Here is a 133,716-nt window from a genome sequence, read left to right as displayed (position 1 = left end):
GAAGAAAAAAAAGAAGACAATTGAATAATATATTCAAAATATTAAAGGAAAACAATTTCAAATGCAGAATTTTATATCCAGTCACACTGCTTTCAAATATGAGAGCATGATAAAAAAATATTTTTAAGAAAGAAACTTCGAGACACAAGACCCATGCAAAACTGTTTGGGATGAAGTATTTAAATATGAGGAGAAGCTACAAGAGATATAGGAAGTAAAGGTGCTAAAATTCCTTGAAAAATATAATTATTGTCCTTAAGAAATTTTTAATACCAGATAAGAGAAAATATATCCATAGTAAGACAGAACTAAAAGTTACCAACATAATAGAATGGGAGGACCAGGAGATGAGAGGATGTTAAATTCTTATGTCATTATAGGGGAAATATACATATCAAGTTTTTTCAAATAAGAAAATGATTAAAAGGAAACAGAAAAAGTGGGATAAACTGAAATGATAGTAGGAACAGGTCCAAGCATGTCAATAATGACAATTATTGCAAACGGAGCAAATTCACCTTTTTTTTTATTAAAGATTTTATTTATTTATTTGACAGAGAGAGAGACAGCGAGAGGGAACACAAGCAGGGGGAATGGGAGAGAGAGAGGCAGGCCTCCTGTGGAGCAGAGAGCCCGACATGGGGCTCGATCCCAGGACCCTGGGATCATGACCTGAGCCGAAGGCAGATGCTTAAGGACTGAGCCAAGGTGCACCCAAATTCACCTTTTTTTAAAAAAAAAAAAAAAACCCACAAAGATTGGCAGGTGGCATTTTTTCAGGCCACATAAATGAACAGATAAATGTGATCGTTAGATATTTGCACCTTCTGCAAATATGGAATTGTGCAATTCAACTCTGACAGGCATTGAAAATATCCAGACCCGGAAGGAAGAGTTTTTGGAGCTGGAGAATGAAATGTACTCTCTCAATCGGGGGTTAGCAAACAAGAGCTTGTGGACTAAATCTGGCTGCCACCTGTTGTTGTATGAGTGGTGAGCCATACGATGGTTTTTACATTTTTTTTTTAATGGTTGAAGAAATCGAAAGAAGAATATTTCACGACATGTGGGAATGATACGAAATTCGAATTTAAGTGTCCATAAAGCTTTAATGGGGCACCCACCACACCCACTGGCGCTCCCAGAGTCTAGAACTGCTTTTATGCAGCAATGGCAGAGTCAGATGTTTTCAACAGAGATCACATGCCCCACTAAACCTAAAATATTTACTCTCTGGCTTTTTATAGAAAAAAATGTATTGACCTCTCTTCTCGATACTCTCTAGACATAAAGAGATTCTTGTGGGAGGTGGGGTTGAGCAAGGTGGCTTGTGTCATGTGAAAATCTTACTTAGATGTGAGTGTTAAAAACACCGGTGTAGCTCAGTGAGCAAAAATCGGCCATCAAAAAGTACAATTTGCCCTGCCAGGGAATCTTTTCCTGAGATTACTTTTATGGTTGAATCCTAGACATCAGTGGTGTCTGCGTAGGAATTGCCTTATGGTCGACGCGACTACAGTGCATCCGTTATATGAAGTGAAGGTGAACTGCCTTTGAGGGGATCCGTGGGCAGCAAGTGCGTTTTAGAGACACATAACTGGTTGGTGGGACAGGTTAATATTTGAGAAAGGCACAGATTTAGCTGTTAAATTCCGAGGGACCCACAAAGTGTGAGGCTCACAACACTATCATTGCCAGGTCTCTGACTCCGTGCTGAAAGCTCTTGAGCTGGGCTCTTCTCTGATTTTAATTGCCTTTCTGCATGTTTTCTTAAACATTGGGCGTGACTTGACGCCTACTTCACCTCTCACACCTTTAGATTGTTTTCATGAAACAGACGCACTGCCGTGTGCCCCATCCGCAGTACCACGGCGGGCTGTCCTGCTTCGCCATTGAGAAACCGTGCAGGTTACTCCTTAGTCCTTTTCCCGGTGTTTCTCCTTCTTGATCAACTCTGGCACCTGATTTCTTAGAACACACACAACGGTGTAAGAGTCGACCCCGTTTGTGTAAAGGGAAGGCATCTGAGTTCCCTACTGCTATGTAACAAACCACCACAAGACCTAGCCTAGAACATGCCCATTAATCATCACCGTTTCTGTGGGTCAGGAATGTGGGCATGGCTCCGCTGAGTCCTCTGTGCGGGGTCTCCCACAGGCTGTCTCGGGCTGGGGTCTCATCAGAAGGCTCAGCTGAAAAGAATGTCCTTCTAGGCTTGTGTGGCTGCCGGCAGAACTTGATCATTTGGGGTCCATTAGATTGAGGGCCTCAGCTGCGGGCCATGGGACTCCCCATCCTGGCAGCTTGCTTCATCAGAGCTGGCAAGCTGAGAGAGAATGGGGTCGGCTAGCAAGACGCAGGCCTGTCCACGATCTAGCCCTGGAAGCGACGCCCCTCCCGCTAGTCTCCCCCATACTCTAGAGGAGACAGGGCATGGACCCCCGAAGCCAGCAGTGACGGGAGCCATCTCGGAAGCTGTGCCCTACGCGAGGACATGCATATTTACTTGCTTGATTACCTATAGAAAATTTCTGATAGAACACAGAATAATTTGTTAGGAATTGTTGGTAGTGATCACCTCCAGAAGTAAGACTTGGGGACTGGAGACAGTGAAAACTCAGTCTTTCAGGTTTTATTGTATACTCTTCTTCTTCTTTTTTTTTTTAAGATCTATCTATCTATCTGAGAGAGAGAGAGGGCATGCGCACGAGTGGGGGGAGAAGGAAAGAGAGAATCTCCAGCAGCCGCCCCCCCCCCGAGTATGGAACCCATGTGGGACTCGATCTCAGGACCCTGAGATCACAACCTGAACTGAAATCAAGAGTCAGGTGCTCAACTGACTGAGCCCCCCAGGCGCCCCTTACTGTATACGGCTTTACTTTTCTTGTACCATAAGCATGGATTTTTATTTTTAAAAGGAAAAATGACACTCAAAGCTACTTTCCAATAACTGTCATCTTTTTTAAAGTAGTCTAGACCTGAAGAATAAAAATTAGTAAAGCCAATTCACTTCTGTGTACAAATTAGCTAAAAAGTATAGAAAAGGAAGTAAATATTTTAGCAGTAGTGTTTTTCATAATGTCATAAAGCTAGATTATCTTTCCCAACTATCGAAAAAGGGAAACACACCTTCCAGCTCGTGCATTTCCTTCACAAACGTGTCACTGCATTTGGTGTTCGCTCGGGAGCTCAGAGCCGGGTGGAACTCAAGTCTCTTCTGGAGCTTGCCCCTAATCCTCTCGTTGTTCCCCAATCAGCGCCTGCTTTGGCTTCATCAGGGGGCTCAGTTTAGCGTCCAATTTCCCCCAAGCCACGACCTTTCCCCTCAGCGCTGCCAGAGAAAATACAGGATGCCCAGTATGGCCCATGTAACATTTGGGTCATACTTATACTAAAAAATTATTCGTTGCTTCCCTGAGATTCAAATTTAACCAGGTGACCTGTAGTTTTATTTGCTAAATCTGGCACCCCCCCCTCCAGCCAACTAAGCACACTGAGTCTTGACAGGAGGATGGCAATTCTGTCCCCCAGGAGGACACACTTAGGTGTGTTCTGAGAGCTCATGCTTGTTTCTCCTCACCCAGCTCACCTAAAGATCTGAGCAAGTCTCAAGCAGCTTCAAGAATTCGCAGGTAGAAAATGATTTAAGGGACCTGACAGAGACTATAATTGCCTTTTTCCTTTTTTAATTAATAAAGAGATTTTACTAATACCCCTGTCCAGCACATTTCACTGTGGTCAATGTTCCTGGGAAGAATCAATTCAAATTTTGCTGATAACACAAACTGGGGAGGGGGGGGTCCCAGTAGCATCTCATAATTCACAAAGTAATTTGTTCAAGATTAACACCATTTCCTATGGGAGCTCATATTGCTTTTACCCATAATGTATGCAGTGTAGACAAGAATTTTATCCCCTTGTTATTCTGCTTCTTAAAAAAAAGGGGGGGGGGCGCCTGGGTGGCTCAGTCAGTTAAGCGTCTGCCTTCGGCTCAAGTCATGATCCCAGGGTCCTGGGATCGAGCCCCACATCGGGTTCCCTGCTCAGCGGGAAGCCTGCTTCTCCCTCCCCCACTCCCTCTGCTTGTGTTCCCTCTTTCGCTGTGTCTCTCTCTGTCAAATAAATAAGATCTTTTAAAAAAAAAATCCATTACAATTATTTAAGAAAGTTTCCCCGGGAAAATCTTAACCTGCCAGGTGGATCAGAACCACACTGCAAGGCACAAAATATGAAGTTGTATTTGTACCATGTGCTGTTACTCCTGGGGAAATCATATAATATTTATACCTCGGACAGGAGGAGAGCGAGAAGTGAAATGAGAGCACCCGTGAGCAAGTTCATTTTCCCTGGTCAGACCAGTGACAAGAAAAGCAAGAGCAAGATTCTGTCAAGGTGTTGGTTGGGTTTTTTGTTTTGGGTGTTTTTTTTTTGCCGCCAGCAGCAACAGGGCTGGGAGCGCAATGAGTGAGTGAGGGTGATGAGTGATTCTGCTGGCTTCTGGTTTAGGATTCGTAACTGTGTGCCTTACTGAGGTATTAGAACACCTTTCTAAAGATCCAAGCACACATTTAACAAAGAAAATGACGGATAATTTACTAATCCAGAACCCTGGCAATCGAAGGTCAGCTCCCCCCCCCACCACCCCCGTCTCAACCTCAATAATCTCTCAAACCAAAGTGATCTTTAGTTTAAGAATTTGGCCTTGCTTTTATTTGCATGGAGGGTCCGGGAGATATAAGATGGCTGTGTGCCCTTGGGCAAGTTGCTTAACTTCTCTGTACCTTAGTTTGCTCCACTATAAAAAGGGGATTAAAAACAGAACCTAGTCACAGAGTGCTTCTGAAGAGCAAACAAGCGAGTTCCCAGCATCTAACGCTGCGATCAGTTCTCATTAGTGGCTCATGAATACTTTTATTAGTGTTCCATGTGGGTGTGAAAGCAAACAGACCAGCTCCAGGGAGGGGAATGGGGACAGCGTGAGGTAGGGCCTGGGCACCAGGGAGGGACTGCAGGGGGACCCGTGGGAGATCTTTAGAGGACCAGCTGGGGACCCGTGGGGACAGGGGAGGGGAATGATCTCTGCTGACTGGTTTCCTCACGGCCTAACACTGAATGTCACCGCGTCGTTCACATTAAAATGGTTACTTGCACGCTACATGAATTCCACATCAATAAAGAGAAATCCTTGCTGGAAAAAAAATAACCTGGGACATGTATCTTTCCTGCGTCAAATCCTCCAGGGGCTTCCCGAAGCAAATCCAAACCCCCTACGTCTCCCCCCAACAAATGGGCAGCCTGCACACACCTGCTAGACAGGAGCTCAGGAGAAGAGAGGGGAAGTGGGCATGCAAGAATTTGAGATTAAAAGTCTTCTGAGTGGACCTCATGGTTGGGGGGGCAGAGGGGGGAACATTTCCCTACACATAAAATACCATTTAGATTATTTTAAACTTGGAGTCATTTGGCGGGAAGACACCATAATTCTTTTAGTTCTCAGAGCTAGAGCTGCCAGATTTAGCAAATAAAAATACAGGACGTCTGTTAAATTTCAGATAAACAATGAATCATTTTTTTTATGTGTCCCAAATATTGCATGGGGCATACTTATACTAAAAACTTCTGTGTCCTGTATTTTATCGACAAGGCTTGGGGTGACCCGGCCCTGCACCCCTTTCCCCCCTAGCCTCTTCCCACTTTGTCTCCAACTCCCCAAGCCCTCAACACCAGGAGGGGTGTGGTTCTAGTGCTGGGAACAATTTAAGCTCTTTCCTGCCCCAGGGCCTTTGCACTGGACCTGCTACGTTCCTGGAACCCTCCTTCTCCCCATGCCTGGCTCCTTCTCATCCTCACCAATGAGTCTCACCTTAAAGAGGCCTTCATAGCATTCATTCCATTCGTCATCATTTTGTTTGTTGACTTTTTATTTCTTTTATTTATGTATTATTCATTTAGCCTGTTGCCCCCCATCTGGATAGCAGCAACACTGATTTATCTTGTTCTCCATACTCAGTCTTTCACGTGTTCATTCAAGAAACACACAGTTCCGACTGTGTGCCAGGCACTGTTGCAGGTGCCGTTGATAAAGTCCCTGCTTCTTGTGAAAATGGGCCTGAAGGTCTGTGCTTGGCCCTGGTTCCATCTGCTGTCACTCGAAGCGTTGGCTTGTGCAGCAGGCAGGGACAAAGGTGAGTCCCCAGGGACGTGGGGTCTCTATCACCTGCTTGGTGGAGCTGCTCTAGCCCTTTTGGGCACCTAGTCTGTGTCCTGGGGCCACGGTCACAAAGCACCCCAAACTGGGAGGCCACAAACAGCAGAAATTTATTCTCCAGAGTTGCGGAGGCCGGGAGTCCTCAGTCAGGCTGTCTGCAAACCACATTCCCTCCAGAGGCTCTAGGGCAGAGTCCTCTCGCTTCTGCCAGCTTTGGGGTGCTACTGGCCATCCGTGACATCCCTTGGGTGGCCACCGCGTCCTTCCAGTGTGTTCCCACGGTCACGCGGCGCTCTCCCTCTGCGTGTGACTGCGTCTTCATGTGGCCTTCTGGTAAGGACACCAGCCACTGGGCTGACAGCCCACCCTAATCCAGTGCGACCTCGTGTAAATTACACCGGCAAAGCCCCCATTCCCACATTTTGAGGGGCTTGTTGGACATGAATTTTGTGGTGGGACGCCATGCAACCCCGTACACTGGTATTTTCATTAGAGCTTTTAACCTAATTCGCCAACAGATGCTTCTCCCCAGATCATTAAAACAAAGCCTTCCAACGACAGTCCTCATTGGAGCTGCAGAAGGACCTCGGGACAGACACCGAAAGTGTTAGCTCTTCATTTACAGCGAGGATCCAGAGGCTCGGGAGGCTGTCATTTCCTCCCAGTCCTCTAGCAAAGGATGAAGGAAGGCTCAGATTCAGGTGCCAACACTTTGGTCTTGCCGCCCCCTCCTCTGCATCTCTGGCAGCCAGGCCCCTGCCCCCGAAGCGCACCATGGGGATCGCATGCCCGTCCACACTCTGGAGCAGTCCAGCTGCCCTAAGCTCGTGGCAGTGCTGCTAGGACCCTGGCAGAGCTGGGCCCAAGGTCGAGGGAAGGACCCCAGGACCCTGGCACTCCCTGTGTGGTGGCCTTCCCCTGAGTTCAGATCTCTGAAAGTGTCCCTGCCTCAGAGGTACAGGACTTATTCCTTCTAATTCTGGTCCAATCAAGTGGGGGCCATGCTTTGTCTACAGGCCCCTGGATTGTGTTAACCATTTGTGAGATGTATTAGGTTCTAATGCATTCTTTTTTTTTTTAATTTTAATTTGAGAGAGAGAGCACATGAGCAGGGGGGAGGGACAGAGAGAGAAGTAGGCTCCCTGCATTGGGGCTCGATCCCAGGACCCCGGGATCATGACCTGAGCCAAAGGCAGATGCTTAACTGACTGAGCCACCCAGGCGCCCCTCTATTGCATTCTTTTTTTTTTTTTTTAAAGATTTTTTTATTTATTTATTGGAGAGCAAGCGAGAGAGAAACAGCATGAGAGAGGAGAGGGTCAGAGGGAGAAGCAGGCTCCCCGCTGAGCCGGGAGCCCGATGTGGGACTCGATCCCAGGACCCTGGGATCATGACCTGAGCCGAAGGCAGTCGCTTAACCAACTGAGCCACCCAGGCGCCCCCCTCTATTGCATTCTTAAAATTAAATTATGTTCTAATCATATTTTCCAAGACACCCAGAACTTTCCAACATGAATCCACCGTAGGAGAGACCTAAGCAGGCTATTCCTGGGAGCCTCCTGTTTGCTGAAGGCTGAAATTTCAGCTGCCTTTTTAGCTTTAAAAAAAAAAAAACTTTCTTCCATCACCCACATTGAAATCTCTGTAGAATAACATAGGTTCTGTCTGAGACGGCTTCGTTGCGAGAGAATTTACCTTTGTTGTGTGAAGGTCAAAGCACCGTGTGTGCATACACCACCGGGCCAGGCTGCACAGTGAGGAAGAGCGGCCGGTGATCTGCCAAATCAGAGCTGCCTGGTGGGCTTTGAATCCGAAATTCCCAAGGGCAATCTACAGATGTAAAAGGCTGGAGATGGCAAAGTGTAGTAGCACACAATTTATATATAATTTGCATAAGCTGCACAGACTGAATTTGGTCTCAGACTTTTATAAATACTACCTATTATTTCCTTTAAATAGCTCTTTTTTTCCCTCATGTACCCTCTCTCATAGATCCAGCATCCTGCTCCTTACCAGGATCTACAGAAGAGATGCAAAGGGACCAGAATGAGAAGAACAGAGAATGGTGCTGACTCCAGAAAAAATGCCCCACATTTGCATGCACACGCATGCACACACATAAACACATGAACTCACACAAACACCTGTACACATACGCATTCCCATAGACACCTGTATGCACACACATGCACACATGCACTCACACACCTGTACACACACATGCACACGCATGCACACCCACAAACACCTGTACATGCCACGCATGCACTCACATAAATACCTGTATACGCACACATGCACTCACACACCTGTACACACTCACACGTGCACTCACACGCACTCGCACAAACACATGCATGCACACACACCTGCACGCGCACACACCTGCACACACCCCAGACCCTCTGAGAACTTCCACCTTCAGAATGGGTTGTTCGCCCACTTAGTAACACCTGGTAGACAGGTACCATGGGAGTTTTGATGGTCTGTCTTTTAAGGAATGTTTTTCTCCTAGATGCTGCTACCTAGGAATCTCTCGTGCCGTTTGACTTCATCACTGGTAATAAAAACATCTGCTGTAGAGTCTTTTTAAAAATAATAGCTTCCGGGGCACCTGGGTGGCTCAGTTGTTAAGCGTCTGCCTTCGGCTCAGGTCATGATCCCAGGGTCCTGGGATCGAGCCCCACATCGGGCTCCCTGCTCGGCGGGAAGCCTGCTTCTCCCTCTCCCACTCCCCCTGCTTGTGTTCCCTCTCTCGCTGTGTCTCTGTCAAATAAATAAATAACATCTTTTAAAAAAAAATAAAAATAAAAATAATAGCTTCCCTTTGTTCATTAAATTATTTTGTATCAGTATTATTGTTATTTTTTTTATTATTGAAGTATAGTTGACCTACGAAGACCCTTTTTAATGACCCAGATTTTATAGGTCTTTGCTAGAAAGAGATCTTGCTGCGTCTTTCTGAAACGTAAATTCAGTTTTCTGTCGCAGGTGGCTGGAGCTGACTTCCTGAGGACAAGCTCCACACAGCCTTGGAGGCTGCTCACGCCAGTGGCCCCGCGTGTGGAGAGCTCGCCCCGCTCACTCACTGCAGCCCCATGGCCGCCCTCGGGCCGCCGGCGGCATCCCCGCGTGTGTCCTGGATTCCGCAAGAGCCCGATTAAGAGTCTGCATTTATCCGCGGTCTTGATGCCAATGCCTTTGGAGGAGGAAGGGGATGGCTGAGCCTGGGAGTGATCATGAATAAACATCTGAATGACAGAGCCTCTTCAGCTGCTTCATGCCATCACTCTTCAAAAACATTAGCGTCTCCCCTCGATCACAAAACAACCCCCGCGCGTCTTGGGAGTACCTGGCCTGTGTCTCCCTTTGAGGCTGTGCACAAAACTGGGCCGTTCTGAACACCAGACTCTTATCAGATTTTAGGATAATCGACCTTCCGCTCCCTCAGACGCTGGATTTCAGAGAAATGGCTCGGGAAACTCAATGCACTCCATTCTACTCTAAGGGTACCGACGACAAGCCAAGTGGCCGGCAGATTTTTCCTTCCTGCCTTTCCCCCTGTCTTTGAGAAAACTCTTTTGTCGGAGTATTTTCCACTAGCAGGAAAACTGACACCCGTGCAGACAGGTTACCTGCACACATTCATAAACTCACTCATGTGTCACATGCTTTGGGAGCCTTCCCACCTGCGGGCCCTGTCCTGATCTTCAAGGGACTCTGGACAGCGTGGGAGGGGGGCGCCCACCAAGCTGAAGTCCTCGCTTCTGGTTAGGGAACAACGACAGCAACAGAGCAAAAACAGGGCTTGCCTGGCACCGTTCCCAATTTGCTACACTTACTTTCCCTAATCATCCAGTTTAAAAAAAAAAAAAAAAAGAATCAACCTTCTAAAATTATTTAGCATTCAAATTCCAGGCTCACTCTCAATAAAAATGCTTCTTTTCCCAGGTACAGTCAGTCAGTTCTCATCATTCCCAGATTCTGTATTTGTGAAATCGCCTGCTTGATAAAATTGATCCGTAACCCCAAAAGAGTACCGGACACTTTCACGGGCATTCTCAGATGCGCGTGCAGAGCGGCAAACATGTGGAGGCTCCGCCTTCTTGTCTCTGTCCTCCCCCCAGCAAAGAGGTCTGTTGAGTGCCACCTTTTCTCTCGTTTGTGTGTATTTGTAGATGATTCTGCCATTTTAAATGGCAGTCCCAGGGGCACCTGGGTGGCTCAGTCGGTTAAGCGTCTGCCTTGGCCTCAGGTCATGATCTCAGGGTCCTGGGATCAAGCCCCACATCGGGCTCCCTGCTCTGCGGGGAGTCTGTTTCTCCCTCTCCCTCTGCCTCTCCCCCGCTCTCTCTCTGTATTTCTCTGTCTCAAATGAATAAATAAAATCTTTAAAAAAAAAATGAAATGGCATTCCCGCGCAGGAGCGCTGGGTCATCTCCTACCTGCAGGGAGGTATGATGGGCTCTGGAGAAAGCACCTTGTTACGTCAGCTGCTCAGGCTGTGAGTTCAGTGTGCATGCAACCACCGTCTGCATTAAATCATGTGTCTCTAAGCAGAGGCTCTCGGAAAACAGGTTACATATTGATCAGCTGATGAAAATACGGTGATCAGGGGCTCACGGGAATCTAAGCCTGCGTATCCCCGGGAGAGACGCTTCAGTGTTTGCTAATTCAGGGTTCAAGGTGACTTCCTCGGCTCAGCAACGGGAGTAAGGAGAATGGGCTGCGTCTTTTAACGTACACGGGATGCGTAGTTCATTACACTTCTTATCGTGTAGGAAATGAGCACAGAGGGCAGTATCAGAGCCAAGGATGGACATAAGCAATTCCTAATGATCTATTAAAAGTTGATTTTCTTTTTGTACTGATTAGCCCAGCTCCTCCCAGGAGTCAAACGCTTATGCAGCACCACATGCCGAGAGGAGGAAGATATTGATCCCGTTGAGGGATAAGGCTGGGGAGACCCAGGGGACCAGCCTGGTCTGCATGCCCCTTGCGTGGGTCAGTAAAGTAATGCTCCTTGGACTTGCAGACACAGACTCGAAAATCAAGGAGACAAGATCTGCAGATACAATTATTGTGCCAGCTGGCAGGAAACCCCTGGCTAGCTGGAATATTCCATCCTGTTAAATTTCGGTTCTCACTTTCCGCCTTCTAAAGCCACGCTTCTGAAACCTTAATGTGCAGACAAGTTCCCCCAGGGGTCTAGTTAGCAGGAAGGTTCTGATTCAGGACATCCCGGGGGAAGGCTGAGGTCCTGCACTCCCCGCAAGCTCCCCACTGAGGCCAGTGCTGACACCAGCAAACCCCCTTTGCATTGAAATGTACACATACCTGCATTTTCTCTCGCTTGTACCCAAAGGATCCCAACTACGACATCCAGGGACATCAGCTGGTTCTTTCCCACCCTCAGTGCTGCCCTCTTTCCTCAGGCCCTCCTCTCTGCTTGCAAGGCTTACAGCCCCTCCTCCAGGAAGCCTTCCCTGTCTGCCTGCTTCCTGCCCTCCCCTGGAATCTCAGGAACAGAGGTTGAGGAGCAGGCCCCAGGGCAGTGGTTCTCAACCTTGGCTGCAGACTTAGAATCACCTGGGAGATTTGAAACCACCTAATGCCCAGGCCACACCCCAGACCGATCAAACCGGAATTTCTATGGGTGGGACCCAACGTCCCTTACTTAAGAACCAGGTCACAGGTGTGTGCTTCGTCCAATATTTATAAAGTTTCAATAGCATCTGACTGGCTTTCCGAACCTGTCGGTAAAATTCAATACAGAAGTTCAGCACACCAAATATCATTCAGCCTTAAAACGGAAGGAGGATCTAACACAGGTGCAGCATGGTTTCTGCATTCTTGAACCCAGCACGGTGCGCAGAGAAACACGATATTATCCTTGGCCACACCCAGGTCACATAACACACCCCCCTTCTGAAGCCCAAGTTTAGTGCTCACGATTGAGAGGTAAGGCAGCAGTCTCCAGGGAGAGTGATGATGCGGCGGGAAGCCCACAGCATGGTGCCCCGCCCCTGACCACTGGCAGGTTGGGTGCCACACAAGACTGCCCAGACCGCTGCCAACTGGACAGCCCCTGAGGTTGGTGGGAGTCCCATCTCCTCCAGGACCTGCCTCTCCGATGCTCTAAATTTAGAACTCCAGCTATGAAGGGTCCACACTGTGAAAGTTTAAAAGTGTTCATTGGTCAATGAATAGGCCAGTGTCGTTTAAAAACCACCATGAGGGGTGCCTGGGTGGCACAGTTGGTTAAGCGTCCGACTCCAGATTCCAGCTCAGGTCATGATCTCAGGGTCCTGGGATCGAGCCCGGAGTCAGGCTCCATGCTCATCAGGGAGGAGTCTGCTTCTCCCTCTGCCCCTCCCCCTACTTGCTCCCTCTCTCTCTAAAATAAATAAATAAATCTTTCAAAAACAAAATAAATAAACACTTCAGCATGAAATTATTAGCAAAACAAACGTGCTTGGATAGAATTCAACTTCGGCTGAAGAGCCTTTAAAATCTGGCGCCCAGGGGCGCCTGGGTGGCTCAGTCATTAAGCGTCTGCCTTCGGCTCGGGTCATGGTCACAGGGTCCTGGGATCAAGCCCCGCATCGGGCTCTCTGCTCAGCGGGAAGCCTGCTTCTCCCTCTCCCATTCCCCCGGCTTGTGTTCCCTCTCTCGCTATGTCTCTCTCTCTCTGTCAAATGAATAAATAAAATCTTTAAAAAATAAATAAATAAAATACAATAAAATCTGGCACCCATACCACGGTAGGAGCATGCAGATCCCAGTGTGGTACAGTCAACCCTTGTTCCATGTCCCTCCCACCTCACCCACTACCTCCTCCAGCCACCTGAAGAGTCATAAACCATTCTCATGCCTGGACCTGTCCCGTCCACCATGCAGATCCTTAAATGACCAGCAGTTGTGCCACCAAACTGCGCAGTCCTGGAGAAAATCGAACACTAGCCTGGAATAATGTTACTTCTCGAATGTACCTTGGATAATTCAGAGTTCATTTCCCCTAAGACTGCCTCTTGTACCCATATGTCCGGAGGAAGTTACCGTTCAGGTAACGCACCTGGATGATTACCATGAGCAAAGAGGTCACGTGTCCATCTTGCCAGAAGGTCAAGAGCTAAAGGATGAGGACGTCTCAGCCGACAACAGCATCACATGGGTGAAGGATTTGTCCCTCGTTGGACACCCTTTGGCGTTTGACTTCCTCACTGAAAAGATGCAGAAACTTTTGTCAGAAACGTATGACAAGTAGATGGAGGACTTGACCCTTGTCTAAAAGCCCAGTGAGAATGACTTTTTAAGATAATATTTCCTATGTTAGACATTTCTGATCAAAATGCTCCTGCTATTCACCGTTATTTAACTGATGTTTGCATTTTCAATATGCTGAGAGACAGTGTCGCAGTGCTCTGATCTTCAGCGGTTTTCCAAAATAAACTTTCTATTTTGGAATCAGTTTAGTTTTACAGAGAAGTTGCAAAGATAGTACAGTGAGCCCCAAATACCCCTCACCCGGCCTCCCCCTCGCAAACGTCTTCCATAACCGCGGTGTCTTTGTCGCCACGGAGAGCCCGGTAGTGGCCTGTCACTACTAACCAAATTCCAGGCTTGACTCAATTTCACCAGCTTTCCTGTTAATGTCCTCCTTGTGTCCCTGGAGCCCCCCCAGGGACCACACTGCACTCGGTGGTCAGGCCCCCTGGCCTCCTCTGGCCTCCAGTCCCTCCCTGTGTTTCTTGACCCTGACAGTCTAGGGAAGGACTGGTTGGGTGTCGTGTCGAATGTCCCCCAATCTGGGTTTGTCTGGTGTTTCCCTGTGATTACGCCGGGGTTATGGGTTTTGGGGAATAACCGCATCAAGGTGAGGCGCCCTCTTACCACATCATAGCAGGGGCTCCTGACGTCCATCCCACTCATTCACCTTGATCACCAGGTCAAGGTGAATCTGCCAGTTTTCTCAGCTGTAAAGTTTGTTTTTCCCTCCCCAGACTCTTTTTTTTTTAAGATTTATTTATTTAGAGTGTGTGAGCAGGGGGAGGGGCAGAGGGAGAGGGAGGGAGAGAATCTCAAGCAGACTCCCTACTGAGCACAGAGCCCGACGCGAGGCTCAATCTCATGACCCTGAGATCACAGCCTGAGCTGAAATACAGAGTCAGACGCTCAACAGACTGAGCCACCCAGGCGCCCCCGCGCCAGACTCCTTATTTTGGAGTGAGGGTGGGACCTGCCCCCATCTCCTGGGAGGGGCACATCCATGAGTATTTCTTCCTTCAGCATTTGGTTGGGTGAGGGGTGTACACACTGGAGCCCTTCCCCACGTAATTAGGATAGTTACCCCTGGGGGAGACGGCAGACCACACAGCTCATGCAGTTGTTACCCGGTTGCATTTCTTACTGTTCAACCCAATTTGAAGAGGTAAAAAGTTCATTTTAAAAGGGTCAGAAGGGGCACCTGGGTGGCCCAGTCGGTTAAGCAGTCAACTCTTGGTTTTGGCTCAGGTCATGATCTCAGGGTTGTGGGATCGAGCCCCATGTTAGGCTCTGCGCTCAGCGGATAGTCTGCTTGAGGATTCTCTCTCTCCCTCTGTCCCTCCCCCCACTCACACTCTCTATCTAAAATAAATAAATCTTTAATAAATAAATAAACAAAAAGGGTCGGAAGATGGAATATGATTCAGCCATAGGAAGGAAGGAGATTCTGACATCCACTCCAGCATGGATGAACTTTGATGACATGACGCTCGGGGAAATAAGCTCATCATGAAAGGACAAATAGTGTATGATTCCACTTATATGAGGTCCCTAGAATCCTCTAATTCACAGAGACAGAAAGTAGGTGGTGGGCGCCGGGCTGGGGGTCAGGGGGACGGCTACTGTGTCCCAGGGCAGAGTTTCAGTTGGGGAAGAGGACAAGAGTTCTGGGACCGAGGGTGGGGACGGCTGCACAACAGTGTGAGTGTGCTTCCTGCCACTGGACTGTGCACTGAAAATGGTCAGAATAGAAATTTTTTTTAAAGATTTACTTATTTATTTTAGAGAGAAAGCACGAGTGGGAGAGGGAGAGAGAGTCCCAAGCAGGCTCCATGCTGAGCACAGAGCCCGATGTGGGGCTCGATCCCACAACCCTGAGATCGTGACCTGAGCCAAAACCAAGAGTCGGACGCTTAACCAACTGCACCACCCAGGCGCCCCCAGAATAGTAATTTTTACATTATGTGTATGTTATCACCATTTTTTTAAAGGCAGAGAAGGGGCGAATGAAATTGTCATCGATTACTGATGATGGTAGGAGATTGGTGGAATTACCTATTGTTGGCCTCCACGATGGAGTACGAAGCTGTAGCAGCAAAAAACACTGAAGAAGCTCGCTATGAACAGATATGGGGTCGTTTCCAAGATACATTATTAAGTGATAAAAGCAAAGCACAAAAGAGCATATATAGTCTGCTACATTTTGCCTAAGGAAGAAGAGATAAGAAAACGTGTGTGTGCCCGTTTCTCTTTGCAAAGAGAAATGCAAGGAGATAAACCAGAAAACAATGAGGTTGGGGACCTACAAGGGATGGGGGACAGGGGCGGGGGGAGGGATGTGGGCAACAGTGGCACTTCTCACCTGTTCAGAGAGTTTCAAGTTTTTGAAGCACCTTCTGCATACTTGAACAAGGATGGGAAGATTAAAACCCTAAAAACTAAACAAAACGAAAACAAATTAACCCAACTGCCCTGTGAATGGCTGTCATTGCCCCACTGAACCCCAAGCATTCACGAATACAGGATTTCACTACCTGTGCACCCCATCTTGGTCGGGGAGGGGCGGCGGGGGATGGGGTGCACAGCACAGCAGGAAAACTACAAACAAGTCCCGAACTCTTTACCAGACTTGTTGTTTGTTGTAGGAGAAATTGTGGAGCAGTTCTGAAGCTATTTTAGGTCTATGATAGGACTGAGCAAATAAATAAAGGTATTGATGGTGTTGGGAGAAGAGTAAAAATACGTCATGGAGGACGGGTGGGAAGAGGAGATAACAGAATGGACACATGGCCTCCAAGACAGGCTCATGTGTGAATGCCAGCATTTGTGTGCTGGTATGTATCTGTGCGTACATGGATGTGTGTGTGTGTGCACACGTGTTTATTTTCTAGCTCTGTCCGCTGAAAGAGTCTCAAAGCAAAGACACCCCAGCAAGCATGAGCACACCCAACACCCAGATCTTGGCCCCTAACATCCTTCCTCACTAACAGAAACCAAGGCTCCCAGGAAAAATGACTGATTTTTCCAGGACTGGGGCAGAAAAGGCCAAGATGAGCCTGAAATACCTCCATCTACCAGAAAGCAAGGAAGTATTCCAAAAAAGATGATGGGGGTGGGTGTAAGGGACCCAAGAGTCAGTTTGACAGGGCTCCCACTGATTACGCTTGGGATAATTTGAACACAGAGACAACTAAGAAATTGTAATGAACTCACTTCTAAAAAATCAGGAGTCCACACCAAAAATAAATGCATAAATAAATAAATGGGGGAGAAAGGAGGGTTATTGCTCACAGTAGGATGCCAAGTGCCAACTGGTATGGGTGGAGGGATGCTGATTTGGAAAATGACCATACTACAACCACCATAGAGAGGTTGGTAAAGGTAAGAATCATTAATGGATGTCAAATCTAGCAGGGTAACTGCATGAGGAGGAGGATATTTGCATGGCATCTGCCCACAGATTGTTTATCAGTCACAAGGGAAAAGTTCCGTCCTGTGGTCGGAATCACATCTCCAGCTAGGGGCAGCTGGAGTTGTGGACCTCTACACGTAACACCCTGTAAAGGCCACTTACATAGAATTCCGACTGGGGGCGAGTAACTGAACCTAACCATGAGGAAATATCAGAAACCCCTCAATGAGAACCATTCTATTTCTTCTCGTGGGGGTGGGCCTGTAGTCCATGAAAATGTCAGTGTCACAGAAGACAGACAAAGCAGAGGAGCTGCTGGAGATTAAAAGGAATCAAAGAGACACGACAACTCCATGCAGTATGAGACCATGGACTGGGAAAGAAGGCTATAAAGGACATTCTTGGGCCAAATGACATTTCTAAAATACGTATTGATTGAACCGAAGATAGCATTGATGTGTTCACATACATCATGTCTTAGTGTGATCATGAAATTTGTGTTGACCTCTCCGATCCCCTGAGACAGAAATGTTGTCCTAAAATGACAGTTTGCTCCAGAATATGAAAGAGCATAATAAAGGACAAAACTTGAAACATGATTTTTATTTGCCTTTGGTTCATAATACTTGGGTCTGGAAAGAAGCTATGAAACGTGATAAAATTTTAGCAAGGTTTGCTCAAATTTGCTGGGCTTCCTTCTTAGCTTAGTGATTGATGCCCCTCTTAAAACATGAAAATTATTCTGGACGTTGCCTGACTAGCAGAGATTCTGGGTCTTAGCAGAATGAATGTCTGTGCTCAAAGTCATCTTTATTGATTATTTAAGGGGACAAACAAAACCCAAAGGTGCTTCACCTATCAAAGAGCTAAGGTTCTTTATCAGCACGTTGCCTTCTATGTTTATTATTCAAAATTTTATTTCCACCTTGATTAAATAGGTAACCAAAGATTGGTTCCCAGGTACTCCTGATCCTATCTTAATCAAGTATCTGAATCTCTGCTGAGAACTTTTTTATTTTTGCTTTCCTAAAATTGGGTCCTAAATGCAGAAAAAAAAACCAAAATAAAACCATCAGAATATCTTTTTCACGAAACACCATCTCTATGATTTTCCCAGCAGATCCCTCCAAAAGCCACACAGGTTTGTTCTCTTGCCTTATAAAAATTAGTGCTAGACACAGGTTTGCGCTTGTAGGAAAGAGTAACGGGGTCAGAGGAGGCTCTCAGCCCGCCCCCGTCACAGGTCAGGACCTGTGATGTAACTGTCATCAACAGAAGTATCTCAGAAATGCTGGGCTACCTGGGAGTCTCCCCTGGATCCTCTTTATTTTTTATTTTTTTATAAATATTTTATTTGAGAGAGCGAGCATGAGTGAGCAGGGGGGTGCAAAGGGAGAGAGAGAATCCTAAGCAGACTCCCCGCTGAGGGCAGAGCCCGACTCGGGGCTCGATCCCATGACCCTGAGATCATGACCTGAGCCAAAACCAGGAGTCAGATGCTCCACGGACTGAGCCATCCAGGTGCCCCTCCCCTGGATCCTCTTTAATGCCCTGGCTTTCCATAATAGTTGTGAACAGAGGTGAACATACTGATCAAACCCCTTTATGAAATAACTCCATCCTGCTTCCTGTATTTCTCTGTACCCTGGGAGCACTGTGCCTCTGTTTGCCCACAAGGGAATCAAGTCACCAGCCACAATCTCAGAATGTTTAGTGGGCCTCAAACTTACTTGTCTAATTCGAACATTCTCTAGGCCAGAGATTCTCAATGGGAGATGTACATCAGAGTTACCCATAAAATTTTATAAGAATAGAGATGTCTACCCCAGACTTACCGAATCTCTCTACTTGATGTTATTGGTTAAAAAAAATAAAAATAAATAAAATTTAAAAAAAAGATTGTCTCAGAATAATTATATATTCTATCTTGAGATTTTTTCCTTTATAAAAATTATGTCCATCCACAGTTATAAATCAGATGTAATATTCAGTGCCTCAAGACAAGCTTAATCATTAGCCCTAGAGACATTTTGTCTACACAAATTTTTGGAATGGTTTTATTACCTTGTTTTGTGTGCCCTGGAGACAACTAGATTTCCTGGGAAGTTACCTTGTTCTGATTATGAGCTCTCATCAGGCTGTTCAGATCTGAAAACTCAGTAATAAAGTCACCAGAACTGCTAAGACGTGGCGGGCACAGACGGCCGTTTCTACCACTGGGCCGTCTCTGAGCCCCGGGCCCGCATGCCTCCCACAGCCTCGGCCCCCAGGAAAAGGCCTAGAAGCTCTTCAGATCCTTGACACTTCACAGAAGAAACCGTTGGGAACAGACTTTTGAGCTCAGACAGCGTTCAGAGCCAAGGTCCAGCGAAACAGAACCCTTCACTTAGGACTAACAGGACTTGGGGGGGGAGGTTATTGTAGACGTTTGTCTGGGGTATGGTTGATGTCTTGCTAATGTTCTATGTTCTGGATACACGGGGAAGCCCCCTCTCTTGTGAGGTCATCTGTAGTCCACAGCAATTTAGTAAAACTACTTTCAGAAGATGAAGTTAAACATTTAAAATGATATGATTTTCACTGAGCCTGGAGAATCCAGAAACTCTTACTTCTCACAGCAAAATATTGAATTGCATGGGTTCAATAAGCATCTGTTTTACTTTTCACCAGGATGCAATTGGACATGTTCACTGCATGTCCAGGGCTGCCCTGGAGGGTTCACTGAATCAGGTAGGACCAGCCACTTCAAGGAAGAAAAGTTGCTTTTGGTTATAAATCCACGGCCACTAAGCCCTTCCAGGGAAGCAGCCCTGGGACCAGGCCTTAGAGGGGGAAGGAAGGGCACTCTGGGCGGCCCAGGAAATCAGGAAATTTGGCAGACCTTGAGGAGCGAGCAATTTCCCCCAAATTTGTAGGTGCTCTGGGGCAGAAAGCTTCTTGGGCTTGGTTTCGACGCCTCCGGAAACAGAGGCATCTGAAGGCCAATCTGAGATTCCAGGCGGAGACTTCCCACCGCGCAGACTCAAGAGGGCCTGCATGGTGAACGGGCGCTCAGGCCACACCTACGCAGACAGCCACGCCCAATCTCGGGAGACCATCCTGTGCTGCGCCCAGGGGTAGTCTTTCCCGGGGACTAGCCACACCCTGGGGAGCAGGGAGCAGGGGAAACAGAGGCTCCTGTGAGTCCTGACTGAGACCCCGGGGGCAGCTCTGCTCTCCTTCACGGCTGATTTGCTCTGAACTCTGCAAAGCGTAGAAACAGATACTGATGCAAACTCCCTGCTTCTGCTGGCCTTGCATGATGGCCCGCCGTTTGCGGGGGGCCCCAGACGTCTCCGGGTCCTGGCCACACAGGCTCTACTGACTTCCCACGCGATGGAACCCTCCAGAATTTCCGGGGTTGCCCCAACACCCAGACCTTGTTTCTCCATGCATCCACCACACATTCTTCCCGAACTAGACCCGAACCCAGAACAACTTCTGACTCCCGTCCCTTTATTTCACGGAGAACCACAGAGCATCACTATGCGACCTCAGAATTTTCTTCTCCAAAGTGCGTTCCTTCCCATCCTCTCTTGGGCCGTGAGGTGAGCGAGGGCAGGGGCTAAAGATTACAGAGGATGGGGACTCTTCTACCTCCTGTGAATGTGAGGAAAGCCGCGCAGCGCTGCCCGGACCCGTTCACCAGCCTGCATTGCGAGGCTGGTGCTCTGCGGGCCGAAAGGCACGCAAGCACTGCGGTGTGGCATTGGTGGGCCATCTGCCTGGTCCAGCCAGCTCCCGTGGCACCTGTCACTCCTCTGCTGGGAGATGTCAAATTGTCCAAAAAAGGGGGGCAGGGACCTCACGGCCACCCGCCAGGATGCCTCTGTTTCCCCCGCAACCTGGGGACCCACGGGAGAGGCCTTTTCCTGAAGCCTGATTGCTCCTTGAGAGGAGGCAGGGCCCTGGGATACACAGTGACTCAACCACTGAGGACCTCGGGGAATTTGCTTCGGTGGGACAGCTGAGGAGAGCTGGCCACGTGCCCTGCTGGTGGGACAGATGTTGGAGAGGGATTTTGTCCTGCTCTCTGGCAGAGAATCCCAGAAGGCCCGTCCAGGGATCTCATCTTCAGGTCACAGGGCTGTTTTCCTGACCTTCATGCACTGAGCGTTTAGCACTGGCCTTATACCATTTCCTGGTTTTTAGAAAACCTTTCCCTGCCCTGCCTCTGGGGAAGGGAGCTCCTGGAGGCCAGGGCTGTCTCCTTGATGGCCAGGAGCAGGGCCCACCGCAGGTCTGAGCATGATGGTGGTGAGCACAGGGACATCCGGCCATCGGGTACCACTGCCGGGAGGCTGCTATTTAGTCCTTTTGACGGTGCAGGGGAGTAAGAACTACCTTCTCCACTCTGCAGATGAACAAACAGAAGCCTAAAAGGATGAGTGACTCAAGCACGCTCCCTCTGGAGGTGAGGAGAACCGCCATGGTCCCCAAAAGACTGAAGGAGAGAAAGAGGGAGAGAGGGAGGGAGGGAGGATGGACCACAATGATGGGAACTTGCTAGTTCGTTGTGTCTCTCCCCAAAAGTGGTAATGTTTCTTCTGAACTAGGAAACATTCTCTCTGCAAATTCCGAGTGATGTAGAACTGTGCCGCCCAATACCGCGGCCACCAGCTAGACACACGTGGCTTGTAAGCCTTGGAAACGTGGCTGGTCTGAACCAAGAGGTGCTGTAGAAGACACATGGCTTTTCAGAGGCTTAGAATAAGAAACAAGGATATAAAATAATGTATTGATGATGCATTTCAACCACACGATCAAGGGGCAATATTTTGAATAGAGTTAAATCTAGCGTTAAACCTCCTCTCACTGGTCTCTTTATTCGCCGTGTGGCTAGGCGACACTCTCGTTCCATCTCAGATGGGCAGAGCTGCTCCAAAGACATGAATGAGGCTTGTGTTCATCTCGGTGTCTTGCTAATGTCTGCAAGAGGGGACACCACAGGTCCTGTGTGAGATTCTGGCCCCCTCACGCTGGCCACGCACCCAGCCAGCCAGCAGCAGATATGCCGAGAGCCTCCTCTGCTCAGGCACTTGCTGGGACACATGGAAAAGCAAGATGCCCCCCACCCTGGGATTCAAAACCTCACGGGGATGGGTCCTGTGGTGGGCAGAATAATGGGCCCCCAAAATGTCCACACCTTAACCCCCAAGATGTGACTATGTTAGGTTACCTGGCAAGAGGCGATTAAGGGTTCTAGCCAGCTGAGCTTATAAGATGATCCTGAATTATCCAGGTGGGCCCGGTGTCATCCCAGGGGCCATGGAAAAGTCAAGTCTGGGTGCAAGAAGCAGCAGTCCCTTACTGGCACGACCCCAGCCATGGCCCATGAGCTCCAGGCAGCACTGTATTTTGAGGGGGAGGCAGCCCAGGATGAGCAGGGCTCTGGACGCGGTAAGCAAACTGATCTGAAGCCCCTTGCCCCACCCCCCATTCCCCCACTCACCCGACTTGCCTGGGAGGATCCTGAGGCCACTTCCATGGACTCTTCCCCGCGCCCGGACAAGGGACAGGGCTGCTTCCCTCCCAGCAATGACAATTAATTCAGAAACTATTCCATCCCCTCACTTGAAAGCCTCTCAAAGAGGGCTTGCAATCTGTTCCAACGACACGCAAGCATTCTCGTCCCCCAACTTTTAGACTTTCCTTTGAAGTCTGCGGGGGAGAATCTGCACACCCATGCTCAGCTCATCCTGCTACCTACGGTCCCCATCCCCGGGCCTTGCATTTGGGCCCCCTGACCACGTAGGCCCAGCACCCCTCCCGGCCCCTCCCTCCCAGCCTGAGCCAAATGCTTAATTCACACAGGACACAATTAACCAACACCGAATGCCCCACAGTCAATATCAAGCGCTGAGTAAATAGGACATTCGGTTGGAGAACATTCCGGAGGTTCCGGAAGCCCAAAAGGTTTCTGGGCCTTGCGCAAAAAGTTCTCCCGAGCGCCTCCCACGATCCACCTGCACAAAGCTTCACTGAGCACAGACTCCAGGAAGCGGAGGGCAGGCCCAGTGCTGGGCTCTGGGGGTAGAAGCCGAGCTCACGACCCCTGCCCTCTGTTACTGCCCGGGAGCCGGGTCCTGTGAGGACTGAGGGCTCTGGCCTGCGCTGCCAGCGTCAGGCGGGCCACCTCGGAAACTTCTGGAGGGAGGGACCCGTCTCTGAGGCTGTGCTAGCAGCTTCGGCCAGGGAGGCAGGAAAAGTGTCCCCTCCAGAGAGCCGGTGGCTGGGACTGTGGGAGCCTGGTCTCCCGTGGGTGCAAACCAGCCTCCTGCCCGCAGAGCAGGCCATCGGTGAACACCATCCCTCAGTGTCCCGGCTCAGCCTTTTGGGCTGAATTTCTCGATACTTTTCTTGGAAGCTGTCCAGTACGTACCAGAGAAGAGTCAGAACAAAGCAGCTAAGAGCAGCGAGGAATACCCTCTCAGCTCTCTGCACAGATAACCCAGGCAGACGCACCGCGGACACTGCCTTGAGCACGCTCGGGAAGGCCCAGAACCGACCTTTCCAGCGGTCCCCGAAGGTGCAGAAGCGGGGCTGCAGGCACGTGTGTCGGAGGTGATTGGCGGCCCTCGGGGGAAGCTGCATCTGTGCCGTGTTTGTTATAATTGGTTTCCCGGCCCTGCCTCTTGATTAACTGCACACGTTCCTCGTGACAAAAGTGACACGCCGGTGCCTTTCGATTAATCCTAAAAGTCGTGTTAGTGAGCAGAACCCAAGCCGGGAGCAGGACCCCTGGGTCGTTTCTCACGGGGAGGTCCGGACAGAGCGGCTTCTTGGAACTGCACACATCACTGTGTCCACGCAGTGACAGTTTTCCTGGTCCGCTAACTCACCACACACTTCAGAAAGAGGTTGCCTGAAGATCCTTGGCCGCCTGAGTTGGATTCTGCAGAGGAGGGAGAAAGGGCTGCTCAAAGAAGGGCTGGAATTCAAACCAAAAGCTCAAGGCACCAACAAACACCAAGATGGGGGCGGAGGGAGGTTTAAGGCGAGACAGGACATGGGCATGATACCAGAGTGTCTTCCCCAAATATTCGTGAGTGACAAAGAGGAAGGTCAACATATCAACAGCACGAACCCCCTGATGCGATGCACAGAAGGATTCCTCCCCCAAATCTGTGACCTTGATCTAGTCAGAAGGACTCATCAGACAAATCCAATTTGACAGACATTCTACAAAACCCCGCGAACGGTGTTCTCGGAAAGGGTCCCGGTCGTGCCGGGAATGGAGAGACTGACAAACGGTCGCAGACCAGAGACCAAGGATGCGGGGTCCTAGGCGGGAAGAAGGACCTGAGAGGAGGAGCTGATGCCCTTGGACCAGAGCCTGGGGCTCAGGGCACGGCGCCGGTTTCCCTGGTTTGGGTCCTGGTGCCGCCGCTGTGGCGCTCGCTGTCCCTGAGGAGGCAGATTCTGCGCCACGGCGAACATGGGAGCTCTGCCAACTGTCTCTGGGATTCTTCTGTGAGTCGACAATTCTTTCATAAGAAAGTTTTTCAAATGTTAAAACACACACACACACACAGGCCCCGCTCTCCCCCAGCTAAGGCGCCGGGCTCCTGGGGTGGGGGCACCCCCAGCTGCCGCCGGCCCCCGCATCTCCTCCCTGCCTGTCTCCACCGGGTGTCCCCTGTCAGTGTGTTGACCCGTCTCCTGCGTTGGAATTGCAAAGAACACTGTTGTCAGCAGAGGAAAACCATTGATTTTCTGCCCATCTGTCCACGGCCGAATGCAGCCCGGGTCTGAGGGAGAGGGACACAGGCCCCAGAGTCCTGCACTCTCCTCCCAGGAGCAGACAAAACGTTTTCTTCCCGGTGAATCACGTTTCCCGGGAAGTTAACTTCCTGGGACAGAAAGGGTGACACCTTTGGTCCTAAGAGGAACTTCGGGAAGCCCAGGGATGAGGGACCGTGCTCAGCCGTGTTTCTGGGGCCTGAGCCCTGGGAGCAGGAGCATCATCCCAGGGAGGACACGGGGTCCGCCCGCAGGGGACGGGCCGGGCAGGCGGGCAGCGGACACGGCGTCCTTGGCTCTTGGCCGGCTCTTGGCCCTTAAAACAGGACCTGCGTGTGCACGCTGTGCAGGGGGATATTAACGGTGCGTGTCCCCAGGGAGAGGAAAAGATGCTCAAGAGCAGCGTCTGTGAGATGCGCAGCGCCCCACCGGCAGCCACCCCAGGCAGCCAGAGGGGTCTGGCGCTGGGCGGGGCTACTGCAAATGTTTGCACAGGTGAGTACAATTCAGAAAAGAACGTCAGCTGAAGCGTTCCGAAGGGGCGGGGAGGAGAGAGATGGTTCCAGGGAAGAACCTCGGCCCGTGTTCACATATTGATCCTGCTGGGTCGTCCCCCAGGAGCTGGCCATGGAAAGGCTTTGGCCCCCACCAGAAGCCTTCGGTGCGAGGCCTCAAATTAAGAACCAATATTACATACTGCCTTGACGTCTGACAGCAGGGAGCCTGGAAGGGCCTGACAGCTAGCCCCTCCCCCCTCTGCCCTGGCTTCCATGGAAAGGTCGTCCTTATCAGACGGAGCACAGCTCCCACCTGTCCCTGAACGCTGGCTTCACATCCCTTGCCAGCCCATGAGATGATTCAAACAAGCACAGCACGTCCTCCCATGGGAACGGGGGGGGGGGGGGGGGAGGGAGCACCTCCCCCTCCTGCTCCTACAGCCTACCGTCCGCAGCCCCTCTGGCTCACTCTGTTCCCAAGCGCCACAGCCGTGGCCCTGAGTGACCCGGGCCGTTAGGACACGGTCTCTTCTGTCCAGTACCGGGTGCTGGGTGTCCACCATCCCCAGAAGCCAAGGGCAGGCATGCCTCCCTCATGAACGGGGGGGATAGGAAATAGCTAAGACAGGCCTCGGGTCCCTAAATCCATCTGACGCTGGGGTTCTCAGCCGGGGTGACCTTGCCCCCTGTGGGATGCTCTGCAATGTCTGGAGACTGGCACCTGGTGGGTCGGCCCAGGGATGCTGCTCAACTCCGCGCGGGGCCCAGGACAGCTCCCCCGTGGAGACCCGTCAGCCGCGCCAGGTGAGACCCGCAGCTCTGACACCTGTTGCTGGTTGATCAGCCACGCTGGGTGCAGCTGATGCCTCCCTCCTGGAGAGACTTTCTTCCCTTGGATTCCAGAACAGCATCCTCCCCTGGATGTCCTCCTGTGTCCTCCCTCCCACGGCCGGCTCCCGCTCAGACCCCTGACTCTAAACACCGGGGGGCCCCGAGGCTCAGTCGTCCTTTCTTCTCTGTCCCATACATAACCATCACTCCCTGCATTAGTGAGAAGTTAGACTCCCCTCTGCACGCTGGCACTCCCTAATTAACATCTCCTGGAAATTCTCTCTTCAACTTCTTGAGGTTTGTGTATCCAGCTTGTCAAAAGGCAACCCACAGAAGGCTGGGAGAACATATTTACCAATCATATATCTGGTAAAAGACTCCTATCTAAACTTTATAAAAAGGTATTAGAATTTTTTTTAAAAATGGACAACCCATTTTAAAAATGAGCAAATGATCTCAATAGACATTTCTCCAAAGAAGACGTACAAATAGCCAATAAGCACACGAGATGATGCTCCCCATCATAGTCATCGGGAAAATGCTAATCAGACCCACAGTGAGATACCCCCTCACACTCACTAGGACAGCTGAAATCAAAATGTCAGATGAAGCAAGGGTCGATGAGGACATGGAGAAAGTGGAACCCTTATACGCCACCCGTGGACATGTAAAATGGTACAGCCACTTTGGAAAACAGTCTGACCATCCCCCTAATTATTAAACCTTAATGCTGCATAATTCAGCAATCCCAAGGAGTGGTCCTAGGAACATACACAAGCAAAGGGAACACAATCATGTGCTCACAAACTTGCCCATGAATGTTCCCAGCAGTGTTATGCATAATAACCAAAAAGTAGAAGCAGTGCAAATGTCCATCAGCGGATGGATCAACAAAATGTGGGAAATCCACACAGTGAATCCATTTACTCAGCCATAAAAAGGAATACAGCCCTGATACTCCCTAAGACATAGATGATCCTTGAGCACATTGTGCTCAGTGAGGGAAGCCAGACACAAAAGGCCACATATTGTATGATTCCACGTATATGAAATGTGCAGAACAGGCAAAACCACAGAGACAGAAGAGGTCGGTGGTCACCAGGGGCCAGGAAGCAAGGAATGGGGAGTGATTGCTAGTGGGTATGAGACTTCTTTCGGGGGTGATGAAAATGTTCTAGAATTGCTTGTGGTGATGGATGCATAGCACTGTGGATACGCCAAAAACACTGAATCACACTCTTCAAATGGGTGAATGCAAAAGCAGATATGAGAATCCAGCTGTCTTCCGGAGTCTTCCGTGAAGCCAAATAGTAAAAAGACTTGCAGGGCGCCTGGGTGGCTCTGACAGTTAAGCATCTGGCTTCGGCTCCGGTCATGATCCCGGGGTGCTGGGATCGAGCCCCACGTCGGGCTCCCTGCTCAGCAGAGAGTTTGCTTCTCCCTCTCCCTCTGCAGCTCCCCCTGCTTGTGCTCTCTGCCTCTCTGTCAAAAAAATAAATAAAATCTTTAAAGAAAAAGACTTGCAAAAATATAAAACCAAATCACCCTTCTCGCTAATTCTGGTGGGTTTTTTTTTAAATAAAGTTATCTTACATAGAAACATGTTACTTATAGTTAACCACTAATGGATTTATTACTGTTACTTTATTTTCTTTAATTTTTTATTATTGTTATTTTTAAATGCATTAATAAATATTTTAAATTTTTCTCAAGTTCAATTTCTAATATGATAAAGATTGGTGGATTTACCCAGAACTAGCTCGATGGGTGTGGCCCTGTGCAATCACACAGGGCCTCCTGCTCAGAAGGACCCCACATTTGGGGGTACGTGGGTGGCTCAGTGGGTTACGTGTCTGCCTTCAGCTCAGGTCATGATCTCAGGGTCCTGGGATCAAGTCCCGCGTTGGGCTCCCTGCTCAGTGGGGAGTCTGCTTCTCCCTCTCCCTCTGCCGCTCCCCCTGCTTGTGCTCGCTCACTCTCTCTTTCTCTTTGACAAATAAATAAAAATCTTAAAAAAAAAGGGGGGGACCCCACACTTGGCCTTGATACTCTGCTCTCACTGTCTTAAAATTCTTTTTTTTTTTTGTAAGTGAAGTCCAACAAGACAAGAACACATGCCCTGGGCCCTGGATTCTCAGCATGCAGGCTGCCTCCCGCCACCTCAGTGCCTACCTCAGACACCCATGCCTCGGCCTTCTGGTGCCTCGGACCCGCCCTTCGAGTCATCAGGTAAAATACAGGATGCACAGTTAAATTCAAATTTCAGAAAGAAAATGTCTTAAATATAAGTATATCCCAAATATGACATGGGACATACTTATGCTGAGAATTATTTGTTTATCCAAAATTCAAATTTAACTAGGCATCTTGCATTTTCACTTACTAAATAAAAAACTCTCCCCACCTGCCTCCTCCTCCCCACCCTGCCCCCACAGCCGCCCAGAGACTGAGTCAAGTGGCCCCTGGGTGCCTGTGAGGGCCTCAATCACCCCACACATGTCCTAGGCCAGCTCTGTGCGTTTCTTCCTCCTTTCAACCTTCTGACTCTGCCTCGCCTACATTGGCTCTCTGGGTACAGCTGCATCCCCCTCTGCACCCTTGATGTTGAGCGCACAGCACTCCCTGTGCATTCAGCACTCCCTCCGCGAGCCGGAGGTGCTCTGGCCCATCAGCCCGGAGACACAACCCTGTCCCACGCCCGGACTGAGGGGGGCTTCTCCCAGCCCAGGGAGCTCCATCATCCTGCCAAGAGGAAGGCTGACAAATTTATGCTCACTCCTGCGTATTCAAAGCCACCTGAACTTGGAGCTGAAAGAGACCATTAAAACCAAAAAGCAGAGGGAAGGGGGATAGGGGACAAGAGGGAGCCAGGAAATGGGGTTGACGCAGAGGGGCTTTGGGTTAAGACGTCAATGCCCACACCTGGTTCTGGCCAGACTTGCTGCGTTTTATGAAGCCACCCGTTCCCTCCCCCTCCCCTCAGAAGTAGGGTGTGGCTCTGATTTTTTTTGTCTAGTATGGGTGGAAGGGTGTTGGAGCCTCCAGCATTCTCTCCCGGCGTATCCTTGGCTGGGGCAGGGACAGACACAGAAATCACCCCAGGATGTGAACGCAGGAGGGGGCCCAGGCGAATGCCCACCTAGGGCCAGTCAGCCCCCCACAGCCTCACCAGCATCCCTGGGACACTCTCTGGAGACCAGCCATCCCCGTCTGACTTCTGGAAAAGCCCAGCTCCCACCTCCTCCTGGAAACCTTTGCTGCATGACCCCGCCTTCACCCCCTGCCTCCCCCGGCACCCCCTTGGGCCCCACACACCCCAGCAGCATCCTGAGAAAGGGAGGCTCTGGGCTCCAGGCCAGACAGATCTGGGCTGAAGGCCCGGCGGGGGCTTTTCTCTGCTGCGTGGGCTTCAGCGAGGCACCTGGGCCCTCAGAGTCTCCGTTCTCGCCTCCCAAAAGGGAATGATGGTTACACTCACCTCTCAAAGCCGTTTAAGGCTGCCAAGAAACAGTCCATGCATCCACGGGAATGATGGGCCATCGGTAAGCATGCAGGAAGCCAGCGGCCTCAGCGACACTGTCCTGGTCAGGACCCCGGTGTCAGCTCCCCGGTGTGCTTGTCATGCTCTCGGCCACGCCAGCTTTCTCCCCGTGTCTCAGGCTGCCCGGCCCTGGGAGCTGGAGCTGGGCTTTCCCTGGAGGAGAGGAGGGTGGGGGGATGAGCAGAGCAAGCTCCAGGAGAGCCGTCAAGGTGGGGGTGGGGGGACACAGGCCAGCTTCCTGCAGCCCCAGGCGCGTCCGGGCTTCTTGAGGGTTTAGTCACGTCAGCAGCACTGGGGAGGAAGCCCAGCCCAGGGGGCTGCTCTCAGGGTCTCTGCTCACGGAGCCCACAGAAAGGGGGCTTCCTACAGGGGCTGCAAGGCCGACCTGCTGCTGTACCCCCCACCCCGGGTCTTACTCTCCAGGAGCTTCCTGCCAATCAGCCTTTTCTTCCCTCTTTACAGGAGGGAAACGCAGTCTGGAGGTCCCCTGGGCGTCTCCGTTCCAGCGTCTATGCAGCCGTGTCCAGGGGGCCTGCCCCACGTCTAGACGGAAGGAGACGGTGCTCTGCCCCCAGAGACTCGACTTCCATCAGAAACGAGATGCACACACCTCAGGCTGCAGGTGAGGGACTTGAATGAAGAGAGAAAGGCCAAGTCTGCTTCTCTGTGCCAGCCGGGGGAGCGAGGGGTGGGTGAGGCCCAGCCCTCAGCCCAGCCTCAGGATCAGCGGGGAGCTTGTTATACAGAAACCCACGGCCCCACAGACCTGCAGAGATGCCCCACAGACCTGCAGAGACACCCCCGAGTGTGCAGGGCAGCTGGGCTTGGAGGGCCGGGGACACCCTGCCTGACAGCAACAGGGGACAGGCCCCAAACGGAGAAAACCCAGCAGGTAGAAACGGGCAGCCAAGGGTGGTTAGGTCACTGCTGCCCTCAGACACCGAGTCTTATGCCTCAGAGCCCCCAAACAAAGACAGATCCTGGGGTCACTGCTTGGTGTCCATGACTGATAGAATGATGGCTCCCCAAGGGGTCCACACCCTAATCCCTGGAACCTGTACCCACATGCCTTATATGGCAAAAGAAACTCTGCAGATGGGATTAAGTCAAGGATCTCGAGGTACTGGATGATCCTGGGTTATCTGGGTGAGCCCAGTGTCATCCCAGGCGACCTCAGAAGTGAGGTCAGAGAGAAACAGGACAGAGCATCAATCCGGGGAAGGTCAGGGAGATCTGAAGCATAAGAAGGACTCCTGCCCACTGTTTCTGGCTTTGCAGACGGAGGAAGGCCAGTGGCCGAGGAGTGCGGCCGGTACCCCAGAAGCTGGGACTGGCCCTCAGCTGGCAGCCAGCCCAGAGACGGGGCCTTGGTCTTGCAACTGCCAGGCACTGGGTTCTGCCAACAGCCTGAGCAGCAACCAGACTCTCCCCAAGTCCCCAGAAGGAACGCTGCCCTGCCCATGCCCTGATTTTAGCCTGGGGAGACCCTGGCTGGACTTCTGACCTCCAGAACTGTGGGATAACACATTGGGGTGCTGTAAGACGCTGGGTTCGTGGTGCTTTGTTAAGGCAGCGATGGAGAAGGGAGAGGGGCTTCCCCTTGGCAGCAGCCCCTGACGGGAAGCCCTACCTCTCTCCCCCATTGGGGACCCATGGGGTTACAGAGGCCCTGCGGCGTCCGCCTCACTCAGGCAGCCCCTGCCCAGCGCCGACCAGTGTCCAGGACCCACACAGGGTGGGCGAAGCTCAGACTCTCCTTCTACAAGCCTGGTTAGTGTCCTGGGGTGGCCTCAGCAAAGTACCACACGCCGGGGGGCTTTAACCCCAGATCTGATCTCTCACGCTCTGGAGGCCAGAGTAGGAAACCAGGGTGCTGCAGGGCTGGGCTCCCCTAAAACCTGTAAGCTCGTTCCTGCCTCTGTCCTCACATGGCCGCTTCTCTGTGTCTCTTCCTATAAGGACACCAGGCACTGCATTTAGGGCCCACCAGGATGCTCTCATCTTGAAATCCTTAACTAACTACAACTACAAAGGCCCTATTTCCAAACAAGGTCACGGTCACAGGCTCTGGGTAGACATGACTTTGGGAGAGACCCTATACACCCAGCGGAGACCCTTGTGGCACGTCAGCTCCCATGGCCTCCCTCCCTCCCTCCTGTAGGCCTGAGTTCCAGCCTCAGTTTCCCACTCTGCCCACGGACAGGGCTGTGAGGGGTTCCTTCACAGAGGGGGACCTTGGGCCCTGAGTCAGCTCTGCCTGAGCCACACAGAGCCTGTCACAAGACTAGAAACGTCCCCAGGAAAACTTCTGGGGCCGCACACACCCTTACACACCCCCTCACAGCTGCTGGACGAGGAAGCACAGCACTCCCGCCGTTGTCTGCCAGTTCTGGGTGACGCTACTTCAGAACAGCCCCGGGCACGGCCGGCAGGACATGTACGTCCTCCCCTGCCCTCCCCGCCCTCCTGACCCCAGGCTCTGCCGTGCGGACACGGGCACATCCCCCCATGGCCTGAGGACCTGTGTCTTAAAGCCCTGTGTCTACCATGGGAGAGGGAATAAATGTTCGTTTCTGGCAGGGATTAACACTGAGCTTATGATACTTAATAAAAACCAGACTGCACCCCACGGCGTCTCACCCGGAGTGGCACCAGCCTTCCCAACCCTCTGGGGAGGCGCAGCAGGGTAGGTGACCTGGGCGAGCTGCCCACCCACGTGGGCCCACAGGCAGGAGCCACTGGTGCAGATGGAACCACCAGCCTTTAGCTTCCAGATCCTTCTCCACACCTCCCCGTCCAGAAAATGAGGATGGCATGAACCTTGTCTGAGGCTGGCTCCTCACTTCCAGAACATTCTTCCTGGCTGGCCCACCCTGTTGTATTCATTTCCAATGCTGCATAACAAACAAGCACAAATTCAGCAGCTTAGAACAGCACCCACTTACAGCCTCGCTGTTCCCGTGAGTTGGGAGTCCGGAGCTTCCCATCCAGGTGTTGGCCAGGGTAGTGTCTGAGGTCCCAGGGATCCTCCCAAGCTCACATGGTTGTTGACAGAATTCATTTCCTTGCGTTTGTAAAGACTGAAGGCCCTGGTTTGGGCTCGCTGGGCCAGGGCCACCCTCAGCTCTGAGAGGCAGCCTGTGGCCCCTCCCGCCGGGGCCACCCCAGCCGCTCACAGCAGCCAGGCCAGCAACGGGGTCACTGTGACTTCTGCCCCTGCCTTCCTGACCTGTTAGGGACTATGAGTGCCCCCCAAAACTCCTATGTTGAAACACCAAGCCCCCAGGTGACAGCCACACCTGTCCTCCCGAGATACGGCTCTGAGGGGGTGTCCACCTGAACCCCTCCCACTGCAGCTCAGGCATCGCGGCTCAGCCGTGAGCAGGTGAAGCGAGGTTTGCGTGCTCTGCCAGCTCCCGTCCCGCACATGGCCCAACGCAGCCTCGGTTTACCCATCTGTGAAATGGGGTTAATAACACAGCTACCTGATGGAGAAATAGAATAACACTGATGAGCGTCTGCCTGGTGCGGGCCCCGCGCTGAGAGCTCTCACATGTTCTTCTGGGTGCAGGAAACACTAGCGGGCATTTTTCTCATCGGCCTCTGCCTCCTTTCCTTCTTTCCCTTTCTTTCTGACTCCCCAAACTTGTGGGCTCTTCTGAGCACATCACACGAGGCCGTGGACTCCCGAGGCACAAAGGCATCCCGGGTTTGTTTCTTCTTGCTCTTCTGGGCCTGCCTGCAATCTGCACCCCGGCAATGCTCCCTCCCAGCCTGTGTGTCTCCCCCCTTTGCACTCAGCAGGACCAGCCCCCCCGTACACCCTCTGTATAAGGGGGCTCCCCACCCCACTCCCCAACCCAATCCAGACAGTGACACTGGGGGTCAGACAGTTTCCAGATGCTTCTCCCAAACAGACGTGTGGCCTGCTGCAGCGTCGCTCCGTTTCCCGTCCTCTTGTGGAACACGGGCTTCCCCTTCGGTGGCTGGCCGAAGGGTACGTCTCCAGACAGGCTCTCCATCAGATGCCCTGTCCTTCCTCTTGGAAGCCAGAAGAGAGGCAACAGGGTCGGACCCATGGTGGCTGTCGATCCTCAGGGCTCGGAGCTGCAGCGAAGGGCCGGGAGCAGAGAGGCAGTGAGAACAAGATCCCCAATTGTTCACTGCCTGACTGCGGGTCCGCTTGCCCCTTCCTCAGGATACTTGAGTAGGAAATCCTCCTAGCAACCGTTTTGCATGAACTGTCTTGCTTGACTGACTTTTCATACGGCTCTTCCAGCAAAAAGCACATGCAATTGTGGCTCAGATTAAGCAGTATAAAAAAATCTCTCGGCCTCAAAGCCAGGAGCTTGGCTCTGAGGGGGAGCAGAGTCCCCGGCCTCTTGTCCCTGGCAATCTGGGCAGTGCCCGTGCTGGGGGTCGAGTTAGAGGAGTCTCACCATTTCTGAAGGTGGGGCCGAACATCCCAGGGGCACAGGGCTCAGGGGCAGGGCCGTCACCTGAGGCTGGGCGGCTTACAGGTGCTCGTGCATCTGGAGGGTCTCCTTAGCACTGATGGCCGGCTGTCAACAGAGTCCCCCTCGAGCCAGGCCTTCGGGCATTCTCGGCCAGGCTCTGCCCACAGCCCGTTTGGAGATGTAGCCCTGGCACCCTTGTCCAGAGGGCGGCGCTGCTTCTGAACCCCAGCAGACTGGCTCCAGGAATCAACACGGGCCATGCCCAGCATGCCCACCCTCAACCCCACCTGGGGTTTTGAGCAAACCTCTTCTGCCCATGCCAGCTTATCCAGCACAGACTATGCCCCTGGATTATTCCACAGGAGCCCCCCCGCACTCACCAGCTCTGTCTTGGGAGCAGCCCGGGGTCTCCGAGAGGTGCAGGGGAGGATGAGGTGGGCAAGGCCAGCCCCTGCCAACTTGGCCTCCCCAAGCAAGGGTCCACAGAGGGGCTGCTGCTAGTGGGCCCTGGGCCGTGAATACATGCCCGGCCCAGGACCCCGGCTGCAGAGCCGCCCCCTCGGCCGTCACAGGAGGAAACCTCACCCTTGTGCCCCTGAACTTCCCTCAGGTTACATCTGTGGTGGGCACTCCTCAATGAATCTTTCATGTCCTGGGAAAATTAATAACCCATCCCCATACGCCAGAGTTTTCTATGAAAGTCCTTTTTTTAAAAAATTGAGATGAAATTCACGTTGAAGGAAATCACCACGTTTAAGTGAACAATTCAGTGGCATGTGGTACCTTCACAGTGCTGTGTGACCAGCACCCCATCTAGTTCCAAAACACGTTCTCCTCCCCGCAAAGGGAAACCTAAGCCCATCCCTCCCTGGGCGCCTGGCACCCACCACTCTGCTCTCTGTCTCTGTGGATTCGCCCGTCCTGCACATCTCACACAAAGGCAATCATACAATATGCGACCCTTTGTGTCTGGCTTCTCTCACTTACCTACTGTTTCCAAGATGCGTTCACGCTGTGATGCGTATCAGAGCTTCAACCCTTTTCGTGGCTGAAGAAGAGCCCAGTGCATGAGGAGACCACGTTCTGTGTATCTGTTCTTCTGTGGATGTTTCCACCTTTGGCTCTTGTGAGTCATGCGGCCGTGGACATTGTGCACGTTCTCATCTGTACACCGGTTTGTAAACCTTCCGGGTACATACATGAAGGGCCTGCTTTACACTCATGGTTTTTCTTAAACAGCCTGACCACTGCCTCCCCGGCCTCACACCTGCAGGGTCCCCCCTGCCCGGGCATGGCTGGGCTCCTGAAGGCGGCAGGCAGGCCATCCCTCTCCCAGGGCTGCCCTTTCTTGCGTCCTACAGCTTCTGTAGTTCGTGCTGTGTTTTTCTGGTTATTTGAAGAGTGGTCCCTCTCCTCGGGGAGCTCACATAAGACAGACACGTAGGAAATAGAGAAAGAGTGACTTTGGAACCAGAGAGCCCCGGGGAGGAGCACGAAGGACTGCAGGCTGCAGAGGGCATCCAGAGTCTGGAGGCTGCCACGGCTGCCCAGAGGAAAGCATCGAGGGTCTGCATGCTTTTCCGGGCCCGTCCTGGCGGTGATGTGGCTGCTAAGACCAGGAGCTCCTGAATCGGAACAAGGAGCTCCCAGGAAAGAGGCCATCTAAAGTTTGGGAAGGGCCTCTGGCTCTGGCTGAGGGGACAGGTCCTGAGAGTGTCCACTCTGCGACATGAAGACCAGCCATGGGGACCAGGAGGACCAGGCCTTTCCCCAAAGCACCCCTGCTCCTGGTTGAAAGGGGCTCACAGGTGCTGCCCAGAATGGTACCCCTCCTTCCAGCCTCCCCTCCAACACCTGGGACTGCCCTGCAGCCAGTCTTAGAAGCCTAGGAGGGGAGCAAGCAGGCCCTCCAGCCCTGGAGACAGGGACCCCCTCACGGGAGGACAAGAGCCAGCAGGTCACTGCAGATGGGCTCCCGGCATCCTCCAGGGGAGGGAGGGAGCCAGGTCCGACGCATGGTGACAGCCTTGTAGCTGGTGAGCATTCCAGTGATGTGGGTACAAGGATAAGGAGGAGGGCAGGGCACTTTCTGGGTCCCCTCTCCTCATCCGAAATGAAGATTCATCATAGGGACGTACTGCTGGGCCAGCAGGGAGGGCAGATCCAGGGCCCAAAGCTCCCCTGCCTCCAGCCCGGCATGGAGGCCACTCAGGCCAGGGTCTGCTCAGGGTTCCCAGTGGCCGCGGGCAGAAGGCGCAGGGTAAAGAACACTGTCCTCACCCCGAAACCAGGTGCACCTGCCTTTCCTGGTGGGCCCCCAGCCTCTACCAACCATGGCCCAAAGGCCTGGGGCTGGTGAGGACCCCCAGTCCCAGCCACCCCATCCCAGTGTGGCTGGCTTAGGAGGAGTGCAGAAGGAGTCCCCAGGCCCTTTCTCCTCCACGGAGCAGAACAGGAAGAAGGTAACTGAATCAGCACTTCTTGCCCCATCTGGAACATTCCAACATGGAAAACCCACTGAGCAGCTGGGGAAACAATTTAGGGACTTTAATTAAAGGCTGATGGCTCTCCCACAGAGACTCACCCCCACATGCAGCCGGGAGGACCCACCACATCTGCCCTCAGTGTGTACTGAGCCCCAGCTGGGCACCTGGCTCTGGGCGTTGGCAGCCAGGCCCCGTTTCCACTGGGAGGGGGATGACTGGAACCAGCCAGTCCACCCTTTCTCCTCACTGTTTCCAGTCTGCCTTCTGGGCACCAAAGCCAGACAAACGAGCAGCTCCCACAGCTCTGCTTCCAAGAGGCTTCAGGAAGGGAAAAGTGGGTCATGTCAGCAAGCTCAGGAAACCGACTCCAAGTGTGGGGAGGAAATGAGCCCAGTGTGAGAGCACAGCCACCCCTTTCTGAGGCCGGCTCCCTCTCTGTCTGCGCCTTCTGTGGGGAAAGGCATTCCAGGCACAGGGAACAGCATGTGCAAAGGGGACCCGGACCACGGCAGGTGGAAAGAGCTGACAGGGACAGAAGCTCAGGGGTGAGAGGAGCATGCAGGCTGGGGGGCGGGGACAGGCTTCCAAGGGCCTGCACAGCTGCGGTCAGGCATCTGGTCTTCATTCTGGAGGCAGTGGGGGTGGGGGGAGCAGACTGGAGTGTTTTAAAATAATGGGATCTGGTTTACTCGGAGGACATCCCTCAGGCTGCCGTGCAAGCTAAGAAGCTCATTGCAGGAGAACAGAAGCGGTGTCCTAAAGCCATCCAGGCATGAGCTGGTGGACGTCTGGACAAGGGTGTGTCCGGGAAGAAGGAGAAACAGGCATGGACTGGGCTGGGAACTAGGCTCCTGCTTCCCCTCCCGCCCGTGCCGCCCGGGGCAGGCCGCCACGCGGTCACTAAGTGAGGCCGCAGCCCCGGGAACGGGCAGGAGCCGCCAAACCCAGAGTTTGCCACCTAGCAGCGATTCCTTCCTCCTCATCATTGTTGCAACTTGGGCCAGCCCCCCGGCACCCACATCAGAGGTCGGAGCTGGGGAGGAGGCCACAAGAACATCGTGCCCACATCTGCCCACCACATTTCCAGCAAGGTCTCTTGGAAGCAGCCCCCAGCCCGGCCCCTGGCCTGACCCCAATGGCAGAGCCTAGAGACAGTGCTGGTCCCTCAGGACAGGCCAGACAGGAGTGTCCTCTGGGCCCAGAACCGGCAGGAACAGGGGCAGGGCTCCGGGCTGCGGAGCACAAAGGCCCCCATCTCCCTCCCCACGTCCGGTTGCGCCTTCTCTCAGCTGGCCCCAGGTCCATACCACCCGTGAGGTCATGTGACAAAGATAGTAGCTGCCCTGCCTGATGGGGTCACCGGTTCACAGTCAGCCAGAAAGGGCGCTGCCGCTCCCCTGGAAATCCTCCCTCATTTCGGCTCTGGAGCCGAGGACACACAGCTGCTGCAAGTAGCCCAGGGTGGAAAGGCCACAGCAGGGCCAAGGATTTGATAGGGACCCAAGGCCTGGGGTGCAGAGGATGCAGCCACGTCCCGGGAGGGCCCAGCACAGCCAGGCCAGGCCAGGCTTGGGCCTAAGGGTCCCTGGAGGCCCTTGTCGTGGCAGTCTGTGGACGCCTGGCAGGCAGCACTGTGGTTGGGAGCAGTCATTCTGGAAGGGGCCTCTGCACTCCCAGGGGGAGGAGTGGCTGGGGCCCTGGAGCACGGCCTAGTAGGGCCTAACTCAGGAGCTGAGCACGCAGCTGGGCTGCATCCGCCCCTGCCCATGCCCCAGGGGAGAGAGCCTGTCACACACAGAACTGGGGCATCCAGGGCCCAGGGGAGGGCGTGGGACCCAGAGTGGGCAGTCCTATAGATCGTGCAGGGTCTGGAGGGTGGGCAGTGCCTGGGTGGGTGGTGCCAGACTGTCCCGGCTGCTTGGAGGCTGTTAGAACCACCACCTCCTGCCAATCACACTCACTGTTGGGCAATTTCACCAGATTTCCAGGAGGAAACATCCAATGGGCATTAAGATGTGGAATTAGCTGAGGTCATGGGTGTAGCCCTAAGAGTTGGATAGATCCAACTTAAATCCTGCCCTAGGCTTCAAGTGGGCCACCTAGGGCCTCCATGTCCTCATCCATAACATGGGGACAACATAGCTCAGCATCCCAGGGCTGACCACAGAGCCCGAGGGCCACTTCCAGAATCACCAGGTTGAAGCTGTGTCACTGGGCAGGCCCTAAACCTCTCTGAGCCTCAGGTGCTCATCTGTCCCATGCGGCCAAGCTCACTGCACATCTCAAGGGATGTATAAGGACTGGGTTTGGGACCACTCCTGGCATATGAACAGTGTCCCGTATGGGAGCTGGTGTGATGATCCTTCTCCTGCGTGGTGGCCCCTCCAACCCCCACCTTGCAACCCTCAAGAACACAGACCCAAACTTTATTTCTTAAATATTTTCCTCTACCCATCATCTGTACACGGGCTGTTCTGGCCAGGGGACGGGCACCAACTGAGGTTCCTGAGTGTCCACACGGGCTGGCCTGTCCTGCTCAGTCCCAGCCGAAGTCCTGGCCAGTCATCTGGTAGAACTTGCGGTTGAAGGGCCGGTAGAAGTCCCGCAGCCGTTGGACCACAGCCGCGGGCACCCGGGGGTGGGGCCGGCCCTTGGATTTGCCCAGGCAGCGCGGGTTGCTGCTCCCCTGGGCCTTCTTGAGGCAGGGGAAGCCCTTGGTGGCATTGAAGTAAAAGTGCTTGTCCGTGACCACCCGTTTGAGGCCCAGGAAGTCCTGCACACGGCCCACCTCTCCCGCCGGGTCGCTGACCAGGCGCTCGCCGCTGACGAACAGGAAGCGGGACAAGGGGAAGAAGCGCAGCCAGTTGTCCAGATGCTGGGCGTATAGGCCGATGCGCACGGCGCTCCAGGCCGTGTCCACAGGGCCCAGGCCGTGGCGGAAGGCCAGGGCACGGAAGCTGGGCAGGCCCGGGGTCTTGGAGAGAGTCTGGGCGTAGTCGGAGATGGCCCGAGTCACGGGGTTCCGCACCACCACGATCAGCTTCGTGTCTGGGGACATGCCGTGGATGCGGCCAGGAGCCTCCCGAGTCACGAAGTAGCTAGGGGTTTTCTCCATGGTGATCTGCCCATCCAGGGTGCGTGGCATCAGGCTCCTGGGCCACGGGGGTGAGGAGAGGTAGGTGAGAGCGGGTACTGGCCTCCAGGGACCCAGGACTAACCTCGCCTTCCTCCAGGGATGTCCCAAACCTCCAAGGTGGGCAAGCCTTCCCCAGCAAACCCAGCCATCCTACATGCTTGGGTGGGCAGCCTGGGATATAGGCCGTGAGGACCCCCAGCCCCAGCACAGGCTCCCCGCCCCCCTCCCAGAACTAGACTGTGCCCACACCCAACACTGCTGGGGCTCTGGCCCCAGACCCAGTTCTCCCAAGGCCGGCGGCCTGGACCTCCCCCCACACAGCCCCGCCTGCCTTCCCCGCCCCACAGGCCACTGCCCTGTAAGTACCTCACACCACACTTTCAGTAAGTGGCTGATGGCATCCCCTCATCAGACCATTAATTATTGACAAGTGTCCCCAACAAAGGGCAGCTGCCCCCTCTCCCCCTCCCTCCCCTGCACAGCCTCTCCGGCCTCTGATTATAGCCCTGCTAATTCTCACTGACCTGGACCGGATCAGAATGGATCCACTGCACACTGGAGAACAGTGAGTGCGGTGGCCTCCGGACCCATCCCAAGTCCCCCAGCTGCCTGGGCCTCCCAGACCAGGCTTACACCCCAGAGTGCCAGGCTCCAGCTGCAGCATTTCTGGCCTGGGGAGGGGAGCACCGATCCCAAGGTTCTGGGGGAGTTGTTCTGGGGGGACTCTCCCCCCACACAGCCCCGCCTGCCTTCCCCGCCCCACAGCCCCCTGACCACCCAAACCTGGGGCAGCCCACCCTGCCGGCCCAGGGGGGCAGGTACCCTGAGCAGTGTCTCGAGGCCACACCCGCCAACCAGGTAGTACAGGGTGAGGCAGGGCGGGGTGTGGCCTGGCCAGCTGAGCAAACAGCCCTGGGGGCGGGCCAGGAACTAGGTCAACATAGGCATAGGCTGTCAGGACCTGTGCTAGGGAGGAGAGGTCTCTGCGGGCTGGCCCCACCTCCTGTCCTCTGAGGGAGCTGCCCCTACCTGGCCCACAGCCCCCAGGACTGGCCCCAGCCAGGAAACTGACCCAAAGGTGGAGTTCAGGTTTCCGTCCAGCCTAGGGGACCCCCAGACGCAAGCCCCTGGGAGGCTGGGCCTGAGTCTCCTCCTTCTGCTCAGACCCCCAACAAAACTCAGGCCAGGTGGACACGCAGATGCACAGACCCACAAGGTGGCATGCTTAGCTTGGAGGGTGCTAGTGGTGGGACAGGAACGTGTACATGTGAGTCCAGGGCATGCCACTGGTTCCCTGACACCCCCCCAGGGGCTTTGGGGGGTCAGGTGGGCTGCACCGTCTGCTAGCTATGGGAGCTTCCCCCCTCCCTCAAAACCAGGCTCCAGGCAGAGCTGGTCTACAGAAGCGATGGGGACAACTCTGCTTCTCCCATCTCGTGAACGACTGGGCTGGGATTCCCTCCATGCCGCTCACTGCCCCATTTGATAGGCAGGCACACAGAGGCTCAGGGAGGAAGCAGGAAGGGCAGGGGGGACGTTAGCCCACAACCCTGGGCTGCAGCCGGGGTCAGCTTGGATTCTGCTCCCAAAGCCCCTGCACCCCTCAGCCTGCCTCCTGCCACTGGGAGTACAGTTGGGAATAGTCCCCAGTCCTCCCCCTCCAAAGGGATAAGTTCAAGGAGACCTTGGCTGGTGACAACACCAAGGGCTGAGACCTAGGGCTCACGAGAGGGAAAGGAGGTCTCCCTGCACTGAGCCTCACTGCTGAGACCCATAAAGACACGGTGTGCCAGGCCAATCAGAAGCCACCGTCCCTGGGGTGCTGGGTGGGGCATTCAGTTCAGCGTCCCACTCTTGGTTTCGGATCAGGTCTTGATCTTGGGATCGTGAGATCAAGCCCTGTGTTGGCTCTGTGCTCAGCGGGGAGTCTGCTTGGGACTCTCCCTCCCTCTGCCTCTGCCTCTGCCCCTCCCACACCCCAAATAAATAATAAATCTTAAAAAAAGAAGAAGAAGAAGAAGAAGTCACTGTCCCTCCCTTCATCACCTTCCTCAGGGAAGACAACAGCCCAGATTGCTCAGGGGATGCCCCTCCCCATCTTCCACACACTCTTTCCATCCCTTCTATCCCCCAGGCACCCAGTGACCCCAGAGATGCACCGTCTTTCCCTTAGCAGACTCTGCACTTCGGCTTCTGAATATCCTGCTCCCCTTGGCTCCTTCCTGGTGGGGAGGGGGGCTACAAGGAAGAGGTAAGGGGACATCAGCACCTACTGCTGCTGTCTCTCCAAGGAAGTCAGAGGAGCAGCCAAAAGAGGTGCCTCAGGACCCACCATGGAGAGGAGTGGGGATGGGCAGGGGCTGCAGACTTCCCTGGCCCACTCCTGCCACACACCATCTTGAGCTCTGAGATCCTTGGATCAATGACTCTCCCCAGGCCTGGCCCAGGGAGTGGAGTAGGGTGGGGATGGGGACTTTTGGGGGGTGGGAGAGACTGGGGAGGAGAAGAGGAGCAAGACTCTGACCCCCACACAGCAAACATCTGACAAGCTGTTCTATGGACCCCCCCCCCCCACCAAGTTCATCTGGTCTGCATTTCCTTGCGGCTTCAATCCAGCCCTGGGCGACTCTCCCTCATCCTCAGCCCTGCTCACTTGGTCCCACACCTCTCCTGGGCCCCATCCAGCCAGGCCTGGGACCCAGCAGAAACCAGTCCTGGCTTCTGTGTGGAACCCTGCAGTGCTGGGGGGAGTGGGGGCCTTGAGTGCCCAGTCACATGAGCCTCTCTCCAGGTGAGCAGGGGGAGATAAATCCCACAGAAGCCGGGATCCCTCCCCCCACATACTTAGACCCCAAATTCACTGCTCCTGCATTCGCTGCTTGGGCTCCCAGAGCCAAGGGGGTTCCCCCACCTGCATCCTTCCCCATCTCCTTTCACTTTTCCAAAATGCTATGATCAAAGTAGAGCTCCCAGCTGCCCCTCCTCCCTCCTGAACTGAGACTTTGGGGTGTTTGTGCGACCCTCACACCTGACAAGCAGAAGGTATTCAGTGAGTGAGTGAATAAAGAAAAAATGCTGAGTTTGGGGGCACTTGAGGGTCACAGTCCCCAAGACAGAGGACCTTCAAGAGCCTGTGAGATGAACTTCCTGGAGCCCAGGAAGAGGCAACAACTTTGAGCAGCCCATGGGAAGGACCAAAGCCACTGCCTGAAATGAGATTGGTCACAGCCCTGTGGGTAAGGGGGGGGGAGGGTCCCAAAAATTCAACTGGGGGCGCTAGCCACTCCTCCCCTACTCACTGCCCCAACCCCCTACCCAGAACAGGGCTCTGCACTCACTGGAGGCCCAACCCAGGGTCCTGAGAGCAGACAACACTGCCAGACCATGCCCAGGGGCGGGGCAACTTCTTTGCTTTAGGGGAAACTGAGGCAGGGATGGGCATTTTCAGAGGCTCACTGAACACTCACAGCTGGTGGAAAGGACAGACAGGCCCAGAGGCACAGGGCAGCTGTGAGCACAGCAAGCCCACCTCCACACTTGTCAGTACACGGCCACAGTCCCTTTGGGGGCACCTGGATGCACGCACCCCAGAAGCTCAGCCAGCCTGGCTCCTGCTGGCTCTGCACTGGCCGGCGAAGGGTTGGTGCTAGCCAGCTCTGAGAGACAGCTCTGGATTAATGGAGGCCACTAGGACCTGACCCTCTGCACCCTCTGCCTCCACCCCTCCCCCCAGGGGAGGGGGCTCTAAAAAACGAGAAAGGAGAAAGTCTCTTCTCTACCAGAGTTAGACATGCTCCTGAATCTCCCCGGTGTCCCACCTCAGGCACTCCAGGATCCCAAGAACACCTCCCCAGAGCTGAAAATCAGGCCCAGCTGCCTCTCAGGTGCCTCACCCTCCCCGGCACTGGAGCATGCACCCAGGGAGGGGCTAGACAGGGCCTGCGGACCCCAGGCTCTTTGAGAACCCTGGGGGACTAGCACTGCTGCAGACCCTCATCAGCCCAGCTCAGCGCCTCCCCACAGCTCCTGTGGTCAAAGCTCTGAAGTGCGCCATAGGTAACAGTGTGTCCTCCACCCCCCGCCCCTCCTCCTCTTCTTCCTCTCCCTCTGCAGAGCAGTGAGGAATTAGGGATGCTTTTGGAAGCTGCAGCACTGTCAGAGTGGGGTAGCTGTCTCTCCCTGAGCATCGAGGATGCTGGGACTCAGCCAGTTGGGTCCAAGGATGGACTTGCTTCCCCATCACCACCCGACTTCCGTAGGACCCCCAACAGCAGCAACCCTTCAGAGCTCAGGACCCAGCATCCCCATTCTCACTGGGGCCCCTCCAAACCCATGAGTGGTTTTAATGCAAAAGGCAAAGATAATAAATAGGAGTGGGCGGGGGGCTGGCTGGGTGTGGGGTGGGTTGGGGGGGAGGGGAATCTGGGAAGAGGAAACTGGTGCACCAGGGAGTCAAGAGTCTGGGTCCTGCCACCCTGCACTCCCCATTAGTTCCCCAGGTGACCTTGGGCTGGGTCCTCTCTGCCCAGTACTTGGGGATGAGGTGAGAGCTACGGGGAGCGGGGTGACTCACTCTCCATCTGGAAGCCCTCATTTCCCCGCAGGAAGGGACAGGGCACCATGGCAGGCTTTTGCACAGTTGAAGGAGGCAGAGGGCAGGGCCTCACACTGCTTCAGCCAGGACAGGGTGCTCCCCCACATTCTGCCACAGCACCCCAAGGCCATCCTGTTAGGCGGCAGGGCAGCTACAGAGCCCTTGACATGAGGCTGGGGTCCCAATTCCCACCTCTTCCTCCTTTCTAAATAAAGCCAACACTTTCTCCAGACCCCCAGAACCACAGAGAAGGATTCCTCTTCCCAGGATTGAGGCTCTGGGGAGGAGGCAGACACTTTCTAGGAGGCTGCGGGGAAAATTCTTGAGGTAACTGGCCAGAGGTCAGACACGCTCTCCCAGAGTGATCCAGTGGGGAAGGGCAGATGAGCGTGAAGCATTTCTAATGCTCCTCAAACCCCACTAGCTTGCAACTACTCATCTGGAATCGAAACTCCTCCTCTCCAGTCTTGCTGAGAACCCTCATTAACCCCGAACCAGGGTTTTCCCTGGACTTTTCAAAGTTTCTGGGAGCCCCCGGCCAGTGACCGCTCCTCCTTTCTGTAAAATCCAATGCAGGGGGATCATGTCCCCGAGGTCAAGCCTCGGCCCCCCACCCAGGCTGGTCTCAGCCCGGATCCCTGGATACCTCACCCCGCCGTGTCTCCAGTGAGACCCCAGGGGCGCACATGCTGTTGTTCGAAGGCACTCGCCAGGGCGCGCACCGAAGCCGACGGGGCGGACAGGCCGGGCGCTCACCGGTACCAGGCGAGGCCGCGCTCGTAGCACCTGTCGAAGAAGTGGGGCTCAGAGCCGATCGCGCGGACGTCGGGGTGCAGCCGCAAGAACTCCAGCAGGGCGCGCGTGCCGCCCTTCTTCACGCCCACGATGAGCGCCTGCGGGAAGCGCCGGCGTCCCGGGCCGCTGGCCACCGGCAGGCCTGGCGCCCCGGGGCTGCCGACGGCGCGGAGCGGCTCAGCGCGCGCGGGGGCCGGCACAGGGGCGCGGGCGGCCGGCGGGCAGCGGCTCGGGAGGGTGCAAAGGCAGTAGGCGCCGAGCACCAGCGCGGCGAGCAACAGCGGCGCCCGCGGCGCCCGCAGCGCGGCCCCCGGCCCGGCCCCCGCGCCCTGGCCGCCTCCGGCCCCGCCGCCCACGCCGCCGCTACCTGCCATGGGGTTGTGCCGCGCCCAGGCCCTGGATCGGGGGCTGCAGGACGGAGCGCATCCCGGCCCGTGCCGCGCTCAGCCAGCCCCCGCCCGGCTTCTGCTTTGCGCCCCGCCACCCGGCAGGCTGGAGCGGGGGGCGGGGCCTAGAAGCCCCGCCCAGCGCCGAGGCCCCGCCCCCGGACCACCGCTCCGCCCGGGACGCGCCGGCGGCGGTGGAGGCCCGGGCGCAATTTGGAGCCTCAGAGACTACCTGGACGCGCCCTCTCGGACACCCTGGGCTCCAGCCCGCTCGGCTCCAGGGCCATCACCATTATGCGCCTGGATGCTGCAGCGACCGGTCGGCTCTGAGAGCCATGACAGGACTGAGGTGCCTGCCCCAGGACCTGCTCCTAGAAGACGGATCCCCGGCCCTCCCGGCGGACCAAGGCGGAGCAGCAGGTGCGCGGGCCGAGCAAGTGGGTCGAGGAGGCGCGTGGCCCTGCTGCGCAGAGGGGTTCCCGGGCGTCGAGGGAAGTCTGAGGGGAGAAGAGGGCGCGCTTTGCTGACAGTCGGCTTGCCATTCGTCAGGGTCACAGCCCTGGCGGCTGGAGAGGGTTGGCCAAGTATGATTACCATTTTAGAGTCCGGGGAAACAGGCTCAGGGATGACAGGCGTCTGTCCCAAGGGCCCATGCAGACCTGTCTCCTGACCCTTTCTACCATGTCACACCACCTGTCTGTGCACCTGGCGTTGCCCTGGGATGTCAGGGACCCATCTCTGACGCTGGCAACGTGGCTCCTGTCGGAGATAAGAAGATTCGGGAGAGGCGGGATGGGGGACTGGAAAGAGGAACCCGGGTCCTGCCCCCAGCAGCTCCTGCTGAGGAGCAGTGAGATCCAGGGGTCACTTACAGTAATGGGACCTGCTGGGCGCTGGACACTCTGTGGGAGCTTTATGCACCCCCAGGTTCACTGAACCCCCAGCACAGCACAAGAAAAGCACAGAGGAGAGAGGGCTCAGTGAGCAACAGTCCCGGGTAGACAGGGAATTGGACCCGTGTCCTCTCTCCACCTCTGCCCCAGACTTCCTCACCGCAAGTAGGTGCCCCATGGGTGTGGACTCTCCAAAGAGGCCAGCCTCTCTCCAGCGGATGCTCAGAGTCCACTGCCCTGGGTTCTGCTTGTTCCTGAGACTAAAGCCATCTGGACAAGTCCCAGAAACCTGGGGTACCTCCAAGGGGCAGGGGCCTCCATGACCCACAAACATTTCCAGGGCTCCCACCCAGAGGCAGCCCTGGACCGAGGGGTCTCTGCAGAGCCAATGGGGTGAAGACCACTGATCAGCGCCCCAGCCCAGATCCCAGACACCAGGCCTGCACCTGCTTGTCAGGGCAAGACTCAGCCAGGAGCCCTGGAGGCGGGCTGTTGGCACAGCACTGTCTGAGTGCATGTTGATACACACAGGGTCACAGGAAGTTCTTCTTAGAGTCTAGCTTAGAAGGGGATTTGTTCCAGACAGTCTGGTTCTCCTTAGAGCTCTGCTGGGTGGGGCCCCACTCCACCTGCAGCACCCACCCACAGTCACAGGAGGCACCTCTCAGGGCTCCGAATGCAGCACTAAGCCCTGGTGGCCCCTCTGTCTCCCTGCCCAGTACAGGCATAGTGGGTTTCCACCTCCCAGCCTCCACTCATGCTGTTCCTTCTTCACTCATGCTGTTCCTCCCACTGAGAATGCCTTTTCCTCAGCACCCCAGCCCTCCCGCCACCCAGACACCTGCTTCAGGGCTTTCCGGAAGGAATTTATCAAGAACAGCAGGAAACTAATATGCTGAGGGCAGGGGAATGAAGCCAGGGACAAGGACAGATTACTAGCTGACCCCCTCCCTCCAGCCACCACCCAACTGTCAAGTGAGGGGTGGGTGCAAATCTGGGGACACCCAGGATGGCAGACTTGGAACATTTACTCACCAGTGTATCCCCAGCACCTAACAGAAACTGGCTGATACTTGACACTTGATAAAGGTCAGCTGGTGGAAGGATGTAAATGGACGGAGAGGGCAAGGAAGGCTTTCTGGAGGAGGTGAGGGTCAGGCAAGCATCCCGAGGACAGCAGCAGCAGAGAGTATGGGGCAGGGGTGGAGGGCAGAGGCCCGTCTCCGAGAGGGAGTGCACCCTCAGAGCCCAGCCCGGGCGTCTTGTTCCTTCTTGGTAAAATGGAGACCTCAGTCCTGGTGCTGAGTAGCAGCTTTGCTGAGATGTCACGTCCATACCATGCCTCTGAGCCATTTAGCACGTAGAGTTCAGTGGTTTCCAGTATACTCACAGTGCTGTGCAACCTTCACCACAGTAGATTTTAGAATATATTCATCACCCCAAAAAGAAGTCCCATCCCCATTAGCAGTCATCCCCCATTCTCCCCTCCCCCAGCCCCTGGCAACCTCTAACCTGCTCTCTGTCTCTATAGATTTGCCTGTTCTGGACGTTTCATGTAAGTGGAATCATAGAATACGTGGTCTTTTGCAACCAGCTTCTTTCACTCAGCGTCACGTCTTCTATGTTTTGGCAGGCTCAGAGCTTCATTCCTTTTTATGGCTGAGTAATGTTCGCTGTGTGGATGGACCACCTTCTGTTATCCACTCGTCTGTTGAGGGACGCTGGCTTGTTTCCGGCTTTCGGGTTATTGTGAATAATGCTGCTGTGAACGTTCATTCACAAGTTCTCATGTGAACACGTCTCCTTTCTCTCAGGCATATAATCTGGGAGGGGAATTGCTGGGTCACACGGTCACTCCATGTTTAGCCCTTTACGAAGAGTCCTTTTGAAGGTTGAATTTGGGCGTTTCGGAATCTGCCTGTCCGTGCTCCTCACACGCAGGGTTGCTGCCTTCCCTCCTGCCCGGGATGTCTGAGAGCTCCTCCCATCTGCCCCTGCCCCAGCCTGCCGTCAGCGTCCAGCCCTGGCTCTCCACTGGCTCCTGCCTCTGTGATCTAGGGACAGTGGATCCCCTCTCTGAGCCACATGGTAGAAAGTGACTTGAAAGAAACCAGGACATGGGAGCACAAGGCTGGTGGTTGTCCCTGCACCTTGAGAGGGTCACCCACCTCCTGCCCTGTCCAGTCTCACCTCCTCTGTCAAGAAGAAATGCATCAGCAAGTCTCTCTGCCCAGCCAGACCTCCCCGGGGGCGAGGGGGGCTTCGCTTTCAGGGTCCAACATGGCTCAATCCCCCTTCACCCAGTCTGGGCTCCCTGCCCAGGCAGGATGGCCAGGCAGAGGTCCAGCTGTCCACCTTCCCTAGGCCAGACGTCAGATATTGAGCTAGTCAGGTTTGTTGTGCTGTTGGGCAGGAAGGAGGGAGAACTGGGGAGAGGAGGTGGGCTGAGCTTCAGCCTGCTGGACCAAGTAAACACCGTCCGTGGGGGAGATGACGGGGAGGGCCAGAGCAGAGCGGGACAGAGAGGGCCCGTCTATGGAGGGAGTCTTGGGGAGGAAGGTCATGGTGAGGGGAAGGCCCAGCCTGGCCTCACAGACCCATGACCCAGCTGCCCAGCTACGTCCGAGTGCCTCTGCAGACTGTAATTACTCCTTCGTGGGTGATTGTGATCCCCATCTGTCTCCTCCCCCTACCCATGAGCTCTGCAAGGGCAGGGATGGAGTCAGTCTTGATCCTTTCTGTGGCTCCACACCTAACCACGGTAAGCACCCATGAATGTTTGCTGAATGACCAGTGGACTGGCTCTGTGGGGGCGGGGGGTGTGTGTACATGTGCAGCTGAAAGAGCCTACGTGAGCGCCCCTCCCCCACACTTCTCTCCACCTCTTTCGCAGCCTGTCCCCTCCGCAGGGTGGGCACCCCCAGCGGGAGCCCCCACGGGCAGCAGGGTGGGGTGTGTAAGCAGCTGCCCCGCTCCGGAAAGTGATTACTAACACTGTGCCTCCCTCCCTCCACGGGGGACAGCTGGGGGAGATTTCACACATGCGGGGCTTCTAGGAACTCCATTCCCTGGAACCACACCCCTACCCCCTAGACCCACTCCTGCAGTCTGCTGGGGTTCTGGAGCCTACAAGGGGGGCCAAGGCGAGGGGGCTGCGGCCGAGGGCAGGCCCAGCTGTCCTTGATTTGTGTGGGGTTTTCCACTTCAGATGCCGGATTTGCCTGAGCACATAGAGGATGCGGTTTCCTCCTGGAGAGGGACCCCTAAGAGACGTCTACCCACGACCCCCCCCGCCCCGGGAGCCCACTGTTCCCACCTCACCCTGGTAGGGAGCGCTGGGGGGGGGGGGCACGTGCAGCCCAGCTCAGTGCTGAGAGGTCCCTGCTGTCACCCAGCTCTGCTCCCTCCCAGCAGGGGACCTTGCAGCTATCAAGTCTCCCTGAACCTCACTTTCCTACTTTAGAAAGCAAAGATGACACTAGCTCCCATCTCTCTGGGTGCCTAGCTCTCAAACTCTTTATGATAAGGAGGCAGTGGACGTGTGACAGGGACCCCAGCACAGGGGTGCCCTGAAGCTGCTCCCGCCCTGGCAGACCTCACTACTCATAATTCATCTTCCCTGGAGACAAGACTGGAGAGGAAAGACTTTCCTGGGGCCTGGCTTCCTGGTGACCAGCTCCCCCTGGGGACAGTGGGGCACAGAAGGCTTTGCCAAGGCAGACGAGATTCCCAGTGTCAGGAGGGACAGATGAAGAAGTTCCCTTGGCCAGGAGTGGGGAGGAAGGAGGGCCTCCGGGATCAGTAGCCACATGGAAGGGGTCACACACCTGCAGGGAGCCTGCCTGAAGCCGCAGGATTTGCCGAAAGAGGCCAGACCCCTCTCCTGCACGGGTAGGGCCACCAGCTGGCTTCCAGCCACCCTCACTCCTTTCCCTTAGGTCTTCCTGGAGCCATCAGCACAGAGTGGGCAGGGATAACAATATAGCAATCCTTCCAGGGTGCAAGAGGGGCGCGCTGGCAACAGCCTGTATCCTCAAAATGAATCTAAAGGGTCTCATGCAAACAGGACTCTCTCCGCTCCCACGCCATCCCCACCTCCTCCAGCTTCACAGCCCCAAGCCGGGCCTCTGAAAGCAGACGCAGCTCAGCATCCTGGGGAAGGCTGGGTATCATCTCAATGGTCCCCACATCAGGGCACTGGGGCTCTGGGGCCAGATCTAGCCATCCATGCCCTGCCAAGAGTCCCCAGGGACAACACAGTGACTGTGAGCATGTTCCATCGGGAACGAGGAAACAGATGCAGGCTCAGGAGCCCCGTGCTCTGCAGAGGGCCCTGGACCGCGTGTGCATGTGGGGTGTATGTGTGCATGGGTGTGCACGGTGGGGGGTGTTCACAGGCTTGCCACCAGTTCCCAGCCACCCTTCCCAATGTGGGAAGCCCCAAGTGTGCAGCTCTCCACACACCGGTGACCTAGGCCCAGAAGCAAGTCCAGCCTGGCTGGTGGACAGGGCACCAGAGAAGGCCACACTCCATGCCCCCTCATTTCCAGGGGGAGCACGCCACCACCACAGTTGGCCAGACAGGCATGCAGCCAGTCTTGTCGGGCTTGGCCCTCAAGGGAGACCCAGAACCCAGCTGCCAGGACGGAGCATCTTGGGGCTGGCGCCTCAAACTCCTCCCCTTCACCAGCCCCCGCCCTAAGCTGCAGGCTTTCTGGTCTGACCAAAGGACCCTGAAAATTGACCCCCCCACTCCCTCCTCAGAGAACAGTGACTCTGTCCCCTACACCAGCCCTTGCCATCCTCCCTCTGACTCCAACTTCCCTGCCCTCCCCACACCTCCAGACACACATCAGGGGTTCCTGGCTCAGAGATGGGGACCCAGCAAAAATCCACAGTGTCTAGACTAAGAGAACAAAAAGCCACTAGAGTCAGAGGCGGAGGGCGCAGCCCAGGCAACAGGCAGACTGCACCATGGGCGTGCAGAGCCCACAGGGCCCTATCTCCTGCCTACTCCCGCTCCCGAAATGCAGCTGCCAAGCCCTTTGAAGCCAAGAGTTGCTTGTAAACGTCGTCGTTGGAGATGAAACATGATAAGACATGAAGATGGGCTGCAGCATGGATAATCTCTGCGGTTTTACAAGGAACAAATCACGCCTGGAGACAGACCTTGGGGGATGGTGAGGGCTTGGGGTGGAGGGAGCCTATCTGTAGGTAACCCTCAGCCCCTCCCCTCCTGTCAGCCACAGGGGCCCACAACTGTCTTCTCTGTGCCTCTGGCCCCTGAGCTCTGGTAAGCAGAACCCTAGGGCCAGGGTAGGGTGGTCAGTGGTCCTGGGGTCCCTGCATTTCCCAGACCACGGACACACTCATGCAGATGTGTGGCTTGGCTCACTCATCCCTACAGAGGGAGTGGGCAGAAGGCAGTGGAATCTGATATCCGTTCCTCGGTTCCTCGGGGAAGGGAATGAGATGAAGGTGCTGTGGTCTCTGACCTGGGCAGGGGTGAGACCTGCAAGGGGACAGCAGGGACCCATTCTGTGCACATGTATAGGAGACCTGCCCAGGGCCCCTGCAGTGGGGGGGGGGGGGGGGGGGGGAGAGAGCCACCAGGAGAAGCTTCTAGAAGGATTCTGGCACATAGGGAGGGGATGAGGAAGAAGGAACAGCAAACTGGAGAAGCAGGAGCACAGGGGCAGGTTTTAGAAAGGAGCTTGGCTGGCCTGGAGGCCCAGGTGCAAGGGTCTGGGTGCCGGGGGTGTGGATAATAGAAACCGCATAGTTATGATGCATGACACTGCTGTCATCCGGGGAGTGGAAATCTAGCTGGAGAAATGGGGTCTGTGGGACCAGAGCCAGCAGAGTCTGGGGGAACCACTGAGGGAAGTTTGTGGTCTGTTATTTTGCAAAGATCACAGTGGTTGGGGGAGGCTAGCTCGGGGCAGGCAAAGATGCGTGGGAGGTGGGAGCCCGGAACCTGGTGCCCCAGGTGGGCCCGGGCGTGGAATGGCCGCAGGGAGGGGGAAGCAGGGGGCGTCGGTGCACGTGGGTCCCGCCAGGCTGCCCTGGAGAAGGGGCTGAAAGCGTCCGGCCAGCACCCGCGCCCCCTGCAGCCGTCCCACCCCCCACCTCTGTCCCGCTCCAGCTGACTCGGGCCTCGACTGCTCTCCCTGTGCCCGTCACTTTCGCGAAGCCCACCACATGGAGCCCCTGCACCCTCGGACGCCCGGAGGCCTCAGCCTGTGTCCCGGGTACTGGCATGTTGGGCCGGCGTGGCCGAGGAGCCCGGGGGACGCCGGCACTGACCACGGAGCGCCTCGGGGGGTAGCGGGGCCCTGGGCCAGAGCGCGGACCCGTCCTCGTCGTCGTCGTCGGAGATGCCGCCGCTGCGCCCCTGGCGGCGTCTCGGGGAACTGCAGGGCCTGGCCGACCCGGCCTGGCTCACGCACAGCGCGGAGCGAGCTCACCCCCTTCCAGTGGGTGCTGCGCTCGCTGCCTGCGTCCCTACCTGGAGAGGGGTCCTTGGGCACGGGTGCACTCGGAAGGGGGTCATCGCCCTGGGTTTCCTACCAGGACCTCGTATGAGGGTGGGGGCACGGTGGCTGGCTTGGCGGTGACCTTCGCTGACCTCTCTGGGCGCCTCCTCCGACTTGCCCGCCCAGCCCACAAACAGGCCTGGAGTCAGGGCGTTCCTGGCACCTAGCCATCGGCAGCACTCCCACCGGGGTCACGGCTGTCCCTGGCACTTGTCACTCAGAAAAATAGAAAGCCGTGAGTGAGCACAAGCCCCACGCACTGTCAGTTCACTCACGCCCTCTGCCATGGGCCCCTGCAGGGGATCAGTGGAATCCCAGACACTTGTCTTCTCTCTCCCGCCAGTCCCTTGCCCTGGGTGCCCCTGCGTGCACGGGCCTGCCGGCTGCTGGTGACTGGAGTTGACAGAGCACCACCAGCCGTCTGCCCCTGAACAGAACCCTTGGCTGCAAGGCGGTGCCCTGGAGGTTCCACTTGGCACGGAAGGGGGCACTGGTAGGGGATGGCGGGAGCTGGGTTCTCAAAGAGTCTTTTGTTTCTCAAGGAGGAAGCAGGGCTGCAGGCCAAAGGGGATGGTGTAACCCAGCAAGAGGAAGAGGGTGGGGGGAGATTTATGATTCCACAGGAGACACCTCGTTCCCACCCGGCCCCCGGCAGACAGACCCTGCTCATAGCCATCTATCATAGCCATCTATATCCAAGCTCCTGATGAAAGGGGACCTCGGGGCTTTGGGGCCCACCCTTCTCCCACCACCCCTCCAAGGACCCTGCTTCCAGCCCTCCCACCGCCAGGGAACCTGGATGTGTGGGTGTGTGCTTGGAGCCCCGAAGTCAGGCATTGCTTTCACGGCGTCCCTCCCAGCCTCACCAGCCCCAGCACCAGCCTGAGGCACCCGCAGTTCCTTCAGCCCACCCTGCTATAGATCTGGCCCCAGAAAGCCGGCCCCAGGGCCATGTCCTGGACACATCAGTCCAGTCTGCAGAAGGCCAGCCTGTTCTTGGATCCAGTTCACTCAGGGACATGCTGAGCCAGCATGCTGAGCCAGGAGTGCTGGGAGAGATGAGCAAAGCCCAAAGTCCATCCTAGCCCTGGGCCTGGAGATTCCTGCATACAGCGGGCTCCCTCCCCACCCCTAGGCAGCTTCAACATGCCTACTGCCTTCAGACTATGCTCAGAAGGTGGTCACCACCTTCCCAGAGCCCCTGTTCCTCATCTGGGGCACAGATAAGAGGAAAGCGACAGGTGCAGGCAGAGAGAGCCTGAGGCCTCAGGCAAGTCCGTCCCAATCTCTGAGCCTCCTGTTCCTCCCCTGCAGAATGAGTGCCTGCCCCACGACGGTTAGGGTAGAGACTCGGGGCAATGTTGCCTATGGAAGTGCACTAAGCATTCAGTCTCTGCGCACCTACAGTGGGCTTGCCCTCGGCCAAGGCTGGCTGCTAGACTCGGAGTGTGCGGATCACAGGCTGGCCTGGGCAGTGCCCCGGGGCTGATGACAATCCCAGGTGACTAGGGCAGCCCCAACTTGGGACACAGAGGGGTTCCTGCAGGAAGAAGTCAGGCAGAGGTAGGAACTGGAATCATGGGGCGGAGGGCACACCCTCTGCAGTCCCAGGCGGGGGTGGGGGGTGTTTCTAGAGTTGCCATCAGGACTGGCCCCAGCAGGGCAGAGATGGAGATGTCTTCTAGAGAGGGAGGCTGCCACGCTGTGGGGAGGGGCAAACAGCATAAAGCCCCTCCTGCATGGGGTTCTTTTGCATGGTCCTCCTTGGCGCTTTCTGTCATGCTGACCCCTCCTAGCTGCTGCACAACTTCCTCTGTGCAAATGACCACTGACCAACTTGGTGTCCGGAATCTAACCCACAGAGCGACATCTGCTCGGAATCCACACATCTGCCGTCACCCTCTGCCCCACCCCCCACCCAGGAGACAGGCTGGGTTCCACAGAGGAAGGTTAAGCGCTCCACCCAAGGTCACACAGTGAGCCAGCAGCCCCTGCACAGGCCAGCGACCCCCTGCCAGAGCGGGGACCCCTGGTGTGCGGCTGGGGATGGGGGGGAAGGGCAGAGTCCCGTCACCAAGGAATGAACAGACCAACAGTGTCACCAGCCTCCCTGCCCCTCCCTCCCCAGCCATTGAAACCTCATCCCTCCTCTACCACCCCCATCCTCACACCTGCAGGCCCCGGTCCTCCCAACACGGGGATGCTCCCAGCTGCTGAGTATGTCCATTTCCATGATGCCTTCAGAACTGGGGAATGACTACAGGATGGGCCCCCCGGGAGACAGGCCTGAGCTGGAAGTCTATTGACCGCCCGCCTCCAGTAGCCCTCCTCTGACACGGAGTGTGTGTGTCCCCTGGAATTGGAGTCAGTCCAGAGCCCGTGTCTAATAGTCCCCGGAAGGTCTGATTATTTCCTTTTCGCCGGTGCACAGCCACCCCAGTATAGGTCGTTTTGGGGAAGGCTGGGAGAAAGATTAACAGTATATAATTTTTGGCAATGTACCAAGATCTTTCCTCAAGGGGACCCAGCCTCCCTGGGTCTGTAAACCAGCTCATGTCTGGGAACTGACTGAGGGATCATGACTTTGTTTTTACGATTCAAGTTAGACTTCTGTTCACTTGACCTGGAACGCTTCTGTTCGTTCAGATCAGTAAGAATTCAGGAGGCTTCCCATCGATTTCACGTCCAGGTACACCGTGACCAGCTAGCCGACGGCCAAGCTCTGTGCACCTCACACCAACCTGACTGGCACTCTGACTCCACGGTCCATCTCAGTCACCATACCCTCCTTGCCTTGGGCACGTGACCTCTGCCCCTCGGGATCCAGTGATCCCCATTGCATTTCATTTTCCCAGCTCGCTGGCAGTCCTGTATGTAATTTCTGGCCTCGAGAAGATGCTGGGGCTTGCTCACAATCATGGTGAAAGGCGTGTCCCCTGGACCCGAGGTTGGGGAGCGGGTTTTAAAGGATAAACCGACTGTGACACTCCCATGTCCCTAAGTCTTTGGACCCTCCCTCCATCAAAGCAAGGCAGTGCAGGCCGCCTTCCGGGCCATGTCTCAGCCAACCGAGTGACCAAATAGTTTGAGACCCCTCTCATCCCGAGCTGTACCATTAAACCTCCAATCTCTGCTTGGTGAGTCCCCATCAATAAATTCAGCCTGATCCAACTTTACATTCCCTTTACCATCATCCATTAATATCCATTCTTACACGTTCCTGGATTTGTCCATAGAATTGGGAAAAATCGCGTGGTTCTTCCGCAGTACATCCTACCCCCCACGGGTGGCATTCTGACCACCCCCCGCAGGGCGGGAGCATGCGTCTGTCGCCTGCTGTCTGTGCCCTCTCAGGGCCTCTCTACGTGCTATATGCTGCCACCCAGGAAGCTCTTCTTGCTTCTCTCACCTGTCACTGCTGAGCTGAGATGATCCTCCCATTGGCATCCTCCTCCCTGACCAGTGGGGCCAAAGCACTAGCCCCCTCATTGCCCCTCCACACAGTCTAGCATCATTACTCTTCCGTAGATATTCACAGCCCAGACCGTCACCTGACGGGAACTGTCCCTCAAACACGCTGGAAGGCCCTGAGGGAGAGTGAGGCCCGTCTGTCCTATGGCGGCATCCCCAGCGGCAGGCTGCACCTGCTCAGTGAATATTTGCAGTACAAGTGAAACAAGGTGTCCCGGCATCCGAGGGGAATGAAGACAGCAGGCCTGGGTTCCATTTGTTTACTGATCTCCTGAGGACTCCGGGGGAGGGGGGGGGGGAGTTAAGCTGGGAGGGGCCGTGGCATCACCCACCCCCCCAGGCGTATGCCAGAAGCCACAGCCACCACTTCGTGGGAAGGTGTGAGCTCTGGGCTGTGAGCTTCCCGGCCCTGACCTTGCACAATCAAGGTAATGAAGCAACCACTGTCCTAAGCCTGAGTGAGGCAAGGTGCACCCACCCAGATTGTGAAACAGGGAGGATTTCTCCTCTCAAAACTAAGAGACCAGGGGTCTGTGCCCTTGGCCCGCTCCTCCAGCAGGTCACAGATCTTCACCACTCTGGCTGCCTGGAAGGGTTTAACCAGAGTGCATCATGTAGTGACCGGAGCTGGGGCAGCTGGCGAGGGCTGCCTCCCTTTGCATTCTGTCTCCCCGTATAGCCTGGGGGAGATGGGCACGAGCTTTGGCGAGGGCCAGAGCCTATCTCAGAATCGGGTCCCACAGGGGTGAGTCCAGACAGGCAGGGAGAGGGCAGTGGGCTGAGGAGAAGAGAAGGTGGGGTGTGCCATCATTCAAGGGCAAGCCAGGCTTAGAACCCACTTCCCTGAGACTCCCATATGAGCAGGAGGCTAAGGTGAGCCCACAGCTGGCCCTCCAGGCCCATCCTGGCAGCAGGCTATGGGCATCATGGCAAACAGTGTTCTTCCCAAAGACAACCTGCGCAGAGCCAAGACCTCCTGACGCTTCAGCCAGCCCCCCCACCCCACCCCGTCTGAATGTCTGGGGTTCCAATTCCAAGGTGCGATGGCCAGAGTGTCATCTCCCAGATGGCCAGCTGGAATGGGTATGCGCTGCCCACCTATAGCTCCTGAGAGCCAGAAGTTCCTTTGCCTAAAAGAAAGGCGGGAGGGGAGAGAAACACAGTCACTGCTACATTATGCTTCACATGCCATTCCCTGAGCTAGCCAGCCAGCTCCAGCCTGCAGGACTCAGGCACCCAGCTTGGGGGGGGTCTGTGTGCCCCGTTTTGTTTTACGAAACTTTTCATCAGTCACGGTCCCGCTGGGGGCACGTGGGGAGCTGGGATTTGAGCTACAAAGTGGGGGGAGGAGTCCAGAGGGGCTGGCTGGGCAGAGAGACATGGGCTGGCTTGTGAGCACCTGTGTGAGCAGGAGGCCAAAGGGCCAGAGGGGATGCCGCGCTCAGATAAAACTCACATGGGAAACAGCTGCCCAAACTGCCAGTACAGGGAGCCCTGCTTTCACAAAGGTCAAGGCCGGCCACTTTGCTTTTACATTTCATTCACACCACATGCCCGTTCCCTACAGTACTGAGGCAACGGCTTTTCTCATAAGTGAAAATCCTCTTTGGGTTTCTTCCAGTTAGTGAAAATAGGCGCTAACGTATAAGGTCTTTTACAAAAGTGTAGTGGCACAAGGGAAACTCAGAAAGTGGGAGATACTCTTCACTTTACCCCATTCTGGCTGATGAAAAGTTTCATAGGAGCGCTCTATTTGCAGAGTGGGAGAAACCCGTAGTAAGCATACTGCCCGCGGGAGCATATAGCATATTGCCCCCGGGGCACCACGTCAATGCACCTGTCCTCAGACAGGCCTGTGAAGGGGGCTCAGCGAGCACAGCCACCGTGCGGAGGAGGAGGCCTGCTCAGAGAGGGCCACACAGCCCCACTCCCAGCCCTCAGCCTCTGCCTGGCCCTGCCTGCCCCTCCAGTCTCCAGGAAGAGCCAGGCCCCCACAGAAAACCCTCCACCTCATCCACCCTCAGATGCCCCTTTTTGGGGCACACATGATCAATCAGGACACCTGCCCCTTTGGGGTGGCCCTGGGTAGCTCCTGAGCAGTGTGCTTTGGGGCCCCCAGGATTTGTCACTGTAAGTGGATGAGAATAGCGTGCCCCTGTCCCTGGCCCTCTAAAATGTCAATAGGGGGCGCCTGGGTGGCTCAGTTGGTTAAGCGACTGCCTTCGGCTCAGGTCATGATCCTGGAGTCCCTGGATCGAGTCCCACATCGGGCTCCCTGCTCGGCAGGGAGTCTGCTTCTCCCTCTGACCCTCCTCCCTCTCATGCTCTCTGTCTCTCATTCTCTCTCTCGCAAATAAGTAAAACCTTAAAAAAAAAAAAAATTAAATTAAAAAAAATAAAATAAAATGTCAATAGGCCTGTGTCCAGCTGCCAGAAGGTGAGCTCACCTTTCGGGATGAACTTCAGCGAACTGCTAAATATTCAGAAGCGGGACTGCCCTGGCTTGGGGCCATCATTCAGGAACTCATGGCCCAGCCCGTTCCCACATTTGCCGCAGGACACCTGGCAAGACCACAAAACAACCGTGCAATGGCCCCTCCTGCCACCAGTACATGGTATCCCCCCGACACCCATTTCCCAAAGTAACTGCTGGTGGGGGAGGTTGACCTCCATCCTAGGGCCTGCACAGGAAAACGGTCCTGTTTCCCTGTTTCCATCAGGACCCCAGGCTCTCTCTGGCCAACACCCCCTCACCATCCCCTGCTGCTGCACCCACCTTTAAGGCTTCAGTTGAGTTGCGCTCCGGACGCTTGGCCACACTATCAGCATGAATGGTCTCAGTGAAGGCGGGCCACGGGGATGAGTGTGCGTACTTTGAGCGGCTGGAGAAAAGCTCGTAGCCACACTTGGCGCACACATAGACACCTGGGGGCAGAAGGAAAGGCAAAGGCAGATACATTGGCTCCACTCTCTGGGGTGAGCTGCCAAATCCTCACGCCCAGGAGAACAGAGCACTGTCCCCATTTGCAGGGTGGCCTGCACATCCTCCCCACACCCTCACCTGCCACCCCCAGGCCTGGGTATTGGCTCTATGGGGAACACACCACTGAGCTCACATCCAGTGGTTCTTAGCACGTGCCAGAGCCCAGGAGAGCCACTTTTCACTTATCTAATTGACTCTTATCAATAGTCCTGTGATGTACACCTTGCCATTTTAGCTTCGCTGTTTTAAGTAGGCAGGTGCCCATGCCCAACGTGGGGCTTGAACTCATGACCCGGAGATCAAGAGTCACATCCTCTACTGGCTGAACCATCTGGGTGCCCCTTTTCCAGTTTCGTTTTGTTTTCTTAAGAGGACCTTTCTGTTTTAGAGATGAGGCAACTGAGTGATACAGAACACTCCACTCGAGGGTGTGCATTCAGGAAGGAGCCCAATGGTCTGATGAGGACTCAGCACGCCCACCCCTGCAGGCCCCAGCCCCCCCTCTTCCCAAGTGGCCATCCCTGATGCCCAATGAAGCCTTAGGCTGGACTCCCAGCTGCTGGCCTGCTCTCCACGTGGGAAGAGAATGGTCCCAACAAGAAGGTCTCCAGGACAGACAGAGGGCCCAGGAAGACAGAGGGCCAGGAAAGAGAACAGGTTTTAATCTATCCCCAAAAGATCACTTTGAGGGGGGTAGAAAAAGGTTGTAAAACTGACGTCAGTCACAGCTGACATCCACAGATGCCCAGTGTCACAGCCCAGCCCCCTAGGGGGCTGACACCCAACAGATCCCACCAGGGAGAGCACTGCCCTAATCTTGCCTGTGGGCATGCTTTTACCAAATTAGTCCATTACCAGGAGGCACAGCCCAGAAGGGTACATACAAGGGCCTCTCAAAGCCTGGGGCTAGGGCTGAGGGTTGGCCATGCCCCAAACCACCCCCCACCTCCACTCAGGCTGTCTGGTGAAACTTCACTGGCACTGAGTGGCCTGGCGGCTGTCCCGGTTGCCCAACCCCAGGGCCCTGGGCAGATTGGGGAAGCACCCAGGCGGGCACATTGGGTCCGAAGGGAACGTTCTGTGCTTGCCGGCTAACCCCGCGGGTCCCAGGAACAGGGGAGGGGAAAAGGCTGGGGTATCATCAGGGGATGCCGTTGGACAAGATCCTTCATCGCGTCTCTCTTAAGTCCAGATCCTAATCCGGAACCCCCCCCCCCGCACCGTAATCACCCCTTCCAAGTACCCTGACCCCACAGATTCCTCCCGGAAACCGCCTCGCTCACGCACTCCTCGAGGTCAGCGACCCTTCTCTCTAGTGTCCCCTCTCCCCTCAGGTACCCCTCCTTTCCAGGGCCCCAGGCCCTTCCCTCCTCCGGGACCCCTTTTACGCACACTCGCCCCCGTGGGGTCCGCCCTTCCGGGGTTCCAGGGCTCCACCGCCGCCCGAGGGCAGCGACGCCCCCTCTAACGCGCGCTCCCGCCCCGCTGTCCTCCGAGGAGGTCACGGATCATACCCGGCTCAAAATGGTTCTGGAAAACCTCGCCCCCGAAGAAGCTGCAGAATGACATGGCGCCAGCGGGACAGCTAGCGTCCGCCGCCCGGTACGGATCCGAGGCCGCTGGCCCGCGACAGCCCGGCCCGCACCCGGGGTTCCGCCCCTCCTCCCGAGGACCAATCACTGCCCGGAGCCTGCCGGGCAACCCGAAGCCCCGCCCCCCAGAGGACCAATCACGTCCAGGGACGCCGAGCCACGGCGCAGGGCCCGCCCCGAGACCCCGCCCCCTACATCTCCGCCCCGTCCCCGACACCGCCCCCTGCCGCCCCGCCCGAGCGCCAGGGGGCGCCGCTGAGCTGCTCCGGGTTGGGGCGGGGCCACGCCGCACCGGTCCTTCCCCGAGCCGAGCCCCGGGCCACCCTCCTTTCCGTGCTCCCAACTCTGAGACACCGCGGGCAGAGTCGCTTCCGCACTTTATTAGACAGCGGGGACAGGCGGGGGTTGCGCCGCGCTTCCTTCAGGCTCCCTCCATCGCAAGCCGCCTACAGGTCTCCAGAGGTCTCTGGCTTTTCCTTCTCAAGATGCTTCTTCTGGGGACCCTGGTTGGGGGGTTGGGGGAGACACAGGAGCGCTAGCTACGGAGGTCTGGCCGGCAATCCTGCCCCTGGCCAGCTGCGGCTCTGCTTTTCTTTCCCTGCACGGATCAGTGCCCGGGGCTGGGCTCCTACAAGCCCCGCGGCGGGGACGGGAGCAGGGGCGATTCAGTGCCCGGGGCTGGGCCCCTACAAGCGCCGCGGCGGGGACGGGAGCAGGGGCGAATCAGTGCCCGGGGCTGGGCCCCTACAAGGGCCGCAGCGGGGACGGGAGCAGGGGCGATTCAGTGCCCGGGGCTGGGCCCCTACAAGCCCCGCGGCGGGGACGGGAGCAGGGGCGAATCAGTGCGCGGGGCTGGGCCCCTACAAGCGTCGCGGCGGGGACGGGAGCAGGGGCGAATCAGTGCGCGGGGCTGGGCCCCTACAAGCCCCGCGGCGGGGACGGGAGCAGGGGCGAATCAGTGACCGGGGCTGGGCCCCTACAAGCCCCGGGGACGGGAGCAGGGGCGCCCCCGCCACACTCATCCGATCTAGCTGCCCCAGGGAACAAGCGGTGGGCCGGCTCACCATGAAGACCCTCTTCTCTTGGGCCGTCTGGAAGCGGCCATGGCCAAACTTGGAAGTGGTGTCGATGAACTTGAGTTCGATATTCTCCAGGGCCCGGCGGCTGTGATGCACCAGGAGGGACTGGGGGTCCGTGGAAGAGGAGAGCCAGATGTAAGGTCCTCACCCACCGCCTCCCGCCACCCCCAGTCCACACCTGGAAGATCTCACTCACCCAGCTCCTGCCAGAACACCTCCCTTTTTGCTCCCCCATCCCCACCCTGCTCCAAGCAAGGCCCCCCAACCCTCCCACGGCCCATGGGGCTACGGCTCCCCACCCACCACAGAGGCGCTGACCTTCCTCAGCGTGATGACCCGCTTCTTGGTGCCCGCGATGCAACCCTTCAGCATGACAAAGTCGTTGTTGACTTCCCCATAGTGCGGGAAGCCACCCTGCGGGAAGGTGGGTCAGGATGCAGACCTCTGCAAGGGGCAGCTGCAAGCCTGGCCCCAGGGCAACACCCTGGATCACTAATCAGGGCAGCATCTGAGCCACATTCTGAGTCCTTCCTTACCTCATTTCACAATCTACATTTTAGTGAGGGAGAAACTGAGACTCAGGGATGTGGAGTCCCTTGTTCTGGGCCCTGTAGCTGCACCATACTGCAGCTGGGATTTGAACCCAGGTGGCCTGAGTGCAAGGCCACAGTTGCAGCTTCTGTGCCCCACACCCCGTGACAGCAGCTGGAGTGTAAGCCATCTGCAGAGGAGGTTCAGAATGCGGGAACAGCACGGTTTGCCAGTGGCCACTCTCTGGGGCCTGAGCTTTTGGGGCAGGGCAGTACCCCACATGCCTGCTCACACATGCACGCCACGCCCGCTCACCAGTGGTGTAATGGACTTGTCAGTCACGTCGTAGCTCGTGGACGCATTGTTCTTGACCACCTTCCCATCCTCCTTGTGCAGCCCCCGGCCAATACGGTAGATCTGCCAGGACAACAGGGCACATGGTGGGCTGCAGGTGGCCTCCAGGGCCAGTGGTATGTCTGTACCCACCAGCACGTGTGCTTGGACCCAGGCACTGGCAGGGGTGTTTCAGAGCCTTTGGGGGGCCAGCAGTGTCTGGGTCATGCACCCCACCCAGCGGGGTCTGGTCATGAGTGTCCCTCTACCACCGGGACTGTGGACGCACCTTCTTGTTGAGCTCTGTGCGGTGGTGGTAGCCCTTCTGCCCGGCCCGAGCAATGGAGCAGCCCACGCGGGCAGGGTGCCAGGCACCAATGCAGGCCACCTTGCGTAGCCCCTTGTGGGTCTTCCGTGGCAGCTTTTTGGTATGCCAGCGGCTCGTGACCCCTGCAGGGGGTGGAGGGGGGCTAGTGGCTGAGAGGCCAGTCTGGCCCCACCCCCTCCAGAGAGCCTTCCCGAAGCCACCACCCCACCCAGCCCTACCTTTGACACCCCGGCCCTTGGTGACGGCAATGACATCAATGACCTCGCTCTGGCTGAACACGCTGTGCACCGGCACCTGCTTCTCTAGCCGGGCCTGGGCCCAGGCCACCTTCTCAGCCACTGTGCCGCCGTTCAGCTGGATCTCCATTATGTGGGCCTTCTTCTGCCGGAAAGGCAGCAGCTTCATCTGCAGGACATGGCACAGCCATTTGGCTCCCAGAGGCTCCCAGCCCCTATTTGCAGACATGGCATGCCTGGCTGGTGACCCCCGGCAGGCTTTCATGCATGCATTTGTTCAACAGATGTTCCAGTGCTTGGGTCTGTCTACTCACTATGTTCTGTGCTAGGCACTGGGGGGATAGAGCATGGAATGAGGCAGGCAGGGTCCTGGCCCTCAAGGAGACACTATCTAATTGGGAGACAGAAATCAAGTAAATTCTTGGACAGGGCAGAGTATTCTAATGGAATATTGGGGGCAGAGGGGACAGTTATTGCACATAGGGCAGTCAGGGAGGACCCCTCTGATGTGACATCAATAACAAGAAGGAGCCACTAAGTGAAGATCTGAAACTTTGGGGAGCAGAGGGAACTGCATGTGCAAAGGCCCTGTGGCAGGGAGTTGGTGGGATGGAAAGGAGACCAGTGTCGCTAGACCATGGTGAGCGAGGAGGAACGTGGTGCAGGATGAATTCAGAGGTGAGCAGGAGCCTGCCCGTGCAGGTCTTGTGGGGAGAAGCTGGGGCTTTATTCTAAGTGCAGGGTGTGACACTGTGCTTCATATGTTTAGATATCTTTGGCTGCTGCTGTGTGAGGCACGGGCTGTGGGGACACACAGGTGGAAGCAGGGATACGGGCCATGGCATAGTGCTCAACAAGTACTTATAGAGCACCTACTGCATACAAGGCACAGACTGAGCAGGCAGCCGTGGCCCCTGCCCCCATGGAGCTCCAGTCTGTCAAGGGAAATGGACATGACCAATGACAGGCATAACCAGGAACAGCAAGGGAGGAGCGGGGTGCTGCTCCAGGCGTAGGCGAGAAAGCCTTCCCTGAAGACAAGATGCCAAGGCGTCTTCCAGAATAAGCCAGAAGGTGTTAGTAACCTTTCAGCCCACATCAAGCCAGACCCCATGTACGAAGGCTCACATACACACTTGTGCAGGCCCCAAAGGGAGGGGGCTGGCCCTCTACACTGGACGTTTGGCAGGAGATCCAGGCCTTTCAGGGCATGGGAGGGCCCTGGTTGAGCACTAGGCATGGCGGGTGCCCCACAGCCCTCAGAGCACACTGACCCCCAGCATGCCATCCCTGGGACAGCTGCCGGCCAATGCGCGGCCAGTCACCCAACTCTTTGGGCCTGTGCCCCAGGCCCGTGGTATTTTTAGGCTGACATTTGCCAGGGCTCCTGGAAGCCCGGGTGGAGGAGAATGGGGGAGGGTGGGTCCAGGGCATGGACTGGCGGCCTGGGTGTGGACAAGGTGGTGGGGCTGACCTGAGTGTGGACAATGACACGGATGACCTTGCAGTACTTCTTCATGGCGGCGAAGTCTTTCTGCAGCTGCTTCTTGCCATCGGTGTCCCGCCACCTCTTGCAGGCCTTGGTAAAGGCTTTCTTCTTGCTCTTGTGCCTGAGCCACATGCAGGAGACACTTAGAAGGGCCAGCCAGGGCAACTCCCCAGGCCCGTCTGGGCCCCACATGCCCACAGCCCACCACGCAGGGCTCTTAGAACAGTGCCTGTCCCCTCCTCCCTCCTTCCCTTCCCGGGGAGGCCACCGCTGGGCCCTCCCCTGGGGTCCCCGGGCTGCTTCCAGCCACCTGCTGGGAGCACAGATTGTCCCTCCCTCTCCAGGTCTCGGGTTCCTCCTCTGCAGAGTGGACACCCTCCTGCCTCCTGAGGCCTGCGAGTGAGCGTCAGATGTGCAGAAGCTGGAGGAAGGGACAGGCAGCCCCCCCACCCCCGCCACCTGCCCACGTTGCTAGAGCTGCAGACCCCACTTGTAAAGCCAACAGCCAGTACTTCATGGCGCCATGCCATTTCGTGCCGAACCCTCACCCAAACTCTGGAAGGTGGATGTATGGTCCCCGTTCTACAGATGAAGAAACCAAAGTTCACAAAAGTCAAAGCCCCTGGATGAGGGGCAAATTGGTAACAGAAGAGAGAGCCAAACCAAGGCCTGCTGCATTTGGTGAGCGCTCGCTGTTTGCCCCTGTGATCCTCACAGCAGCCTGCTGACACAGGGACCGCTCCCCCCGATGCTGTCTCCAGCCCATGGTGTCTGTGATGGGGGGGCGCAATCTAAGAGGCTCTACGAGGTGAGCCAGCTTGCCTGCGGTCATCCAGCCTGCTCTGGCTCAGGGGCCCAAACCTGTCACCCCCCACAGAGCACCAGGACAGGAGTGCCTCCAACTCCGTAAGGATGGGGGTGTGTGTGAGGTTCCTTGGGCAGGTGGGCCTTCCCTTTCAGGACTTAGAGCCAGGGAAGATCTAAAGCCCCCAAATGCCTTTCTTGCTGATGAGAAGAGCTTGTCAGCTGGCTCTTTCCCCTTTTCGCCCTGGCTGCTAGGAAGCTCTGAGCTAACTCTGTCATTCCATCCAATTAGTCCCTTAATTTAACCCTTAATTAGAACCCTCGCTTCCTCTCTTTCTCTATCCCGATCTCTACTCTGGTGCCCTGGCACTCGTCTCTCACTGAAGCGAAAGCAACCCCCCCTGCACACACGTTCCTGCCTGCCGTGCGCTGCAGATACTGCGCCCGCCCGCCCCCCGCCACTGTCCCAGCCCAGGGCTGGGGATGGAGGCACGGCCAGCCCACTCGTGCACCCCCTGGGGGCGGCCCCCACCAGTCCTTGTAGAAGCGGCGACGGCACTCGTCACTAAGGTGCTCTGCAAAGATCGTCTTGAAGCTCCGCAGGCCGCGAGGGGTGGCCACATAGCCCACCACGCCCACCACCACCAGAGGCGGTGTCTCCACGATTGTCACAGCCTCCACTTCCTCCCGCTTGGAAATTTCTGGAAGAGACCCCGAGAAGGAGCATGGAGGAGGGCCATGTGGGGAAGAGCCAACTCCAGCCCCTCCTGCCCGAGGGAGGGTGGAGCACCGCGGCCTCAGGGAGGGCCCCCACTGACCTCAGCCCCCAGCCTGCCCACTCGCTGCCCCTTCCCTCTCTGCTCCGCCCTGGGCACAGAGCAGGTGCTGGTCAGGGCCCTTCAAGTGCTCTGCACTCTGGCTCAGAGATCTCAGACAAGGCCTGACCTGCTCCCTGCCTCCGTTTCCCCACCAGGTCATCTGGAAATGGGCTAGGAGAGCCAACAGCCAGCACGGCATCCCCCAAAGGGTAGGATTGGGATTCCTTAAGTGGAGCACACATGAACATTCTTAATTTTAATAGTCATGAATATGTGTGGATGAGCTCTAGAAAAATACCTATTATTTGTCCCGAACCAATGATTTTGTAGATGTTATTTCTGAGACTAATACAAAGTAAAAGTACTTGTTTAAAATAAATATTAGGAGTGGGATGTCTGGGTGGCGCAAGCGGTTGAGCGTCCAACTCTTGGTTTCGGCTCAGGTCATGATCTCAGGGTCGTGAGATCCAGCCCCATGGGGGCGACGGCAGGCTCCGTGCTCAGGGGGGAGTCTGCTTGAGATTCTCTCTGCCTCTCTCTCCCCCTCCCCACCGCTCGTGCGTGTTCTCTCTCTCTAAAATAAATTTTTAAAAAATAAATAAAAATAAAACACATATGAGGAGAGATGAAGAAGAGATGGGCAGTTGCCCAGAATTTGGAGGGGTGGTGGCTGAAGCTCTAGAATGGCAACAGGAAGGACCCCTGTGGGGATAGAATGTCTCACGGTAGCACACTTAAACGGGGCAGAACCCCATAGAACTAAATGCGCATGCACATGCGCCCCAACCAGGGAAACCTGAACAGGATAGGTAGGTTGTATCCCTGTCGATACCTGGTTGTGACCCTATTGCTATAGTTTTATAAGCTATTTCCATTGGGAAACTGGGCAAAGGGTGCATGGGATCCCTCTGTCTTACTCCTTACAGCCACATGTGAACCTACCCTGATCTCAAAATGAAAAGTATATGGGGGCATCTGTCTTTGAATCGTAGCTCCTGCCCTTACTAATCGGGCAACCGGCAAGTTTCCTAATGGCTTAATTTCCTCATCTGTAAACTGGGGGCCAGGACAGAACACACCTCAAGGTGTGGCCAGTGGTCAGGGCTCCCTGACAGTGTCCTGACTGTGGCTCCCACAGGCAGGGCGTTGCCCTTTCTGGGGCTGCTTCCCCTCCTGGACCCCAGTTCTGGCTCCTAGCCTCCAGAAGTCTTTCCAGATCCCCCCGGCAGGCAGGGAGGCTCCACACCCTCCCCATGCGTCCGCCTGCAGCCACTCACTGAGCCCGGGCCTGTGCACCTCTCGGAGAGTGTGCGTCATGCCCGCCTTGTAGCCCAGGAAAGCCGTGAGGTGCACGGGCCGGCTGGGGTCGTCCCGAGGCCAAGTCTTCACCTTGCCCCGGTGCCGGCTGCTCCTCTTGTGGGGCAGGAAGCCCAGGTGTCCATGCCGAGGGGCAGAGAACTTCCGGTGGGACTGGGGGTAGGAGGGAAGGGAGGTCAGAGCTGGGGTGTCCCTGGTGGGGGCGGTTGGATGGGCCCGGAGCCCAGCCCCAGAGAAGCGAGTTAGAGAACCCAGACTGGGCCCCGGTGGTCTTCGGTACCCCCCTCCCTCAGTCCACGGGAAAGGAGGGAGGTTGGCTCAGGGGCAGTGTCTTAGGGACAGAGCCGGCACCAGGCCCTCCTCACCCACAGGTTTCCTGCTTCAGTGGGCTGCGCCTGCTGGGCCCAGGAGGGACAGGCCCACACTGTGGCTCAGGGCTAAAGGGACAGGGGGCCACTGCCATCTGTCCATCTTCCTGCCCATTCTAGGCCGGGCAACCTGAGCTCTGGCCCCCTGTTGTCCCTTCAGTCACCTACTCCCCCATAGGCCCAAGGACCATCCCTGCTGGGAGAGACTCCAGAAGCCCACCTGCCCCTCCCAGGAAGCCAGCTGGCTCCTGCCCCCCAGCCCACTGACCATGGCAGCCGGTCCCTGCAGGTCAGGAAGGGAAGGGGCCTCCCGACAGGCGCTGGAGGTCGAGTGGCAGGGCCAGAACGCACAGCAGCCAGCTCCCAGATTTAGCCCCTGGCAGGGGAGCTTGTTCACATCCCGTGGCGGGCATGGGCTCCCGAGCCAGGAGCAGGCCCAGCCTGGGGCGGGGCAAAAGGGGGCATCAGATGGGCAGCCTGGGGTAGGGATACCTGGAGCCAGGCCTGTCACTCCTGTCCTCAAGGGCCCTGGGACTGGCTCACACCCACTTTGTTTTCTGCCTTGTATTACCCTCTCAGGACAGGAACACCTTGGTCTGCTAAGGAGTCAAGGAACCCCAGCTGGGGAGGGGGCTTCTTCCAGGCTTGCTGTGACGAGGGTCTGGCCCAGTGGGCAGGCAGTGAGGTGGAGGGAATTCCTGTCCTGTCTTGAGGGCGGTGAGCCCAGCCTGGACAAACTGCAGGGTGCCGGGGGGGTGGGTAACCGCTGTGATCCAAGAACAAGAAGTCTATATGGTTATAAAGTTCTGAACCCGGAGAATCAGTTGCACAGGCCTAAAATACCTCTGAGGGCCTGTGGGCCTTGCCTTGCTGATGCTAAGATTCTATGCAACTCAAATGTCACAATTCTCTGTTGTTGCTGCTGTTACTCGCAAAGCTACTTTTATTATTTGGGGCTGGACCCCACAGGAATAAAATCCCTGGGAAGGGGCAAACCTCAGCCCCCCGAGTGGCCCAGGGGGAGAGAGGCTACCTGAGGGAAGGAAGCACGGGAGGGATGCCCGCAGACTCAGGGCAAAGGGGATGCGGCCGCCAGTGCTGAGGCCCGAGCGCACTGCAGGACACATGGCCTGTGGTGGGACTGACTCCAGGTGCACAGGCCAAGAACCAGAGGGCCCGGCACAGAGCCACAAGCTACTTGGGTTCCTCCCTCTCATCTGCCTCATCTCACTTCTACTACATGATCTCCAAGTCCCTCTGCTGCCTGGTAGCAGCGGAGAGCTGCCAGCCCGGGGCTTACCCTTAACCGAGGTCTCTGCTTTCTCTTACTCTGGTGAGCCATAGTGGCGGCGGCCACAGCTCCAGCCTGAATCTGTTGGGTTCCCTTGTTCAGTCCAATGTTGCAGGGCAATGTTGAGATTCTTTTGGTCAGGGGGCACCTGGGTGGCTCAGTCGGTGAAGCGTCTGCCTTCAGCTCAGGTCATGATCCCAGGGTCCTGGGATCGAGTTCTGCATCAGGCTTCCAGCTCAGCGGGGAGCCTGTTTCTCTCTCTCCCCTTCCCCCTGCTCCTGTACTCTCTCTCTCTCTCTCTCTCATACATAAATAAATAAATAATCTTTTAAAAAAAATTCTTTTGGTTGCACAGCGTGTGTTTCTAAGAGTTCATGATTTCACGATTTGACATTTCTATGATCAACGATTCTGTGCATCCATAGAGTTGATGGCTCCGCTGCCCTGGCCCCAGCCTCTAGGCATGAAGTGACCAGCACCCTCCCTGGTACTGGTCAGGGGCCGTGCCAGGTATGGAGATCACTGAAGGTGGTCAGCAGGGCCCTGGTCAGTGGAGCTGCCCCAGGGGGCACACCAGTGCCCAGGGCCAGGGCAGAACCATCAGAGCCAGACCAGAGCACTGTGCACCCAGGGGCCCCCAGGGCAAGCCCTGCCTCTTGCTCTGTCCCACACAGGACCCCTAAGCTCAGTGGCATTAGCCTGTCCATGAGAGGCCCTGGAAGACACAGCGGAGCCCAGAAAGGGCTGGCTGTAGGGAATGGGCAATTCGGGAAGGTTTCCCGAAAGAGTAGGGCGTTGGGTAGTGTGTGTTATTTGTTGATGCTGTTGTTTGTTTGTTCTAGCGGCCAGAGTTCTCCAGAAGAGCCCAGCTGTGTTCATCTTGCTCCCTGCTGCACTTGCCACGTGCCTGTGCACCAAGAAAGCTGAATGGTTTACTTATTCCTGTGTCTGTCTTGTCTTAGAATGTAAGCAGGAAGGAAAAAAGAAAAGAAAAGAAAAAGGAATGCCAGCACGAGCCTCTGCTTCGTTCCCCAGAGTATCCCACCCGCCAAGAGCGGCGCCCAGCACAAAGGACGCGGGACCGAAGGGGAGCGTGCGCAATGCTGCCGCGGCCCACCATTGGATGGGCCGAGAGAACTACAAGTCCCATGGTGCCTCGCGAGCACCGCCCCCCCCCCATCCCGCGCAGGCGCAGCCCCGGAGGGCGTCCTCTGCGGCGGGCAAACTAGGCCGTGGGACCCTGGCGGAGGCCGGGGTTGTGCGTCCGAGAGTGGATACCCCTCGCGCGCGGCCGCCATGCCGGACAGCTGGGACAAGGACGTGTACCCCGAGCCCCCGCGCCGCACGCCGGCGCCCTCGCCGCAGACCTCGCTGCCCAACCCCATAACCTATTTGACGAAGGCCTTCGACCTCCTCGTGGACCGGCCCGTGACCCTAGCGAGAGGTACGGACCCTATCCGGGCCTCGCCGCTCCCCAGGGCCCCTCGCCGCCCTTCGGCGATCCCCGCACCCCTTCGCCCAACCCCGGGCTTCGCCCCCGTGACCATCCCCCGCCGTCCGCACCTGCGGGCCGCGTCGCCTCCTTGGACCCCCCCGCCCCCCACCTTCACTGCACTCTAGGAACGCCCCTCACTCCTTCACCAAGACCGCTCACTGCTTTCTGGCCCCCGCCGCCTGGGGAACCCTCCACACACCCCTGGTCTTCGGCCTCGCCCAAATATTAGCGGATCGCAGTCTAGCCTGGGGCTTGCTAAACCCCATTCTCCCTGCACGCTTTGCATCTTGCGTTGTGCACAGAAGGCAGTCAGCAAACGGGTGTTGCCAGCCTTCTGCACACCTGCTGCAAAATGACCGGGGTGGTCAAGTGCTGGCCGAGGTCCCCTCAACCTAGATGTGCTGTGACTTTTACTCCGTGTGTGCTCATGCTTAAGAACTGTCCAGATCCCATCTCTGGTCCAAACCAGGCAGATGTTTAAAACAGCTCTTTGTGGCCCAGTTTGTTGTTCAGCTAGCCCAGTGGAGGCAGCAGCAGGAGCACACTCTGCCCTCAGTCATTAGTGCCTGGCAGTTCATCCATGCATTTAACTCATTCATTCGTTCAAACAGCCCAGCCACCCACGTGCTGCGATGCCCTGGTGGCTCCATTCTTAGGATAAAGTCAGCAGATCAGAACCCCAAATCTGGAAAAGGCACAGCAATGAACCCACTCTTTCTTAGAAAGTGTTTTATGTGTCTGGAAGGATGAGATTTCACTGGTTCCAGCTTATCAGTTTCTGGGTGGGGATGCTGAGGCCAGGTCAGTGGCAGCAAAACTGGCTTGGGGCCTCTGCCTACACGGGAAGACCCTGTGTTGTGGGGAGGTTGGCCAGCAGGTAGGACCTATAGAAGGGTGTGGGCTTGCAGAGCATGGGTTCAGAATCCTGAATTCTCTCTGGGCCTACGTACTCTACTGGGAGCTACCCCCTGGTATAATACTCATTGTGCCTGGCTCCCAGGAAGCCCTCCGTAAACCATAAACGGTGGACCTCACCATTAGTAACCCAGGACAACCAGCCACACCTGTTCTTTGAGAGTCTAATTAGCAGTGTTTGTAAAAGCAGTCTGCCCGTTCCATGTCTTGTGAGAAGGAAGAGAGCTAAGAGCAATTTCTGTGGCCTGTCCAAACCAACGGGGCCTTTTGAGTCTGGGGTTTTTTCCTTACAGAGTTTATAGAGCGGCAGCACGCGAAGAACAGGTATTACTACTACCACCGGGAGTTCCGCCGTGTGCCAGACATCACCGAGTGCCGGGAAAAGGATATTTTGTGCATGTTCGAAGCAGAAATGCAATGGAGAAGAGACTAGTATGTCCTGCCTGTGTGTGTCCCTTAGGAAACACTGAGCCTCACTCAGTGAGCACCTCTGTCGGGCTCTTATCCCCCAGGGATACCATGGGATGGTGGTCAGCTGCCAAGAAGGCCTCCTGGGGTTCGCCCAGATCTTGAGGGTGGAGGGGCCAGACAACAGGGCCCTAAGGTCTTGCTTTCATTCTGCTGTCTCTGGGTACAGGGAAAGGATTCCTCGTAAACCACCTTTTTTTTTTTTCAGTAAAGTTGATCAAGAAATCGTCAACATTATCCAGGAAAGGCTGAAGGCCTGTCAGCAGAGGGAAGGTGAGAGCTACAGGCAGAACTGTGCCAAGGAGCTGGAGCAGTTCACCCAGGTGGCCAAGGCCTACCAGGATCGCTGTAAGCAAGCCCCCACCCTGGCCTGATCCTTCAACACTAACTTCACTGCCCAAATTGTGCCAGTTGTTGGGGGAGAGGGTGATTAAGAGAATCACTGTATCCCAGGTCCCTTTTCTGCTCAATATCTTAGCTGTTTCCTCCCCACTTTTAAAGAAGATTCTGGTCTGTATCCTGGTAGATTTGGCCCATGACTTCCCTCCCTCTATCTCTTTCCCAGATCACGACCTGGGGGCCCATTATTCTGCCAGGAAGTGCCTGGCAAAACAGAAGCAGCGGATGTTGGCAGAGAGGAAGGCGGCTAAAGAGGCCGCCACTGCCTAAAGCAGCTCCTTGAGCACCTTCACAAGATTACTATTAAAATAAAGAGTAATTAAGAAACCTGTTTTTGGTGTCACCTTTAGTCCCCAGCCTGGACCTGTTGACCTCACTGGTCCCATCTCCCTTTAAATCCAGCTACAACTAAGCTCATAAGAGAAATACACAAAAGGCACTACTAACAAACTTTAGTTCACTTTATTTTTCTTGTATAAAACTAGGTGGTGGCCACAGCTGGAGCCTGGGTCCTCTGCACAGAGACTCTGGTGTGGGTCTTCACAAGATGGTCAGTGAATTCCTAGAAAAAGAGACAAGGCTTTAGCTGTAGCCACACCTCAGCACCCTGTGCACCTGTCCAGGCTAAGGGGGTGGCTGGGCAGCCAGTACCTGATATGGAGACTTGGTGAACACCGTCTCCTTCCAGAGGTCAGGGGTGAGATAGCTGTAGGTCTTGGAGATGGCATCAAAAGTAGCCTTAGCTGGAAGAGAGAAAATAGAAGGTTGGCAGATACACGTGACACAACACCCCAGATACAGACAGAAGATGTTGCGCTCCTAGGAACAGAGAGGCCACTTGGGGCCAGTCTGCCATGCATTAGGAGGACCTTCCTCTCTCTCTCTCTCTCTCTCTCTCAAAATACGCCAAGCACACACTGAGTATGATTAAGCGGAGCTGAGAGGCCACAGCCTCTGTGAGGGCCACCTACCAAAGTTCCCCAGGGTGGCAGTGCAGCCTCTGGCCGAGGTATAGCAGTCGTCAATACCGGCCATCATCAGTAGCTTCTTGGGCACAGGGGCTGAAACAATGCCAGTGCCTCTGGGGGCGGGGATGAGACGCACCAGCACAGAGCCACAGCGGCCAGTCACCTGCAAAACGTGGAGGAGTCAGGAGATGGCCTAGGGAGAATCGGCACCACCGCAAGCCCCCCCCACCCCCCAAGCCTACCTTGCATGGGACAGTGTGGGGCTTGCCGATCTTGTTCCCCCAGTAGCCTCGCCTCACGGGGACGATGGAAAGCTTGGCCAGGATGATGGCCCCACGGATAGCAGTGGCAACCTCCTTGGAGCACTTGACACCCAGGCCGACGTGTCCATTGTAATCTCCGATGGCAACAAACGCCTGTGAGGAACCTGACATGGTTAGGAGTCCGCTGGCCGGCATGGCACTAGCAGCCACCAACAGCCACCAACTAGGCCTGTGGCGCCCCTCAAGGAAGGAGTGGCCACCGTGAGGCCACTCTGAGGTCCCGAGGAGATCCTTTCTCTCTCTCCCCATTACGAAAGCCACGCGTGTAGTGACAAGCATGACCATGCAGAGCTGAGAGAGTCACACCCAGCCCCTTGGCAGGTGCAGCCCAGGAACACATGAGGTGACTAGGATACCTTGAACCTGGTCCGCTGGCCAGCACGGGTCTGCTTTTGCACAGGCATGATCTTCAGAACCTCGTCCTTGAGGGATGCTCCCAGAAAGAAATCAATGATCTCAGATTCCTATGGGATGAGAGATTGCAACGAAACCGTTCACTAGAAAGCTCAGGAACCATCTGTAACCATTCTCCCTAGATAACCTCCACCCGGATCCTAGAACTGGGTTTCCAACTGTCCACATTTTGTGTCCAAGTCGAATACCCTAAGTCAGAGATAGAGCACCTAGGCACTCACACCCTCCTCAGACGTGGAGCCTTGGCCGAGGTGGAGAGATCCCATCCCTGGACCCAAGGCCAAATGAGCCTCCCGGGGACCCCACCTGCCAACGCCCTGTCCGGAGGTGGGGCGGGGGGGAGGACCCCCTCGTTACCTTGATAGGCAGAGAGAAGAGATAGATCTCCTCTAAGGACTTGATCTTCATGTCCTTGACCAGGCGGCCCAGCTTGGTGACGGGGATCCACTGGAAGGGGAAAAGGCGCCGATAACTACGGTCGCCCGATCGGCGCCGCCCACGGGCCCGTCTCACGCGCGAGGGCCCGAACCTACCTCCTTGTCCTCGGCCTTGCCTCCGCGAGCTCCGCGGCCTCGACCCCGGCCCCGACCACGGCCGCGACCGCGGCCCCGGATGCCGCTGCCGAAGCCTCCGCGGAAGCCGCCGCGGCCTCCCATTCCAGGGCCCCCGGGCCCTCCGGGCCCTCCCGCAGCACCGGCGTCATCCGCCATTTGCTGAAAAGAACATCGAGAATGAACCAGTCAGCGAGGCCCTGGCACCTGCGGCCGCCCGGGGCCAGGGCTCCCGCCCAGAAGCGCCAACGCGCCGGACCGAGCCCCGCCAAATGGCCGCGGATCCCTGGCGCCCGGGCCCGCGCACGCACCCGCCAGCACGGACACTCACGTGTTCTCTCGGAGAAGAAGAACGAGGCCGCGCGGAGGGAGTATTTATACCACGGCCAAGTGCCGCGAGATCTCGGGTGCCCCGCCCCAGGCGCGAGTTCGCCACGGGCCTATAAGAACCGTGGAAGCGCACTTCCGAGTCTCCCCGCGCTCCGCGTGCGACTGCGCCCCTGCGGTTCTGAGTGTGGGCTCCGTGGCGGCCCGGCTGCCCGGTGCCGCAGGTAGGCCCGCGCCCCGCCGCGTCCCTGGGTGGTAGCTGGGAGGTCGGCGTTGGTTGAAAATCACCCGCGGCTTTGGCCGTGGCCGCGGGTGAGATTCGGCGCCTACAGCCACCGGGGGCCTCAGCTCACCGCCCACTCGTCTGTGTGGGCAGGTGAAACCCAGGCCCCGACACGCGCCCCGCCGGCCCCGGGGCCTCTGATCCCTGACCCCGTGTTCTGCCCGCAGGACGCCGACGCCCCGACCGTGAGGCCCACGCCGCCAGGACCGCGGGGAGAGGGGAGCTCTGCTCCCAACGCCCAGTGAAGTTGTCGGTGTGAGTCCTGCACGTCTGGGTGTTCCTGGCCCCCCACCCATCCGCCTGGAGGTGCATCTGTGGGCGCGGGGAGCAAGGTGTGCAGTGGAGGGGAGACCCTATGGGACACCTCTTGCCGGCCTGCCGGATTCCGCGTCAGATGCCACAGAGGGGTACAACTTGGGTCCCAGGGGCTGGCAGGTGACTCCTCCGTGGCATCCCGTGAGTGGCAGGGCCAGATTTGAAACCCTGGTGTATTTCACACACCAAATAGCTTCCACAGTAGCAGATAAAGTACCTTTGAGCTGGGCCACCAACCCACTAACGAGTGTGACAATAAAGGGAAACATCCCTAAGGTGGAGTTGGAAGGCTAGAAGGGGGAGCTCTGGTGCTCAACATCAATTACAGACCCCAACAGGGAAGGATGTAGGGATTATTCCTGCAACTCAGCCTGTGAGAAACTGTCATCACTCTGAACTCTTGCTTTTCTCCAGGGGACTTCGATCCCTCCCAACTTTCTTTCTCCATGAAATAAAGTTCCTTTCCTTTGTTTGTTGGGGGCTTGCTTGTAGTCTTGCCATAGTTTGCATGTCCTGAATTGCAATTCTGGTTATTCCCAAATAAACACACTTTTGCCAGTGAAATAATGGACTCTTATTTTTAAAGTTAACCCAAGAATGAGAGTGTAAGATTCCCAGCTCAAGGGCTTGCATGGGCCCCATATTGCTCTCAGGAGGGGGTAGGGTCTGGGATAGGATTTGGTGACCTTGGTATTCGGTGCTGCTGAACGTGCAGTTCTGTATTATGTGCCTCATGCGTGGGAACATGCTGGTTTCCGAGGTGGAGACTGATTTCCCCATGTCTTCTCAGAGGCCTGCCCACATCGCCAGAGCCTACCTGTTCTGGAAAGCTTTCCCACAGACTAGGCCCCCCACTATGGTGGTACCACAGGTTGCATGGGAATTTGGTCCTCACTTCCCTCCGATCTGTACTCTGGAGCTAGCGCCATGAGTCTTAGATCCTAGGAGACCTGATGGTGGGTCGATGTCAAAAGTCCCTGGGCTTTGGAGATCCGGCCTGGGCAGCACTATTTTGAGGAGGGAGAAGGGAATGATTCTTACATTCCTGCCAAAGCCTCAGCTTTGGGGAAAGAGTCCTCAGAAGTTTAGTTCCCAGCCTAGTGCTGCTTGGGGATCAGCTATCACGCACTCCCAAGACGGGGGCTTCAGGGACCTGCCCCACGTCCAGACTACCTATCCCTCAACTGAGCAAGGGCCACATGGTACAGGATCCCAGTGGGCCCTGAGCCAGGGCTGTGACTGGCCTGAGCTGGACAATGCCACTGTGAGGTCGGTCCACTCCTGCTGTGAAATGGAGGCTCCTGAGCCCTGGGGGTCAGTGGAGCTGCTGTCCAGACACAGAGCATGGTGAGCCTGGGACCCTTTTGCCTCTGGCCCTTAAATGTGTTCCTAAATCGAGACCTGTCCAGAGCTGGAACTCATTCCTCACTCTGAGAAAGGGTGAACAGGGGGTTACAGGCTCCCCAACAAGACAAGGAAACCAACCTTTGCAAGGGTTCTGGCCACGTCTAACTCCAGACCAAGGCCAGCTTCTCCAGCTGGGGACTGGTAGTCTTGGAAGGCCTTGACCCTCACAGCTGCCCCCTCAAAGTGGGTCCTGACCCAACCCTCCACTTGGGGGGCCCACCTCCCCATCCTGGGGTTTCCCTGGGGTATGCAGCTGGAACCTGGTCCAGCCAGGCACTGATTTTGGCCTGGCCCTTGCAGAGTGGCGGATATGATCTCAACCTCTTCGCCAGCCCTCCCGACTGCAACCTCCTGTGCTCCGTGTGCCACGGGGTTCTCAAGAGGCCAGTGAGGTTGCCATGCAGCCATATCTTCTGCAAGAAATGCATCCTCCGGTGGCTAGCCAGGTGCTAGTGGGCACCCAAGAGGCTGGGAGGACAAGGGCAGGGCTGTGTCCATCCCTGTGGCCCAGAACAGAGAGGAAGGTGGGCCAAGCATTAGGTCACAGTGGGCATAAGAGTCAGCTTCCAAATCTAGGACACTAAAGTACGTGTGTCCCCACACCCTGGGGTACTTACAGCCCATGGCCCCAACCTCAGAGCTGAGTTCCCCAGGAAGTACTCAGGCCTCTTCCAGCTTGAGAGAAGGGACCACCTGGGAAGGCGTGTTGCTGTCTCTTGGTCCCTTTCCACTCCCAACACTCCCCACCCCCCCACTCCTGCCTCCTAGACAGAAGACCTGTCCATGCTGCAGGAAAGAGGTGAAACGGAAAAAGATGGTCCATGTAAATAAACTCCGGAGGACCATCGGCCGCCTGGAAGTCAAGGTAGCTTGTAGCACCCACTCCCAGCGCCCTTCTCGCTCCTGCCAGGGGAGGGACAGAGCCAGGAGAGGGGGTAAGGAGAATCCTATCCTCAGAAAGAACTGAGGGTTTCTGCTCCAGCAACACTGACTGCAGCCTCAGGGTCATCAGTCCTGCCTGAGTTTGAGTCCCATCTCTACCACTTACTTGCTGTGTGACTTTGGGCAAGTTACCTAACCTTTTTGAGCCCCTGGGGCCTCAGCTGTAAAATGGGGATTATACAAGATTTTTAGAGGATGAAGTGTCTGCTGTGCTGGCCACCACCCCAGTCCCCTAATTTTATAGATGAGGAAACTGAGGTTTAAAAAAAAAACAGACAAACTTGGCTTGTGTACAACTGCAAGATCAACCCAGCCAGGTACCTCCCCCCACCCCCCATCCCTCAAGCCTTTGGCCCTGTGCACCTGGTCTCAGAGGTCTAGATTCTTCCCCCTCCATATCATTGATGCCATTAGGGCTTGGCAGGCTCCCCATTAGGAACATCCCGGATGGGGGATTCTGGGTAAAGTAGGCTGCACCAGTGCTGGCCACGTCTGACCTGGTTTGGCTCACATGGTGCTCTCCCCCCACCCTCAGTGCAAGAACGCGGAAGCTGGCTGCTTGGTGACGTGCCCCCTGGCCCATCGAAGGGGGCACCAGGACTCATGCCCTTTCGAGCTGATGGCCTGCCCCAGTGAGGGCTGCACGGCACGGGTGCCACGTGGGGCCCTGGCTGAGCACTGGCAGCACTGCCAACGTGGGGCCCAGCAGCGCTGCCCACTGGGCTGTGGGGCCGCCCTGGGCCCAGTGGAGCGTGCACGCCACAACTGCTACCGTGAGCTGCGCGACGCCTGGACCCAGCGTCAGGAGCGCAGCCGGACCCTGGTGCTGGGCCTGCTGCGGCGCATGCGCAAAGTGCACCGCACCACCAACTTCATCCGCAGGCAGCTGGCCCAGCTCGGAGACTTCCTGGAGGAGGACGACGCGCTGCTCGTGGGCGCCCCGCAAGGGGAGACCGAGGCCACCCCAGAAGGCAGCATTGGGGCCGAGGTGTGGGGGGCCCAGGGCCAAGGTACCTTGTAAACAGAGGGGTAAATAAACGCAGAGCCCAGGCCTGGCCCGCCCTGCCACCTCTGTGTTTGCCGGCCTCACAGCTTTATCCCATTTGCCACCCCCACCCCCGCCCCGCCCCCGGCACCACTGCCTTCACCCCGCAGGGACACTGGCCTTTCTCCCTGGGCCGCTCCTGCCTGGAAGGCTCTTCTCCCTGCTCTCCCGTTTGCCTGGTTTCTTTTCCCTCAGATACCTCTTCCTCGCAGAGGTTTTCCCTGAAACCTTCCCAGTCTCCTTCCTGTTACTTCTACCTGTCTGTTAACCAACTTCCCAGCCAGTCACACAAACAGCTCAAAACCCTGAACTCCTAGGCAAAGCCCACGCCTCACAATGACTCACAGGGAACCGCCATTATCTCTGACCTCCTGCCCCTATCGTCTCAGTACTCCCTGTAGCCACAAGCACTGTCCCCCCAAACAGCCCCAGGGGTCCCCGCTTTACTCACTCAGGCGACACCTTACCTCCCCCACCACATTTAAAAGTCCGTTACCCTGATCTGTTCTTTCTACAGCACTAATTGCTGAACGCTCCCGATTATTCCTTGCCCGTCCTCCGCCAGCCCTCTCTCCTCTAGCACCTCCTGCTCTTGTGCCTCCCAAGTGTCTACAACAGTGCTTTGCACATAGAATGTGATCAATAAATATTTGAGAGTCTCTGAAGTTACCCGATTTATTCATTTACCTGCGATATATATCACACCAGACCATGAGAACTTGACTGCGCTTGTACCCAAATCCCAGAAGGCCGAGGGGCAAGGGTCTCGGGATGACTTTAGTAAACATTTTCTACTACTCCTTTTTTAAAATTTCCACTAAAAGGCAAACAGCGGGCAAACCCCGTGCCCTGCAGTCCTCCGCCCCAGAAGCCCCAGCCGCCTGCAGGCGGCTCTACGCCGGTTCCTCCAGGCCAGAAACGCCTCCACCAGTTTCCGCTTCCTGCCACAGCAGGCACTGCCCACAGCAAAGATGGCGCCGAGCGCGCAGCTGACGGCGTCACAGTAGTCGTGGGCGGTGACGCCATCTGCGGCGCGCCGGCAGTGAGGAGTGGTGCCCCTGTTTCCCTCACGCGGCGGCGGAGGCGGCGGCGGCGACATGGCGGAGCCCGTGGCGGGAGTGGGCCGCTTCAAGGCCAAGTGAGCTGGGGCGCTACGGCTGTGGGTGCCACCCGGGGAGGGAGCGGGGTTCGCAGCCCGAGTGGCAAATGTGCACGCCCTGGGCTGGGCGCCCATTCGGGTCTGGGCAGAGCCTGAGGGCGGTGTGCGAACTGGCCCGCGGGAGTCGTGTTGGTTGTGTTATTACAAAGTGAGAGAGCCAGCGTCGGTTATTAAATTAGGAGCTGGTTTGGGGGCTGTGGGTGAAAAATTCTAAAGGAGGAAGGAGCGGGCTGAGCGCAAGTCGAGGCTGGTCCTGAACCGCAGCGGGAGGCCCCCACCCTCAGGTACTGGGAGAAGAACCACTTCTGGGCAGGCAGCCCGGGGGCTTTCACCTCCTGTCCCTCTTCGACATGGAGCAGGAAGAGAGGTCAGGAGATGGGCGGTCTGCTGTGGCCCCGGAGACCCTGAATCCTGGGATGATTCAGTTCCCCAAGGACTCTGGTGAACATCTAAGTGCTTAGGGCCCAGGACGGGATGGACTCCTCCCTGCCGGTGAGCTCGGTTTCATGGGATAAGCATACTAAGCAGCTCATTTTCATCAGTGGGAGTGATGAGCAATACCAAAGGGAAGGCCTAGGGTCAAGAGCGTCTCTGTGGCATAGTCACCAGGGCTCCACGGTTGGGGGCTCCATTTCATGTTGGTAGCCAAGCCTCCCCTAGTGGAGTTAGGCACCAGTGAAATCCGGGAAGAGAGACCCAAGCCACATACGGGGAATAGCCTGTGTGACACAAAAGGATAGCAGAGGCTCCTCCAAGTCAGGGTCTTAGAAACACATAAGGAGAGGGGAGGGTTTTAAGACAGGGTAAAACACTTAGGTTTGGAAAGGCCTTTCTGGCAGCAGGGTTTGAGATGGTAGAGAGGGGGCCTGGTGAAGAGGCTGGAGCGGCTGTCCAGATGAGCGTGTGGTGGCCTGGACCACCGCGGAGGCAGCCGAGAGGGGAGGGACGAGGACAGCATGAGGCTGCAGAAATGAGGGCTACTTGGGGAGTGGGAGGAAGGAGCTAGGGTTGAGGAGGGAGCAGGCTGCAGCTGAGAAGGAAGCTGTTGAGGGGGTGTTGCTCTGGGCCGGTATCCTGGGCTGGTACCCTGGGCTGGCCTCCCGCCGCCAGCAGAGGGCCCCCGAGGTCTGGCCTACTCCACTCTGGGGGAATCTGGGAAGACAAGGGTGTCACATTGCTGGTACTGCCTCAGAACCTGGTGTGCATCACCGCCCAGTTCTGGGTCTCGCATCCTCTGTGACACCCACCTCACAGTGCTGCAGAGAGAGGACAGTGAGAAGAGCCATCTCCAATCTCCTGCATCCCCACCTCTGCCTGGGAACTCCTCAAGGCAGGGGCCTTTTGGATTGAGCTCTGGGAGAGCACCCAACACAGAGCTGGACACTGGGGACCAAGGGGTGGGTGACTCATTCTCACCCCCTGTTCTCTCTAGCTATGCTGTGGAGCGCAAGATCGAGCCTTTCTACAAGGGCGGGAAGGTGCAGGTACCAGCCCAGGGAGGGGCAGAGTGGTGGGGCAGGCAGGGGCTGCACAGAGTTATCTTGGCTGAGACCCTTCTGTCACCAGCTGGACCAGACTGGGCAGCATCTCTTCTGCATTTGTGGTACCAAAGTCAACATCTTGGATGTGGCCTCAGGGGCCGTGCTGCGGAGCCTGGAGCAGGTGAGGGTGGGGAGAGCCAGGGCAAGGGGCTAGTGTGGAGGGCAGTCTGTTCTCATGGTGCTCTATGTGCTAACTCTCACTTCTAGGAGGACCAGGAGGACATCACTGCCTTTGATCTCAGCCCTGACAACGAGGTATACGGGGCAGGGATAGGAGGCGGGCTTCGGTACCTCTCAGCCAAACTTTGAGCCATTGAGGACACGTGGCCGTGCCTCTCCCCTCCCAGCTGAACTGCATCGTTCTATAGGTGCTGGTAACAGCCAGCCGGGCACTGCTTCTGGCTCAGTGGGCCTGGAGAGAGGGCAACATCACCCGCCTGTGGAAGGCGATACACACAGCCCCTGTGGCCACCATGGCGTTTGACCCCACTTCCACACTGCTAGCCACAGGTAGGGCCCTGGCTGGGTGGCTGGGCCCCCGGAGGGCACACAGTCAGGGGTCTTCAGGCACACCAGCCCTTCACCTTGAACACGTTCCCACAGGCGGCTGTGACGGGGCAGTGCGTGTCTGGGACATTGTGCGGCACTATGGGACACACCACTTTCGGGGCTCGCCAGGGGTTGTACAGTGAGTAGAGGGCAGCAGAGGGTGGACGGGGCCTTATGCCCAGGGGCGCACAACTCACCTGCCGCCCCCCCCACCGCCCGCAGCTTGGTGGCCTTCCACCCGGACCCCGCACGCCTGCTGCTCTTCTCCTCAGCTGCAGACGCCACCATCCGCGCGTGGTCGCTGCAGGACCAGTCGTGCCTGGCCGTGATGACTGCCCACTACAGTGCCGTCACCTCACTGACCTTTAGCGCTGATGGCCACACCATGCTTAGGTCAGCGGCCAGCCACCCAGGCCATGGCAGGAAGGGGAGGGCCGCAGCTGAGGCCGAGGACTGAGGTGGCTGTCCCCCCCGCCCCCCCAGCTCAGGCCGCGACAAGATCTGTGTCATCTGGGACGTGCGGAGCCACCAGGCCACGAGGACGGTGCCAGTGTTTGAGGTGGGGATGCCAGGGAGCCGGGCCAGTCGAGGGGGCAGGGGGAGGGTGGGCTGCTGCCTCTGACCCGCTTACCCTCAGAGCGTGGAGGCGGCCGTGCTGCTGCCAGAGGAGCCAGCGCCTGGGCTGGGTGTGAAGTCCAAGGGCCTGCACTTCCTGACAGCCGGAGACCAAGGTGTGTGTGTCCAGGCCAGGGTGGGCAGCAGGGGCTGGGGGAGGTCCGTGCACTGGAGTGCCAGCAGCCCGCGTCCCCTCACAGGCCTGCTGCGCGTGTGGGAGGCAGCCTCTGGGCAGTGCGTGTGCATACAACGGCGGCTGCCAGGCCCTGGGCAGGAACTGACCCACTGCGCTCTGGCCCACCGTGCCGGCCTGCTCCTCGCTGTCACTGCCGACCATAACCTGCTGCTCTACGAGGCCCACTCCCTGCGGCTGCAGAAACAGGTGAGTGCTGCCCCTGCTCAGCCCGGAGGTGGGGCTGCCAGCCCTCCACTCATGCAGGCTCTGGCTTGTGTCCCTCCGGCCCCCGCCCCCACAGTTTGCCGGCTACAGCGAGGAGGTATTGGACGTCCGGTTTCTTGGGCCCGAGGACTCCCACATTGTCGTGGCCTCCAACAGCCCCAGCCTGAAAGTGTTTGAGCTGCAGACAATGGCCTGCCAGATTCTCCACAGCCACACAGGTCAGGGAGCTGAGCTGATGCCCCCAGCACTCTATTCTGGACTAGAATGCCCTCCTTTACTGTAACTGATGGCCATTTTCTCTCTACTTTCTCCCAGACATTGTCCTGGCCCTGGACGTGTTCCGGAAGGGGTGGCTCTTTGCCAGCTGTGCCAAGGTGAGTCATCTGGAGCGGTGTGGAGGTATGGGTCCCAGGGGAGGAAGCCCAGCCCCGCCTCTCTCCTCACCCGTTTGATTCCCAGGATCAGAGCATCTGTATCTGGAGGATGAACAAGGCTGGCAAGGTGGCCTGTGTGGCTCAGGGCTCCGGGCACACACACAGCGTGGGAACCATCTGCTGCTCTAGGTAGGGGGTCAGGGCTGGGGTCCGCGGTGTTGCAGAGGCCCAGACCCTGCTAATGGGGTTCCAGCTGAGGGAGATGTGGAGGGGGAGGCTTCGGCCTTGGTCTTCGAGGCTCCAGGCTAGGGATGTGTAACAGAATGCCAGGGATACCCAGCTGCTCTCTTGGTAGGGGCTCCTCAGAAGTGTTCTTGGGGCTGGGGGAATTAAAGGGGAGAGGCTCGGGGTGCCTGGGTGGCTCAGTCAGTTAAATGTCTGCCTTTGGCTCAGGTGTGATCCCAGGGTCCTGGGATCAAGCCCTGTGTCAGGCTCCTTGCTCAGCGGGAAGTCTGCCTCTCCCTCTTCCTCTGCCCCTCCCCGCTGCTCTGCTCGTGCTTTTTCTCCCTGTATCTCAAAAAAAAAAAAAAAGGCTGGGGGGAGAGGCTCCAGGGCAGAAAGAATGACATTGAACAAAGCTCAGGCAGAAAAGACATTCCCTGGGGCACCTGGGTGGCTCAGTCGTTGAGCGTCTGCCTTCGGCTCAGGTCATGATCTCAGGGTCCTGGGATCGAGCCCCGCATCGGGCTCCCTGATGGTCGGGAAGCCTGCTTCTCCCTCTCCCACACCCTCTGCTTGTGTTCCCTCTCTCACTGTGTCTCTCTCTGTCAAATAAATAAATAAATCTTAAAAAAAAAAGAAAAGATATTCCCTGCTAGGGGGGTTGAGGTCTTGTGACCAAGTCACCAGGTATGGTGGACCAAGGGCGGGTGGTGGGGGCTCGAGTAGACAAGTGCACCCCGCCCCTCCTCGGTCGGGACCATGGTCCTGCAGGCCCAGGCTGTGATGCCCTGGCAGACAGGGCTGGTCGGGGCTCAGCAGGGGTCTCCCCTCCCCCACATCTGGCCTCAGGCTGAAGGAGACATTCCTGGTGACGGGCAGCCAGGACTGCACTGTGAAGGTGTGGCCCGTCCCTGAAGCCCTGCTCTCCAAGGGTGCAGCCCCAGAGGGCAGTCTTGTCCTTCTCCAGGCTCAGGCCACACAGCGCTGCCATGACAAGGTGATGGGACATGGGAGCAGGGAGAGGGCCAGGGCCCTTGCTGGGATGGGGGTCTGAGGTGCCCCCTGCTCCCATCACCAGGATATCAACAGTGTGGCCGTCGCCCCCAACGACAAGCTGCTGGCCACAGGCTCACAGGACCGCACAGCCAAGCTCTGGGCTTTGCCACAGTGCCAGCTGCTGGGTGTCTTCTCGGGCCACCGGCGCGGCCTCTGGTGCGTCCAGTTCTCACCCACGGACCAGGTGCTGGCCACAGCCTCGGCTGACGGTACGGTCAAGCTCTGGGCGCTGCAGGACTTCAGCTGCCTCAAGGTGAGCGCCCGCCTCAGGCCCCTCATCCCCAGGCCCTGCCCGCCGCCCTGGGGTGGTCTCACGTTCTCCCCTCCCCATCCTACAGACGTTTGAGGGGCATGATGCGTCCGTGCTGAAGGTGGCCTTTGTGAGCCGTGGTACCCAGCTGCTGTCCAGGTGAGTGGGCTGGGGATAGGGGTTGGGATGAGCTGCAGGATGGGCCCTAGCACTGAACTCCTCCTGATCCCAAATCCAGTGGCTCTGATGGTCTTGTGAAGCTCTGGACCATCAAAAACAACGAGTGTGTAAAGACTCTGGACGCCCACGAGGACAAGGTCTGGGGGCTGCACTGTAGCCGGCTGGACGATCGCGCCCTCACCGGTGCTGGTGACTCCTGCGTCATCCTCTGGAAGGTATGGAGGTTTGGGGGGTCATGGGGACTGTGCAGGGCTGCATCAGGGTGTCCATCTGACCTCGTTCTGACCCTAGGATGTGACCGAGGTGGAGCAGGCAGAAGAGCAGGCCAAGCGGGAGGAGGAGGTGGTCAAGTAAGTCTGGGGGTCCCTGCCCAGTCCCCTTGAGTGCCACGCATATGTCTACCATCCCATACGTCACACCCTTGGAGTGGGGGCATACAGCCGTCACCTCTGCTTTATGGCGTGGGAAACTGAGGCTAGGAGTGCAACACAGCTCACCACCAGTGGATGCTTAGGGCCAGGCTGTGGACTCCTGGGCCAGCCCCCTGATGGCTCTGCCTTCAGTCCCAGCCAGGTCCCCCAGTGACCCTGTCCTCCCTCCTTCCCCCACCAGGCAGCAAGAACTGGACAACCTGCTCCATGAGAAACGGTACCTGCGGGCACTGGGCTTGGCCATCTCCCTGGACCGGCCCCACACTGTGCTGACTGTCATCCAAGGTCAGTGCTGCCTTGGGCCGTGGAGGGGGGGCAGGGTCTTGGGTCCATCTTGTGCCCTTCCCTGGGGCTCAGTCTCCCCACCCCCCCACCCCCACCCCCAGCCATCCGGAGGGACCCTGAGGCCTGCGAGAAGCTGGGAGCAACGGTGCTGCGGCTGCGGCGAGATCAGAAAGGTCAGGGGCAGGTGGGCAGGTGGGGCAATGGCCAGGCAGGGCAGCCAGTGGGCAGGTCTGACTGTCCTTGTCCCCCCAGAGGCCTTGCTGCGCTTCTGTGTCACGTGGAACACCAACTCGAGGCACTGTCACGACGCACAGGCTGTGCTGGGGGTGCTCCTGCGGCACGAGGCCCCGGAAGAGCTCCTGGCCTACCCTGGCGTGCAGACCTCCCTCGAGGCCCTACTGCCCTACACTGGTATGTGGGCTGGCCCTGGGCGGGGCGGGAGCTGCTGGCCAGCCCCCACGAAGCCCCTGACGTCCCTGTGTCCTCCCCCAGAGCGACATTTTCAGCGGCTCAGCCGGACACTGCAGGCAGCCACCTTCCTGGACTTCTTGTGGCACAACATGAAGCTGCCCGCCCTCCCTGCGGCCCCCTCTGTGGCTCCCTCAGCTCTCTGAAACATGCCGAAGGCTGTCCTTTTCTATCCAGACTCCCCATGTGTGGACTGTCTCTCACTCCAGGTCCCCAGCCCCCAGCCCCAACCTGCCCCACGGGTGCCCCGGCCTGGCCAAGATCCAGAAGGCTCTGCTTCTCAGCACAGACACTGGGTTGTGCCTCAGTCAGAAGAGCTTTTTTTTTTTTTTAAAGATTTTTTATTTATTTATTTGAGAGAGAGAATGAGATAGAGAGAGAGAGCATGAGAGGGGGAAGGGTAAGAGGGAGAAGCAGACTCCCCGCCGAGCAGGGAGCCCGACGTGGGACTCGATCCCGGGACTCCAGGATCATGACCTGAGCCGAAGGCAGTCGCCTAACCAACTGAGCCACCCAGGCGCCCAGTCAGAAGAGCTTTGCTCTGGAAATGGGAGAGTATGGTTTCCTGGCCCTGCCAGCCAGAGGGTCCCACCCTCAAATACTCCTCCCCCAGCCGTCGTGGTGGTGGTGGTGGTGGTGGCGGTGGTGGCGGCATGGCTGGTGTCAGTCATCCCTGGGGTCTGGGGCTTTGGGCCTGCCCTCTGTGCAGCTCCACACGCCCTCGCGGGGGTCCTTGCGTGCCAGTGCCCTGCGGGTTATGGTGCAGCAGCGGCTCTGGATGGCGCTCAACAGAGGGCGGGTGGGCACGGTAGGGGGAGGGGTTGTGGCCTGGGGGTTCTCTGGGGAGCCTTGGGCCTCTCCCACCCTGTCCTCCTCACGGTCGTCCTCGCGGTGGAGCCCTGCGCCACTCAGGAGCGCGCCCAGCCCGTCGGGTCGCAGCAGCACAGCGGGGAGGAGACCGCAGCGCCCTCCGAACCTGCGAGGGGGCGGGGAGGAGGGTGGGGTTTGGCTGTCGCTGGATCCTCCCCCCATCCTGGGCTCTGCCCAAGCTCCACCCCCGCGCACCTGCAGAGCCACCAGCCACGATCCGAAGTTTCCAGCACGCGCACGCGCGCCCCCGCAGGCACTGACAGTTCATCTGCGTGGCTGCTCTCATAGGCTTGAAAAGCGCAGAATTGAGAGCCTGGGAGTGGGTATTTGGGGGTCACTGCGAGGCCTCAGGGACCAGGACTCCCACCTCTATCTCCTCCGCCCATGGAGTCACCACCTTCAGGCATCCCCCAGATGATGGGACCAAGGACACTCTGTCCCCATGTCCAGCGCTCGCTCAGCTGTTTCCTGTAGCCCAGCTTTGCCGCACACTGCCCAGTGGTGGTGGCTGGCTTGGGGGGTGGGGGTGGGATGGGTAATTACCACTACTCCCTAGGGATCGTCGTTCTTGACCTGGGGCCGCTTCCTCCAGGTAGGGAGCAGGAAACCACGCTGTCTGCTGGTCTTCGTTTGCCACCAGCCACCAGCCTGTGCGCAAGAGGTGGCCGGAGGTTCAGACCCCCCAAGCCCTCTTGGGTCCTGGGGGCAAATGGGCGAGCTCTCTCAGTCCTGTCCAGCCCCACCTGAGGGATGTCGCAGCAGCACGTCTAGGATCTCCTGGGCCCGTGCATGGAAAGGTCGGCCCTGCGTGTCCTGGGTGCTGAAGGGCTGCAGGCAGCGCAGGCTCTGAGCCTCCAGGCCACGGATGGCAAGGCTGTCCGCCGGGCGGGGTAGGGGCTCTTCAGGAGTGGGCAGGATCACCAGACTGGGAAGGGTACAGGCGAGGGGCGGGTGGGAAGTGTGGTGAGGGCCTGCCACCCCTCCCCAGTCCGCCCAGCCTTCACTCCTCCCCCAGCCTCCAAGGGCTTTTGCGGGCAGGGAGTTGGGGACGAGTCAGGCACCTGCCGAGTGGCAGCGCAGGCTCCAGGTCCAGGCGTTGCGGTGCAAAGAAGCCGGTGAGCGCTGGGCTCCGAGACACGCGCGCCGCCGCAGCCAGCAGCGCCCGCGAATAGGTCTCCAGCAGCCGCAGGCGCGCCAGGCCGCGGCCCGTGCGCCCCCCGCGTACCAACAGCGATACGTCTGCGGGCACGACGGGAACGGACTGTGGGACCCCGCCCCAGGGTTCCCTCCACCAGGCCACTGGTGCCCCTGCCCCTCCCGGGATCCTTGCGGGCCTCCCTAACGGCCTCACCGGGAAGCTTGGGGAGAACGCGGTCAGATCTCCGCAGCAGGCCCGCCTCTACTGGGAAGGTTTCCTTGAGGGTCTTCTAAGGGAGAACCAGCGAATCAGTCTCAGAGTCCACGGGTTCCGTTGGGAGGGTGAGGGTTCCTTGCCGGGATGGGGGTCGTAGGGGCTAGACGCCCTCACGGGCTCAAGGGCAAATGCCCAGGTGCGGGCTATTGGTCCCTCCGGCAGCGGGGGCAGTCGGGTTCGCACCAGGCTCACTCACCTGGAGCGTCTTGAATTCATCCCAGCTCCTGCGCACGAAAGTGTCGCTGTCATCCGACCAGTGCACAGAGAAGGCAAATGTCTGTTGGAGAAAGGTTGGGGCGCCTTGGAGGTCCTGGGCCAGGAATTCCTTCCTTCTTCCTTGGGGCTGGCAGGGACTCCGCCCATCATACCTGAAGCCGCGCTGTCTGCACTAGGGCCGCTGCGCACACTGACACCGGGTACCGGGGGCCGTCCATCGCTGTGCCTCACGGGTTCCGGTCCTGGGCTTCTGGAGCTGGCAAACTGTGGCCAAGGGTCCCACTGCGTCCTGGCTCACACGGTGGGGGGTGGGGGGAGAAGGCGGGGGGCTCCGGGCACCTGGAAGACTGATTGGAATTCCCCGGCTACGCCCCAGACCTGCCAGGTCCTTGTATCGCTGCCTTGCCCCTGGGTCTTTCCCAGCTTCCTCACTGTGCCCAGAGTAGATCCGGGTAGAGGGACAGGACAGGGCTTGGGGGGGGGGGGGCAGAGAGGCGGTGGAGGGTGGGGACGGCGGCCTGAGTCCCTCAGGCATGAGTCTGGCCTGTGGGAGGAGGAGGAAAAGGAAGAGTCCTCAAAGTGCCGCCAGGCTTGGCCCGGCTCTCCTGGCTCTCCCACACCCGGTGTGGTGCTGGGACTAGCGGAGCCTCCTCCAGGGCATGTCCCCAGGGCTCTGTCTTTGAATTCACCTTGGAAGCTGACTGCTGTTGTCATCAGGAACCAAGGACCCAGTGCTAAAAGCTTTATGTACTTTGTTTGGCTCACATTGGAGGAAAGGTCTCTTAATGTTTCCAAATCACAGAGGAGGAAATTTGTATTAAATAGATAATTAATGTCAGTTTTTCTGGATGTAGGGGTTGACCTCACAGGCTCACCCCAGAGGTTCCCCTGTGGTGGGGAGACTTGGGGCAGGACAAAGAGGGTCTCTCTCTGCAGTCACTGGCACTTGGGGAGGGGGGTTGGTGACTAGGACTGTTTTGAGAGCTGCCTCTAAATTTATGATTTATCACAATTTACTGCAAACACAGCCTGAGATCAGAAGTCACAATTCCCCCACTAACTGGGGTGAAGAGGGGTTGGACCCTAGAATCCCCAGAGAGCGTATGCTCAGGTACCCCACATGTCTGGGCTGCTTCCTTATAGGAAAGACTTCCAGAGCTCCATCCAACCCTGGTATATTTTGGCTCTTCGTGCTGCTGGGGCCACCAGCTCTAGGTTGGGACTCCTACCCTAAGCTGTCCAGGGAGGGGTTAGCCTCTAGGACATCCCTCCCGGAAATCACCCTAGCCTTGACAAAGGGCCTTTGTGCACCTGTCCAACCAGCGGCTCTCAAACCTTCCCTGGTCTTGGCCCAGGCAACAAACACCTGCTGACATAGGCCTGAATTGCAGCGTGCCTTCAGCCCAGCTGTCACGCTCTCCCCGACCTCAGTGGCCTGGCCTGGACTGGCAGGGTCCAGGGTGGGGCAGACATTTCTCCCCTGGAAGACCAGGAGAAAAGCTGGGAGAGGGCCTGTTTATTCACAGCCAGGGACCTCCTAAAGGGTGCTGAGGCCCCCTCCCTGCCCCAACTGACAGCCCCTGCTTCACACCCCCGGCAACCCTGGTTCCTTTTCATTCTCTCTCTCCATAGACCACAGGCTCATCTATCCCTTGGACAACTGCCCCCCCCCCGCCCTGCGCCCGTATTCCTCACTAGCTCCTATGAAATCCACCCTCCAGAGAAATCTTTACAAAACACAAAGGGGATCAGGTTGGGGTGGCCCTGCCCCAAATTGTCCAGCACCTTCCTATGGTCCTTAAATTCCCAGCTCCCATGGCAGCTCCATGTGCTCCTGCCCACCTTTGGACCTCTCCTCTCACCACCTTCCCCAAGTCCTGTTCCACTGGCCTTTCTGCCCATGCCCACCTCCAGCCTTGGCCTTGACTGCCCTCCTCAGCTGATTCCTCATCCTTCAGCCCTCTGCCTAAGTGTCACCTCCTCAAGGAAGCCTCCCGGATTTACCACACCCCTGTTCATGGTTCCCACCCGTTTGTCAGGGAATATTTGTTAGTGTGACTCCTTTTTTGTTTTGTTTTTGCTTTTTCCGTCTTGACCAATGGACAATGAGCCTAGAGAGGAGGTCAGGGACGGATCTTGTGCCCCGCCCTGCCCAGCGCCTGGACCAGTACTTGGAACAGATTAGACACTACCACAAATATTTGCAGGATGAATGAAATGTACGTATAGAAGCTGCGGCCACTCCCGACGTGGCTATAACCCCTTCAGGCAGGTTATAGGGATCCAGGCTACTCCTTGCCCTCAGGAGCCCAGAGACCCGCCGGCGCCCGTTACCATGGCGCCAGTCGCCCGGGCGGACCCGCGGGACCCAGGCCCTAGCGCGCGCCCCACTCTGTGCGCTCACCGCGCCACCCCGCGTTGCCAGGGCGCCGTGCGGCCGGCCCCTGGGCGCGCCCCAGCTGAGGGCACACAGCCTGGCCGCGGGCACGCGGGGCGGTCAGAGCGGAGCGATGGGGGCGTCACGGGCCGGAACACGGACTTCGCCTCCGCCGCAGCCTGAGTCCACGGCGCGGCGGCGGCGTGGTTTCCACAACACGCTGCTCTTCTACTGGAGGAAGCGGGAGCGCAGCCACGTGCGACGCAAGTCAGGCTCGGGACGCGGATCGAGGCCCAGGGGCGCGGCCAGGACCCGGGCGGCCCGGACCCGGGCGTCCAGCCCCGCGCCCGCGCCGGCCCAGACCCCGGCCACCGGCTCTGCGGCCTCTGGGGCGTGCGCCGCGGGCCAGAGCCCCACCCCTCCGCCCGCCCCCAGCCCCGGCCCCAGCTCGAGCACGGCCTCCGCGCCCGCGGCGCGCGCGACCGGCTCCTGTGGCCGCGCCCTAGCAGCGGCGCGCGCGCTGGCCTGGAGACCGACTTGGAGGCCCATCTGGAGGCCGAGCTGGCCCGGCAGGCATTGCGCGGTCAACATGGCGGCGCCCGGCGAGCGGGGCCGCTTCTGCGGCGGGAGCCTCTTCTCCTTCCTGCCCGGCGGCGCGCGCTCAGAGGTGATGGACGACCTAGTGACGGACGCGCGCGGCCGGGGCGCGGGGCGGAGAGATGCCGCCGCCTCGGCCCCGACGCCAGCCCCGACGCCGACCCCCGATCCTCAGGTCGCTGAGGACACCTCCCGGAGGCGGCCCTGCCGGGCCTGCGTGGACTTCAAGACGTGGATGCGGACGCAGCAGAAGGTGCAGATGCCCGGGGCCGCCACCTCCCCTGGTCCCGGCCCCCACACCTTGTTCTCGGGCGTCTGCGCCGACCTCCGGAGGCCCAAGCCGAGCGGTCTCACGGACCCTATGCCTCACAGACTTGTGCCCCCTCCCCAACCAGGGTGGGCTGTCCCTACACCTTGCCCCCAAGGGAGGCCCGGCCTTTAGGGTTTCAGCCACTCGTGTGCGGGATCGGCGGCCGCAGGGCTTCCGTCTCGAGTCAGTGGGCCTCTGACTGGGGCGGGGGAAAACGGGAGCTCTGCGGGCTTCCGGTCCGGGGAGGCGAACTGACCCTTGGTCGGCCTCCTTCCGCAGCGGGACAGCAAGTTTAGGGAAGATTGTCCTCAGGACCGCGAGGAACTGGGCCGCCACAGCTGGGCTGTCCTCCACACCCTGGCCGCCTACTACCCCGATCTGCCCACCCCTGAACAGCAGCAAGACATGGCCCAGTTCATACATTTATTTTCCAAGTTTTATCCGTGTGAGGAGTGTGCCGAAGATATAAGGAAGAGGTAAGTGTGTCTGCATTGTCTGTGGGCAGCAGAGCCATCCCTCCTGGAGCCAGGGTCTGGGGCCCCCCTGGCTGATGTCATAAAGGGGAGCCTGGAGAAGCAGGTGCAGAGGGTCGCCCAGAGTAGGGACCACCAACAGTGGGCATTGGATCAAGTAAGCGGTCTCCTTTCCCCTCAAGGGCCAAGCTGCCTGGGGCTGCTGCTCCTGCAACCAGAGGCTCTCGGCCCAGCTTCACTTGCAGAGTCCCTTGCTTGGTACTCCTGGAGGCTCGAGCAGGTTAATGAGTCCACTTTGCCTGACTTCTGGAGCAGGACTGCTGATTTTAAGGCCTTGAGAACCCACTGCTTTTGCTTCTGGGAGCCACCTTTTCCTCCCTGGGGAGCCCAAGAGCTGTTGTTTGGTACCTATAAGTGTTTCTGCGCTGAATGTGGGGGCCAGGGCAGCCCTTGCCATTTGAAGCCTGGGCAGTTAGAACAGCTCTCTTGCTAGGCCGAGGCCCCCGGGCCCCAGGTGCTAGAAACAGGTCTCGTTTTCAGTTATGCCTTTGTGCTGCCCCACCTCTTCACACACTGCCTGGGGCCAGGGATGCTGGGGTGAGGCTTCCTGATTGTTATGAGGTTGTAAAGTTGCATGATTGGTGCCTTATTGTCTTGCTTTGAGTTCTCGTCCGGGTTTGCCGAGCTCCCCAGCTGAGGGGTTGAGCAGGCCTAGGAGTGTGCCACTGTTGGACAGTGCAGGGTCAGCCCTGTTCTGGGAATGCCTGTCTCTCAGAGCACAAAGGCCCTACTGGCTGTAGCGACAGCCGCCCCAGCTCTCCCGACTGCACGGAGCCGGCAAGGAGCCGCGGCCTGTCCCCACCTTCCACCTGCTTCCCCCACAGGATACGCAGGAACCAGCCAGACACACGCACTCGGGCATGCTTCAGCCAGTGGCTGTGCCGCCTGCACAATGAAGTGAACCGCAAGCTGGGCAAGCCGGACTTCGACTGCTCGCAAGTGGACGAGCGCTGGCGGGATGGCTGGAAGGATGGCTCCTGTGACTAGATGGTGGCCGGCAGAGGTGTGGGACAGCAGCCCGGGGCCTCCGGGCAGCCTGGCCAGAGGGGGACGGGGCACTCATTAAAGTGCGTCAGAGCCAGAGCCTGTCGTGTGTCAGTTGGATGTCCCCAGACACTGCTCGGGGGCCCCTTCCCTCTTAGGTTTGGAGGAAAAGCAGAGGTGCCTGCTGCAGACACCCCAGCGGCCCGTGCTCCTCCCCGTGGGCTGCCGGTGAAGGAGACAGGAGCAGCCCGGGCTGGGCGGCCTGCTGCTCACCCTGCACCCTGGTGCCCACTTCCCTGCACAAGAAGGTGACGGGCCCGCCTGGGCCACCTGTCCTGCTCCTTGAGGGAGGGCTAGGCCACTGTCTCCCTACCCTGTAGCAAGGGACATAGGCCGTGTGCTGTTGGCCATTCGCAGAAGAGGCCCGGGGGCTGAGCTCTCCTCCCGGCTCAGAGCCTACGAGGAAAGCACAGGCAGGCTTTCTCTGAGGGCCTGCCAGCGCTGCTGCCCGCCTCCAATTGCACGTATCTGTACCAGGCCTGTCAAGAGGCTTTGCGGGGCCAGCCTTCTCAGAGCTGGAGACCAAAATAAAATGGTAGAGAAGTGACTGAGGGTCTGGCTTTGGTGTGTTTTGTGCTGGGACTTGCGGCGATGGGCAGGACCTGCCTTTGCTGCTTCCTTCCATCCAGGTTCTGCTCTGCAGGAGGGGCAGCCTGGGAAGCCGAGTGCTGGAGCTGAGGGAGGGTCAGAGATCAGTGGGAGGTCGGATGGCACCAAGTCTTCATGTCCCAGCAAGGACATTGTTTTAATACTCTCCTCCCACGACAGGAAGGTCTTGGAGGATTTGGAGCTGAGGAATGGCACGATGACTTCTGAAAGGTTTCTCTGGCTGTTGAGCTAGGATGAGGCAGGTATGGGTGGGAGCAGGGACGGCAGGTACCCCTGTGGCACCTGGGTGGGTCAGAGCAGATCGACAGGCGGAGAGAAAGGAGCCAGGGTTGACTGGGGGGTTTGGGCCCTAGCACTGGGAGGATGAAGATGCTCTCGGGATCTGTGCTCCGGAGAACGCTGTAGGTGGGGCAGGCGTAGGGGTGACCTGCATGTAGCTTTTGGGCCTTGCCAGGTCTGCTCAGCCACACCTGCTCCCAGGCTTGGCTCCCAGCTGGAACGGACCAGCAACAGTATGCCCTCCCTGCGGTCGTCATGCACTGCTCGTCTCTCTCCCGGTAGCATCTTAGCCTCTCCCTTTGGCTCGGCTTCCTCGGCACCTTCACCCAGCGGGCGCCACAGGGGCTCTGGCTTCGGCAGGGCCTTCCCCAGAGAGGACAGCGATGCAAAGAAATGGGAGGCAGGGAGCAGCCAACAGAGAAATTGCTCCTCGTTCCTCCCATCGAGGAATTGTTCCCAACACGTGGTTTTCTTCTGGCCTCTCCGAAGTCAGCCACTAGTTGGAGAACCAGTCAACTTCTCCAGGGAAGCCGTGCCTGGCTCAGGAACAGAGCGCCTGGATGTGCTCTCCTGTCCTGCCTCCCTTCCGTCTTCCCCTAACTCTGGCTTCCTGGAGATTTCACCCCCTAATCCAGGCTAAGACAAGTGGGACTGTAGTTTGAGGTGAGGTTCTGGTTCAAGCTGTCAGCTCGCAGACCAAGGGACTGGGCAGAGAGGGAGGAGAAAAGCCCCAGGATCATACCCTAGGGCTCCCAAGGTTCAGAGGTTACAGGAGCTCACAGGGTGGACAAGAAGAGAGAACCCCGAAAGGGCGATGAGAGGGGCTGGTGAAAGAGGGACGTGAGGAGAGGGTGACATCCGCAAGCATTTCCAGGAGGGTGGGGATGTCTGGATCGCCCTGGCACTAAAGGGGGCAACCAAAGGGGAAGTGGCTACTGCTCAGGACAGACTGGATACCCAGTGTCGGGGACTTGCAGGAAGACTCGTGGGTGGCACATCTGGCCACACCTGCCTTGGGGTGGGTTCCACAGGCGGTGGACCAGGTGTCCTCTTCCGTCCACACGGACAGCACAGCAGGGACCCTTTGAGTCCCAGCTCTTGACTTCCTGATGTGGTGGAAGAAGTCAACCGGCTGTCCGTGTGTGGTATGAAGACAGTCCCTACCCCCCACAGGGCCTTGTGAAGCGCCTGGCACTGTAAATGCTCAACAGATGCAAATGTTTCTTTCAATGCCCTAGGCAGAAACATAGCAGTCATCCGGGACCCTGCCAGGCTGGCCAGGAACACGAGGGAGGGACCCTGTCGAACTTGGGCTGGCGGATCTGCAGAAGAGACCCAGCAAGGACCCCCAGCTTAGTCAAATTCCCCATCTCTCACGCTTCTTCCCACCCCTCAGCCCCTGACTAAACATGCCAGCCACATGTCAGTTGGGGAGACCCAGGAGTGTGAAGGGCTCAGTGAGCACCCTTGGAATGACAACATCCACCCACAAGAAAGGAGCAGAGATGTCCCAACTCCCACCCATGCTGGTCTGTGGGCTCTGCCCTCCTGGACAAGTGCCCCTGGGGGGCAGAGGCCTTCTCCCTCCCTGTCAGGGAGGCTAGAACCCTCTGAAGGAGAAGCTAGGGTGCAATTGGGGGGTTCATAGGAAAGGACCCAATAACTGGTCTAAGGGGGAACCAGGTTCAGGGAGTCGGGCTCCCCTTTCCTGAGGGCTGAAACGGGGAGCTGCAGCCATTGGGAAGACCTGGAGCCCTTGGACCTCTGTTACCCCTTTACTCACGAAAGGGCCCAGCTCAGAGGGGCGGAGTCAGGTTTGTCTGTTCCTTGGCCTGGTTGCCGCAAAGGCTGAGCCTAGCGTCCACCTTCCCTGCTGACTCCTGACTTCACCTGTGAGGGGCGGTGGTGGACTCAGTCCCCAGGCCCCGAGCCCCTGCCCCTCTTGGGGCCTGGGGGGTGGTCTCGCATCTCAGACTCGGGTCTAGCAGGTGAAGGGATTGTGGGCGGGGCGGCGGAGGGAGGGGCGGGCTCCAGCCCCGCAAGCGGACCAGTTGGCGGGGGGGCAAGGGCTCGGCCCCGCCCCGCGCGCCCCCGCCGCGGCCGGCGCGCGCTCCCGGGAGGCGGCGGCAGCGGCGGCAGCACCAGCACCAGCACCTTCGGCAGCACACCCGGGCGGCCTCGGGCGGGGCCGGCCGGACGGACAGACAGACAGAGGGCGCCGGGGGCGCGCGTCCCTCCTGGGCTGGCCATGGAGGGAGGCTCGTTCGGCGCGGGCCGCGCGGGGGCCGCCATGGACCCCGTGAGCTTCGCGCGGCGGCCGCAGACCCTACTGCGGGTCGCGTCCTGGGTGAGTGGCCCCGGTCCCGGCCCCCGCCCCGGTCCCGGGTCCCGCCTTGCCTCTCGTCCCTCGTCCCTCCCCGCTGCCCCTCGCCCCCTCGCCCCTCAACCCCATCCTCGTCCCCGCCGGCCCCTCCCCCGCCAGCCGCAGGTTGGGGTGACGTCACCGGGCTGGGCGCGCCCACCTGCGGGAGGGGGAGGGGCCGACGGCAACCGCCGGGGACCTTGAGAGGTCACCGCCCGCCGCCCCCATCCTCCAATTCCTCCTTAGGTCTAACTCCGTCCCCTTCCTCAGCCCTCGCCCCGTTTTTCCTGTTCTCACGACCTGGAAGCGGACACAGGGGCGGGGACGGGATTGGGTCTGAGCACTCAGCCTCAGCACGAGGAGGGGGCTATGGAAGCCGAGTACTATCAGGCAGCGCTTACACCTGCTTCTCCCGCACACACAGCCTCCAGGTTCCTTCCAAGGGAGCTGGCCCTTTCCCAGGCCCTCCAGTTGCAATTGTGTGTGTATGTGGGGGGTGCGCTGGGATTCCTCTGGGTGGGGCAGCAAGAAGGGGCTCTGCACGGGGAGGGCTTCCTGGGGGTGGTGTGGGAGGGGCAGATTTGGGGACAGCCTAGACTACTGGGGCATCCCTAGGCCAGGTGGCCTGCTCCTCCTTCCCACCTCTCCAGGCAGGAGAGATGAGAAGGTGGGGTGACGATCTCTGGGTTTTATTTAGCTGGTGGCACCTGGTGCCAGCCAGCTGCACCTACTGGCTTGTCTTCAAGGAGAGCGGTGCCCAGGGTGGGGTGACTTTGCGCAGATTAGGAAGGAGGAACCTTGTGTTCTGGTGCCAGCTCTGGTCCGACTTGTGGACCACTCTGGGGGCACATGTCCATGCCCTGCACCTGGGTTTCCCTCTTGACTCCATCTCAAGGAGCTGGAGAGGGGGAGGAGAAATGAAGTTGAAACTGGAGGTCTTTTTTTTAGAAACACAGGCTGCCCAGAGCTAAAAGAGCAGCATCTGGTTTAAAATGACTGGTCCAGAGGCGCCTGGTTGGCTCAGTCTTCAGAGCATGCAACTCAGGGTCATGAGTTCAAGCCCCACGTTGGGCGTGGAGCCTACTTAAAAAAAAAAAAAGTGTAAAATGACTATGATCTACCACCTGCCTGCCTTTCAGCCCTTGTGGTAAGGGGATGCTGAAGTTGGCTGAGCCCCAGAGTTCAACAGTATCACCTTTTTAAAAAAGGACTTGTTTGTTTGTTTGTTTGTTTATTAGAGAGCGCACCAGTTGGGGGAAGACAGAGGGAGAGTGAAAATTTCGGGCATACTCCCTGCTAAGCCCGGAGCCCTAGCCCTACTCGGGGCTCAATCCAATGACCCATGAGATCACTACCTGAACCGAAATCGAATCAGACGCTCACCCAGCTGATCCACCTAGGTGCCCCAATACTATCGCCTTTGAGCCCAAACACTTATGATGCTAATAATCAGTCACACGGGGCTATCATCCATTGGGTGCCCACCAAGTGCAGGATGCTGGGTGGGCATTATTTTCTCTGGCCCCAACACTCCATGAGCTGTACCTGTTACTATATTTGGCATGTTAGGAAGCAGGGCCACACAGCTCCCAGATGCTGAGGGTGGGTTCCATGAAGGGCTGGGTGACAGCTGTGCCCCTGTCCTTGCGCTGCTCCCCCCTGTGCTCTCGCCCCCCCCTTCTCCACACCTGCCTCCCACAGCGTCACCCGCTGGAGCCTAGGAATCACTGGTCCAGGTGAAGGCTCCTGTTCCTACAGTTTCGAGGGGGCCATGCAGACACCCTGTGGGCCCCACACAGTGCCAGTGACCCAGTTTGAAAGTTAGCCCCGTCTTTTATCAGCCAAGTGACTTCACTAATTGAAGCCCCAATTTCCCCATCTATAAAGGGGATGACAACGGCCCCCTTGTGGTTTGAGGGGAGGATTCTAGGAGGAATGCATGTAAAGTAGCGGTTTTAAGCATAGTGCTTGGGCATAGTAGATGCTCACTAGTAATGCTGTCCATAAATTTAAAATACCTGAGGCAGGTATTAAGGGAGGGGTGCCCGAAGACCCCACCCACAAATGGGCCCCGTGCTGCTGGGGAACGTGGGGACAGGCCTGAGGGCGTGAGCAGTCGCGGTGGGTGACAGAGACAGCGGCTAAGGGGACCACCGCAGGGCCCTGAGCGCCGCCCGCCGCCCGCAGGTGTTCTCCATCGCCGTCTTCGGGCCCATCATCAACGAGGGCTACGTGAACACCGACAGCGGGCCCGAGCTGCGCTGCGTCTTCAACGGGAACGCGGGCGCCTGCCGCTTCGGCGTCGCGCTCGGCCTTGGGGCTTTCCTTGCCTGCGCCGTCTTCCTGCTGCTCGACTTGCGCTTCCAGCAGATCAGCAGCGTCCGCGACCGCCGCCGCGCGGTGCTGCTCGACCTGGGCTTCTCAGGTGGGCGGGCCGGGGCCGAGGGGCGGGGCCGAGGGGCGGGGCGGAGCTTGCCCGCGCGTGCGGGGGCGAGGCCCGGCGGGGGGCGGGGCCTCCCCTGACTCTCCCGCCTGCCCGCAGGGCTCTGGTCCTTCCTGTGGTTCGTGGGCTTCTGCTTCCTCACCAACCAGTGGCAGCGCACGGCGCCCGGGCTCGGCACGCTGCAGGCGGGAGACGCGGCGCGGGCCGCCATCGCCTTCAGCTTCTTCTCCATCCTCAGCTGGGTGAGTGCGGCCGGCGGGGGCCGGGCCGGGGCCGGGGTGGGGCGGGGTCGGTGCTGGCTGACCCCGGGCTCCCCCTCAGGTGGCGCTCACTGTGAAGGCCCTGAAGCGGTTCCGCCTGGGCACGGACATGTCGCTCTTTGCCACCGAACAGCTGGGCGCCGGGGCGGGTCAGGCCTACCCTGGCTACCCGGTGGGCAGCGGCGTGGAGGGCACCGAGACCTACCAGAGCCCTCCCTTCACCGAGACCCTGGACACCAGCCCCAAAGGGTACCAGGTGCCTGCCTACTAGTGGCCGGCAGGCCCCCACCGGGGCTGGAAGGCTGCCCCCAAGCCAGGGTCCAGGGTTTCCTGGGACCTCCCTCAGGTCCTCCTGGCCTAGTGCCGGGGACAGAAAGGGTGGCCACTGTGGGCCCTCTGGGGCCGAGAGAGGGTAGCTCCCAGGGTGCCTAGGCTGCCCCCTCACCCCAAGTTCCCCCTGTCCCCTTAGTCGCTGACCCCAGGCCTGAGGTCCTGAGGAGGGGACAGTGCAGCCTTGGACATGTATCCTCCAGCCTCTAGCGGATCAGCCTGCGAGCAGGTCATTCCTCTCAGGAGCCAGCTAGCCCGTGGCTCACCTGTCCACTCTGGGGTCAGGGGTCTAGCTGCCCTCTGTAGCTAGGTGCAGGGGCTGTCCCCGGGAGCATGGGCACTGCTCCCATCCCATGTCCCTAGGGGTAGTGACGGTCCCTGCTCCGGAGTTGTGGTGGTTCACCCTGCGGGGCTGTGTGCACACTGTCTGGAGCCTCCATCCGTTTGCTTTCACGGGCTCGCTAGAGTAGCCTGGTCCTGTTGATGTTGTGATCGTGGTCAGGTCTTCGGGCTTCACCTCATAGTTCCCCACAAGCAGCCCCACTGTCTGTGGCCCCTGCTCCTGCCCCTACCTGCCTCGGCCCAGGAGCCTGCCCGGATGCGGGCACTTCGGGCTAGGAAGGCACAACATGGCTGTAGGCCTGGGCACCAGCCCTCTCCCACCCCTTCAGTAAGACCTTGCCCAAGGGAGGCTTGGGGCACCTGGATGCCTGGCAAGACAGGTGCCTCACAAGGAGGGAGGCCTAGAGGCTCTGTGTGCCCACAGTGCCCTGGACACGGCCCATCTGTGCAAACCCCTTTACCCTCCGCTTCCCGGACCAGCCCCTCAGCAACCTGCCCTGCACCCTGTTTTACAGCACAGCCCGAGGTTGGGGTCCCTCTGCATAGCTGACTACTCATGCATCGCTCAAAGTCATGTCAATACCAAACGCAGTTGCCGGGCTCCATTCTCACAGAGAGGCACCTCCCTCTGGAGTTGCAGTTGGGCGACTACCCTTTACATTGTAGCATAGACCAATTCTGTGTGGGTATTTAAGTGAACATGTTTACAGTTTTTGTATATATGGATCTTTCTCTCCCTCTTCTGAAAGAACACTCCGTGACTGTGTATCTTCAGTGTCCCATGTTTCAACTGCAACTTCTTTACAATAAAAGACTGTAAGTGAGTTTACCTGGTGCAGAGGCTGGCCGAGTCATTTCTTCCCCTGCCCCTGTGGGTGCCCGAGGTTGGGATCTGCCCCCTTGGGGCCCAGAACCCAGGAAGGGGCAGCAGGTGGTGGCCAGGCTGATGTCCACATTCTGGGGGTCCCTGAGGCCCCCACTGCACATCCCGCTGGGCTGCCCCTGGGTTGCTCAAAGCCGACTCTCGGAAATGCTGGGGAGATGCCCACCTCTTCTTTTTAGAACAGCAGGACTAGGAATTATTTTTTGTCGCCGCACAACTTTAGCAGTTCCTTCATCAGTCTGTGGATGTGAACTTCTTTCATATTACTACCACGTTCTTCAAGGATTGTTTTGCTGGGACTATAAATGTGAAGTCTTGTTCCTTAGAACTTTGAAGGTATTTCTGTATTCTCCTTTAGGATCCTATACTGTTGACGAGAGCAGTGATGACAGTATGATTCGTATTCTTTAGCGGGTTATCTGTTTTTTCCCTTTGGTAAAACTTACTGGGATTTTTTTCTAAGTTGTGTTGTGTCGAGATGTGGCTTTTTAAAGAATTATCCTTGGGGCGCCTGGGTGGCTCAAATGGTTAAGCGTCTGCCTTTGGCTCAGGTCACAATCCCAGCGTCCTGGGATCGAGCCCCGCATCGGGCTCCCTGCTTGGCGGGGGGCCTGCTTCTCCCTCTCCCTCTAATGTTCCCCCTGCTTGTGCTCTCTTGCCCTCTCTGTCAAATAAATAAATAAAATCTTAAAAAAAAAAAAAAATTATCCTTGTTAGTGCTTTTTTTTTTTTAAGATTTTATTTATTTATTTGACAGAGAGAGAGCACGAGCAGGGGGAGCAGCAGAGGGAGAGGGAGAAGCAGGCTCCCCACTGAGCAGGAAGCCCAATGCGGGACTCGATCCCGGGACCTGGAGATCATGACCTGAGCTGAAGGCAGACGCGTAACCGACTGAGCCACCCAGGGATCCTGTTTTTTTTTTTTTAAACAACCATTTACTTTTATTTATTTTTATTTTTTTATAAAGAAGTTATTTATTTGAGACAGAGAGAATGAGAGAGGGGAGAGGGTCAGAGGGAGAAGCAGACTCCCCGCTGAGCAGGGAGCCTGATGCGGGACTCGATCCCGGGACTCCAGGATCATGACCTGAGCTGAAGGCAGTTGCTTAACAAACTGAGCCACCCAGGCGCCCCTACTTTTATTTATTTTTAAGTAATCGCCACACCCAATGTAGGGATTGAACTCATGGCCCTGAGATCGAGCGTCCCATGCTCCTCCGACACAGCCAGCCAGGCGCCCCGTGCTTGTTTTCTATTTTTCTTCACCGCACAGAAAAGGAGTCATTATGTCTCTACGTGTCACCTTCTGTTCCTGGGACCCCCATCAGGTGCTGCAGGCAGCTTCCGGAGCCATGTTCCCCGGCTAGCTAACTCAGCCTCTGGAGATCTCCCCAGCTTGGTCCTGTTTGCTTCTGAACCCATCCACTGGGATTTTTAGCTCAGTTACTTGTTCACGTCTAACTATTTAATAATGTCCCGGTTGAGGGCAGCGGGGCTGAGAACCGTCCCTGGGGCTGGAGGGCTGGCTATGCCACATCCAAGCAGGCAGGGCTGTCTCGGGCAAGTCTCTCGTTGGTGCCCCGGGCTCCCCTTCCAAAAGAATGGTTGCGGCCATGCGGGTGGGCTGGGGGGCAGGCCAACACAGGGGCAGAGCCCAGAGCAGGGCTTGGCACACGGCCAGCACCACCTCAGCGCTGCCATGTGTTAGCGTGGTTCTTGCTTCGTTAAGAAGAGCTTGTTTTCAACGTTGTCAACAAGATCCCCCATTTTCCAGATTACTCTTCTGTGGGGCTGGTTGTCCTCAGGTCTGCAAAGGGGCCATCGGCTGTGAGGGGCTACTGGCCTGTCCGGGGAAGGCAGGTGACCTCTACACAGCCCAGGGGAGGGTAAAGAGGCTGAAGGCTCTTGTCTGCGCCGGGCCCCAAGCGCCGGCAAAGCCCACGGCCGTGCGCCTCTGGCCCTCATCGTCCTGGGTACCCCCATCCCCACTTCCAAAGACATGTTTCTTCTCATGTGAGGACATTTCCTTTGCCTGATTTGGATGTGGCTATGTGTTTAGAACTGTCTTCTACTATTTACGTGTGTTTAGGGCAGAAAGGGGCGATTTCTCGGTCTGGTCCCCTCCCGAGATACTGCATCCAAATAATTAAGCACAAATTATTCTCTGGCAGAATTTCAGATGCGCCCTCCACTGCTTCTGAAGCGCTCGTTTATCATTAGGAGCTCTTTACTAGTCTGTGGGTGCAAACCTGGAGTCTGTAGGACTCCCACGTTCTGGGAGGACGGTTTTACTGGGGACACAAGCATACGTCAAACATGGCTGCGTCTATTCCTGGAAAGCCTGGACAGTGCAAGATGTCCAGGACTGGGCCCCGGGCCCAGACCGGCGGCCGCGTCCCGAGAGCAAAGCCCAGCTACCCAGCTGTGCACACGGGTCGTCCCCCACCCCAGCTGGCCCCTGGCTGTCCATCGGAGCTGGGGCCTTGGATGGCTCTGAGCCCCCCCCTCACTGAGGGTGACCTGGGAGGGCAGAGAAGCTCAGAACACCAGCTATGTGCATTATTGCAAAATAAATTTATTTGAAGATACACGGTCTTATAAAAGGTCAGAGGCAATTTGAGATCCCAGATTCAGCTTGTCTCATACAAAGATTCAACTTCAAGTAGCACAATTTCGTGTCTGCTTTTAATCCTGAACGTTCTTAAATCACGAAATAGCCAACTGTTTACACAACACGCTCAACATCTGACTCCGGCCCCGGTGGCCCCGCAGCTTCTGGCTCGGGGGCGGCGGCGCTGTAGCCCTCGGGCTCAGGGGGCCTGGAGGGGGCCCGCTATTGCCACCAGCTCTGATAGCATGGACAGGTTCCTGCGTCCCGGCCCTTCCCTCCCCTTGCACCTTCCAAAAGCAGGAAAACACAAACCCAGACCAGCCCAGCACGGAGGCAGGGGTCTTTGCCCACCTCCCAGGAGGAAACTGGATGGACTCCTATGTGATGGTGTGCGGACACAGCGGGTGGGTCTTCCTGGCGACCCCGGGCGGGCTGGCCGGCGGAGGGGCCTGAGCGGCGGCCTCAGCAGGGCCTTACCTGGCTGCAGGGCAGCCGGGAAGGAGGGAGGAGGAAGGAGACTCGTGGGTGTGGCAGCTCCTGCCCATGCTGGGGGGGCTACGTGAGGATCCTGGCGATGGCTTGCAGGGATGGGAAGTCGTTGTCCTGGGCGGCGTGCAGTGCCTGGTGGCCGCTGACGTCACCGTGCGCAAGCACCTGCTGGCAGGTGGGGCACACGCAGCAGTCCAGGCCCGCGGGCCGGGTGTTGGCCTGCCATGCGCTCTTCCTGTTCTTCTTGGCCTTGGCGCCAGGAGGCCTCTCCGGGCCCCGGAAGTGCGTGTGTGCGGACAGCAGCTCCTGCTGCTTGGCCGTGTCGGGCAGGAGCACCAGCAGCTCGTTGAAAATCTTCTGGAAGTTCTCCCCGAGCAGGTCGCGGCAGCTCTTGTAATACTGGGCTGCGGAGATCACGCCCTGCCACCCAGAGCCAAACCAGTCACGCCCAGCCCGGGCCTGAGTCCCCGCAGTGGCCGTGCTGGCCCCCCACACCCCTGCCTGGCTGACCTGTCTGAACTCCCCCGAGTGGCTCTTGAACTTGCCGAAGCGGGCCTCATCGCTCTGCAGGAAGTCCTTGATGGACTGGATGAGCTGCAGGTTCCTCTCCCGGAAGTTCTCGGGCACCAGGTAGGCCTGTGGCGCAGGTGTCAGTCTGGGCCTGAGGGTCGGAACACAGGCAGGAGGTTGTGGCTTAAGCCTTTGGGGTGGACCAAGGTGAGGGCACTCCCCGGCCTCTAGGGGCACAAGGCCGGGCGGCCCACCCCCACTTACGCTTTCGTGGCGGTGGCAGTGCTGGGGACACAGGCTGGGTGGGGACTGGGCAGGAGGCCCGAGAAGCCGGGGGGTGGCTTGCTGACGGGCGGCACCAGGCCGGGCGGAGGCGGGGGTGGGGTGCCCTTCAGGAGCACCACAGCATTGAAGCCTGCAGGGGGTGGCACAGCAAGACCCGAATGTGAGCCCTGCTTGCCACATGTTGCCGTGGCTTCCCAGGCTGCCCAGCCCACCGAGGTCGGGCTCCGTCCAGCAGGCCCAGGACCCGATGACGCTGAGCTCCCTCGCGGCAATCCTGGCCTAGGGCGACTTACTCCCCCATCTCCAGAGGGCACTAGGATTGCCCCCTTTTACAGGGAGGCAAGGGACGCGGAGGGTAAATGCCCTGCTCATAGTCAGCGGTGCCACTAGGCTTCCCTCCCCACGCCTGCTGGCCTGTGACTGCCCCTCAGGGTGTGCTCCCCTCGACCCCGGGGCTCCAGTCTGACTCTCCTACCCCGGCCCCCTCCCAGATGCCCAGAAGCAGGCCAGAGCCAGACACACATACCTGGGGGAGGGGGCATCCTGGGTGGGCAGGGGACTCCAAGTGCTGGGAAGTCTTCTTGGGGTGTGGGGCGGGGAGGGGGGCCCAGGGGCCGTGGGAGCCCAGGAGGTTCCTTGGGTGTGCTCCGAGCCGGGGCCGGCCCCTCTGTGTGTCCATTGACGATGAGGGCAACGGGTCCCTCGGCTCTGCTGGCAGTCGTGGTGGGGGCCTGCTCGGCCCCAGGGGGCCCATCTTTGTCGGGGGGTTGGGGGGGGGGGTGAGGCGGCAGCCGGCTTCTCCGAGCCCACCTTCTTCTTCTTGCCGACCTTGGGGAGGGTATGGGTGGAGGCCAGCGCCAGCAGGGAGGAGACGGCTACCGTGGTGGGCACGCTCCGCAGCTCCTGGGCGGTGAGGCCAGTGCGGCCGTCCTCCTCCTCCTCCTCTGAGGGCGGTGGCACGCCCTTCTTGCTGCCCTTGCCCCCCTTCCCAGCCTTCCTGGGGGGCTGGCTGCTCCCGCCAGCAGCCTGGGCCCCCGGGGTGGGATGCGCCACCTTCTTGCTGCCGCTGCTGTTCCAGGCGGAAATGAGGCTGGTGGGGGCGGTGCTGGGCTTGGAGGCGGAGGACACCAGGGCGGGGAAGTCATCCTCCTGGAAGGTGCTCCTGCCCCTGGCAGGGATGGGGTACGCCAGTGCCAGCCCCACGGGGCCCAGGGCTGCCGCAGCAGAGCACGAGGTGGAGGAGGAGGAGGACGCAGAGGCGCAGAGGCTGGGGAAGTCTTCATCCTTGAGCTTCGAAGTGGGAGGTGGGAGGGTGCTGAGCCCAAGGAGGGGAGTGGCGTCAGTGGCCTGAGGGCCCTAGCCCACTGCGCACCCACCCTCTGCAGGAAGCCCCCCCAGCTGTGCACGAGTGTACCTCGGAGGCGTGGCCCCTGTGGCTGGGCCAGTTGCTGGGAGGCCCTCCTGGCTTACAGGACCGTTGGGTGAGGCTTCCTTGAGGCCTAGGAGCCACGAAACGACCCTATGTCAGGGCTGAGCAACATGCAGGGGGTGGGAGCAGACCCTCCAGGGTGAGCTCAGGGCTCTGCCCTGTCACTCCCAAGCACCGTGCTCACCAGGAGCCTGCCTCTCCCCTCCCAGGTGCCCGCCGGCACAGCCAGCTCACCTGCTCCCTCACCCTGAGTCCGGGACAGACGCCGGGGGCCGCGGAGCTCTTCGAGCGCCCGCAGCCCTGCCTCCTCCTTCTTGGCCCTGCTGCCCTCCTCCCGGTCCTCACTTCTGCGCGTCTCTTGCTGCGGCTGCTGCACGGCCACTGAGGCCCGGATGGCAGCTGCCACTTCCCGGTCCTCTTCTTCCCTGGGAGGGGGAGGCCTTCAGGCTGGGCAAGGCCAGGGACCGCGGCGGCATGCAGGGCGAGGAGCTGGGCAGGAGCCTCCCCCACCCACCCAAGCCTGGCCAACTGGGAGCTGGCCCGGGGCCAGTGGAGCCGGTGCCCGCCTGCCCTCGCTGGCCAGGAGAGGGCGCTGCCGACGCAGCGGGTCTCAGGCTGGGGCTCCCCCAGTGTCTGGGGTCCAAGATGCCTCCATCCTGCTGGACAGTGGGGACAGCGCCTGGCCTGAGCACGTGCCAGCAGTGCGAGTGTTTCACGGCACGCTTGCACTGAAGCCCCACCCAGTGACACAGGCCCCTCCGGCCCACCCCAACCTGCAGGGTCCTGGTGCCTCTGGCTAGAACTAGGGAAAAGAGTAGGGAAATGTCTGCTCACTCAGGACACTAAGCAGGCCCCGCCACCGCCAAGCCAAGGACACCAGACACCAGAAGGCCAAAGTCCCCTGATCCCCGTGCACCGTTCCAACCCAGCTGCCGGCCGCCGCCACCGCCCCAGGGGTGGCGCCAGGAGAATGTCAGCGGCACGCAAATCCTCCCACCTCTTGTACCTCCAGCTTCCTCGACGGCTCTGCTGGGCTCCGCGACCACTGGCCCGGCCGGCACGGCCCTGACGGTTGTACCTGTCCACCTCCTCGTAGTCCTCACCCCCAATGACCCCTGCGGCCGGGACACAGCCTGTCAAAGGCCTGGGCCAGCCTGAGGCCGGTGCTCCAGCTTGCCCAGCAGAGACTTCCCCCCACCCCCAGCTCATGAGCCCTGAGGACTGGCTCAGAGCAAGAAGTGGGCAGGGAGAAGAGTCTGCCGCAGCCACGACCCCCACACAGCAGCTCTCCCAACAGTTCTCCCAACCCTGGAGCCCCCCACCCGCAGCCGACAGATGGGAGACACACGATGGGCCAGACCGGAGCCCGGCTGTGGGGTTTCCGGGCCTCGGGGAGCGCCAGGCTGGAGCCCGATGGAGCCCCGCTCACTCACCCTCGCTGCGGCGCGAGTGCCGGGGCGCGTAGCTGAACTGCAGGTCAATCTGGCGGTTCTGGCGGGCCTCGGCGCGGCTCCGGCTATGGCAGGCTGTCCTATGGGCCTTGAGGTCGATCTCAGTGCGGAAAGCGTGGGTGAACTGCTCCGTGCTGCAGCGGCCCTCCTCACACAGGAAGTGCTTCTCCCGGAAGTGCTCCCGCAGGTAGGCGTAGTCGCTGGCAGGGCCAGGGTGTCAGCAGGAGCCTGCGGGCCCTGCCACCCCAGCCAGCGGCCCCGCCCAGCCTGCTCCGGTGCCCCGGGCCCGCGCCCACCTGTAGTAGTCCTGGGCCCCGTCAGAGTCACAAAAGTGGCAGAAGTAGTGGTCGCGGCGCAGGTGTTTGAGCAGCTCATCGTTGTCCAGGTAGCGCTCATCACAGAACTTGCAGAGCGGGTGCCCGCGGTGTGACGTGTCGTCGGGGTCCCCCTGCATGCGGTGCCGTGCCAGGTCCTTGCGCGAGTACCATTTGCGCTCGTAGGTGAAGATCTGCAGGGAAGAGGGTGCTGGGCGTGGGCAGGCCCCTTCCCATGGCCCCGCGACAAAGGGCTGCCTCGGTCCCCCCGGCCATACACACACAGCACCGTACACACCAGGAGCACCCCCCTGCCTGGGCTGGGTGAGGCTGGAGAGCTAGGGGGACGAGGGGCCTAGCCCCCAACCGCCTGCACCCAGCTCTCCCCGGGCCCCCGGGCGGGCTCCGCGGCCCAGGGCGCACCTTGAGGTGTTTGAGGCACAGCTTGCAGCAGAAGAGCTCGTGCTGCTTCCGCATGTGCTGCTCCAGGTCCCCGAAGAGGCCGAACGGCGGCAGCTCAGGGCACTGCGGGCACTCGTGCTGAAGCAGCTGCCTGGAGAGACACCGAGGGCCCCCCCGACCCCGCAGGCACTCAGTGTCACCGTCCGGAGCGAGCTCCTGCATGTGCTCAGGAGCAGGGGCTGGCGGACGGGCACTCCCACCCATGCCCACCAGGGCTCCGCCCGCGGAGTCGGTGCTGCTCCTGGCCAGGAGGGCTGAGCTCCGCGTCAGCAGGGCGCGAACACTGGGCCCACACCCTCACCTGGATGAGGAGGATCACTCCCGAGACAACTGTACCCCTTTATGGGGTTTTCCTGCCACAGACTAAGAGCCCAACTCCTAGGAGCTCGAGTGCACCTCACAGAGCCCCAGAAAGTAGGCACTGTGCACTCCACCCGAGTGTTTTCCCTGAATGTGCTGCCCCTGTCCCCACCGCCACCCCAGGGGGCTGCTATGAGATGCCTGTTACAGGAGAGGAAACGGAGCACGGGCCCTGACATCTGCGCCCCAGGGCTGTGAGGAGCACAGGAGGGCTCGGGGATGTGCCCATCCCTAGTGCAGGGCTGGCCACAGGCCCTCGGAATCCCGGGCTAAGGATCTCTCGCACCTGTACAAGGCAAAAACTTTTCCATCAGCGAAGTAGATGTCATATTTTTTCTCGTGCTGCAGCTGGTGGAGGGGGATTGTGGCAAAGGTAGGAAGCTTCTTCCCGAAGACCACCTGGAACCAAGTGAGGGGGGCTGGTGAGCAGGGCCGTAGGCACCCAGTGGAGGACACCGTCGGGCTGAGAAGAGGGAGGCACACAGCCCCTGCTGAGAAGGCCGAGGCCGGCCCCGCAGGCAGCACTCTCTGCCATCCTGGGCTGCCCAGGCCCCTCTCCTCACCTGCAGCCCGCGGGCCTGGGGTGACCCACATGGAGACACAACACCCAGCCTCGCCACCAGGGGGCGGCAGGCTCCCCACTCATCCAGGGAGGTCACCCCAGAGGAACAGGGGTCAGCAGTGACCCCCGGGGGGGCAGTGACAGAGACCACACATGGGTGTTGAGCACAGGGCAGAAAAGGTAGAGATGACGTCCAAGAAGAAGCTATGGAAACAACGCCACCAGGACAAGCAAGGTGACCACACGTCATGCCAGGCCACCCTCTGTCCACCCGCGATGCCATAGGAGAGGGATTCCCCCGCAGGCCTCGGTCACAGCCCCTGGCTGCTTCCTGCCTATTAACCAGCTGCCAGGGGTGCCAACGTGCCGAGCTGGGGTGCGTGGGGGGGGTCTGGGTGCAGACACCCGTGCAGCCTGGCTGTTTCCCAGGGGGTCTCGGGCACGCTCAGGTACAGCCTGCCGGGCTGCCCCTCCACAGACCCCCATCCCAGCGCCCCCAGGATCCTCTCACAGGCTCAGGTCCCCCCTCTGCACCAACAAGAGCACAGCTCCCTCCAGGGCTCCCTCCTCTCTGGCCCCCACTCATCCCTGGACCAAGACCACACCTTCGGTCTCCTCTCCATGACCCTTCCCACTCCACTACTGTCCCCCGCAGTCTGGGACTGGTCGCTCGCCTCTGCTCAGCGTCCTCACCTTGGGAAGGGTCATGTCAAGGTCATCCCTGCTCTGTTTAGGCTCAGCTAGGCTCAGCCAGGGAGGATGTCTGGGATCACAATGGCCATGCACTTGGGAAAGCAGGGGACTGGCTGGGGAGAATGGTGGTCACATTGTCCCCAGCAGCAGGATGCTTAAGACTGGTTCCCTGGGGGTCTGGGGGAGAAGCTAGGGAGCTCAGTCTCCACTTCTCTACTGTGGGGAGAGCACACTGACCCCCAAGCACTGCCCCCTCCAGCCCAAGGGAGGCATCATGGTCCAGCCACACCCATTCCGGGGGAAGGAGGAGGATGAGCAATGCCCCAGCAGGCCTTTCTTCCCCTTGTCATCCTGTCTGGTAAACTGGCTGCCCGGTCCTGCCCCTGCCCCATTCGTATTTTGGGTGGGTGCTTCACTGCAGCTAAGCTCCCATGGCCCCCCCCCCCCCCTGTTCCCTTCCCAGGCCCCTGGGCCTCACATTGGCCTCTTCCCACGGTTCCAGCCCTTCCAGGACAGGACAAGGCCACACCAGCCCTGCCCCACGCCACTCACAAGGGCGCCTTCCCGGCCCTGACCCCAGTTCCTCCTGCCTCTTGCCAGGGGACCAGCGCCTGCACGCGCAGGGCCACGAGCTGGCCACAGATCACAGGGTCTGTCGTGGGATCGGCTGCCGGGACTCAGGGCCCTGCTTACACTGAGGCATCACGGGCGGCAGGGGCAGCGTCCTCCCGTGAGGGAGCCCCCTGCCAAAAAGCAGCCAGTCCAGCAACTCAGCAGAGGAACAACTTCTTCCCCAGAGGAAGCCCGTGCCGCGATGCCACTGTCAACCACCGTCTCCCCCAGCTCCAGCGCCTTGGTCTCAGAGGTCTGCTCGGATCCACTGGGGGGCGGGGGGTGTCTTACTGCCGGCACCCTCGCTGTGGACAGAGGCAGGGTGCCGTTCTCAGGGGCGTCTGTCTCTCCTGAGCAGTCTGATGGGGCAGCCAATTCTGGGCACACCTGAGCCAAGCCAGGAGAGGGGGGACACTGGGAACCTCAGGAAGAGGTTGAGGAAGGGAAAGGCTGCGTTTGTCTGAGAACGAGGGTGAGCAGGTTTGGAGCTGGGGGTGGGAATGGCGAAATGCTAAGGGCCTTTCCTAAACAGGCTATAAGACCAGGATTGGGCCCCTGAAGGCCTGCGCCGGCGTCAGGACCAGTAATGAGTACACGAGAGGGCAGCAGTGTGGCTCGGTGTGGCCCAGCAGAGGGTGAGGCACATGGCGAGACCAAGTCGCTGAACAAGGACCAGGGCATGGGGGCCCAACCAGGGATGGGAAGGAACCCACCAGGGATCCAACCAGCATGGCCCAAGACCCACCCACCCTGGTGATCTCCCCGATGGGACAGGGTCATGGATCCGAAGACAGAGGCACAGGCCAGGCCTAGACACTTGAGAATGGACCATCTTGGGAAGCCCCTGGGTCGGCCAGGCAGTCGATGTCCAAGGGGGAAAGGGCACCCCTGGGTGGGCCCCAGGATGGCTGGGCCAGTCCCTGAAGAGAGGGAGAGGGAGATGGGATGAGGGCTCTACTCAGCCCCCCACAGGGGTGGGTGTGTGTTCCTGCCTGGGGCTTTGTTACTCCCCACTCCCAGTATCCACTGGGCACTCAGTGAGTGGAAGAGAGGATACATGGTGACAGCAGAGACCCCTGGTAAGAGTGAACCGATGGTGAGGGTGCGCAGTGAGGGCCCCACCTAGGAAGTACAGGCCCCAGAGGAGCCCAGGTGGACCAGGCTGGTGGGGAGGGGCCCTGACACCAGACAAGCAAGGGTGGTCAGCAGGTCCCACCCCCTGACCTGCCATCAGCCTCCTTCCCACGTCTTGCCTGTGAAGTGGAAGGGAGGCCGTACTAGCTCAGACACACCGCACTTTGTATAGCAGCCCCATCCGGCCTCTTTGACAGAGATGGGCTGGGAAAAAAAAAAAGAAGAAGAAAATGGACCGTGCGAAAGGTGAGACCAGGGAGGAAGGTGGGGAACGCTGATGTTGGTCTTGACTGGGAGCCGGCCTGGCCTCCACCCGGAGCACCTGCTGGGCAATCCAGCTGGATCTGGCTCCCTGCCTGACCAGCAGCTGCAGGGCTGCTCTGCGTCTGCTCTTTGCAACGCCTGCCCCACAGCGGGCACAGGGAAGCCCCGAGCCGAGGTGTGCGCCTGTTCCGCACAGTATCTTGGCATGCTTTCCTCAGGGTTTTTACAGACCGAGTCCCATAAGGGAGGACAGAGCAGAGGCAGCCCCTGGAGGCAGCTGTGGGATTCCTAAGTGGGCATGGCACATTCAGAGGACAGTGCAGGACTCAGCCAGGGAACAGGAAGAGCTAGGGTGGAGCTGCAAGTTCAAGAGTGGGAAGCAAGCAAGATGAATGGAAAGGATCGTCATCTCCCAAAGTTCCCAGGACACCCTCCTGCTGCCCAGTAATTCAGGGCAGGCCTAAGAGGAATGCCAGAATCGGCCAGAGGCACCCAGTGCCAAAGCACGCTCCAGCGGGAGCCTGCTGACAGCTCGTGTCAAGAGCTGCTTGCCACACACAGCACTGGAAGGGTGTGGGACCCACAGGGAGCAAGAGAGGCCACGTGCTGGCCACAGGAGCCACACAGAGGTGTCTGCTCACTTCCAGAGTGAGACCTGCAGCCCCTGCCTTCCTGGAAGGAACTATAGGTGCACTGGAAAACCTGGCCCTTCAAGAGTGACCTCATGCCATGCAAGACAGGCCGGCATGGCAGCCTTGGGCAGAGCTGGGAGGCGCTCACTGAGCCACAGGCCCAAGGATTTCCCGACAATTTGTGCACTCCAGATCTCTCCCAGGCCCGTCTCTGTCCACCCCATTACAGACTAACAGCGTCTCCAAGTGTCTTTTTTGAAAAGAGCACAGAATAGGTGCTCATGGGAGAGCTCATGGAATTACAGGATTGTCTTGGCTCCCCTAACATAAATGTCTACCTAAAAAAAAAAAAAAAAAAAGGAAAACAACACAACTAAAGAAACCTACTCCTCAACAATGCCGTTTCTGCGTCACTTCTAGGAAGAAGAAAGATTCCCTGGCAGATGTCACCAGCCCAAGCTTTCCATGAACAAACCAGAGGACTTTCACAACACTGGAAGCAAACATATCTCAAAGCAAACCAAGGGAGTTCCAATTAGGTGCTTCCAGCCAGCATCTGGCATTATGGGGACGATGGGGAAAATCTCCACAGTGCCCTCTGACCCCCTCCAGGGCTTCCAAATCTGGACAGAGTCAGAAACATCCCCACCTCCACTCTGGAGCTGACCCCCTCACCACCACCCCCCGTTGGAATTGGCAAGGAGGAGAAAAACTTCGTAACACTTTTAACCCCATCCGCCTACAATCTTAAGGAAACCTCAATGGTTCAGCCACCCCCTCTGGTGGGCAGGTGTGAGTGCCACCGCCCCTCAACAGATGAAAGCACCAGTCTCGGGAGGACCTTGCCGGGGTTACCCCGAGGGGCCCAGACACACAGCTGGGCTGGAAATACCCACTTTGACCCTCTGCTTCCCGGACTGCCATAACCGTCCCCATAGGGACCGCTCCCTCTTCGACCCAGCGGCGCCAGCTCCTGCCTGCCGGCCCCAGAAGCCCCACAGTCGGCCCCACGGTCGGGAGCCCGCCCCGGGGGGCCCCGCCAGGCTCGCGGCCGGACACCAGGAAGGCAAAGTCCCCTTCCGGCCGCGCCCCGTGCCCGCCCGGCGCCCCGAACGCGCGGCCCGGCCGGCGCGGCGCACCTGGCGCAGCTCCTCGCGGCACACGGCGCAGTAACGCTGCTCGCACAGCACCCGCATCTTGGTGGAGCAGCGGTAGCACACCGGGTGGTCGCAGCGGCCCAGCGCCGTAGCCTCCAGGTCCCCGCAGCACAGCACGCAGCTCCCGCCGCCCCGCTCGGGCACCGCCGCCGCCTCCAGGGCCGCGCGCCGCCCCTCGGCGCCCGCCGCCGCCGCCGCCGCCGCCGCCGCCGCCATGGTCCGTGCTCCGGCCCCCTCCGGCCGGCGCGGCGCGGCCTGGCTCCCGGCGGGCCCGCCCCTTCCGGGCGACGTCAGCGCCCCGCCCAGTAACGGCCCCGCCCGGCGGAAGCGCGAGCCGCAACTTCCGCCCCAGCGAGGCGCGGGCGGGACCGCGGGATGGGGCTTGCGGGGGGCGGCTTGGGGGCACGGGCGGGACCGCGGGAGGGGGCTCGGAGCCCGGGCTGGGAACTGGGGGCCCGGGCGGGACCGCGGGCTGGGGGCGGGGGGCGCGGTCCGCGGCGCGGCCCCCCTCCGCTGCCTCTGCGGGGGCTGCCCGCCCGGTGAGACGCCGCGCCGCCAGCCAGGTAGCTTGGAATTCAGAGCAACCACGGACGGCGCTCAGTGTGGTTCCGGTGAGTACGCCCCTGCTGTAGGCAGGCCGTCCTTGTGTTGACATGCTACCCTGCGTTGATCTGAAATGCAGATTGAACCGCACGTCCTGCAGTTTATGTGCTAAATATAGCCGCTGTATCGGGAGCCCACCGTTTCTGCCCAGCCAGACTGCTTGTATCTGCCGCGTACACGGGCCTGGTCACCAGGCGCTCCCTTCCCCCCCCTCCCCCCCCTCCCCCGCCCGCCCCGGCCTCCCCAAATAAGAACTTCCTGCAAATCCTTATCAGAAAAGACTGTTTTTTGGTGACATCCTTCTCCAAGCTGGGGGCTATCTCCCCGGATCCTGATGGGAAAATCACGCAGGGAACTTGCACTCTTCACTGGGCACACCCAGCTGAGCTCAGGGGCTTGGCGCAGAGAAGCCTCAGGGCAGGTTTGCTGAATGGACGGTGGTGAATACTGGGCTTCAGGTCCCTGCAGGTAGGCTTCCTCCCTATCCTTGGGGGACAGGCACACTCCCGACCTCCCTTCTGCCATTAAAGGAGGCAAGTCAAATCTGAAGCCTTCTAGAAAAAGGCAGTGTGTTGTTGGGGAGCGAGCCTGGACTTTAGAATCAGACAGAAATGAGCTTGAAACCCCAGTTCAGCCACTTATTTGCTGGTGAACTTGGTTAGCTCACTGAACCCTTGACTTCCTCAATTGGAAAGTGGGCATCATCACACCAAGTGAATCTGGTGGACGGGCCAATGCACATGCCTTCTCACTGTCACACAACCCCACTAAATGACAGCGAAGGAATAAAAGACTGCCAATCCACAAGTGCCAAGAGAAGAAGGCAGGAGGTAGCTAGTGAAAGATGTCAACAGACTTTGGAACGACAGGAAGATGAGTGACTCACTTTACAAAGCATCCTTAAGACCTTTGGGGGGGCGCCTGGGTGGCTCAGTCATTACGCATCTGCCTTCAGCTCAGGTCATGATCCCGGGGTCCAGGGATCGAGCCCCGCATCGGGCTTCCTGCTCTGCGGGAAGCCTGCTTCTCCCTCTCCCACTCCCCCTGCTTGTGTTCCCTCTCTCGCTTTGTCTCTGTCAAATAAATAAATAAAATCTTAAGAAAAAAAAAAAAGACCTTTGGGGGGAACCCTGATAAGAAGTTTCACTGAGGGTGAACTGAGGCAGGGCACTGAAAACGAATGCCTGCAAGTCAGTGCATGGAACCCAGTGACCTGGGCCCTCCTCCCCTGCCCTGACTTCTGTATCCAGTCCACACCCCCCTCCCTTGCTTAGGTTCCAGAAACTGACCAGCTCCAGAGAAAAGCTTCACTGCCTGCCCCATTACAGAATGAAAAGCCATTCCTGCAGTGAAGCCCACTGCCTGGCAGAGCCATGTCCCCACAGAAAGAGCATCAGGTCTCACTCACACATGGGGACAGATGGGCAGCCAAGGATCTCCAGACTCAGGAGGAAAGCCTGCAATGTGAAAGATGGACCAAACTAAGCAGACCCAGGGAGCAAAAGGAAGCTTTAGAAAGAACTGTATTTGGGATGCCTGGCTGGCTCAGTCGGTGGAGCACATGACTCTTGATCTTGGGGTGGTGAATTCCAGCCCCGTGTTGGGTGGGGAGCCTACCTTGAGAAAAGGAAAAAAGAGTTGTATTTGATATTCCCAGAAAAGATGCTGCTTCCGTGAAATGAGAATAGGATGCCTTGAATAATAACAAGCACAAAATAATCAGAACAAGAAAGGGCTCTTAGAAATCAAAAATATAAGTAAAAATTCAAGAGCAAATTGGGAAGATACAGTTGAAATCTCCCAGCAAGCAGAACACAAAGAAAATAAAGAAGCTGGAACTTTGAATCTAGAAGGTGCAATATCTAATTAATACGAATGTCAGAGAGAACAGAGAAAGTGGAGAGGTGCAAATTATCCAAGAACTAATAAGACAGTACGGGCTGTCACTGAAGGACGTGAGTCTTCACACTGAAAGGAAGGGCCCAGCCACGGAAGAAAGGTCCCCAGCAAGTGACATCATCCTGGCGTACAGCGGACAGCTTTAGGGAGGAGGGGGTAAGGAGGGAGAAGATCCTAGAAGAGGGATTGAGAATAGGACTTTACTCCTGGAACACTGGAAGCCAGAGATTCCCTCAAATTTCTGAAGGAGTGGGATATCCATCCACAAATTCTACAACCAGAAAATCTTTCCATTAGGCATAAAGACACTGACATAAAAGGGACAAATTATTTAGGTCCTATGTCCCCATTCACATGAAACTACCAGAGCGTTCGTGTCTCCAAAATGTTAGGGAGTACCAGTTGGAAGATGACCTGGTATCCAGAAAACGGATTCCAACCCAGACAAGAGCCAAAGCAGAGCGTGGGATGATGCCCGTGTGGAGACGCCAACATGGATGTGTGGGAAAGGGGGTGTGCAGGCTGGAGTAGGAGGCCACCATCTCCCACAGGGAGCCTCCAGAGCAGACATGGAACCGATCAGGGTGCCCTCGCGTGCTTGAGAATCTGGAAAAGGTACTGCAAGGAACTCGACCTATCTCTCAGAACCTTTGGGGGAAAATAGCACAATAAGTGTGTAAAAAAAGCAATCAGTGAGATAGGAAATGTAATCATAGTACACTTAGCAGAGAACAATATCTACACAGCCATAACAATATAAACGCTGGCTACTGAGTTAACCAAAATTTGTGACAAAATTCTAGAAGGATGGAGAGGGTGTGAGAGGGCCAAAGCTTCATCTAAATTTGTAGGAAGCCTTCTGGTGCTGCCTAAAACAGATAAATCAGAAAGTGTCGGTTTATAATCTGAGGGTCTGTGGTTCTCAATTGGGGGTGGTTTTACCCCCAAAGAGACGTTTGTGGTGGTCACAGCAGAGTGGGAGCATTACTGACATCTACCGGGTCATTAGTTTCCCGTGGCCACTGTTAAAAAATGACCACAAACTTTTCAGTTTCAAAACAACACAGATGTATTATCTTACAGTTAGGAAATTTGGAAGTTCGAAACAGGTCTGCCTGGGATAAAATCAAGGTGCAGGTGGGGTGCACGCCTTCGGGCGAGAATCCATCTCCTCTCCAGCTTTAGAGGCCCCCTCCATCTGCAAGGTGCACCCTGCCAGCCTCGTCCTTGTCACCCCTCCTCCTCCAATGCTGCCTCCCTCCACCAACGATGTGGTGGCGCTGGGCCCACCTGCATAATTCAGGACCATCTGCTTCCATTAAGGTCCGCTGATGAGCGTCCCTAATTTCATCTGCAACTTCAGTGTCCCCCCACCCCCCGCTTACCACGTCAAGTAGGTGTGCCTAGGTTCCAGGATATCTGGGGCACATCTTGGGCAGGGGCTGTTAACTCTGCCTGTACAGGTGAGTGACGGCCAGGGATGCTGCTGACCGTCCTCCACCGCACAGGACCGCCCCCACATGTTGGTGCGGCTGAGGGTAGGGACCCTGATGAGGTCATAACTTATGCTGGGGGCTTCTGGCTGGGGTGCGGGTGAGGGGGGCGGGGGGGCTGCAAAGGGAGCTCCCCGGGAGCTGAACTCTTTGCTCTCTTGTTCTGGGCCGTGGGCATGCAGATGTATGCCTAAAAGACGAGATGTGCACACTACTCAGGGTACGTTAGTTACGGCTTCTTAAAAAGACCACAGGTTTTTTTTTTTAAAGATTTTATTTATTTATTTGACAGAGAGAGACACAGCGAAAGAGGGAACACAAGCAGAGGGAGTGAGAGAGGGAGAAGCAGGCTTCCCGCAGAGCAGGGAGCCCGATGTGGGACTTGATCCCAGGACCCTGGGATCATGACCTGAGCCGAAGGCAGACGCTTAACGACTGAGCCACTCAGGCGCCCCACAGGTTTTTAGAATAGTTAAGTTTATGGTTTTTAAGTAGGGGGTAAATACTAGAAGAAACAGTTGAAGGACCTGGAAGCTGTTGCCTCTGGAGAGCACGACTGGGATGTGAAAGTGTGGGTCAGGGAGTTTGAATTTCTTCCTTATGCTAGCATTATATTAATCATGTAAATTACCTCGATAGAAATAAATAATTTTAAAAAAAGAAGACAAAACAGATTTGCTCAGTCACTGCGTCCTTAGGATGGAGTCCTTGTTGGGGCCAGGCTCTGAATGGTCCTGGCCCACGGGCAGCCTGGTGCCATTGGAGAAAGGTGGTGTGCAGGCCCAAAGCCACGCTCCCCTGGTTTCTAGGAGGATGTTGGGTGGATGAAGGGAGAGGTGAGTCCCAGAAAGGAGAGTCAGCTCTCATGGGCCCGTCACCTCCTCCCCTCCTCCCAGAGTGGAGCTTTGGCTCCAGACCCCTGCAGCGGGGGGAGGAGGGAGGCCTTTGTCACTGGACCCTTGGGCTCCGGGCTGGGTGGGGCTCAGAGCCCCTCCTTCTCTGTACCCCACATTGGGAGTTCCCAGGACTAGGGTGTGCTTTGCTCCCCCAGCCCGGCCCTGGGCTCCCTCCCCACGTGCCTTCTGCACAGTCACCCAGCAGGAGTCCCACTCCATCTCACTGGGGCCTTCATCATCCCCTGCATTTCACAGCCATAAACAAGCAAGACGGGTATTTAAATTTTAGATACGGGACATAGTATCATGCAGGGTACTTTCTTTAATACTGTTTTGGAGATTCATCCGTCTGGTACCTGTAGCTCTACTTCAGTGTTCTAATGGCTCCAGACCCCGTTACCGCCTAGCCGCAAGTGATCCTACTGGGCCATCTCCAGGGGGTGCCGGACTCTCCCCCGCTGAGCTGGGTGGAGTGGGGGGCTCCAGGCAGGCTTCTCCCCCCTCCCACCTCCACCAAGTACTCTTAGCCCGGAGGATGTACAGCGTCAGGGGACCCTGGTGACCCGCGTCGTGCTGCGCTGCCCGCCCACTGCACACTCCAGGCGGCTCTCCAGGCCAAGGGCCCCCCTGGGGAGGCTGCATTCCACACGACTCCGGGGTCCCTGTGGTCCTCCAGGCCCCTCCAGGTGTGCCCGCAGCTCCCTCTGCATCCCCTACCCCATCAGTCCCTGTGCCAGTCACCCCTCCATCAAAGCGTTTTTACTGACAGCTTAGGAGGCTGGTCAGCCTTGGGAACAGTAACCGCAGGAGATGGTAGTGACCATGTTTTGAGCAGCTACCGTGTGCCAGGCGTAATGCCAAGACCCGTGCCTGGATTAATGCTCACAGTAAGCTGAGGAGGGGCTCTTATCATCCCAGTTTGCAACGTGAAGAAACAGACGGGAGAGGTTGAGGTGCACACCCCCCCCCCATTCCCACCACCAAGCACAGGGCGCTGGGCTCGGCTCACTTCTCCCCCGTTCCACAAGGCCTTTGTAGGGAGGGCTGCCAATGCTTCTAACTGCCCCCCCAGGGCTCCCCACAACCAAGTTGGGCCCTTCCTGCCTTAGAGGTGCATCCTCTGTACTCCCAGCCCCTCTGTGGCCCCTCGATAGGGAGACTTGGGAGGAAGGAGTTTGTTCCCTTCACTCCCAGAATCACGCCTTCCCTTTTGCTGCAGAGACAGGCAGAGGGCAAGGGGCAGTTTCCATGGAGAACTGCAGTTCAGGTCCCCAAACTGGTGCTGTCAGGCTGGGGGATCTAGGTCGGACCCCATTTGCACCACTGCTTACCCAACAGGTGATCTGAACAAATCCATTTTCCTTGTGCCTTACTTTCTTCATTGATAAAGGAGGTCGATAATCGTCCACTTCGGGGCACCTGGCGGGCATGCGACTCTTGATCTTGGACTTCTGAGTTCAAGCCCCATGTTGGGTATAGAGGTTACTTTAAAAAATAAAATCTTTTTAAAAATTTTTTATCAGGGCGCCTGGGTGGCTCAGATGGTGAGGCGTCTGCCTTCGGCTCAGATCATGATCTGAGTCGGCTTCTCCCTCTGCCTCTCTCCTGCTTGTGCTGTTTCTCTGTCTCTCGAATAAATAAAATCTTAAAAAAAAAAAGATCAGAAGTCCTAGAAAGGGCTTTCATTAAAATAAATAAATAAATAAATAATTTTTTATTTTTTAATTTTTTTTAGAGATTTTATTTATTTGACAGAGACACAGTGAGAGCGGGAACACAAGCAGGGGGAGTGGGAGAGGGAGAAGCAGGCTTCCGGTGGAGCAGGGAGCCCGATGCGGGGCTTGATCCCAGGACCCTGGGATCCTGACCTGAGCCAAAGGCAGACGCCTAAAAACTGAGACACCCAGGCGCCCCCTTTAAAAAAAATTTTTTCTTAATAGTTTGAAAAACTATGACGCTTAATGACTGAGCCACCCAGGTGCCCCTAAAATTGTTTTTAAAGATTTTATTTATTTGAGAGAGTGAGCGAGAGAAAGAGAGAGTGCACACACAAGCCGGGGAAGAGGCAGAGGGAGGGAGAAGCAGACTCCCCGCTGAGCAGGGAGCCTGATACGGAGCTCAATCCCAAGACCTGAGATCATGACCTGAGCCAAAGGCAGACACTGAATGACTGAGCCACCCAGGCGCCCCCCCCAAATAAAATCTTTTTTAAAAAAATTATCCCACCTCGTGGCATTGTTTGGAGATCAAAATAAGACATTTCAGGGATGCCTGGGGGGCTCAGTCGGTGAAACGTCTGCCTTCAGCTCAGGTCATGATCCCAGGGTCCTGGGGTCGAGTCCTGTGTCAGGCTCCTTGCTCAGCGGGGGGCCTGCTTCTCCCCTGCCTGCTCTGACTGCCGCTACCCCTGCTTGTGTGCTCCCCCCCACCCCAGCTTCTTTCTCTCTCTGACAAATAAAATTTTTTAAAAAAAGAAAAAAGACATTTCAGGATCACTGGCGTCTGGGATCAAGAAAATGTTCCATGAGTGGTGTGGTTGCTGGGGGTGGGGTGAGGCCTGATTATTTCGGGGTTTGCATCCTTCCTGGGCTGGGGCTCAGGCAAGAATGGGTCAGGCTCTGCCCTCTGGAAGAGGTTGTTAAACACATACATCCACAGAGGAATACTCCAGGGGACTATTCAGATGAGGGCCATGTAGGCAGGATCCTGAATGATGAGTGCAAGTCTGCTGGGTTGGGAAGGAAGGGAAGGACGTTTCGAGGACAGAAACACAGAGGTGGGCAGAATCGCAGTTTGTTGGGTAAGGCAGAAAGATAAAAACTGGCCAGAGACAGTGGTCTTGGGGGGATCACAGCCAGAGAGTAGGCTGGAGGTCCACAGGGCCTTCTCCTGCCCAGGCCAGGGTTGGGGTAAGAGGAGGGGTTTACTTTTTATTGTGGAAGCCATGGGAAACCACTAACCATCTCAGGGAGGGCTCCATATGACCAAGCTTGTGGTTGCAAGCATCCAGCCGCAGCTGGGAGTGGGTTGGAGGGCTCCCACCTGCTAGTGTGGGAGAGGGTGGGGATGGGTGGGGGGACAAGAGACAGCCCTCAGGAGAGGAGATACACAGAGTTCTTGAATGATACAGAGGACCCCCACCAGTCAGCGCTTCTGACCCCACTAGGGTTCTTATAGCCCCCCAGTCTTTCCTCTGCTGGTGCCCAACCTGCAAGAGCTCTGGCTAAGGAGGCATCCCTTTGCCCACGTCCGCCCATCCCCTCAGTTCTTGAGGGGGAGCAGGGGCGCCCCCAGCGGAGCGTCAAGATGAGCTCTAGGTGAAGGCCCACCCACTCAGAGAAGATACTCCAAGAACCCACGCCCCTGCCCCAGCAGCCTGGGCCCCTCTTCCCTCTCCATCCCTCCCCCTACCTTTTGGGAGCCGAGCGAGTACCGCGGGGGCGAGCGGGGCGGGGCCAGCGAGCAGTTATAGCTGGCCCCGCCGCGCTGCGCCCCCGACGCTCCGGGTCCCCGACGCAGCAGTCCCGCGGCGCGCCCAGCCCCAGCTGAGTTAGCTCCGGGCCTGCCCCGCCGGGCGGCCGTCAACCTGAGCACCCTGGCGCGGGGCACGGGCGTGCGGGGCCCTGCGGGCCGGCCGGTGCTCGCATTGTTGCTGCTGCTGGCGCTGCCGGCGCTGCCCGCTGGCGCCTGGTACAAGCACGTGGCGAGTCCCCGCTACCACACAGTGGGCCGCGCCGCGGGCTTGCTCATGGGGCTGCGCCGCTCGCCCTACATGTGGCGCCGAGCGCTGCGCCCCGCTGCCGGGTCCCTTGCCTGGGACACCCAAGGCCTGGGCGCGTCCCCCCAGGGGCTATCCGCCAAAGACACCCTCTCTCCGGCGCCCGTCCCTCGCGGTGCTCTCCTGCTCTCCTCGGGGGTTCGGGAACTGTTGGAGATGGGACGCAGGTACTCCCGCGCAGGGCTCGAACTGCGGGCGCGAACTGCGCAGCCCGAGCCTGAACTGGAGCCGCGGCAGGGCGCCCATTCCTGGACCTCCGTGAAGCAGGCCAGGTACGTGGGGAGAGAAAGGGGGCCGGGACAGCAGCTGGTGGAGGATGTCTGGAGAGATCTGGGCCCGGAGCGCACGCCCGCGTGCCCACAAGACCTTCCTATCTCCCACTTCTTGCCCAGAAAGCTTTCCAAGAGCCTCCTACCCTTCCAGCCTTGGGGGGGGGGGGGAGGGGAGTTAAGGGTTAGTGGAGGGCGCACAGCCTTCTCCCCAAGGTCCTGCTCTGTTCTTTCTAGAGCCTTCGGAGTGTCTCCTGTTCAGCCATGGTCCGCGCAGTGAACCATCTTCGCTGGCCCCCACCTCTCCCCAGGGCCATCCTGAACGCAGCCCTTGCTGGTGATGCCCCCTTGTCTGACCCAGGAGTCTACTCCTCCTCCTGGGCGAACAGCTCAGGCCAGGCCAGGTGGTCTGGTCAATAAAAGCTGCCTGGTTCATGCGTTCCCGCGTGTGACACTTTTCCTCTGCGCTGTATACTTGGCATCTAACTTCGGGGTGCAAACAGCTGCGTTCACACCCTGGCAATTACAGGAGCCCTCTCCCTGGCCAGGGGATGCCCCCTCCTAACCATCTCGATCTGTAAGTCCTTTTGGGGGGGGGGAGAGGGGACAGAGGCAGAGACACTGCTGGGGCCTAGGTCCCCTTCCTTCTCTGCCAGTACTGCTCCTCCTGTTCCAGGGTGGGGTCATCAGACCAGGTCCCAGGGTCCCACAGGAGAGGAGAGGTCTCATGGGAGGTAGGCACAAGTCAGACCTTGGGTCCCACTGCCATCCACCAGAAAGAGGAAAACGACTCATACACTACTAGCTGAGCCAGAGCTCCCACCCCAGCCTCCCGGGAGCCCCAGAGTGCCCCCTCACTATGCCTCCTGACCAGGCTGGGAAGAATGTCTTCCTTAAGGGACCTTAAGACCAGCAGCCTTGGGGCGCCTGAGTGGCTCAGTCGGTTAAGCATCTGCCTTCAGCTCAGGTCATGATCCCAGGGTCCTGGGATCAAGCCCCACATCAGGCTCCCTGCTCAGCGGAGAGCCTGCTTCTCCCTCTGCCTCTACCTGCCACTCTATCTGTGCTCTCTATCTCTCTGTCAAATAAATAAATAAAATCTTTAAAAAAAAAAAAAAAAAAAGACCAGCAGCCTACTCAGCCTTTCCCACATCTCCCAGGATTCATTTCAAACCTGATCTCCTTCACCCCCCTCCTTCCCCTCAGCCAATGGCTTCTGGAGAGGAAGTGAGAACCCCTGGCCCCCTTCTTCAAGGTCCTGCTCCTCTTCTAGGGAGGAAGGGCCCCTTGCCTCCTCAGAGACCCTTCCACCTCTTATCCCCTCTGCATTTTCAGTTATTGGCTCCAACCCCCACGTAAATATGCTCTGCTGTCGTGAATAAGGACCCCTGGGCCCCCTTACAGCTCCTGCTCACAAGTGTGTGGGCCCCTCCACCCTTCTGCCTCCTCGTCAACCCTCTTCGGTGTGGGCTCTGACTCCCACAACTGTCCTGGGCCTTGATGCGCCTAGTCACTGTGCCCTGATGCTGTCTGCCCTTGGAGCCCTCCCTTGGCCATGTGGCAAGGCCTTCCACTAGGGCACCCAGCCAGGACCAGAGGAGGGGTGGTCCCATGCCTGTTGAGCTGGCTAGCTTCAAGATACTCACATGGAACCAGCCCCCACGTTCTCCTTGGCCTCTGGAAGCCCCCATCTCTCCTTACTGGCAATTCCTGCTCATCTCCTGGGTGCACCCTTCTCCCCATGTTGTCCCCTAATGTGGGTGCTCTTTTTTCTCCACCCTCCCAATTCTTACTGACTGACCCCTGACTATATTGACTCTGTTTCCAGGATCTGCACTGAGGGAAGGGGTGGCCACAGACTCCTCAGGTCAACCCATTCTCTGCACTCCGAGTCCATTCCTGCTCCTGCTTCTTGCCCAACTCGGCCTTTCAAAGCACAGGCATCCTGACGACCTCACTTCCAGGGCACAACACCTCACTCTGCACCACCGATGGCACAAAAATCCACGTTCCAGGGCTGGGCCCCAGGGCTGCCCTGTCCCCCAGTCTCGTTGTTCCTTCCCCTCCCCCACACAGACTGCAGGACCTGTGGGCAGATTCCAGAACGGCCCCATGGTCCACCCAGAAGAAGGACTCCAGGGCCTCAGGCCATGTTAAATGCCCTCCTCAGGGCTGCACCAGCCCTAGACCAGCCCTTACCCAGGCATATAAATCTGTTTCCAGGGGTCTAATGTTTCTCCAGTGCTCACCAGCGCCGGGTGCCAAGTGGTCTGCATATGTTTGGTCACAAGTGCTGGACACTTGGCGAGGCGCTGGATTTCACGTTGCCTGGAGGTACCCCAGTCCAGGGAGGTTGGTGCCAGGTCCAAGGCGAAAGAGCAGTGCTGATTAGGGACTTGACAGAGGCCCGGCTTCTCTGCCTACCACCTTCATGGCACCCCTGTGCCCCTGCAGTGCAAGCAGCCCCAAGGCGCCGGCCTCACCCGCAATCCCCACCCAGCCGGGCAAGGCTGGACCGCGTCGGAGCCAGAGGGGCGGGGCCTGGGCCAGCCCCTCGGACGAAGCAATCCCACGGCGAGCCGGCAGGCGGCGCTGCGCGGCTGCTCTTCCGGGCTGCAGCCCCAGCTGGTGCCTGCGGCGGTGGGAGGGGCCAGGAGCGGGGCGTGGGCGGGCCCAGATCTGGTGGGCGGGTTCCTGCACCGCCTCCCTCCGGTGGTCCGCGCCGTTCTCCCCTTCTCTCTCCCTCTCGGCTCCGGGTGTCGTGTTCTCATCTCTCTTTACGTCGCGCTGGTCCCGCCTGCTCCAGTTTCGGGCTCTGAAGAGAGGCCTGGGGTAGTCTGAGGGAGGAGGCCATAAGTGAGGCCCGGTCATCCCGTGGGGCCATTAATGCCCATTAGGGAGGCGGCGCCGGCCCGGGAAGCTCTAGGCCATTACCCGGGCGTCCGACTAATGGCTCCACCCCACAGACGGGCCCCCAAACCTTCCCCTGGCGGGTGACCAGGCCTCTACCCACTGCCACGCCCCAGAGTCCCCGCCCAGGCTCAGGCTCCGCCCATCGCCGGGGGCGTTGCAGCTGGGAGGTAGGTTCAAAGCTCAGAGGACAGCCCCCTCCCCGCCACTGGAGCCCCGGGCCAGCCCCCACCCCAGGTGGACCCTCGGACAGCCCAGGAGAGGGAAGCCCCGAAAGGTCTATTTCCCGTTTGTCTCAAGGCCTGTGTAGCAAGGTGGCAGCGAGGGCGTCGGGGGTGGGGGTGGGGATCACCTCCCACCTGTCCTCCCCGCCTGCAGCTGGCCTCGCTGATCACCTCCTCAGGCCCACTCCCCGGCGACCCCAAACAGCTTACAGCCTCTGAGCACCTTTCGGTCCGCTCTTCTGGGTCGTTGTCCATGCTGTTCTCTTGGCCTGTTTCTCTGCCTCCCACTTCTGTCTCAGCCCGAGGCCCGAGGCTGAAGGAAGGGCGCCGGAGAGTCTGCCCAGGAGAGCAGCTGGGTTAGCTTTCCCTGCCTCTCTAGTTCTTCGGGGCCCCATACTTACCCTGTTCCCTCTCACTCATTCCTGCTCCCCCTTTGGAATTTACCTGCACTTCTTCCGAGCTGCCTTTATTCTGTGGCTGTTGGCCACCCCCTTTGTTACTCTCTGATGTTGCCTTTGTTACTGTTACCTTCCTGGTACTTCAGCTCCTTTTTTGCTTTGGAGTCTCCTTTGTTAGGCTGTGATGCAGTGTTCTGGCCCCTGGCTGTGACCACATGCCCATACCCCTCCCTCCAGTGGTGTTCTGTTCCCCTCTGTCTTCACTGACTGATTGAGGCTGATCCTGGGAGTGTCTGTCCTATGGAGGGGGGAGGAGACCTCCAAGCCTCCCGACGCAGACCCGGAGGACCAGGAGCTCCTACCTTCTCTACCCCCAGCCTGGGGGTCTCCCATCCAGCTACCTCCCTAGACTCTGGTGTGGCCCCATGCCACAGCCTGGCAGGTCCTGGCTGGTCCTAGTTGCTATGGGGTGACCCCTAAATCCCATCTGGGGTGGTATATGGTAGACCGCACCCATCCTCACAGCCTCCAGGAGCAGCAGCACCAGGCTGGGTCCAGAGAGGCCATCACAGGCCAGACAGGCAGCCTCTGGACAGGCAAACAGACAGATCGAGGTGGCCAGCTAGGCAGGAACCTATGGCAGCATCAACCAGGAACTTAGAGGTGGGGGTGGGGAAGCAGCCATGCAGTCTTGGCCTAAGTGGCTTTTTAGGGGCAGCAGCCAGGTGTGGACACCCAAGGGGCTGCGGCCCAGGAGGCTGCCCAGAGGAGAGCCCTGTGCTTGGGCGGGGGCTGGGCACCCAGGCTAAGGGCACTGGAGAGGGGAGAAGGAGCAGCAAGGATGGGGCCTGAGCCGAGCCTGCTTCTGCCCCCATGGGGAACTGTCTGGGCTGGCTATGCCTGACCCCCAGAGACCAGGTACGTGCAGGGGCCTGGGCAGGCTGGGGAGGGGCAGGCTGAGGGGGAGCTCAGCTGTCTTCCTGTATCTGAGGCTGAGAAAGAGTTCCATGATAAAGTGTGGACTTGGAATCTCACAGCAGTGCCTAAGAGGACCTGGGGAACCTTGCCTGGGTCTCGTTCCTCTCTAGAACTCAGTTTCTTGATCTGCAAAATGGCCTGAGCACCCTTGGGTTTTTCCAGATAAAGTGTACTCAGAGGCACAACAAAGCATAACCGATTTTCTCTTGTCATTCTTGTCTGGTTGGGGGAAGGGGCACCCATGCTGGGGATGGCTAGATGCTAGGGGAGAAGGTTGGAGGGAAAGGTGGGCTGGGGCAGAGGGGGATCACAGGGGTCAGCTCATGGGAACAGCTTCTGTGAGCACTGATCCCAAGCCAGAGGTCAGAGGCCAAAGTCCTGGATACATTTCATCTCTGCCTGGGATGAGCAGGGGCACAAGTGAGGGGCCCTGGCAAAGAGAGAGGTATGTGTGTGCGTGTGTGTGTGTGTGGGGGGGGGTTGTAATGTTTAATAGACATCCCCAGCACAGATTGGCACAAACGATCTTCTGGGGAGGCCAGGGAGCCCCCGTCACTGCCCTCCAGAATATAGGAGAGGGCTGCTGCCTTGTTACTTCCAAACTCCTCTTTTTGCCTCCTGGACCGTCCTGGGACTCTGTTGGGCCAGGGCAACTCCCGGTGCAGGAGAGATCCAGATACCGGGACAGCGGGGGAGGAGGTGGGGGGAAGGGAGGGTGTGTTCGCGAGGATGGTGGACAGAGCTGTGTCCCTTGTTCTTACCCTCTGCCCCTGTGTGGGATTCCTCGGCCTGAGGACCCTTTCTCCACCCCTCTCCTACCTCAAGAGCCCGCCTCGGTGTCACACATACAGTAGGTGCTCAATAAATGTTCCTGGACTAGGAAGCAAAGATGCTGGCGCCAGGGAGGCTGCCCAGAGTCCGGGCGAGACAGAGGTGGTCCCTAGGCCCTGCGGCCTCCCCCCCCACACCCCGGAATTGGCGGGGTGCCGAGGCCGGGCCACAGCCTGGACCGGCCGGGACTCGGGGCGGGGGCGGCCCCACGGAGGAGGCGGGGAAGGGGCGGGCGCGGGGGCGGTGCCACAGCCTGAGCCCGAGCCCGAGCCCGAGGCGACGGGAGCCGAGCGGGAGCAGCCGAGGGCGCCGCCGGGTCCCCAGCGCCGCCGCTGCCGCCTGCGCGCCGCCCCCCGCGCCCCTGCCTGCCCGCGGCAGGCGTGAGCGCCGTGGCCGGCCGGTGGCCGGCCGGTGGGCAGCCGCCGCCATGGCCGCCCCGGAGCCGCTGCGGCCGCGCCTGTGCCGCCTGGTGCGCGGCGAGCAGGGCTACGGCTTCCACCTGCACGGCGAGAAGGGCCGCCGCGGGCAGTTCATCCGGCGCGTGGAGCCCGGCTCCCCCGCCGAGGCAGCCGCGCTGCGCGCCGGGGACCGGCTGGTCGAGGTCAACGGCGTCAACGTGGAGGGCGAGACGCACCACCAGGTGGGTGCCCGCGCCCCGCCCGCGGCCCCGCTGGGCCCCCTCCCCGGGGAGCGCGGCCCCGCCCCGCATTCGCGGGGGGCGCCAACGACCGCCGCTCCGGGCGCTGCGTGCGCCCAGGCCTCGGCGCCCTGCCCCGGGGGCCGGAGGGGGGTCGCGCGAGGGCCTGCGTGGGCTCCCGCTACGAGGTGGCGGACGTGGCCACGGAGGCAGCGGCCGCCGGCCTCCTTCCTCGCCTCTCCCGCTCAGGAAGCTGGCGCCTGCACCGCGGAGGGGGCATCCTGGCAGGGAGGGGCCCGCACTGCGGCTCCTCGCCCTCGGCCCCAGCACTTTAGTCCTGTTCGGGCCTCATGTGCAAGGAGTGCAGGCGTCAGTCACCTTGGGGGCTCTCCATGCTTTGCGGGCCTGGAGTGCTTGTCTATGAGTGTAAACACGTGCTTGTGTACACAGCTGGGTATGTGTGTGTACACGTCCCTCTGGGGGTCACGCCCGTGTGCCCACATCAGTCCTGGGCGTACCTGAGGGGTGTCCCAGTGAGGGCACACCTGTATGTGCCTGTGTCAGTGTGTGTGTGTGTGCGTGTGCACGTGCTGCCCTGTGCGTGTGAATATACAGGTCTGCACCTCTAGGTGTGTGTGTCCAGGCTTGTGGGTCGGCCTGCCTGGCTACGAGTAGTCATCAGTGTGTGTTGGCAGGTCAATGTACTAATGTGTGTCTTGGCTGATGGTGTCTGGGTCCCTCAGAGTCGCTGCTGGTGGCAGCATATGCCTCTCCTTGGAGGCTGCCTGGCCCTGCAGGGGCCGCTGCCACAGCCCCCTGCCCCCTGCCCCCTGCCGCTGGACATGAGGGCCAGAAGCAGGGCAGGGTCTGTTCTCGGCAGGTTCTGCTCCCTGGGGACTCTCTATCTCCCACTGCCCAGGGACTCAGCTGGCTGGAGTCCAGCCTCCTTCCACCCCTTCTGCTCAGGCTTCTCTGTGTCCTCCCCAGCACCCGTGAGTCTGTGACCTGTCTTCGTGGCCAGCCCTGGGGCCTAGAGATTAGTATTTTTGTTCCTGGCTGGGCCAGCAGCTGAACTCCAGCTTCTACCCCTGAGGCCCCTGTCTATCCGTCTGTCTGCCTACCTTCTGTGTTCCACCCAGCGCATCCCTGGATAAAGCTGTTTGCTGAAGGAGGGTGGGGTGCGGGCCAGAGGTCTGGGCTTGACAGACCACAGGGAGGGGTGCCAGAGTGCCAGCTGGCTTTGGTTTAACAGTCACTGCCACCCTTGCCCCAAGAGCACCTGCTTCTCCCAGGGCCCCGGGTGCTGGTCTCGAAGTTTACACACAGGACCACGCTGGCCCAGGAGGGAGGAGGTGCTCTTACAGCTCCTTGTTTGACACATGAGGAAACTGATGCTTGAGGATATTGGGCGTCTAGTCTGGGTCCCACAGTCAGGAAGCGGCAGGGTGCTGGGGTCCCCCTGTGGCTCTCACCAAGAGAGAGGAGAGGGCAGAGGAGGGCCAGGGGGAAGATGGGCCTGGTTCACACCCTCCTGTCCGTTGACAGCTTCTGCCGAGCAGCTGTTGGAGGCCCTCTCTGCCCTCCCCCAAGACTTGGGGTGGGGGTCTTGTCCTTCCTACCCCAATGCCCAGGGGGCACTGACTGCTCCTTCTCCCTGCAGGACACACCCTGACATGCACGCTCCATGGTCCCCCACGCGCTCTAGACACTTCACAGACACCTGCATAGACACACATGGCCCTCATGTCGCACTTGGTCCCACAGGTGGCCTCTACCTGCCGGGTCTGAACCCTGCTTCCCAGGTTGTGTGTGGGTGCCCCAGCGGGTGCGTTGCCACAGGAACCAGGCCTTCCCGTCTCTGCAGGTCCAGCAGGGACAGGTGGTCATGGTCTGGAAGCAAATGGAAGGCTCAGAGGCGGGGGTTTAGACATCCATGCTCCACTGCTGAGAACAGCAATGGCCACAGACCCTCAGACAGGGACCTAGGGAGACCCCTCACTCCCTCACCCGCAGACTGAGAGACCCTGAAACAGCTGGATGCACACCTGCAAACATCCGTGTGCACACGGTCAGACCCTGAAAACCCCAAGGTCAGCCGTGCACCACCTTCCAGACCAACTGCCTCACCCAGCTTCCCGGCCCTTCCTGGACAAGACCCGGGGCCAAGGCCAGGCCCTGCAGTGACCCTGTAGCCCTGTGTCAGGAGTCCTGCGTACAGAGGGAGGGAGCTGCCGGTGCACTGGGGGTGGGGGGCGGAGCCGGCTGGCCTCTCCGTCCAGCCGCCCACCCCTGGTAGGCCAGCTGCCTGCCCGCGATCCTGGGCCAGCCCCGGGTGGTGCCACTGTCCATGTGCTGCCCAGAGTGCCGACTGCTGACCTGCTCCCCCCAACCTGCCCGGCCCAGGTGGTGCAGAGGATCAAGGCTGTGGAAGGGCAGACTTGGCTGCTGGTGGTGGACAAAGAGACGGACGAGGAGCTCCGCCGGCGGCAGCTGACCTGCACTGAGGAGATGGCCCAGCGAGGGCTTCCACCCACCCACGACCCCTGGGAACCAAAGCCGGACTGGGCACATGCAGGCAGCCTGGGCTCTGAGGCTGGCCAGAAGGTACGGCAGGCTCTGCACATCGGGGCCACCCCAACTTCTCCCAGAACCACCGTGTCTGCCTCTGGATGGCGGGCAGTCTCCCCCTCTGCTCACCTCCACAAGGCTCCGTCTCCATCTCTTCTGCCTCTTGGCGCCCCTGGTGACTACCCTCTTGGCTACTTGGGGCCACTCTTTCTGCCCTCAGTCTGTGTTCTAAGGCAGGTGGACTCAGGGGAGCGTGGCCCCGGTCCCTGGCCCTCCATCTCCAGCGCTCTTCCCCAGGATGCTCATCAGAGCTCCCTGGCCTAGGAAAGGTCACTCTGACAAGCCCGGCCTAGGGGCTGAGGGAACTGGGAAGGGTCTGCGGGGATGTTCTGGGACGGACTGTGCCTAGCTCTGCGTTCATGTCACGTGTCTGCCTGTCTAAGGAGTCTGCTTGTGCTGGGAAGGCCTCGAGAGGTAGGGGCTGGTCCTTCTCTATGGGCAGTGCATGGTTGGGGACAGCTGGGGACACTCTGAGCTGGGTCCTCAGCTTGGGGTCTACCGCGATTGGGGTACTTTTCTCTTCCTGTGTCCGCTCCAGGCCAGAAGAGCTGGAATAAATATGTGTGTGCGTGTGTGTGTGTTGCTATTCTACCAACTTCTGGGTGGCAGGACTTGGGCGGGGGTTCCTACTTGGGGGAGGCCAAGAGGAAGAGCCTGCCCCTGCTTGTTCTACCCTGTTTTTTTAAATTTTATTATTATTTGTTTCTTTATTTGAGAGAGGGAGAGGGGGAGAGAGAGAAAAGGAGAGCAACCGGAGGGGCAGAGGGAGAGAATCCCCAAGCAGATGCCCCACGGAGTGTGGGGCCTGACTCCAGGCTCAACGCAGGGCTCGATCTCACGACCCATGAGATTATGACCCATGAGATCATGACCCTGAGCCAAAACCACCCAGGCACCCCGATTGTTCTATCCTCTTGAAGCCCCATGGTACTGTTTCTCGTGCCCGTTCTGCCTTTTTTTTTTTTTTTTAAGATTTTATTTATTTATCTGACAGAGAACGAGAACACAAGCAGGGGCAGAGGGAGAGAGAGAAGCAGAGTCCCTGCTGAGCAGGGAGCCCCAAATGGGGCTCCATCCCGGGACCCCAGGATCATGATCTGAGCCAAAGGCAGACGCTCAAGGGACTGAGCCACCCAGGCGCCTTTTTTCTTTCTTCTCTCTCTCTTTTTTTAAATTTCTTTAAAGGATTCAATCCCAGGGGTTTCCCCAGATCCCACTTTGAGAACCACTGGCCTAATGCCAGTGGAGGTGTGAGATCTGAAGTTTCTGGGTGTGCATGTCTCACGTGTGAGCTGGCCGTGCCTGGGACTCGGGGGAAGGCGACATTTCAGGTGGGAAGCCAGCCTGGGTGCAGACCTGGGTCTGAACCCTCAGGATGCTTTTTGTTCTCTGGGCTGGAGAGCCCCACGGGGGTGGTCAGGGCCCGAGTTGGGGGCATCCGGGTCAGCTGTGGGGTTTCAGGGAGGTCCGGGGACGATGTGCCGGCTGGGCTGGCTC

At 58.1% G+C, this 133,716-nt stretch overlaps 13 protein-coding genes and 3 non-coding genes across 20 annotated transcripts in view; 8 read left to right on the top strand and 8 right to left on the bottom strand.

Annotated features, from left to right (window-relative positions):
• Window positions 1-39,016: 39,016 nt before the first annotated feature.
• Window positions 39,017-45,379, bottom strand: HS3ST6 (heparan sulfate-glucosamine 3-sulfotransferase 6). Its single transcript, XM_032426035.1, has 2 exons — window positions 44,967-45,379; window positions 39,017-39,632 (listed from the first exon to the last, which is right to left on the bottom strand). The coding sequence occupies exons 1-2, from the start codon at window positions 45,377-45,379 to the stop codon at window positions 39,017-39,019; spliced, it is 1,029 nt and encodes a 342-aa protein (XP_032281926.1).
• MSRB1 (methionine sulfoxide reductase B1) lies at window positions 39,549-60,924 on the bottom strand. Of its 2 annotated transcripts, none has more exons than XM_032426038.1 (4): window positions 60,789-60,910; window positions 59,068-59,216; window positions 58,739-58,853; window positions 39,549-39,632 (listed from the first exon to the last, which is right to left on the bottom strand). In XM_032426038.1, exons 1-4 carry the CDS (start codon window positions 60,841-60,843, stop codon window positions 39,625-39,627), a joined length of 327 nt encoding a protein of 108 aa, XP_032281929.1. In that variant the 5' UTR covers window positions 60,844-60,910; the 3' UTR covers window positions 39,549-39,624. The 2 variants fall into 2 exon arrangements, with proteins under 2 accessions (XP_032281929.1, XP_032281928.1); XM_032426037.1 differs by lacking the exon at window positions 39,549-39,632 and adding an exon at window positions 55,030-57,421 and having other exon boundaries at window positions 60,789-60,924.
• A 352-nt stretch (window positions 60,925-61,276) lies between these two features.
• RPL3L (ribosomal protein L3 like) lies at window positions 61,277-69,511 on the bottom strand. Its single transcript, XM_032425515.1, has 10 exons — window positions 69,470-69,511; window positions 67,762-67,954; window positions 66,199-66,367; window positions 64,848-64,983; window positions 63,356-63,542; window positions 63,099-63,259; window positions 62,792-62,893; window positions 62,264-62,359; window positions 61,931-62,050; window positions 61,277-61,369 (listed from the first exon to the last, which is right to left on the bottom strand). The coding sequence occupies exons 1-10, from the start codon at window positions 69,509-69,511 to the stop codon at window positions 61,313-61,315; spliced, it is 1,263 nt and encodes a 420-aa protein (XP_032281406.1). The 3' UTR covers window positions 61,277-61,312.
• A 1,135-nt stretch (window positions 69,512-70,646) lies between these two features.
• NDUFB10 (NADH:ubiquinone oxidoreductase subunit B10) lies at window positions 70,647-73,179 on the top strand. The gene is made up of 4 exons (XM_032425975.1): window positions 70,647-70,904; window positions 72,164-72,302; window positions 72,547-72,686; window positions 72,904-73,179. Exons 1-4 carry the CDS (start codon window positions 70,757-70,759, stop codon window positions 73,005-73,007), a joined length of 531 nt encoding a protein of 176 aa, XP_032281866.1. The 5' UTR covers window positions 70,647-70,756; the 3' UTR covers window positions 73,008-73,179.
• Window positions 73,175-75,261, bottom strand: RPS2 (ribosomal protein S2). Its single transcript, XM_032425974.1, has 7 exons — window positions 74,976-75,261; window positions 74,800-74,889; window positions 74,385-74,492; window positions 73,948-74,121; window positions 73,709-73,868; window positions 73,389-73,480; window positions 73,175-73,299 (listed from the first exon to the last, which is right to left on the bottom strand). The coding sequence occupies exons 1-7, from the start codon at window positions 75,150-75,152 to the stop codon at window positions 73,219-73,221; spliced, it is 882 nt and encodes a 293-aa protein (XP_032281865.1). The 5' UTR covers window positions 75,153-75,261; the 3' UTR covers window positions 73,175-73,218.
• On the bottom strand, window positions 73,544-73,684 carry LOC116645709. Its single transcript, XR_004302009.1, has one exon. It is a non-coding gene; the product is annotated as a small nucleolar RNA SNORA64/SNORA10 family (small nucleolar RNA).
• LOC116645708 lies at window positions 74,196-74,329 on the bottom strand. Its single transcript, XR_004302008.1, has one exon. It is a non-coding gene; the product is annotated as a small nucleolar RNA SNORA64/SNORA10 family (small nucleolar RNA).
• A 331-nt stretch (window positions 75,262-75,592) lies between the features above and the next one.
• On the top strand, window positions 75,593-75,719 carry LOC116645714. The gene has a single exon (XR_004302013.1). It is a non-coding gene; the product is annotated as a small nucleolar RNA ACA64 (small nucleolar RNA).
• A 932-nt stretch (window positions 75,720-76,651) lies between these two features.
• On the top strand, window positions 76,652-79,304 carry RNF151 (ring finger protein 151). Its single transcript, XM_032425514.1, is given in 5 exon segments — window positions 76,652-76,780; window positions 77,626-77,771; window positions 78,094-78,190; window positions 78,803-79,257; window positions 79,259-79,304. Coding segments are annotated over 5 exon segments (873 nt in total).
• Window positions 79,305-80,374: 1,070 nt separating this feature from the next.
• TBL3 (transducin beta like 3) lies at window positions 80,375-87,166 on the top strand. Of its 2 annotated transcripts, XM_032426033.1 has the most exons (22): window positions 80,378-80,450; window positions 81,904-81,955; window positions 82,038-82,133; window positions 82,220-82,267; window positions 82,381-82,522; window positions 82,616-82,700; window positions 82,784-82,954; window positions 83,045-83,120; window positions 83,199-83,292; window positions 83,377-83,558; window positions 83,653-83,794; window positions 83,892-83,950; window positions 84,036-84,139; window positions 85,022-85,169; window positions 85,251-85,481; window positions 85,567-85,637; window positions 85,717-85,873; window positions 85,950-86,008; window positions 86,271-86,374; window positions 86,476-86,547; window positions 86,627-86,785; window positions 86,867-87,165. In XM_032426033.1, exons 1-22 carry the CDS (start codon window positions 80,410-80,412, stop codon window positions 86,986-86,988), a joined length of 2,415 nt encoding a protein of 804 aa, XP_032281924.1. In that variant the 5' UTR covers window positions 80,378-80,409; the 3' UTR covers window positions 86,989-87,165. The 2 variants fall into 2 exon arrangements, with proteins under 2 accessions (XP_032281923.1, XP_032281924.1); XM_032426032.1 differs by having other exon boundaries at window positions 80,375-80,450; window positions 83,199-83,558; window positions 86,867-87,166.
• A 229-nt stretch (window positions 87,167-87,395) lies between these two features.
• Window positions 87,396-89,700, bottom strand: NOXO1 (NADPH oxidase organizer 1). The gene is made up of 8 exons (XM_032425834.1): window positions 89,495-89,700; window positions 89,323-89,403; window positions 89,064-89,139; window positions 88,774-88,951; window positions 88,456-88,637; window positions 88,256-88,360; window positions 87,908-88,025; window positions 87,396-87,818 (listed from the first exon to the last, which is right to left on the bottom strand). The coding sequence occupies exons 1-8, from the start codon at window positions 89,558-89,560 to the stop codon at window positions 87,506-87,508; spliced, it is 1,119 nt and encodes a 372-aa protein (XP_032281725.1). The 5' UTR covers window positions 89,561-89,700; the 3' UTR covers window positions 87,396-87,505.
• Window positions 89,701-92,227: 2,527 nt separating this feature from the next.
• On the top strand, window positions 92,228-94,743 carry GFER (growth factor, augmenter of liver regeneration). The gene is made up of 3 exons (XM_032425789.1): window positions 92,228-92,569; window positions 92,906-93,102; window positions 93,984-94,743. Exons 1-3 carry the CDS (start codon window positions 92,309-92,311, stop codon window positions 94,144-94,146), a joined length of 621 nt encoding a protein of 206 aa, XP_032281680.1. The 5' UTR covers window positions 92,228-92,308; the 3' UTR covers window positions 94,147-94,743.
• A 2,460-nt stretch (window positions 94,744-97,203) lies between these two features.
• On the top strand, window positions 97,204-101,662 carry SYNGR3 (synaptogyrin 3). 2 transcript variants are annotated; one of them, XM_032426023.1, is made up of 4 exons: window positions 97,204-97,438; window positions 99,641-99,878; window positions 99,996-100,138; window positions 101,344-101,662. In XM_032426023.1, exons 1-4 carry the CDS (start codon window positions 97,340-97,342, stop codon window positions 101,497-101,499), a joined length of 636 nt encoding a protein of 211 aa, XP_032281914.1. In that variant the 5' UTR covers window positions 97,204-97,339; the 3' UTR covers window positions 101,500-101,662. The 2 variants fall into 2 exon arrangements, with proteins under 2 accessions (XP_032281914.1, XP_032281913.1); XM_032426022.1 differs by having other exon boundaries at window positions 97,205-97,438; window positions 100,218-101,662.
• A 2,618-nt stretch (window positions 101,663-104,280) lies between these two features.
• ZNF598 (zinc finger protein 598) lies at window positions 104,281-114,891 on the bottom strand. Its single transcript, XM_032425513.1, is given in 13 exon segments — window positions 104,281-105,230; window positions 105,321-105,471; window positions 105,585-105,735; window positions 106,132-106,384; window positions 106,386-106,920; window positions 107,020-107,104; window positions 107,269-107,459; window positions 108,032-108,149; window positions 108,468-108,685; window positions 108,782-108,993; window positions 109,223-109,352; window positions 109,908-110,020; window positions 114,658-114,891. Coding segments are annotated over 13 exon segments (2,745 nt in total). The 3' UTR covers window positions 104,281-104,876.
• On the top strand, window positions 114,890-125,453 carry NPW (neuropeptide W). The gene is made up of 3 exons (XM_032425511.1): window positions 114,890-115,045; window positions 123,039-123,797; window positions 125,442-125,453. Exons 1-3 carry the CDS (start codon window positions 114,890-114,892, stop codon window positions 125,451-125,453), a joined length of 927 nt encoding a protein of 308 aa, XP_032281402.1.
• A 3,849-nt stretch (window positions 125,454-129,302) lies between these two features.
• Window positions 129,303-133,716, top strand: part of SLC9A3R2 (SLC9A3 regulator 2) — an 11,422-nt gene continuing 7,008 nt past the window's right edge. Inside the window, exons 1-2 of one of the 2 annotated variants that reach the window (XM_032425915.1) lie at window positions 129,303-129,594; window positions 131,995-132,195. In XM_032425915.1, coding sequence (XP_032281806.1) covers window positions 129,382-129,594; window positions 131,995-132,195 — 414 coding nt within the window. In that variant the 5' untranslated portion in view covers window positions 129,303-129,381. The remainder of the gene's footprint in view (window positions 129,595-131,994; window positions 132,196-133,716) is intronic. The other variant, XM_032425914.1, reaches the window with a different exon arrangement.

Source organism: Phoca vitulina, unplaced genomic scaffold (assembly GCF_004348235.1).
Source record: "Phoca vitulina isolate PV1807 unplaced genomic scaffold, GSC_HSeal_1.0 scaffold33, whole genome shotgun sequence".
Taxonomy (NCBI): Eukaryota; Metazoa; Chordata; class Mammalia; order Carnivora; family Phocidae; genus Phoca; species Phoca vitulina.
This window is presented reverse-complemented; position numbering and strand designations above follow the sequence as displayed.

What these genes read in the sequence shown, in the direction of transcription:
- NDUFB10 (XM_032425975.1), top strand. Translation starts at nt 70,757, where the DNA reads ATGCCGGACAGCTGGGACAAGGACGTGTACCCCGAGCCCCCGCGCCGC. An exon ending in ATGCAATGGAGAAGAGACTA is followed by an intron (nt 72,303 to 72,546) that starts GTATGTCCTGCC and finishes TTTTTTTTTCAG; the next exon opens with TAAAGTTGATCAAGAAATCG. An exon ending in CAAGGCCTACCAGGATCGCT is followed by an intron (nt 72,687 to 72,903) that starts GTAAGCAAGCCC and finishes TCTCTTTCCCAG; the next exon opens with ATCACGACCTGGGGGCCCAT.
- TBL3 (XM_032426032.1), top strand. Translation starts at nt 80,410, where the DNA reads ATGGCGGAGCCCGTGGCGGGAGTGGGCCGCTTCAAGGCCAA. An exon ending in CCCTGCGGCTGCAGAAACAG is followed by an intron (nt 83,559 to 83,652) that starts GTGAGTGCTGCC and finishes CCGCCCCCACAG; the next exon opens with TTTGCCGGCTACAGCGAGGA. An exon ending in AGGACTTCAGCTGCCTCAAG is followed by an intron (nt 85,482 to 85,566) that starts GTGAGCGCCCGC and finishes CCCATCCTACAG; the next exon opens with ACGTTTGAGGGGCATGATGC.
- SYNGR3 (XM_032426022.1), top strand. Translation starts at nt 97,340, where the DNA reads ATGGAGGGAGGCTCGTTCGGCGCGGGCCGCGCGGGGGCCGCCATGGAC. An exon ending in TACTGCGGGTCGCGTCCTGG is followed by an intron (nt 97,439 to 99,640) that starts GTGAGTGGCCCC and finishes CGCCGCCCGCAG; the next exon opens with GTGTTCTCCATCGCCGTCTT. An exon ending in GCTCGACCTGGGCTTCTCAG is followed by an intron (nt 99,879 to 99,995) that starts GTGGGCGGGCCG and finishes GCCTGCCCGCAG; the next exon opens with GGCTCTGGTCCTTCCTGTGG.
- GFER (XM_032425789.1), top strand. Translation starts at nt 92,309, where the DNA reads ATGGCGGCGCCCGGCGAGCGGGGCCGCTTCTGCGGCGGGAGCCTCTTC. An exon ending in GGATGCGGACGCAGCAGAAG is followed by an intron (nt 92,570 to 92,905) that starts GTGCAGATGCCC and finishes CTCCTTCCGCAG; the next exon opens with CGGGACAGCAAGTTTAGGGA. An exon ending in GCCGAAGATATAAGGAAGAG is followed by an intron (nt 93,103 to 93,983) that starts GTAAGTGTGTCT and finishes CTTCCCCCACAG; the next exon opens with GATACGCAGGAACCAGCCAG.
- RPS2 (XM_032425974.1), bottom strand. Translation starts at nt 75,152, where the DNA reads ATGGCGGATGACGCCGGTGCTGCGGGAGGGCCCGGAGGGCCCGGGGGC. An exon ending in TGCCACCCTGGGGAACTTTG is followed by an intron (nt 73,481 to 73,708) that starts GTAGGTGGCCCT and finishes TCTCTCTTCCAG; the next exon opens with CTAAGGCTACTTTTGATGCC. An exon ending in TCACCAAGTCTCCATATCAG is followed by an intron (nt 73,300 to 73,388) that starts GTACTGGCTGCC and finishes CTCTTTTTCTAG; the next exon opens with GAATTCACTGACCATCTTGT.
- RPL3L (XM_032425515.1), bottom strand. Translation starts at nt 69,511, where the DNA reads ATGGCTCACCAGAGTAAGAGAAAGCAGAGACCTCGGTTAAGG. An exon ending in GGTGCACAGGCCCGGGCTCA is followed by an intron (nt 66,368 to 67,761) that starts GTGAGTGGCTGC and finishes GGTCTCTTCCAG; the next exon opens with AAATTTCCAAGCGGGAGGAA. An exon ending in CAAGGGCCGGGGTGTCAAAG is followed by an intron (nt 63,260 to 63,355) that starts GTAGGGCTGGGT and finishes CACCCCCTGCAG; the next exon opens with GGGTCACGAGCCGCTGGCAT.
- NPW (XM_032425511.1), top strand. Translation starts at nt 114,890, where the DNA reads ATGGTCCGTGCTCCGGCCCCCTCCGGCCGGCGCGGCGCGGCCTGGCTC. An exon ending in AGCGAGGCGCGGGCGGGACC is followed by an intron (nt 115,046 to 123,038) that starts GCGGGATGGGGC and finishes GAGCAGTTATAG; the next exon opens with CTGGCCCCGCCGCGCTGCGC.
- HS3ST6 (XM_032426035.1), bottom strand. Translation starts at nt 45,379, where the DNA reads ATGGCAGGTAGCGGCGGCGTGGGCGGCGGGGCCGGAGGCGGCCAGGGC. An exon ending in CGCGGCCTCGCCTGGTACCG is followed by an intron (nt 39,633 to 44,966) that starts GTGAGCGCCCGG and finishes CCCGTGGCCCAG; the next exon opens with GAGCCTGATGCCACGCACCC.
- NOXO1 (XM_032425834.1), bottom strand. Translation starts at nt 89,560, where the DNA reads ATGGACGGCCCCCGGTACCCGGTGTCAGTGTGCGCAGCGGCCCTAGTG. An exon ending in CGTTCTCCCCAAGCTTCCCG is followed by an intron (nt 88,952 to 89,063) that starts GTGAGGCCGTTA and finishes TCGTGCCCGCAG; the next exon opens with ACGTATCGCTGTTGGTACGC. An exon ending in CGTGGCTGGTGGCTCTGCAG is followed by an intron (nt 87,819 to 87,907) that starts GTGCGCGGGGGT and finishes GCCCCCTCGCAG; the next exon opens with GTTCGGAGGGCGCTGCGGTC.